Raw genomic sequence first — 144179 nt, forward strand, 5'->3', positions numbered from 1 at the left:
TCTCTATAATTACAGAAAAAGGAAAAAACAAAAACAAAAACAAAAACAAATTGGCTACAGGCCTTCTTCACATGCAGCTGTTCAGTTAACTTTTTCTCAATTGTGGCTCTTGAAATGATCCATTTACCACTACTGTATGATTTATCCCAAAACTTAATGGTTAAAACAATTACAATACTTATTTCACTCATGAATCTGCTCCATGGAATGAGTTCAACAGGGTCAGCTTATTTCTGTTCCTTTTGGTGTATGTGTGGGGAGGGACTTGAAGTCTGGGGCCTGGGATCATCTGAAATCTTCCTTATGCAGATCTCTGGCCATGGATGCTGTCAATTGAGATTTAGCTAGGGATGTTGGCTGGAACCTCTGTCTGGGCTCTTTGCATGGCCTGGGCTTCCTCCCAACATGGTGGCTGGGTCCCTAGAGTCAGCATTGTGATGGAGAGCAAGTCAAGTGGAAGCCTTCTCCTCTCTTCTACCCCGCAAAATCACATAGCTTCAATTCTGTCTAATCAGTCAACCAGACACAAAGGGAGGGAACAATACTTCCACCTCTCAGTGGGAGAAGTGTCAGTGACATTGCAGTAAGGATTGTGGGGTGGGTCACACTGATTGCTGCAGCCATTTTTGGAGAACATCTGTCACAAAAGTTTACACCACTGCTTCTCCTTTATCCAATGCAATGCCTTTCAAACACACTTTACAAAGTGACATTTTGACATTACAGTTTTAGGCAAAGACACTCCCCAATTTGTTCTACATCTCTGGTCAGTAATCATGCTTTGGAACAAAAGCGTGTACAGCATCTCATATATCTTGTAGTTTGTTGTATATGTACACTTTTCTCATGTTTCAAAGAGTTTGGATGTTTAGTCTTTAATTTTCCCTCAAGGCATGTGTATATGCATGTGCATGTTATCTTTATATTAGTTTAAGCAAATCCCTCAGAAGTTTTAAAAAATTATTAAAGAGTACTGGGGGGAAAATCACCTTTTAAAGAACGACTCACTTGCATCTCTTCTCCACCAACCCCCTCCTGTGTTAAATCTGTCTTTCTGGTCAGTGCCATCAGTTTTTATCACCTTACATTTTATGTAAAAGCCAGATTTTAAGCAAAATAATTTATTGGTTATATAATTTTGTTTGCCTTGTTGCATTGACTTTTTTTGTTGTTGCTGTTAAAAATATTTAGGTACTCCTGATCAAAAGAACAGAGCTAGAGGTAGTACGATACCTGGCTTAAAACATCCTACAAACTAAGCACCTGTAATCCCAGCAGCTCCGGAGGCTGAGGCAGGAGGAATTCGAGTTAGCCTCAGAAAAATGAGGTACTAAGCAACTCAGTGAGACCCTGTCTCTAACTAAAATACAAAATAGGGCTAGGGATGTGGCTCAGTGGTCGAGTTCCCCTGAGTTTGATTGCCAGTACCAAACAACAATAGCAACAACAAAACATCCTACAATCAAGAATATCCAAAACATCACAATACTGGATAAAATTATCATATGGACCAAAAGAAAAGCATAGAGAAGAAGGAAATAAATTCACATATTTACAATCAACTGATTTTTTTTTTACTTGTTAAATTCTGGAATACATCCAGAACAATCATTTTATTTTCAAACAAAATGTTTTTTTTTAATTTATTATTAATTATTAGTGCAGAGACTAGAAACAAAGCGAAAAATCATATTCCAACTAAACATGCCCAATTATTCAGACATAAGTAACATTTTCAGCTTGATATGGCAAGGTGACAATGGCCCTGACAAAGCATAAACATGTAAGCTATCTTACATGCAATTCTTTAAAGGCCCAGCTTGGTTCGTCTCCAGTGTCTCCTCTTGGAGTTGTACCTGATTTTGTTACCAGTTTTCATCTGAACCTACTGGGGAATGGGACGATTTTGCTTTTGTTTCTTGGCGAGGAATTGCTTGATCCTGAAAGTCTTGTGAGAAGACATGGTGAGGAATGGAGTCCACTGTGCATACCATGATGTTGGAAGGAGAGAGCCAAAAATTTCTCCTATGTTGAGCTGTGAGGCGTTCTTCTGTGTGCGGACCTAATAGAGAGCTCCCTGCATTTGCTCCCACTGGTGAGTTTAGAATTCCAAGCCTGTGGTGGGAGTTATCATGGGCAATAAATCCTCAGTGGCAGGAGTCGCTATGGTACCAGAACATTGTAAACAGGGATGTGATGACTCAACTCCCTGTCCTGTCTTCCAAGTCGCATTTTTCTTGTACCTTACTGACACCATCTTGGCATCCGGAACTCCTACCTTCAGGGTGGCCGAGGTCGAGAAGGTGGGTGCAGACCAAGGCTACTCGGAGCCCGCAGGCCAGCGACTTCTTGGGCGGCAACAACTGGGTCAAACCAACAGCCTCAAGGCCCTCAACTGATTTTTTTTTTTTTTAAAGAGAGAGGTGTGAGAGAGAGAGAGACAGAGAGAATTTTTAATATTTATTTTTTAGTTTTTGGCGGACACAACATCTTTGTTTGTATGTGGTGCTGAGGATCGAACCCGGGCTCCACGCATGCCAGGCGAGCGCGCTACCGCTTGAGCCACATCCCCAGCCCTCAACTGATTTTTTGACAAAGGCAGCAAATACATACATTGGTGAAAGTTTCTTCAACAAATGGTAAGGGGAAATAGGATATCCACAGGTAAAAGAAAGAAACTAGATCCCTATTTCTCAAAAAAGAAACTAGATCCCTATTTCTTAAAAAAAATCAACTCAAAATGGATGAAACACCCAAAACTATGAAACAACTAGAACAAAATATACAGGAAATGTCAAAAGGACATCAGTCTGGGCAAATATTTTTTGGAAAATATTGTAAAAGCACAGTCTAGAAAAGCAAAATTCAATAAATGATATTATATCAAACTAAAATCTTCACAGTAAAGGCAACAATCAACAGAGTGAAGAGACAAACTATGCAATGAAACAAAATATTTGCAAGCTATTCATCCAACAAGGGATTAATTTCCAGAATATATAAGGAACTCAGCTCAACAGTAAAACTACTACACCACAAAAGCAAAAACAAACAAAAAAGACAAATAATCTGACTTAAAAATGGGTGAATTACCTGATAGACATGTCCTGAAAGATGTTAAACAAATGTCCCAACGGGTGCATGAAAAAATTCTCAATATCACTTATCATCAAGGAAATGCAAATTGAAACTAAAATGAGATACCAACTTCCCCTAATTAGAATGGCTACTATCAAAAGGACTAAAGATAACAAGTGCTGATGAGATTTGAAAAAGAGGAACTCTCATCAACTGTTAGTGGGAATGTAGATTTGTACTGCCATTATGGAGAACAGTATCACAGTTCCTCAAAAAACTAGAAATAGAACTACTATGTGATCCAGAAATCAGTTATGTTTTAGAGACATCTACATTCATGTGTTTACTGCAGCACTGTTCACAATAGCCAGGAATCAGCCTAGGTGTCCACAGATGGATGAATGGATAAAAAAGTGGTACACACATACACACACACACACACACACACACAATAGTATAAAAAATGATATTGCCAGGTGTGATAGTACATACCTGTAATCCCAGTAATTCAGGGGTCTGAGACAGGAGGATTGCAAGTTCAAGGCTGGCCTCAGCAACTTCATGAGATCCTGTCTCAAAAATAAAAAATTAAAAAGGTCTAGGGGTATAGCTCAGTGGTAAAGTACCCATGGGTTCAATTGCCAGTACCAGGGGAAAAGAATGAAATTCTGTCATTTATAGCAACGTGAATGGAACTGAAGGTCATTATGTTGAGTGAAATAAGCCAGGTACAGAAAGACAAATACTGCATGTTCTCACTTGTGACAGTTTAAAAGTTGATCTTGATGTAGATAAAGGTAAGGGGAGAGGGGCATGAAGAAAGATACAGAAGTGGTTGCATAGGAGGAATAACATCTAGTGTTCTGTAGCACAGTGGGATAACTATTGTTGTCAATAATTGAATATTTCACAATACCTAGAAGAGAGGATTTTGAATGTAATTGTCTGTATGTCTGAGGTGATAGATACACCAATTACCCAGCTTTGATCATCACTCATTGTGTACATGTTTGAAATGTCATACTGTACCCTATACATATATATACATGTATATACATATAATTATTGTGTGAATTAAAAAGAAACATTTTAACAAAGATGATAAAAATTAAGTGCTATTATTTTAAGCAGAAAAAATCAATTCAAAATCATATCTATTATGGTAAACATAATTATGAATGCATATAAAAATGACCATGGGAAAAAAAACACATGATTGTGAGTAAGATAATAATGTGTGGGATTTTAAAATTTCTATTATTTTTTACAGTATTATTTGTGAAATAAAAACAATAATAAAACAAAAATCCTAGGTGTTTAGGTTGGAATTGAACACACAACTTTTCCCATTTAAATCAGTAAAAATGTACACTATTTCATTCAAAAGCTGCCCATAAGGCAGAATTTCAGGAATTAATTAAAGCCACAAGGTGGGGGGATGGAGGTATTTTCATAATCTCAAAGGCTTTTAAACATTTAAAGCTTCTCTGTCCTCTGTACCTGTCACTCTTCCAATTCCCATCTCCTGTTTCTCTTCTAATCTATACAGGTGTTCATTATTCATTGTTAAGAATGTGTCTGGTTGCAAGTAACAGAAAACTCCAGAAACAGAAAACTATGGTATAAAAAAGATTCTCCCCTCATAAAACGGGAAGGAAATACAGGGTTTGCACTGGTGCCTGGGTATGCCCTTTTGTCTTTCTTTTCTACCTTTCTTAGTACAGTCCACTCATGGTCTCAGAATGCCTGTTGCATCTCGGTTGGAACAGCGAAGTAGGCAGAAGGAGAAGGACACAGATTTCCCAATACTCCCCTTTTATTTTAGGTTTCCCTGGGCCTTCAGTCTATATTTTATTGTGCAGGACTCTGTCTCACTGCCACACTTGCAGGGAGCTTGGTGACTACATGCTTTGCTTTTTAGCCTCTGTAGTGTAGAAAGGGAAAGGAAGGGTGGCTGGAATAGATATTGAGTGAGTTTCCTAAAGTATGTGTCACATTGTATTTAAATGTTTGATCCACAATGTGTCCTGGCACATTCTTACCCCTTTTTCCTCTTCATTTCTGTAGCTACTTTCCTGGGCTTGAGGAATTGCTCTCCTGTTTTATCCGTTCTGGTGGAATACCAGTTCCTTTGCCACTCCTTTTAGAGCGTGAGGAGTTGCATTTTCTTTCTCTTTGCTCTTTTCAGACAAGCATGCCTTCAGCACTACTCAACATCCCGATCCCTCCCCCTCCGAATATCCAAGGTCAGTCTCAAGGCCAGCCCTTCCGTGAATTTCATCATTCCTCCCTCCTCTTTTCTCTCTGCCCAAGTTTCCCCCTTTACACACACAAGGTACTTGGGCTAACCTCACTACTGGTATTATTTTCTACGTTGAAGTCGAAACAAATTATTTAAAGTGGTAGGTAGTCTGCAAAACGTCTGGTGCATGGCAGGTGCTCAAATCAGCATTTCTTGCTATTAAAAGTCTTATCTCCCATATCAAACTCAGTTACTTAATGAGAGGCTCTGAACTGATGTCTGATTCATCTTTTTAACCCACACCAGGCCTGGTTAGAACGCTGCTCTTAACTAACGCTGTGCCTGTCTGATAAGGCTCCGGGCAAAAGGCATAATTTCAGAGAAAGAATGCTGAAACGGTGGGATGTGAGAAATTTCTGCAGCGTGAGTGGCAGCCAGGATCTTTCAGAGAAGCCCCTTACTCCTCCGCACTGGTAGCAGGCTTGAGTCTAGATTGTCGTATGAATCATTGGGACACAGGTGGAGTGGCTCCCGGGCTGCACGGAGGTACCGGCATCCGTCACTTCACTTATCGCTCTCCACTGGAGCCGGAAAGGGAGGAGTGAACATGCCTCGCGCGGCCCTCTGGGATGGCTGCGCACGCGCAGCTTCCGGCTCCATGTCTCGGGAATTATTTGACACCACCGGCTCGGCCCCTCAGAAGTCTCTGATCAGGCGCACTGCGCAAGCGCAGTGTCCCATTTGGCTGGGGAGTTATTTGACGCCGCCGCCCCTGGCAGTCGGAAGTTGCCTGAGCAGAGCCCCGCCGGCCGGCCCGACCGGCCTTCGTCGTCCCCAGGCGCCCTGGGAGAGTCACCGACTGGTGTACTGACTGACCGCCTGAGGACGGCCGGCCGGGGCGGTGAAAGAGCAGGCCTAATGGCGCGGGTCGCGTGAGGCGGAAAGCTGAGTGCGGCCGGCGGCGGCGCCCGCCCCAGCGATGCGGGCCCCGCCCGTCGCCTCAGGTAACCGGGCTGTCGGCCCCGCGGCGGCTAGACCCTCCCCTCCCATCTTCTCCTCTTCCCTTTGGCGGTCGCGGGACTGCTGAGGCTTGTTTCTGGGCTCTGGGTGCTCCAGGCACCTGACCTTCGGAAGCGCATCTCCGAATTTTGAGGGAAGCCACCGGGGTAGGGTACCTTGGCCCCAGGGTCGGCGGCTTCTCTCTGGTCTGTGCAAACCCAAGCTGGCCCTTGGGAGCTGCCCTGGCCGGGCGAAGCTCTCTCCTGGCAACCCGCGGGAGGGGGCGGGTCTGGAGCCTGGAAGACAACTCCGCGAAGAATTTGGTCCAGCGGAAGGGTTGGCGGAGTTGCTGCCGCCCAGTGGGGATGATGCTGCCCATTGCACGGTGATGCTGGGATGAGGAAGAGTTGGTGATGAGAGTAAACAGCTAACCCTTTTCAGCGCTTGCTGCCCTGCAGGCTTTGCGCCAGGACGTACGTTCTGCACAGCTAAGTTCACAACAACCCCTTGAGGTGATAGGTGTTATCCCCATTTTATTGGCGAGGTAACTGAGGCCCTGAGCTGTTAGGTGACTTAGGTTCCCAAGGTCACATAGCTGGTAATTTGAATCCAAGCCGGCTGGCTCCAGAGTCAAGTTCTTAACAATTAGGTCAGTGGCTGTCCAACTTTGCTGCATGGTAAAATCACCTGGGAAGCTTTGAAAGATTCTTGATTCCCACATAACACCCCAGACAAATTAAATCAGAATGTCTAGGTGGTGGAAGTCAGCTGTCATTATTTTTGGAAGTTCCCCCTGTGATTCACGTGTTCAGCAGAGTTTGGACCACAACAGTAGGTAATTCTGCATCTCAAAAGCTGCATCAATGTTTCTCTAGCTTAAGTGTGCAGGAGAAATGTCTGGGCACTTGTTAAAAGTGCAAGTTCCATCCGTAGGGATCTTTTCAATAGGCCCACTGGCTTCCATTACACCTGTGATAGGCTGTTGGGGGTGGGAAGTAACTTTCTTTGCAGGAATTCTGAGTCACTTGGGCCTTTAAAATGAGTACATCTCCTGTAAAATTGTTGGTTTGCAATTTCCTAAGTAATGCAGTACTCATTGGTATGGTGTCTCTAACCTTTTGGTCTTCTTTGCATATGCTGTTCCTCTCCCTAGCCAGTCCTCTAAGCTTTCTCAACACTCTATCCAAATACACACTTCTGCTCTCTCCTACATACAATACACAAATCCTTTTCTTACTGTCTCTAGCTGTGTAACTACCACATTTCCTTCAAGATACCTCTGCCCCAACCCCCATTCATCTTTGTTTTTCCAGTCTCCTCTTTAGCATCATCATAATGGAATTTACCAGTTATTTTCTACAGTGTTAGTTTTGTCCCTTCTACTGGATTATGAGTAACTTGAGGGCAGGGACCATATTTTCTCCATCTCTGTATTCCTTCCAGTGCTTTACATAGATACTCTTAAAAGTTTTACTTAATGCAATATTTGAGTCTCTTTTATGCTGTTGATAAACTTTATGCTGCAAATAGAATTTTCTCTGTTTTCATTTTTATAAAGGAACTTGGTAGTTTGTAGTGTTTGGAGTTTTTTTTTTTTTTCCCCCTTGGGAATGTGCTAGTTAGGTTCATTATTTTATCTGACTAGCAGTCGAACAAACACATTGAGTTCTTACCAATGGCAAGGCACTGTAGGACTAATCGTGTGCAATCAACAGCAGTTGGTTTTTAATGTCTCATTTTATCATACTCAGATACAATCAATTTTATGATGGAAACCTTTCTTTTACCCTTAGGCATTTGCATGTGTTTCCCCTCTCATTGTCCAGAAAAATGTTTAGTTGTCATACACTGAATACTGTTGTCTTGTTTATTAGTAAATGCAAGTAAATGAAATTGCAGTTAGTTGTAGTTCATTCTACTCACTAGCAGAGACAACTTAAGAACTACTTAAGAATTGACAAATTCAGCATTGCAGAATTCTGAACTGCCATTTCCCTACAAGTTTTAAAGAAAACAGACCAGTAATTCGGTTTGGACTTGGTTTTGGTTAGTCTTTAAACCATGTAAAATTTATAAAGTAGGTGAGTATGTTTGTGAAGATCATTATTAGAGTTTGGGGGCAATAAAATTTTTTATACCAGTTAAATATGGTGAAATGTGTAGACTGAATAAAAATATACACTTCATATAATGACATTCTTTACAGTGTAAAGTTTTTTTTTTTTTTTTTTTTTTTTTTTTTTGTGTGTGTGTGTGTGTGGTGCTAGGGATAGAACCCAGCGCTTTATGTGTGTGAGGAAAGTACTCTACCAACTGAGCTATATCCCTAGCCCAACAGTGTAAAGATTTTTATGGGATAACTTTTCTTGGTTCACTTAAGTACTGTTTGCTCAGTTTTTAGGCTAAGGTTAATACAGAAACTGACAGGATAATTCATGTTAAGTCCAGGTACTCAAGAAACTTGTCCTTATTTTTTCTGATCACATATGACCAGAGTCTCCAGTTCTGGTGGTAGCACATGGAAGAAACTCAGTCTTTTCATCTGAGGTTTAAGTCTCTAAAATAAGGATGAAAAATTCCACATGTTCATGGAAAGATTGAAAGTGACTTTAATCATGGTAGCCTGAGATCTGTGAATGGATTCCTTTCAATTTGGGGCATACATCAGTGTTAGCAGATGTCTTCCCTGACATGTATAAGGCCTTTTGGATAGAATACATGATTTCTTTTGGTATAGGATGACTAAAATTTTAGTATTAGAGTCTGTAGCGTTTAGTTCTAACTTTTTAATAGATGAAGAAATGAAGTAAGTATCTTGCTCAAGGTGACATGGTTTGCTTCTAGCACATCCAGAATAGAAAGCAGGCCTTCTTCCTTTGGGTACAGTGTCCCCTTCCATGACTCCTTCCTCCACCAGAGGTTGTCTTGTTTGTTGTTAGGATTTGTGTGCCTTTGTATTGGGAGTGGGGAAAGTGGACAGAGTAGTCTGCTATATTTGAGATATCCAGTTAGGTAGGTAGGTAGCAAATGCTTGGTGTATGATATGCACTTTGCTATGTAAACTGGGGATACTAAGAGATGTGAGACAAAACTCCTTTCCTCAAAAAGACTATAGTCCAGGGGCTGGAGTTGTAGCTAAGCAGTAGAGCACTTGTCTCATACGTGTGAGGCACTGGATTTGATTCCTAGTACCACATATAAATAAGCAAATAAAATAAAGGTTCGTCAACAACTTAAAAAATATTTTTTTAAAAAGATGGTAGTCTAGTCAGAGTTGTAATAAAAATGAAAATATAGTATCTAAAGCACCTCTGTGAAACAGAATTTTCTGTTTGGATGGAACTGTATCTACATCTGGTGTGTCCAACATGGTCATCGCTAGCCACATGTGATATGTGAAATATGACTGGTGCAACTAAGGAATTAAATTTAAGGAATTGAATTTTTAATTAAATAGTTTCCTATTTCTATAGATACTATGTTGGACAGTAAGTCTGAGGTTTCAAAGAGGAGAGCTGCTGGATGTGGTGGTACAGGCCTTAATCCCAGTGACTCAGGAGGCTGAGGCAGGAGGATTGCAAGTTTGAGGCCAACTACAGCAACTTAGTGAGAGCTAAATAAAAAACAAAAGGACTAGGAATGTAGTTCAGTAATAAAGGACCCCTGGTTCAATCCTAGTACCCCCCCCCCAAAAAAAAAAAGGCTGGTAAATGGGGGCATGTGGGGTCTTCATATTTTCTTTGGGTAGACTAGAAAAAAGCTATCTTTGGGGAGACATGTAAACAGAACCTGTCTTTTCTTCCTGTGACTTGAGTGTCAGATAGGATCTTTAATAGAATCTGGTACATAGGTGATTGCATTTTTTTCCAAGTTGATTGATATTTGCCTTGTGGGGTCAGGGGGTCTGTAGAAGAGATTATGAACTGTGGTCCTTTTGCATTTATTAGTCATAATTTAAGTTATATGGATGAACTTGAATTCACCTGTGTGCCTTAGAATCTAGCACATTTCATTTATTTGCTCAATGTTTTGGCACCCTATACCTTTTTTTCCCAAGAGAAGCAGGCATACCTTATAATGTGTACCTTGCATTTGTATGTCCCTCAGTGTATTGACTTAGGTTGCTTATTTGATCTTCTCTAAGTCACTTTAGGTAGGTATTCTCCCTGTTTTACAGATGAAGAAACTATGAAAAAGAAATGCCAAGTGACTTATCCAAGGTCGTATAAGGAATGGAGTCAGACAAAAGGAAGAAGCATTGGACTTTGAACAAGAGTTGGAGTTTCTTGTTCTAGCTCTATTGTTATTTGATGTAACCCTGAGAAAGTCATAGCCTTAACTTTTTTTTTCTTACCTAGTGGCTATTGCAATAAAATGAAGTAATATGTGAAAGTTCTTTGAAAACAACCAATTATACAAAGGTACATGAGATTTCCTGTAGTGTTTCTTTTGTATTATGCTGCTTTTACTACTCATCACATCAGTTATTGTATTAATACTGCATTATGGTGTCTTATTGATTTCTCTCTCATCCTGAGTATGAAAACTTCTGGGCAGCCATTGTGCCCTGTTTATGTCTCCATACCTACATCTTAGGACAAACTGGATGCATAGAAGACATTTAGTAAGTGTTTAATGAAATAACTGATATGTGGATTTACCTCATAGAGTTTTAAAAAATTGTTCTCTGTAGTTAAACTTGAAGCTGCTTGGGAACAGGGATGTTTATTTACTATTATATTCTCTGTGCTTGGTGCATAGAAGGCATGTAATAAATAGTGGTTGAATCAATTGATATAATTAATGTCAGGCTGTGGTCTTAGTATGTCCACCACTGTATTGATTATTTGTTATTTAAACTAAACTTACATGTTACTCTGAGGAGGTACTTACAAGCTATAAGCTGTTGCCCGGCACACAGTCACCTGATAATAGAAACTTGCAGAAGGAAAACCTAGAATGGGTAGATATGGAGTTGAGAAGGAAATTAATGGATCTGCAGGGGAGCAATATCATCTTCCTGTATTCACTTCTGGAACACTAAAGGTGGCGACTTCTCTGCTAGCAGCTCAGGTTGACAGCAGATAGTCTGTGGGAGGAGATTTATCATTTGACTTCAGTTATGTCTTCTTATATCTCACCACAGTGACCAACTCTGCCCTTCCCCTCAGTGTATTAGCCACATTAGAGTTTACTGTTCTATTGTCTCTTTAGCTTATCTTGAACACTTTTGTCAAATTACTTTAATGGAAATTAATTTCCTGTTGTATCATTCCTATGGTAAAATTAAACTTTTATTCTCTGCCTCCAGTTTGTTCCTATATATTTTCTTTTTTTCAGCATTGATTTTTTTTTATTTACAGGTTTGTGACTTGACAGCCCATCCCTGACCTAGGCCCTGCTTCTTCTACAAAAGCAATCTGAAATGGGGCTTCTCAGTTGGCATGGGGGAGCCAGCACGCTATCTAGGCCCAGCCAAAGAACCTGGGGGAATAGTAGCTTTGAAACTCAAGCCACAGGCATTGGAAGGGAGGGAAGGAGGGCAGGACTTCTAGTTCAAATGGGCAGTGTGCTGATGAAGTAGACAAGGAGGCTGGTGAGGTCTGTTCACCTGCCTGAGCCAGGGCCCCAAAGCTGGGCAGAGGGGTGACAGAGCTGGGGAAGGGACAAGTCAAAAAGAGTTTTGGAGTCAGGTGAGGCCAGTTCAGGTATTTCAGGCCCAGTAACCTCTCAGAACTCTATGTCTAGGAACACACCTCCACAGCCATACTTAAAACCATACCCACCCACACCCACTCCATGTGCATAGAGGTCTGCAACAGCATTGAACCTACTCTGGATTCCTAGGATGTCTCTGAATTGGTACCTAGCCCATGGGTCCATGGCAGGTGGAACTGCCAAGGGGATGGATCATCTGCATTGTTGCTGATTGGCCCCTCACAGACAACGATCCAATTGATATACACATTCACTGATTCTGACAGACATGTGATGGTCATTTAGAATTCCTCTGGGAATGCTATAGAAGAAATGACTCCAGTGTTGTGGTCATGGTCCATTTTAACATCATGAAACTTAAGTGGTTACAAAGGGTCAGGTGAACTGGGTCTCCAGGGTGTCTTCTTGGAGTTTGGCATCTGATTTGACTTTCTGCATCCCATGTCTATAGCTGGGTGAACCTGTACTCATCTCCCCTTCTATACATTTTTCTCCCATTGAGTTCTAGAAAGATAAATGTAAGTGATATTGCTGGATTGGGTTACTTGTAAATGGTATTACTGAGTCAGGTTACCTGACATTATCATCTCTTGCTGTATTCTGATAAACATTCTTGCTATCCTTGATTGAATGCTTAAAAAATGGCATATAATTCTGAGGCTCCTTACAAATGTGCCATTTTATTAACACAGTTGGTCTGCTAGCAGACCCAGGGTAAATGGATCAAGGCACAGCAGTATCCTACCATGGTGCTGTCCCAAGAGGTGGATATGGATATGTATATCCTTGCCCAGGAGAGCCTTGGCTGTGCGGCAGTTCTGACTCCTAAAAGTGATGATATTCTCTGAGATCTCATATTTGTGTCTTTGGATAGCCTCAGCTGGTACAGCAAGAGGAGGTTCTTATTTGTATATTTAAGAGTAGGCTGGTGGGCTGGGGTTGTAGCTCAGTGGTAGAGCATTTGCCTGGCACACATGAGGTGCTGTGTTTGATCCTTGGCAGAACATAAAAATAAGTTAATAAATAAAATAAAGGTATTTGTCCATCTACAACCAAAAACAATTAAAAAAAAAAGTAGGCTGGCAATTGCAAAACTGGGCTAAGTGGAATTCACCCTACTAAGTCTGTTACACCACACTCTCCCCTCATCCTTTTATCCCCCCAATAGCAACAAAAATGAAGTTATAGGACCTGTGTAGTTGAGATGTAAGCTTGGCTCCTGTGGCAAAGATGGGTCAGGGTGACTTCCAGGGTTCTTACTATGTCTTCCAGTACTGTTGTGCAGGTCTTCCTTTTCTTTTCTGGAATACTTATTTTATTTTCAGGCCAGCAGCATGTCATCCATAATGTGTGACTCTCTTTCCTCCCTCCTGAAGAATTATACTAATTCCATTACCAAAAGCAATGTGTGCATTTTATCTCAGATCAGAGGCAAAAACTAAACCATAGAAGTTGTTTTTAAGCTTACATGTGGATTTAAAGAAAAAAAATTTTTGTAGTTGTAGATGGACAGAATGCCTTTATTTTATTTGTTTATTTTTATGTGATGCTAAGGATCAAACCCATTGCCTCACATGTGCTAGGCAAGCACTCTACCACTGAGATACAGCCAAGCCCCATTGTGGATTTTTTAAAAAAAGAACTTGAATTTACTTTCCAGTATTTCAAGAGAAGGATATTTCACAGAAATATTCAAATTCCTGTGTGTCTTCAAAAATTAAATTATCTTTTCTAGTTGGATTAGCATTTACTGAATAGTAGCTGTGCCTTTTAATCAGAGCCTGTATACTCCATTTTGCCATAGTCCACCCTACCCACTTTATTGCTTACTACACTTAGTTCTTTCTTTCTTTATTTTAATTAGGTATATATGACAGCAGAATGCATTTTGATTCATTTTACACAGTTGTAGCACAACTTTTCATTTCTCTGGTTGTACACCATATATGCAGTTATACATGTACCTAGGGTAATGATGTCCATCTCACTCTACCATCTTTCCTGCCCCCAACCCCTCTCCGCCTTTGCCCAATCATACTTCCTCCACTTTTCCCATGCCCTCCCCCTGCATTATGGATCAGCATCCATTTATCAGAGAGAACATTTGGACTTTGATTTTTTTGGGATTGGCTTATTTTGCTTAGCATGATATTCTCTAACTCCATCCTACACTTAGTTCTTTAACTGGTGGTTTGATCTAATACTTGGTAATGATTTCTGTTTTTTAATCATGAAATTAATACATAATGTCTAATGTACTGTCTTCCAGAATTTTTAAGAAATCAATGGAACTCTATTACAAATGAAAAACATAAATTATTGCCTTTCTAATACAATTAGTATTTCAGCAAAAATACTCAGGGACAACTATACAAAAGAGCATAATAAAGTTGCCAGATGCTCATATGTATAAGTTGAGAAGTGAGACAGTATTGTGATATTTTTTCTGAAGTTTGACATTTTGAAGTACAGGCTAAAGAAGTATACATGTAGTTCCTGTGATTGTGTTTCTGACAACAGTGTGTGGTATTAGTAATTCATTCCATGAGTGGCATGGCCATTAGGGATAGAATTTTCCTAGAATGATAAATTATTACTAGACAGTTTAATGTATTAAAATTTATGTTGTATTTATATGTAAAATTGAGTTGAATTTTGATACTTAGTTCAGAACAGTGATTTTTTCTGGCAGATGTTTAAAAGTCATATGAGACGTAGTATAATTGTTCTTTGTGCAGGACTGCCTCATGCATTGCAGGATGTCTCGATTTCCTGAATGCCTGAAAATACCAACAGCCCACCCAGTCATTGTGTTAACCCGAACACACCTAATATTCTCACAGTCCCCCCTTGAGGGCAGGGTTTTTCTATTAAAAATCATTGACCTTACGTTTTGAGTATGTTCTTATTCCTAAACAGAGTTAAGTTTTACTGCTTGTTTTGCTAGTTTAATAGGTACAAAAAAATAATACCTTAAAATTACTTTACTTTGAACTTCTTGATTTCTTTTTTTTTAAGAGAGAGAGAGAGGGAATTTTTTTTTTTTTAAAAAGAGAGAGAGTGAGAGAGAGAGAATTTTTAATATTTATTTTTTAGTTTTCGGCGGACACAGCATCTTTGTACGTGGTGCTGAGGATCGAACCCGGGCCGCACTCATGCCAGGCCAGTGCGCTACCGCTTGAGCCACATCCCCAGCTCCAGGAATTTTTTAATATTCACTTTTTTTTAGTTTTCGGCGGACACAACATCTTTGTTGGTATGTGGTGCTGAGGATCGAACCCGGGCCACATGCATGCCAGGCGAGCGTGCTACCGCTTGAGCCACATCCCCAGCCCCTTCTTTGATTTCTTTATGTTTGTTTCTGATGTTTATTTTCCTTTCATTGTTTTGTTAAAAATATTTTTAGTTGTAGCTGGTTGCAATACCTTTATTTTGTTTATTTAGTTTTATGTGGTGCTGGGGATTAAACCCAGGGCCTCACACATGCTAGGCAAATGCTCTACCACTGAGCTACAACCCCAGCCCCCCTTTCATTGTTTTACTTAATATGCTTGTGACCATAGTCCAGTTCTTTGTCTTAATGTATTTTTTTCTTTTTAGTATTTTGTTAAAATATAGCATCTGTTTTTGTGATATGTACCTTTCAACATTTCAGTATTGGGTGCCTATGACTACTTTTTCATTGTAGTCTTTCTGTAACTTTCTATTTACAGGTTTCTTGAGAGCATTTATTTCAGCTGGGTTGGTAGTGCATGTCTGTAATTCCCAAGGCTTGGGAGGCTGAGGCAGGAGGGTTGCAAGTTCAAAACAAGTCTAAGCAACTTAGCAAGACCTTGTCTCTAAATAAAATATAAAAAGGAATGTAGCTCAGTGGTTAATCATCCCAGGCTTCAATCCTTGATACCAAAAAAACCTCCCTCAAACCCCAAAACGGCATTTATTTCATTTTCTTACATTCAGTCATTTAAAAATTACTGTTTAGAGAATGGAAATATATTACATTTAAAAACTTTAAAAATGTTTTGAATAGGGTAGAATTTAAGAGCTATTGATTCTGCTTTGATTGGTCTTTTGTAGAATTTTTAAAAGAATGGTACTCCATTCTTCAGATTTGGAGGAGTGGTAGCCAATTCTTTTCTTTTACAGTACTGGAAGTTAAATCTAGGGGCTTATACATTATAGGCAAGCACTCAACTGCTGAGCTACATCCCTATGACTAGTAGCTGTTTCTTAAAAATGCATATTCATAGACTCAAGCCTAAACCTACAGAACCAAAATTTTCTAGAGATGGCGCCCAGGAATCTGCATTTCAACTAGAGTCTTCTAGATGATTCTTATGTGTACAGTGGAGTTTAAAAGCTAGTTTAGCTTTTTCAATCCCAAAAAACCAAAGACTGAATGTTTTCTTTGATAAGTGGATGCTAATCCATAATGGGGAGGGGCATGGGATGAGTGGACGAATTTTGGATTGGGCAAAGGAGGCAGGCATGGGGATAGGAAAGATGATGGAATGATTATCCTAGGTACATGTATGATTGCACAAATGGTGGGACCCTACTTCAAATTTAACCAGAGAAGTAAAAAATTGTGCTCCATTTGTGTACAATGAATTGAAGAGCATTCTGCTGTCATGTATAACTGATTAGAACAAATAAAATTTAAAAAATATTTTTATTAGTTATTGATGGACCTTTCACATGCTAGGCAAGCACTCTACCACTGAGCCACAACCCCCCAGAATAAATAAATTTTAAAAAATAAAAAAGGAAATATATTCTCAATCCCTCTAATCAGATTTCTCTAGGAAATATAATATTTGCCATTTGTTTTACATTTTTTAGCCTCTATGTTAATACAAATAAATAAATTAATTAAAAATGTAAAAGAGCTAGTTTGGCTTTTTATTTTATTTATTTTTTCCCTCTTAAATTTTTTTCTCCAATAATGTATTGTTTGGAATAGATAAATATTAATTATTCTTTTAATATTTGGAAATCATTCAGCATTTATATTTACTAATAATTATCTTAAAACAAGTTGATATTTTTCAACTTTTATTTGTATATGACATTAGAGCTTGAGACATACATTAGTGGAATAGAGGGAATATGTGCTGATATCTTCCTTTTCCCCCATTGGTAAACCTTGACATGCTCTAACATTTATTAATTATCCACTGTGTGTCAGGGACTTCTCAAGAATTCAAGAGTTAAGGTTCCCACTCAGAAAAGCCTAATGTTAGCCAGGTGCAATGGCACATGCCTGTAATCCCAGTGGCTTGGGAGGCTGAGAAAGGAGAATTGTGAGTTCAAAGCTAGCTTCAACAATAGTGAGGCAATAAGCAATTCAGTGAGACCCTGACTCTAACTAAATAAAATACAAAATAGGGCTGGAGATGTGACTCAGTGGTTGAGTGCTCCTGAGTTCAATCCCAGTACCAAAAAATAAATATATATATATATTTTTCCCAATTTAAAATAATCAACAATAAATAAAATATTGCTTAGAATTCTAATTAAAATTCTGATTCTATCACCTTTTACTGTCAATGTCTACAAACACTCCAAGCTGTAGCCACAAATAACTACTGATGATTGCTCAAACCAAACAAATTCTTTCACACCCTATGTAACTAACTGTTCATACTACTCCTGCTAATTGAAAAGCCATCCCTGAGTTGGGATTAGTGCCTCTTTGTTGCTGAGGCTGGCTTTGAACTTGTGATCCTTCTGTCTCAACCTCCCGAGCAAAATTATAAATTTTATATGAAAGAATAACTAACTGCCTTGAATAACTAATAAACTTGAAAAAAGAGCAGAGTAGAAGGGATTTCCTTTCAAGATATTGAAATGTTTTATGTGCTTGGCATAGTTGAACAGAATAGTCATAGATTTCAGTATAAATGAGAATTTAATATATGACAAAATTGGCATTTCAGTTCAGTGAGATAAGGAGGACATATTTTTAATAGATGATACTGGCACAACTGTGTATTGAGAAAAAAAATAAAATTGAACCTTTCCTATACTTGTAGGAAAGTAAATTCTATCACTTGTAGAAGTAAATTCCATATGAATATAAAACTAAAATGTGTTAAACCCCTTGATGTCTTGCAGGGAAATCTAGGACATTACATGTACTCATTAGGGTGATGTTTTCAAACTTCTTTACCACGACTGATAATATGAAATGTATTTTACATTGGGACCCAGAACATAACACATTTGTAAAAAAATGAAACAAGTTCACAGAACATTGCTTGCCTTTACTATGTGTGAAGCCCTTGATGTATGTCCTCTTCCATAATTTTTAAAAGTAGAAATATTTCCCGTTTTATTTATTTCATGATCCCAGTTTGAAAAACATTGGTAGAGGGCATAGGGAGTAGAAACCTTTAGAACCAGAAATTGGTGGCTGGGGTTGTCGCTCAGTGGTAGAGCGCTTGCCTAGCACGCTTGAGGCTCTAGATTCAATCTTCAGCAATTTTATTTATTTATTTTACGTAAAAATAAATAAATCAAATGAAGGTATTGTGTCCAACTACAACTTAAAACAAATAAAAAATCCAGAAGTTGTAAAATAAAAGTAAATACTTGGCTAGAACAATGACATTTTTACCTCATACCTATCAAATTAGCAAATTTATAAATAATGCTGATTCCTAGCAGGAAAAGATTAATTGATTCCTAATATATATGGGAGTTGCTACAGCTTTTTTGGGGAGCAGTCTGGCAAAACCTTTTCACATTAAAAATATATTTACCCAGGGCTGGGGATGTGGCTCAAGTGGTAGCGCGCTTGCTTGGCATGCGTGCGGCCCGGGTTTGATCCTCGGCACCACATGTAAACAAAGATGTTGTGTCCGCCGAAAACTAAAAAATAAATATTAAAAATTCTCTCTCTCTCTCTCTCTTAAAAAAAAAAAATATATATATTTACCCTTTGATCTAACAGTTTCACTCTTTGAAAACCTATTCCATAGAAATAGAAAGGCTACTCTTAAAGATACATGAACAAACATATTTATTACATCATCATTTTCAGATGACAAAAGAATAAAAGGAAATGATGCAAATGTACATTATTAGAAACTGATTGAATAATTTATGCTACACCCGTACCATGGACTGTTACACAGCCAGCAAAAAAATCTTATTAGTTGGTAGAATATTCATGAAATATTTACTATTGAATGGAGAAAATAAAATTAAATACCAAAAAAGTATATAATCCTTAGATGTGTGTGATATAAATTATTTTAATGCATTTGAGGTAGGGTGGAGCAAGAAATAGGAGAAAGTATTAAGTTGTTAACATGATCATCCAGGGAAGTAAGTTATTTGGACAGGGAATAAAGCCAAAATAAAAATGAAAGGGTGAAAACTACACTAAAAAATCCCTGTAATAAAATATCCTTGTGCATTTATATAAGAGACTATGTATTGTATATGTACATTATACTGTATATATGTTATATGTATATTGTATGACATCCATATACTTGTGTGTATATATGTGTTAATAAAGAAGAAAAATGTATGGGAATAAGTTATCTTCTGATAATGATGGCTGCCTATTAGAGCTTTCCTTTTTTCCCCATTTCTAAGAGTGCTTATTTCAGGGAGGTACCAGGATATTCTTAGGAGAATTCCTTATAAATCATAAGGAACCTGAAGCAATTTCAGTTGTCAGACACATCCACTCTTCCATTAAATTATAGGTACCTTGTTAGATAGTGGTCTTTTCCTCCTGCCTTTTAATTTGCAGGGACAGATTCAGAGGAAGGCAATCAGAAGATCCTCATATGGTTGCTAGGCCCGGAGTTTCTCAGACTCCAAAAGAAGCTGAGTAGTTTGAGTAGGATGATAGAGGAGAGAGAAAGTGATGGGTTTCTGTATATGGAACAAAGAAAGAAAGGTAGTTTGGGACTAGACTGTGAATGACATTGTCAGGCTAAGGAGTTTGATTTTCATTCTGTAGACTAAAGATTTGCAAATGCCATATGCTCTTGAAAAAACACTAATATTTAGTGAGCTGGAATGAAGTTTTGCAGGATAAAATTAAACAATGCTAGTCTCTTCTCACTTTGAAGAAGAAGTAACTTAAGGGGTAGAATTTTTTATATATATATATTTTTAATTGTTGATGGACCTTTATTTTATTTATTTGTATGTAGTGCTGAGAATCGAACCTAGTGCCTCAGGCATACTAGGCAAACACGTTACCACTGAGCCACAACCCCAGTCCCAAAGGGGTAGAACTTTTTTTTAATATATATATATGTATCTTTATTTATTTTTATTTGGTGCTGAGGATTGAACCCAGTGCCTCACATGTGCGAGGTGGGCACTCTACCACTGAGCTACAGCCCTAGCCCCCCAAAGGGGTAGAACTTTTAAAAGATTCATTGTACCTGTGTATTTTGCTTAAACTACGGGCTGAGTAAACATTCAGAAAAGGTGATAGAAATGAGTTGAAAAGGACTAAACATTCTCAATTCTCTGAGTATGATTTCTATGGTTGTAGTATTTACATTGCATTCATACAGGTGTGTTTTCTGCAACTAAAATTCCTCATTTGTATGGCCAACTTAGATATAACTTCATGGAGAGCAACAGCATGTGCAGAAGCAGTACCAGGTGGGGAGAATGTATAGGATAGGGGGAGGCGGTATGTGCCATGTGTATTGGAGCCCAGCAGATTTGGGTTCAGAATCCAGCTCTATCCTGCTAGAGCTCTGGAGCCTCATGTAAGAAGCAGACTTATCTATACTGTTGACTTTTTCATCTGTGAAATAGGCATAACATTATTGCATATTCATAAGGTTGTTTTGATGATTGCATGAGTAAAATGTAGTAAATATATAATAAGTGACTGCCTTTAAAATGTTTTCTAAAGAATACTGTGAATTCCAGAGATCTGTTCCTGGAAATTTGAGTGATGTTCTTGCAAGAAATGAATTATTCTCAAAGAATTTGAAAGTCTAATTTGAGGATGTTGGTAGAAAATTGCAGGGGTATGTTTTTAGTGCATAATAGGAGCAGTTGTCTCTCCTTTATGGAGAGATGTTCCAAGACCTCTAGTGCATGTCTGAATCCTTAGGTAGTACTGAACCCTACAGGCTGGTATAGGCTCCACACTTTCTGGCACAAACATGTTGCTATTAGAGCACATTTTTCTGTTTATGTTTTTTATCCACAAATTTAATGCCTTTTCCATCTTTACTAAGCACTTCTCACTTACTATGGCAGTAGCCTTTGCAGTTTGAGATCCAACAGTAAGACTAATATGAATTTCTTTTTCTTTCACAATTTCATTGATAGACATGTCATTCTAATTATAGAGCTTAGTAACCTCAGCACAGGATTTTTTTCTCTTTTTCGGTCAAGAACTTTCCTTTTTTCACTCAAAGTGATCATTTCGTGGCTTACCTTTGGCATATCTGTGTTGCTAACACCACTACTCTTGCACTTTGGGACCATTTTTAGGTAAAATAGAGGTTACTTGAACATAAGCATTGTATACCATGACAATTAGATAATGGAGATGGCTTCTAAGTGACCAGTGGGACGGGTAACACATACAGTGTGGATATACTAGACAAATGGATGGTTCACAGCCCAAGCAGGATGGGCTGGGATGGCTCAAAATTTCATCATGCTACTCAGGGTACCATGGTTTCTGGAAATTTTCATTTAATATTTTTGGTACACAGTTGACTCTGGGTAACTGAAACTGGAAAGTGAAACCATGCATAAATGGGGACTGTGTTGCTCAAAACTGTTAACTAAAAAATCTGGGTCTGAGTGAAATCTTTTTGTCTCCTTTCCTCTTTAGAGTACTTCATTCTCCCCACCCCACCTTATGGAACCATCTTCATGTTGTAAGGATCCCAGAGCTGGTCATTTTATTCCCCTGCACAGTGGCCATTTTCTCTAGGGCTTCTGGGGGATTTTTTTTTAATATTTTATTTTTTAGTTTTTGGCAGACACAACATCTTTGTTTGTATGTGGTGCTGAGGATCGAACCCGGGGCCACATGCATGCCAGGCGAGCGCACTACCGCTTGAGCCACATCCCCAGCCCTTCTGAGGATTTTTTGGAGAAGTGCTCAGACAGCTGCTTCTCAGGGTTCTGCCTTCCTATTTCATCTTGAGGTCATTTTGTGATATTCCTAAACATTTAGATATTATTTTTTTCTGTTTTCTAGCTATTGTATGTTTATTGCCTTTTAAAACATCTTGTCACCTAGAGTAAATTTTTTACTAATTTGCAGTAGTATAATTTGACATGCATTTCTGTTTTGTCTTTTCAGGTGCCATTTGGTTAGTACTTTAGCGGCACGATGTACTCTGAGTGGAGGTCCCTGCATTTGGTGATTCAGAATGATCAGGGTCATACCAGTGTGCTGCACAGCTATCCAGAGAGCGTTGGGCGAGAGGTCGCAAATGCAGTAGTTCGTCCTCTTGGGCAGGCATTAGGCACCCCTTCAGTGACTGGTAGTGAGAGTTTGTTAAAAACTGACAAAGAAGTAAGTGTTGATTCATTTCCTTCTATTATGTGAAAATATAAATTTGCTACTGAAAAGTTTATTTAATGTTGATTTTTAAATGAAGTTCTGCCCAATGTTCTGTGACTTCTCAGTCTTGATCTCTTTGAGATTGAGGGGTGGGGTTTGGAGTTTGTAGAGATTATAAGGAATGGATTTTACCTTTGCATTACTGGGGCTTTCAGCTAGCCATGCCCAATTCTCCACTTGAGTTAAGGGCCCAAGACAGAGACTTGAATGTTAGATTCTTTCCCCTAATTTCTATTTCTGGGTGTTTTTGGAAGCCCTCATTCCTACCTCCAGATACCCCCTAACTAAAAGCCCATTTTACATCAAATTTTCAGGCTACATGTATGGCTGAATTTGAGCTCTTCCATCTTCTCAGTCCCTTTAAGAGTACCATAGAAACTGGGTGTGGTGGTGCCCACCTGTAATCCCAGAGACTCACGAGAGTGAGGCAGGAGGATTGCAAGTTCAAGGCCAGCCTCAGCAATTTAGCGAGACCCTATCTCTAGTAAGATATTTAGTGAGACCCTATCTCTAGTAATATAACCGAGTGATAAATCACCCCTAGGTTCAATTTCCAGGAACAAAAAAAAAAAAAAAGAGAGACGAGTGCTATAGAGCAGATGAGCTCTTCATGTTGTAAGCCCAAGTCATGCTTGCCATTTCTAAAGATAAGGGACTGTTGGAGTAGTTCACCTTGGAGCTTGTCCTCTGTTCTTGGGTGTAGGGGATTGGATTAACCTCAGTGGAAAGTGATAAAGGAGTCCCAAGAATGGGGCAATTCTGTAGGACCTTGCTAGTATGAGATTTAGCTAAGATGTACAATTAAAACTTTGTCTCCTTGAGGAAACTCATGCAACCTTCAGGCTTCAGGTGTACCAAACCCTTTACCAATTTCTTAGATCCTTTTTTCCTCTGTATTTTTTTGTTTTGTTTTTGGTACCAGGATTGAACCCAGGGGTGCTTAACCATTGAGCCACAGCCCTGACCCTTTTTTATATTTTATTCAGAGACAGAGTCTTACTGAGTTGAGAAGTACCTTGGTAATCTGCTCAGGCTGGCTTTGAACTTGTGATCATCCTATCTCAGCCTCTGGAGTTGCTGGGATTACAAGTGTGCACCACTGTACCTGGCACCTCCTTACTTTTTGATCTTTCATCGAGGACAGATTAGACTTAGACTTAGAGGCAGTTTGTTGATACTCTTTTTGGCCGTAGATCACTAAAGGGTGAAGTCCCTCAGTTAGAGGAGCATTTTTCTCTCACCAAAGGCTCCTAGACTTACCCCTTAGCACAGGCCCTGGCACACTCCTCTGGTTGTGGCTATGACCCCTTGCTACCTTCCCATGGGTAGATAGAGGCTCCCTAGTGTAGCCCTTGTTTATTCTCCTTTCCTACCCTCTAGAGGAGATGAGAGTAGTTCTTGAATACTGTATCTTCTAGAATTATACAATTCAACTACTGTGTGAAGATATTACCAAAGATGTTTTCTCCTTTTTCTTTTTATCTGATATTTAGTGACCTGCAACTTCCTTTAAGATCTCTTGTGTTTCTAAAACCTGACAAACCACTCCTAATTTGTCAGCCACTCCTAATTTGTCACAGCTTCACTGTGTTGCTGTAGACCTTAACATTTATTGCTGTTAAACCATGTATTTTCTACTTTGAGCCTTTGTAGTTTTTGAGTTTTAAACATGTTATACATGTACATATCTTTTCATATTTAATTTTAATTTTCGTTTTAAGTCTTTTCGAATCCTGAATTTCTGTCCAAACAGCTCGCCACTGTTTTTATCTTTATGATAGCTACAGATGATCAACATGTAATCTGTTGTTAAATTAAAATTTTGGGGCAGGGGCTGAGGTCATAGCTCAGTGGTAGAGCTCTTGCTTAGCATGTATAAGGCCCTGGGTTCCATCTCTAGTACTGAAGAAAAAAAAATCTTGGCAGGGCCTTTGGCATACCAGTGGATGGAACCTGTTTTTGAAATATCTTGGTATAGTAATCTATTGTGATTTTTCTTTTAATATCTTGACTAGTTGTACACCCAGGTATTTCATTATCTTATGGGATATATGTCTCTATCTTGTCATAAGGAAATTTCTTGCTAAAGCCTGGATACCCTGTGCCAGAGAAAGATATTAATTAATTAAGAATAGCTTCAAATTTCTAGTTAGAAGACCAGGATTCAAGTTTTTTTTTTAATATTTATTTTTTTAGTTAACACCTTTATTTCACGTGTTTATTTTTGTATGTGGTGCTGAGGATCGAACCCAGGGTCTTGCACGTATGAGGCGAGCACTTTACTGCTGAGCCACAACCCCAGCCCAGGGTTCAAGTTTTTAGCTTCACCATTTACCAAACAGTGATGGACTAAATTGCTTAAACTTGCTAAACTAAAGTTTTCTTTCCTCTCTCTCTTTTTTTTCCTTCTTTTTGGTACTGGGGGATTGAACCCTGGGGTGCTTTACCACTGAGCTATGTCCCCAGCCCTTTTCTTTCTTTTTTTTTTTTTAATATTTTGTTTTTTAGTTGTAGTTGGGCATAATACCTTTATTTTATTTTATTTTATGTAGTGCTGAGGATCGAATCCAGCACCACGCATGTGCTAGGTGAGCGCTCTACCACTGAGCCACAACCCCAGCCCCCACTTTTTCTTTTTTTATCCTGAGACAGGGTCTTGCTAAATTGCTGAGGGTCTCTCTAATTTGCTGAGGCTGGCCTGGAAGTTGCAGTTTTCCTGCCTTAGCCTCCTAGGTCAATGGGATTACCTGTGTACCTTAACTATGCCCCGTTTCAGTTTTCTTATGTGTAAACTGAGAACAATTACCCTCTCACACAGGGTTAATATGATAGTTAGATGATTTTTATGCAAGTGGTTTATAAATTGCAAGGACTATACAGTTGTTAGCTCACAGGAATCCTAATTAGTAAAGGAATGAAGCTTGTCTGGCATAACTTGATTTTTTTTTGAGCAGATTGGTTCTTAGTGATTATATTCCCTTTTTATAAGTGTTCACTGATCATCTACTTAAATTGGTCCCAGAATTTTGTTTGGTATTCCCTTAAATATTAAAGTCTGTAGGGTCTGGAATATAGTATCCTATTCTTTTCCGAATTGGGGTATTTCTCCTTTCTCAGAGCACTGCATCCACTCTTTATGACTGCAAACAATATTTTACCAGTCTCTTGGGCAATTTCAGCCCTTAGTATGTAATTCAGGGGGGTCAGGAGGCTGGGACTCCTGTAGTACAGCCAAGTGCCTTGTTAAGATCTTACCCTCAAAATGAATCCAGTTTTTGTGTGTAACTATAATGCTCCAATAAAAATGTTTAAAAAATATCTTACCCACCTCCAGTCCCTTGACACCTACCCATTTTAAGTATTGTTTTCTTTGGCAGAGAAGACAGTTGTAAAACAAGAGCCCTTTTCCTTCCTGTCATTTGCTCCTATTACTGTTGTATAATCTGGAGATGGAAGGAGATTGAATTTATGTATCTGATTTCATAAATGATACATATTCCTGTTGCAAATTAAATAGAGAAAAAAAATCTAAAATTTTCTATTTTTGTGCTTCCAGTATTTATGGAAAATTGAAATAACTTTATTTCACAGAGGGAACAGTAATAATGTCTAAAGGGTAAAAATAATTTATTTTCAGAGCCAGTTGCAGTGGTGGATTCCTGTAATCCCAGCGACTTGAGAGGCTGAGGCAGGAGGATTGTGAGTTCAAAGCCAGCCTCAGCAACTTATGGAGACCCTGTCTCTAAATAAAACATAAAAAGGGATGGAGATGTGGCTGAGTGGTTAAGTGCCCCTGTGTTCAATCTCCGGTACAAAAAAAAAAAAAAAAAAAATCTGAAATCCTTTGACTTGGGAAATGTTAATGTCTGACACATGAAAATTGTATTTCCAGAATAAATTTTATATATATATATATATATATATATATATATATATATATAGATAAGTATAATATCAATTTAGAGGTTTTTGGCAATAAAAAAGCTTATCATTTTAACTTAGTCTCCTGAGATATAGATAGGGATATGTAATAATTCTATATGGATATTTTCTTTTGTTTAGGTAAAATGGACCATGGAAGTAATTTGCTATGGACTGACCCTTCCACTGGATGGAGAGACTGTAAAATATTGTGTTGATGTGTATACAGACTGGATTATGGCTTTAGTGTTGCCGAAAGATTCTATTCCATTGCCAGTTATTAAAGAGCCTAATCTATATGTTCAAAGTATACTAAAACACCTACAAAATCTTTTTGTACCAAGGTAAGATATACCCGTCTATCTGGCTTATTATTTAGACCATAACAAAACATTCATAAATGTTACTTTATTATATATAGAAGCTGATTTCATCATTAGTTCTTTGACCATTGACTTATTCAGTTAAAGAGTATATTAATATGAATCAGAAAGATGGGCTTATATAATGTTTACCAGGAGTTATAAATAGTTGTGTGTTCATTTTAAAGGATTTTGGCTTTTCTTCTAAGATCTGATAGCTATTAAATATAGTGCTCAAAAAAACATACTTTTGCCTGACATAAGGCTTGTCTCCACTTGAGCTAAAGGCAACTAAGCCTTCTAACTTAAATGAATCTTCCCTGTGAGAAGATGAAGCTTAGAGAAAAAAAAGAAAGAAAGCTTGAAATTATTATAGCCAAATTTATGATGGGCCTAAAGACTACTCTTGAAAATTTGTTACTATTTTTTTCCTATTTTCTGAGGAAAAGGTCTTAAATATCAAAATGTAGAACATCTGCCTTGTTTGTGCTTACTTTTTTTTTTTCCTGATTGTGAAACTATTATGTCTGCTGGGGTTGAAGGTACAGCTTAGTGGTGAAGTGCTTGCTTAGCACATGCAAGGCCCTGGGTCCCATCCTTACTGCATGTGTGTGCTGCACACACACACACACATACAGTTATTATATATCCTTATAATAGATTCTGGGAAATAAAGAAAAGAATGGAGAAGAAAGCATTAGTTGCCTGCCTATTTATGAGTGTCTGTTTTCAGATATTGTTTTATGTCTGAAAGGGGCAGTGAGGTTTTTCTCCTTTTAGAAAAGTTCTAGTTGGGAGAACCAGAACTTTGGTCTGTCAGATGATGAAGGACTTTGAATCACTCAAAAACCAACTTTCTGAATTTTAACTTCCTAAATTTAGAATGAAATTTGCTTTGGAAAATCCAAATTAAAGAAGACAAGTCTTGGCTGTTTGTAGTCTTCCATCTTAATCTTCCAAGTCTCTGAGTGCACACTTCCAGAGACTTGGAAGACTAAGATGGGGAACTGCAAGTTCAAGACCAACCTCAACAACTTAGTGAGAGCCTCAGCAACTTATCAAGACCCTATCTCAAAATAAAATAAAATACAAAAGACTGGGCCTATACCACAATGGTAAGGAGCCCCTGGGTTCAATTCCTAGTACTCACCCCACCCTACCCCTGCAGGTACAAAACAAAACAAAAAAAAAACAAGTCTCCATTAAGGACTTTGGTAATAGATTCAGGTATAAACTTTACCTGTTAGGAAGTACAAGTTGTAATCTGGCCCTTAACTAGATTAGCTGCTGCTAATTCTGTGAGAACTGCTGTTTAGTCAGACTCATAAAGTAAACATTCATTTAAGACTCCTTAAAGATCTGTCCCATCATCATCTTCCCTTTGTCCTCTTCCTTTTCCTTCTATCACCTCTCTGTCCACATCTCACTTTTATTGCTTCATTTTAATTTCAGTCTTGCAATGAGAAGCCTTACCAGTTTCCAGCCCACCGGCTCACAGTAAACACACCCCCCTCTGAATTTGTAGGGTACTTCCTATATAACTCTTGTATCTCAGTGTTTTGTTGCTTATCCTTTAAAATGTGTTTCCTTTTCCCATCTAACCAGCTTGAGAGCAGAAACCGAGTTGTCTATATTTTGGGTTTTCTACTGTACCAGATGCAGTACTAGTACTATATTAGGTGTGTATCAAAAGCCTGTTTCTTGTATTTATTGACTACAAGTGGAAATAATAACAAGAAATGTCTCAAGAGTAATTAGCAAGTTGTAGGCAAGTAGATTCTTTTAAAATGTTATAGTTTTTAATCTTTTTTTCTTTTAAAAATATTTTTAGCAGTAGATGGACATAATAACTTTATTTATTTTTATGTGGTGCTGAGGATCAAACCCAGTGCCTCCCACTGCTAGGCAAGTGCTGTATCACTGAGCCACAACCCCAGCCTAGTTTTAATCTTTCTTATTATCCCAGAAGACCAATTTACTGAATTTTTTTCTTTGCGTATGGGATGATCTTATGAGTAGTATTGGTATTGTATCTCTTTCTTTGTACCTTTACCATTTCTCAGTGCTTAGTTACTTTGAACTGCTAGGAAAAAAATCAAAAAACAAAAACTAATGGTCTTTGAGTTAATTGGGCTTTGTGTTTACTTTTCTTTTTGAGAAACATGACTACTTTATTAATTGTTCTACTATTTGGTAATTGTTTTCTCCAAAGTATGTATGCATAAGATTAATCCATTCTGAAAAGGCACTGAACTGAGTTAGAGTTCTCCTGGCCAATAAAGTTATATGAAGATTAGTTGAATATTTTATAGTGTTAAATATTGGGAGTTATGATCTAATTTTGGAAGTGTCAGTTTTAAAAAATTCAGAGCAAATTTGTCGTTTTCCTTAATTGTTTTTACATAAACTGACTCTCAAAATATGGGAAACTGCCTTCACCATTTTGTTAGAAACCCAAGTCAGAGTAGATGTACCCTTTTCTCTTTTGCCCTTCAGTTTATTTGTTTGTTTTTCAAAATTAGTGAAAAGTAAGCCATCTTTAAAGTTGATGAGGGTTTTAATAGCTCAAATGTACTGTGTTTTAAGAAATGTAAGGATATTCTAAAGCAAAGGTCAGCAAACTTTTTTTTGTGTGTGTGAAGAGCTGGGTATTGATATCTTCAGCTTTGCAGGCCATGTGGTGTTGGAACTAGTCAACCCTGCTAGTGCAGCAGGAAAGCAGCCATAGACTACATAAACAAAGGAGCATGGCTCTGTTCCATTAGAACTTATGAAAGCACAGGGTAGGCCAAATTTAACCTATTGGCCATAGTTTAGTGGCTCCTGTTCTAAAATAGTTTTACTTAATACCACAAGTTACATTTAAGGATATTGGAGGAAAGAAAAATCTCTGGTGTTTAGACTTTCTGCTCACTTTTATATAAAGATTGTTTCTCCTAGCATTAGGAATTTGGATCCTGCTCCTGAATTTAGGCCTTTTTTGTGTGTATGGTGCTGGGGATTGAACCCAAATGTAGGCCTTTTGAATGAAACTAACATACAGAAGAGCATTTATTTCCTTTCCTGTTACTGGGAAGGTACCTGGAAATAGTGAATAAGCCTCAAGTACCAATGGAGGCATGCAGTATGTTATTGCTAGTTTGGAAGAGTTAGCCCCAGGACCACTATTGGTATTTTTATTTCTTATTGTGGGCTTCCTCTTCTATGACTAGGTAAGGTTTGGGCTATTATGTAATTTTGTTTTGTTTTGTTTTTGGTACTGGGGGTTGAACCCAGGGCTTCTTTACCACTAAACTTCATCCTAGCCCTTTTTATTTTTTATTTTGATTCAGGGTCTCACTAAATTGCCAAGGCTAGCCTTGAACTCAGCCTCGTGAGTCTGTGGGATTACAGGTGTGCACTGCCATGCCTGGCTTACTATGTAATATTTTGTTCTTCCTCAAGTAAGCCACTGCAACAAAGATGAACTTGAGCCTCATGAATTTAAATGGACTGGATTGACCTCCAGCTGAATGTGGGATATTTCCTTGCTTTTTTGAGCTCTTGGCCCTTCCTAGGTGATTGTCTTTTCATTTTGCTTTAGGTTTGTTTTTTTAAGAGAAAATTTAGTGGTGTCATTTGATTGCAATGTAACTCCAGGGTAAGTGTTTTCTGGGTAATGATCTGGAATCTGGGATTCTCTATTCTATTGTAACTCCAGGGTAGGTGACCAGTTTTCTGGGTAATGATCTGGAATCTGGGATTCTCTATTCTATTGTTGAGGAAGGAAAGGAGCACTCTTTCCCCCGCCCTTTGGGGAATTTCTTGAGGAGGCTTTGAAATTCCCTACCCTGAATCAGACATATTTCTGTCAGTTCTTTGTGACAAATCACAATATACAGAAACTTGGTTTCAGGGTTTTTGTTATTGTTGTTGTTGTTGTTGTTTTAAAGTAATATTGTAGATTCTGTCTTGGAATTGAAATGAGAAATCTGGAGGTCAGCTCACTATTTGCTTATATAGTGGTTTCTCTCCTATTCTCAAAATTTTCAGGTGATCCACCTTGGGAAATGGGGTGAGGGACTGGGATTAGGAATTTTTTTTTTTTTTTTTTTTTTTGTGGTGGTGGGATCAAACCCAGGGCCTTGTGCATGTAAGGCAAGCATTTTGCCAACTGAAGTATATCCCTAGCCCCCTGGGGTTTGGACTTTTATCTTCCTCTTTAATCCCAGACACAATAATTTATTTTATAGATTGACCCCCTTCCCTTGAAAAAATATAATCATGCAGACCAAGGAGAATTTTAAAACTGTTATTCTTTGGAGCTCCCATCATTGTTATTAAAGCAGGTACTCATCTTTGAGGCAATGCTTACGTACCCCACCAATTTTGGACATTCCAATGGACCTCCCAGGCTCTTCCCTAGCAGACATTAGTATTAGTGAGCACTGTAAATCACATGCAGAATCCTTGTGATTGTGTGTGTATTTTTTTTTTTTTTTTTAAAGCACAAGGGCCTTTGTGCTTTGGTTAAGCAGCAAGAGTTGCTGTAGGTATTTACTTATTTAGTAAAAACTTAATTGAGTGTTGCTTTTATGTACCAGGCACATTTTAGACATAGAGAATCCAGACGTAAGGTTTGCATTCTAGTATTCCCCTTTCTCTTGGAAGCTTTCTAAGTTCTCAGGGAGTGGAAGGTTGTGATCCCAGAGTACTAACTGTGTAATATAAATGAATTAGCTTTAAACCAAGGAGGGTATGCCTAGCACTGTCTGCTGATACTCTCAGGGAGTCTCATTGGACTAGCTTGCTGTGTCTGTAAGCTGCCTATCCTTCAGCTATTGCTGTCTCTTCCAGGCTTGTCAGTGATGTCTGTCTGTCTTCTTCAGACAGGAACATGGCTCCAGTCAGACCCGACTATGCTTACAGGTCCTGAGAGCCATTCAGAAACTGGCCCGTGAGTCATCCATAATGGCCCGAGAAACCTGGGAAGTCTTACTATTGTTTCTTCTGCAGATCAATGACATACTTCTGGCCCCACCAACTGTTCAAGGTTTGTTTTTTTTTTTTTTTCTCATTTATTTATGAGCTCCAAATATCGTTCACATTTAAACTCAATAAGTGATAGACTCATTGGGGATTAAAATTTTGGCATGACAGTTAGCAAACAATGATTTACTATTCTTAGAAAGGAAACCTTCAAAGGCATAGTATGGCTAATGAAAGTTACTTTTACCTTCAGTGATAATTTTGTTCATATAGGAAAGAACTCAATGAATTTTGCACATTTGGGAAGGCTAGGACAGTAACTATTATTAGTGTGTTAGAACAAAGCTTATATAGGAAACAATGAACTAATTAAATTAAAGCTTATAGATAATTAACTGATGGCATAGTAGTTATGAAAGTCAACTCTGAAAACTTCACAGTGACAGAAGATATTTTGTTCAGCGAATGAAACTTCTAGAGTCTTAAGTGTTTTATATGAAAGTGTGACAGTATGCCATTCGTTAGTTAGCCATTAAAAAAACCTCTGGTTTTATAAAACTTTGGAGTGCTTTTCAGAAGCCCTGCTTTGTAGGTTAAAGACAGCGTACACAAACTATAAGTTCATGTTCTAGTTCCAGGCCTTTGTATCTTATTTATCTGTGTACTTTCCTTACTAATGTGCACAAATATGCCTTTGTTGTCATATAGATGTAGGGTCTAGGGAACCATCTAAAAGAAATCATGGAATTTTAATGTGGGAAGGGATCCCAGTATAGGAATACTCTGTCTGGTGTGGACAGTGGTGTCCAGTCATTGATTTATTAGCTCTCTGCTATTCACTCTCCATGCTTTTGATCTCAGCAGCATGAGGCATACAATTCATCTCCTTCTGGGTTCTTTGTTCTTGGAACTTTGGTTTTGTTCTTTTGAAATATGCATCTTTATTATTTCCTATACTAGTACCAACTTTGTCATTTGGAGCTATGCAGAGTAAAGTCTACCATGGTTGTTCTGTTTGATTTCAGGGCTCAGAACAGAAAAACAGCTCTGTTTTCATGGTTAAGGTTCTGTACTATCCAGTCCCGGTCGTTTTGCTTCTTCTTTGTCTCTTTCTCCCTTAAAGGGTAGCTTTCAGACACCTGGGAACATCATATGGCAGTCTTTGGAGTTAGGAAGACCCGTGTATTTGTTTTGATTCCTTTTCTTATTGGCTGCATGAGCTTGGACAAATTACTTAAACTTCCTGAACCCAAGTTTTCTCATCTTCAAAAATGGGTATGGTTAATAATTGGTAATAGGTATTATGAATACTTATTCTACAGAAATAATTTGAGGATTTTGTCAGGTCTTGAGTATGGATTACTTGGCACAGAAATTAACTTCTAGTACTCACTGTAAGCACTCATTCTTTCCATTCTCCTTTGTGTGCCTATATCTCTTTTGCTGGAAGATTAAGATCTTCAGTAAAAACTAGCAGGGCAATTTTGGAAACTCTTCAGAGTAATTTGTTGGTGTTATCTATGATTTTCTTTATAGGAGCTCCCAATAGTTACTTCTATAAAATAGAGAAAATTAAATAGTTATTTGTAAGTTAATACTTAACATTGTAGTTATTTTAGATTAGTCTTCCCAAATCCATCAATTAAATATTTTGCTGTAAAAATAAGTGTGCCAAAGATATGTTCTCTTTTTGTTGGTCAGGTGGCATTGCTGAGAATCTAGCAGAGAAGTTGATTGGTGTTCTCTTTGAAGTTTGGTTACTAGCTTGTACTCGGTGTTTTCCAACACCTCCTTATTGGAAAACAGCCAAAGAGATGGTGGCTAATTGGAGGCACCACCCAGCAGTGGTGGAGCAGTGGAGCAAGGTCATCTGTGCACTGACTTCCAGGTATGTCACTGTCTTCCTTCATCTGTCTATCCTTCTCCTTGCTTCTGCACCTTTCTGGGGTATACTTTAAAAGTCTAGATCTGTTATCATTGTGCTTTAGATATAAAATTGAGCTGATTTAAAAAACATGTATCAGTTTGGCTAGTGCACATCTATTCTAAGAAATTAGAATAATCAAGTATTTTTGAGAACCAGATAAATTCTGAACCCATTTGTTCCCCTCTCCTCATCAGTCACATGCTTTATGTTTTTTGGGTACTGGGTATTGAACCCAAGGGTACTTTACCACTGAGCTACATCCCCAGCCCTTTTTATTTTTTATTTTGAAACAGAGTCTTCGTAAGTTGCTTAGGGTCTTACTGAGTTGCTAAGGCTGATCTTGATCTTTTGTGATCTTTCTGCCTCGCCTCTTGACCAAATTGTCGTCTTAAGTCTGATTATTAAAATATGCATGGTCATAATTTTAAAGGAAAAAAACTATAGAAAAACATGACAGAAGGTTTTACCAGAAATTCTACTAAGTATAAATACATATGTATATATTTTTATGTTGTTTTACAGAAATGGGACCAAACTACATGCTTCTTTGTAACCAAAGTAGACAGTGTTTTTATGATAATAATTTTGCCTTTCTACATTTTTATATATGTTACTCTCACTATTCTGTGAGCAAACTGTTTTCATTTTTTCAGACTTGTTTTTTTTTTAATTTCAACTGTACATATTTTAACACATAACTCTAGAAGATGAGGGTTCTTTCAAAAGCATAACTACAATAACATTATCATACCTTAAAAGGTTGACTGTTCTTTAAAATCAGCTAGCCATTGTTCCAGTTTTGTTGTATTTTTTCTTTTTACAGTCAATTTCATTGAATTAGAACACAAAATTCAGACATTGCATTTAGTTGACATATGTTTATTAAATTTTAAACTACAGGTTTCCATTTATTTTTATTTCTTTGCAATTTTTTATTCTTATTTTATATTATGAGGGATTGAACCCAGATGAGTTTTACCCCTGGTCTATATCCCCAGCCCTTTTAATTTTTATTTTAAGACAGGTTCTGCTAAGTTGCTGAGACTTGCCTCAAACTTGAGATTTTCCTGCCTCAGCCTTCTGAGTCGCCGGTATTACAGGGATGCACCAGCACACCTGGCTCTTTGCAGTTTTCTTAATTAAAGAAACTGGATTGTTTGTCTTATTTACTGTTTCACATTCTAGATTTTTCCAGTTATGTTGTCATCATGTTAATTAACATGCTTCACTTCTCCTGTATTTCTTGTATACTGGTAAATCTAGAGACTTGATCTGATTTATTTTGATGGGGGCAAGAGGTGGGAACAGATTACTTTGTAGGTGTGTTAAGAATCAGAAGGCAGACTGGTCTTTCTTTGAGTTAATTAAACATTATAACTTAAAGATGGTGGAATGAGATGGACATCATTATCCTAGGTACATGTATGACTGCACATATGGTGTGATCTATATTGTGTACAACCAGAGAAATGAAAAGTTGTGCTGCAGTTATGTACAATGAATCAAAATGCATTCTGCTGTCATATATACCTAATTTAAAAAAAAAACACACAAAAAATTATATCTTTATCATTGTTTAAACCAAAAGATGAAGTTTTGGAATATTCTGTAGATTCTGGTATATCATGGTAAATGTCAATATTGTAAATCTGCATTTAAATAATACTTTTGTTTATAAAAGCAATATATGCTTATGATAGAAAATTTATAAAATGTAGGGGGAAATATCATTTAAAGTTTATCATATTCTAAACAATATTACTATTTTAATGTATTTAAAAAAAATTCAGTGTTATTCTTTAGTATTGTTATCTACTTTTTTCATTTGATGTTGGATTCTTTTCACTTTAATTACATGTACTTTTTTATTCTTAAATAATTCTTGAGATTGCATTTTAATGGTTTTATAGTTTTCCATCATATAATTGGAATTATAATTAATGTAATAATTCCTTTTTTTGGAAAAGTGTGTTCCATTATTTTATTTTAGAAATATTATTGATGTGAATACTTTATATAGTTTTCATGTGTGTTCTGATTATTTTATTAATAATTATTAATATTATTCTAGATATAGAATAATGGAGTCAAAGGGCTTTGAAAAGTTTTAATATATTTAGAATTTTACTATTTTACTATTAAATTAAATAACTGAGTTGTTGAATTGAGTGACTTTGATGGTATACATTATAAAAGTTTATCATATTCTAAACTTCTAAATAATGAGATTCTAAACTTCTTGTAAAGTTGTTAATATGAATTATGGCTTAATTGTAGTGAAGAATTTACAGTGAGATGGATATTTCAAAAATAAAATAATTTGTACTATAATTTGCCTTATATAATTAACACTATTATAAATTATAAATGTAATTACACACTATATTAATAACTACGTAATTTATTACTTATAAGTGATATATAATGTAATTAGTAACAAATTAATAATTTTAAAAAGTATGTGGTTTTTGGTACTGGGGATTAAACCCAGGGTACTTTACCACTGCTGCCCTCTACCCAGGGCAAAATCCCTATCCCTTTTTATTTTGAGACAGGGTCTCACTAGATTGCAGACCTTGAACTTGCTATACTCCTGCCTCAGCCTCCCAAGAAGCTGGAATTATAGGTGTGCGCCACCACATTTGGCAATTTGAACATTTAAAATAAAAGTTTAAAAATCTTTTTAAAAACTGGAAATCCCTTCCAGTGTGTCTGTTTTGTAAACGAGAGTTTTCATATATATTGTTCAGTTAGATAAAGTACATGTTTTGTTTATTTTCTCATCATATTCCCATGCTTGAATATATTTTTCATTCTGTAAAAAAATGGACTTAGTGAAGTGGATTTTTTTTTAATTTTCTAGATTGCTACGCTTTACATATGGTCCTTCATTTCCTCCATTTAAAATTCCTGATGAAGATGCTAGTCTGATCCCTCCAGAAATGGATAATGAGTGTGTTGCCCAGACATGGTTTCGATTTTTACATATGTTAAGGTATTGTTATTTTGTTATTTCATGTGTTCTTTACCCAGTAAATGTCATAGGGTAGGAACCTGTTCTCTCTCTCTCTCTCTTTTTTTAAACATTTTAGTTGTAGATGGACACAATACCTTTATTTTATTCATTTATTTTTATGTGTGTGGTGCTAAGGATGGAACCCAGTGCCTCACATTTGTTTGGCAAGTGCTCTACCACAGAGGTACAACCCTGCCCTGTCATCACTCTTGCTGGAGTTCAGAATGTGAATGATAAGTGCAGTCCATCAAATGGAGCCAGATTGTTCATTAAGCACATCTATAGCTTATGCCTCCTGCTCTTTCCATCCGGGCTTTTGGTTTGCACTCTAGGAACTTGTTCCTTGTGGTAACTGTAGCACCTGTTCTTTTGCCTATTGCTATAGCCTGGATGAGATATATTTCCCAGGACTTCGGTCACGTTCTGTAGGGACTGGAGACTCCCTTACTCCTTTCTCAAACCAGCACTGACTAGTAAGTCTGGCTCTGAGTGCCTTCATCTAGTAACCTTGTTTAAATAACACTGAGAATATTTTTTTGTTGTTGTTTATTCACTAAGAAATATGGTTTAAACATTCACAGAAGACTATACCCCTACTTCTTGCTTTTCCTTTCTCTATTAAATCTCCAGTTTAGTTCCATCATTTCCTCCCTATCCCTCTTCTACCCTCATCCATGTGTTCTGTGGAACTTTTACTGCATTATAAACTATCTAATTCTTAACTCATCTGGTCCCTTGTCATGGAAGTGGAGAACCTATAGAAACTTAGATTGAGGAATAAATATACCACTTGTGGTAACTTTGAAATAATTATTATGTCTTCAGAGGTCTGGTTTTAGAAATAAGTGAATGATTAGTGTTTGAAATAAATATGTATATATTTCCATTTATATATGAGAGTGTATGTAAAGGATTTATAAACTCAAAATTATGATTGCCAACCTGTTTTAATGTATCTGGATTAATTTTGTTGAAATATTCACAGAATTGAAAACTGGAATTTTTTAACTTTTTTTTCTGCATTTCCTCTTTCTAGATTGAGCATCTTCATTTTTATACAGATTTTATACCCTTTTACTAAGTAGGAATGTGAACCATTTTTCTGTCATTTCTTTCTGGTTTGAGGTTATCATTTATGTTTTTTAGTTTGGTTTTGAATGTCTTTCCTTTCGTCATTTCTGTCTCCTTTAAAATTAACATTTTCTGTGTTGTTGTTCTTTTTTTTGGTACCAGGGGTTGAACTCACAGACACTTGACCCCTGAGCCACATCTTCAGCGCTGTTTTGTATTTTATTTACAGACAGGATCTCACTGAGTTGCTTAGCGCCTTGCTTTTGCTGAGCCTGGCTTTGAACTCTCAGTCCTCCTGCCTCAGCCTCCTAAGCCACTGTGTTCTGTGTTCTTTTATCAGACAGATAATCTACTATAATTTCTTCTAATTTTGGTTCCTTTGTAACCCTAGTTCCTTTTTATACACTTGCATCAGTCTGTAGGTCGCATATTATTCCATTAATCATTTATTCTAATACCAGATTCATACTTTGGATTATTTTAACTTCATAATTTTTCCTGTTATTTAGTAGGCCTAATATATTTTTCTTTTTTCCCTTTTCATAATTTTTTTGTATTCCTTCTTATTTAACATTTCAGGTGCATTTTAGAGTCCATTTATCAAATTACAAAATATGATAGGCCTTCTGTATCTGTGGGTTTCATCTTTATGGGCTCAACTAGTCAGGGATTAAAATTATTTGAAAAAAAATGTGTCTGTACTGAAAACCTGTAGATTTTTTTCCTTGTCATTATTTCCTTAACAATATAGTATAACAACCAATTACAAAGTGTTCATGTTGTATTAGGTATTATAAGTAATCTAGAGATGATTTAAAGTATATAGGAGGATATATGTAGGTTATCGGCAATTACTATGCATTTTATATATGAGACTTGAGCAACCAAATGTTTTGGTATCTATATGGGGTCCTGGAACCAATCCCCCATAGATAACAAGGGACTGGACAAGAAAACAGAAAAAACACAGCTGTTTGTGATTTGGATTGTGTATTATTAGGATAAGGAAAATGTTCTGCTTTAGCAAATGAGCCTGCAATTTTTTCATATGGTTTTGGGGTAGGATGGAGGGCTTTGCTCACATAGTTATTCAGGGACCTGGCCTGGCAGAAAATTGTGTGGGAGGCTTTTATGAGCTAGGCCTTAAAGTGATACGAATCACTGCTACTTCTATAGCACTGGCCGGAACTCAGACACATACCACACTTAATTGTAAGAGAACATAGGAGGAAAGGGGAAAGTGGTGGATCACTAACCAGGTTGTGCCCCAAACGAAAATTGTATTAATTCTTTATTTACATTTAGGAAAAGCTGTTATCCTCCCTTCACCCCCAGGACTGGAGAATAAACCAAGTAGCATTCTACCATTGAACAACATCCCCAGTCCTTTTATTTTTTTTATTTTGAAACAGGGTCTAACTAAGTTGACAAGGCTAGCTCAAACTTGTGATCCTCCTACGTTTGTCTCCTAAGTAGTAGAGGCTAGTGACACCACACCTGGCTTAATACTTTCTTATGTTCAGCCTGCCTTTCTAAGAGCATGCATTTTTCTATTTTAGAATCCTTCTGTGTGTATGTGCATGCATGCATGTGTCCTGGGTATTTAACCTAGGGCTTTGCTCATGCACTCTACCACTGAGCTACTGCATCCCTGGCCTCTTTTTAGAATCTTACATATCTATCTTTCTTTTCTTTCTTTCTTTTCTTCTTCTTCTTCTTCTTTTTTTTTTTTTTAATAGTACTGGGGAATGAACTCTACCACTGATTACCTCCTCAGCCATTTTAATTTTTTCATCTTGAAACAGGGTCTTGCCAAGTTGCTGAGTTTGGCTTCAAACTTGTGATTCTCTTACTTCAGCCTCCTGAGTCACTGGAATGTAGACTTTCACTACCACGCTTGGCTAAAATTTTACATATCTTACAGAGGTGTTTTGTAGTTTTCTTCACAATGGTTTACATATTTCCTTTGTCATTATTCATAGGTATTTATTGCTGACGTGAAAAGCTAACTTTTTATGCTATTATACCTTCTAGATGGCTATTGCTGTGTAAAGAATCTTTTTTATGTAATTCTATTTTTGTTTAATATTTATGAACATTTAAAAGAATTAATTTCACTGATTGTTTTGAAATTTCTAAATAAAAGGGACACATATCTGCGAATAAGTGTGTTTTCTAGTAAATTATCCTTGAGTATATGATGAATTAGAAGTGCTTTAGATGCAGTAAGACCTGGATTTGAGTTCAATTTTTTTTTTGTAGGTGGACACAGTATCTTTATTTATTTATTTTTAGATGGTGCTGAGGATCGAACCCAGTGCTTCACACGTGCTAGGCAGGCATTCTACCACTGAGCCACAACCACAACCCAGTGCCTTTTTAACCCATAAAATGAGGATAATCTTAGTACCCATAGTGTTTTAAGAATTGAGGAAGAAAAAGTATGCAAATAGTATAACACCTAGTAACATGGCAGGTGCTTAAACAGTTGCTATTGTAATTTATTCTGTATATTTTTTTCATATATTTTTCAGAACTTCTAGAATACTGTTGAGCTGGGAGTGGTGGCATACATATGTAATCCCAACAGCTTGGGAGGTTGAGACAGGAGGATTGCAAGTTCAAAGCCAGCCTCAGCAATTTAGTGAGGCTGTAAGCAACTTAGATCCTATCTCAAAATAAACAAACAAAAAAAGGACTAGAGATATAACTTAGTGGTAAAGTGCCCCTGGGTTAAATCCCTAGTACTTAAAATATAAAATAGAATACTGTTGAATTAAGATGTTGCTGTTTTGATACCTTCTTTTGTTCCAGTTTTCACTGGAATGCCTCTAATACATAGAATTTTGAATAGAGTGTTGGTTGTTGATATTAGATGATTTTTTTAATCCCCTGGTATCCTGTGCATTTAAAAAATTTAAAAATAAATAAATTCAGGAATAGCATTGTTTTTCAAATCATATTTTGGGGTCCATTTAAGCAGTTTCTCTTCTTTGATCTATTGACATGATGTATCATATTAATTAATTTTCCAATGTTGAGCCATCCATCCTTCGTTCTGAGAGGACAGTTCTTGATTATGGCATGCTTTTATTTTAATGTCCTTCTGAATTGTCTCTAGTTCTATTTTTGATTAATCTATATTTTGGTAACTAAAAAAATAGAAAAATCTCTCTCTTATGTTCAGTTGTGTGAAAGTTATATACGTTCTTTAAGAATTTGAAATAAATGACCAGCGAAACTCTAATCCTGGAATCTTTTCTTACAGAGAATTCTTTGGCATTCTTTTTTCATTTCTTCATTCTTAATTGATCTCTCAGCCTTTATCTTTCTGCTTGATATTGTGTCAAATTATTTTTATTGATTAGGCTATACTGGCTTTAGGTTTCATCTGGATAGATGCCTTTTGGATAAATTTTTACCTCCCTGCTTAAATGAGTTGTGGGTAGGCGGGAAGTAGATCTGTGAGGATTACTCAGAAGTGGCTTGTCTGGTCATTTGCAAATTTCCTAGAAAGAGGGTTAATTTTGTCTAGTATGATAATGTTTTACTTTTTCCAGAAAGTAAACCAAGCAAACAAAAATGTTTTCCATTGATTTTGCTAGTACTATTCTCAAATGCTTGTTCTTTGACTTGTTTGTACATGATCACCTGCCCTTCAGGACCTACCTGGAAATTTTGTTTCAGTAAATTTAGGTGGAATCTGGGTTTTTTTTTTTTTTTTTTTTTTAACAAGTTTCCCAAATGTGTCAAGTACACTGTACATTGGTAACTGCAGGAATGCAGTTTCTGTTATGTCTTCCATATCTCTGTTACCCATTTTATTTATTTTCATTTTATTTATTTTCTTGAATTTGAGTCCAAATAAAATCATTTCTGGCTTACATATGAAAGAGCTTGTATAAACCTTTCCTCTTCCCAGTTTTCAGTATCTAATAGACCTGAATATAGCAGAGCTATACTGGACTTGAGGTATAGTCCACTCTAATTGTTTCTGAACAGATGAACTACAAGCCCCAGCAGGGAGTGCTGCTAGAGACTTCTTACCTCCTCTACCTGTCATGAAGGACTGTGGTCTTGTGGATACAGTATGCTAGCATTAGAAGCCCATTTTCCATGTACATATGTTCCCCTTCCCCCTTAGAGTTACTTGAAGTTAAGAGTCTTTTTTGTGGGGCAGGTGAGTACCAAAACTCAGGGGCACTTGACTACTGATTTACATTCCCAGCCCTATTTTGTATTTTAGTTAGAGACAGTGTCTCACTGAGTTGCTTAGCACCTCACTTTATCTGAGACTAGCTTTGAACTCACAATCCTCCTGACTCAGCCTCCTGAGCTGCTGGAATTACAAGCCAGATGTATGACACCATATGTGCTAGGCAAGCACTTCACCACTGAGCTACAACCCCAGTCGCCCAGAAGGACTTTTTAATCAACAGCTAGGTAGAACATTTCAGATGGAAATCTAAATTTGCTTTTGTTTTTGTTACCAGGGGTTGAGCCCAAGAGTACTTAACCGCTGAGCTCCATTCCCCAGTCCTTTTTTGTATTTTATTTAGAGATAGGGTTTTGCTGAGTTGCTTAGGGCTTTGCTAAGTTGCTTTACACATGCTAGGCTGGCTTTGAACTTGTGATCCTCCTGCCTCAGCCTCCCAAACGGCTGGGATTATAGGTATGCATCACCATGCCTGGCTTATCTATCTATCTATCTATCTATCTATTTATTTATTTGTCCTTGGATATTTTTTTATTATATGAGGTGCCGAGTATCAAACCCAGTGCCTCACACATGCTAGGCAAGCACTCTACCACTGAGCTAATTTTTAAAAAAATTTTTAGTTGTAGTTGGATACAATACCTTTATTTTATTCATTTATTTATATGCGATGCTGAGGATCAAACCTGGGGCTTCACACATGCTGGGTACCTGCTCTACTGCCTAGCCACAACCCCAGCCCGCTAATATTTTTAAAAATATTTTTTATTGAGAATTTTTACATCTGTTTTCATCAGGGATATGGATCTGTAGTTTTCTACTTTGTTGTATCTCTGTCAGATTTTTTTGAGTCCAGAGACTTTGCAGTCATATGAGCCAATAACTTCTAATTTAGGTCATTTGGGGATAGGTTTTTTTGTTTTTTTTTTTCCCCTTGGTGCCAGTGATTTAATCAAGGGGCACTCAACTCAACCAATGAGCCACATCCCCAGACCTTTTTAATATTTTATTTAGAAACAAGGTCTTGCTGAGTTGCTGAGGCTGGCTTTGAACTCTGCTAGGATCATAGGCGTGCACTATTACACCCAGCCTAGGTTTGTTTTTTAAAGGAGATACTTGAAATTATTTGTACATAAAATATAATCAAGCCCAAATTCATTTTTTTAAACTCTGTGGCTTTAGTACGTACACATAAACACAATTTAAAACTAACACTAAACTTGATTTTAAAAATTGAAAATGCTGGGGCTGGGGTTGTGGCTCAGTGGTATAGTGCTCGCCTAGCATGCATGAGGTTCTGGGTTCGATCCCCGGCACCACATAAAAACAAACTAATGTATCCACCTAAAACTAAAGATACATACATAAATAAATATTTTTTAAAAAATTGAAAATGCTGGGCTGGGGATTTGGCTCAAGTGGTAGCGCACTCGCCTAGCATGTGTGAGACACTGGGTTTGATTCTCAGCACCACATAAAAACAAAATAAAGATATTGTGTCCACCTAAAGGTAAAAAATAAATATTAAAAAAAAATTGAAAATGCTGATATTAAAATCAAAAGTTTTCCTTGAGATTCTTGTAGACTTATTTATAGCTTTAGTATTCCATTGCTAAATTCCAAACACTTTAGGAAAAAAATCCTATATATACTCTTTAAAAACTTAAAATTATTTAGCCTCTCATTCTATGAATAGGGTGAGTTCCTATAAAAAACTGTAGATCTTCTGTAGAGAAACATTCATGTTTGAATCCCTAGCTTATAGAATCAGTCTCTCCTAGTCAAAGGAAATAGGCACAAATAGCCTTGCTTTTAAATTGGATTGCATGCATTTTATTGCTATAGAAATTTCTCAATGTATAATTAACTTTTCTCTCTTTTTTGATAGTAATCCCGTGGATTTGAGTAACCCAGCCATTATAAGCTCTACTCCCAAATTTCAGGAACAGTTCTTGAATGTGAGCGGAATGCCGCAAGAATTAAATCAGTATCCCTGCCTTAAACATCTGCCTCAAATATTTTTTCGTGCCATGCGTGGAATCAGCTGTCTTGTGGATGCATTCTTAGGTGAATTTTGCATAAGTTGCTAGATGTTCAAAGAGCTTTGTTTAGATAACTGTAGAGTCTGATCCTAGAAGCTATTATGGAAAACCCAAAGAATTTGATGACAGATATCAAACTTAGAAAAATTATTTGCGTCAGTATAATAGCTGAGGGTTATTAATTGTCTTTATATAAATAGATAAAATAGTATGCTAATAAAAAGAATAAAACCTGGTAGATAAATGGACAAAGGATACAGACAAATTATTTGCAAAAGAGAAAAGTGTTTATTCTCACTAATTATTCAAGAAAATACATGTTAAAATGCACTAAAGATCATTCTCATTATATAGCATTAGAAACCAAATTATACTTAAGTTTATATATGTATATATATAATTCCCCACCCCCCCCCCAGTACTGGGAATTGAAACCAGGTCCTTACACATGGTAGGCAAGCACTATCACTAAGCTATATCCCAAGCCCATTTTTAAAATTTTTATTTATTTATTTTATTATTGTGACCCACTGTTTTAAAGTGTTTTTCACATTTTGTATTTATGAAAAGTCAAGATTTTTTAACCCATTGAAAAGCAGTGATATTTAATAGCTGTTATGTTCTAAAACACTTGTTACATGTACTTGTGATTATATTACACAGTTAATAGAGTAGTTCTGATTAAGCTTAGCTTAGCAATTCTAGTGGTTTAAATACAGTAGTTTATTTTCATACATGTAAAATCAGGGATAGGCACTTCAGGGCTGTAGTAGTAGTTCTAGCACAGTTAGGGATTGAAGGCCCTTCTGCCTGGTGGCTCTTCATCCTTTGTGCACTGCCTGATGGGCCATAATTATTGAGTAAGTTCCAACTCTACTGTCCAAGAATGAAGAAGGAAGGAGAGTCAGTACCTGATGTCCTTTTAAGGAGATTTCTTGGAAGATTTGCTTAACAGGTTCCTACTTCTCTGTGGTTAGAACATGGCCACATCTAGCTGCGAGGGAAGCTTGAAAATGTAGTCATTTATTGTGGATAGCTCTGTCCAGCTAAATTGGTATTCTATTACTCAGGAAGAAAGGATGAATGGAGGCAACTAGCAGTCTCTGCTACAGTGTCCCGAACCTTCACAAGTGTTATTTGCAGATTTTTGATCACATAGTTGTTTTTTTTTTTTTTTGTTTGTTTGTTTGTTAGTGCTAGGGTATGAACCAATGGCTTCACACATGCTAGGCAAGTGCTCTACCATTGATCACATACTTTGAACTCTGAGGAATAATTCCATTTTTTTTTTTTTAAGGCATTTCTAGACCTCGATCAGACAGTGCTCCTCCAACACCTGTGAACAGATTAAGCATGCCTCAAAGTACTGCTGTCAATACCACCCCACCACATAACCGGAGGCACCGGGCTGTTACTGTGAATAAGGCCACCATGAAGACAAGCACAGTAAGAATTTCCATCACCATTGTTATGTTATATAAAGTTGACTTTTAAATCTGCCATTCTTTTAAAAAAGACCTGCCATTTTCTCACGCTTTTCATGGGTATGGGTATATTCTTATGTTCTTCCGATAGGTCAGTACTGCTCATGCCTCAAAAGTCCAGCATCAGACATCCTCAACCTCTCCTCTCTCAAGTCCAAATCAGACTAGTTCAGAACCCCGGCCATTGCCTGCCCCTAGGAGACCAAAGGTTAACAGCATCTTGAATCTCTTTGGATCATGGTTATTTGACGCAGCATTTGTTCACTGTAAACTTCATAATGGGATAAACAGAGACAGCAGCATGACTGGTAAATATTGCTCAAGAAATATGTTATCATTTTTTCCCTTTCCTTTTTTTTTTCTTTTTTATCTTTCCTACCTGCAAGATTAATATGTATCTTGAAAAGCAGTCTGTTTCTGACCAAGCAATATCTGTACTTAACCCCTTCCAGCTGAAGTAATAGAAACTTTGGAAGTTTTCCCATTGTCTTTTTTATATATGTTCTGTGAGGTTTGGCCTTTTTTTTAGACACACTTCAGGTTAGCCACTTTTTGTCAAATCAAATTCCTTTCAGTAGGTGACTTGGAAGTTCCCTTCATGTCAGCCAGGATAATAATATTTATGTGAAGAGTTAAAGATTTTGACTTGAAATTTACTCAAAGAAGTGTTTTCTTAAATTTTTGACAGCCATTCAATCATTAGTATATATAAATATCAGAAAATTTCTGCTTCACAGTAGACTTTAACCACTCAGGTTTTAGTCTTGAGAACATTCTTTCAAGTGTATGTTTTCAAAAAGAGTGATCTGCTCCATAATTTAAGACTGGTAGAGAATTAATAACCCTGATATTCTTCATTTAGATCTTATTATAGAAATTAAACTGTCTAGATAAAATATAGTTTATTTTTGTCATCTTACCATTACACTTGAAAGTAGTAGCATAGGGTTCAGGATGAATGAGTACGTTAGTGCAGAATATTTTGAATATTTATGATATATCTTGTACAATAATAGCTGGCATTTATTGAGCTGCTATTACTATCTGCTAACACTATGAGTATGTATTCATAAGTGTTTGGTTATTCAGTAAGAAAGCCCTTTTCCACTGGGGTTGGAAATGATTTGAAATTTTAAAAAAAGATGCCTGATTGCATTAGTTTTTGCATCTCTAAGGAGAACATTAATTCCAGGATAAGACTAATATAATGGCCATAAGGGTTTCTGTTTTCTCTCAAAAATACATATATAGTTATTATGTATCATCTGGAGGTGAAGGTCTGTGTCTGAATAGTGTATATTTATGATTATTTTGGAGATACTTAACAAATTTTTAAAATAATTTTAAAAAATTTAAAGATTTTTCAGGAATATAATTTGAGATTGTGTGAGTGAATTGAGGGATTCCTTTGCCTAATTTATTTTGTTCAAATTTAGGCTTTGTATTCTATCATTTCCATATTATAATTTTATTCACAAGTTTGAAAGTAGGGTTTACTTATGGATAAATAAATGTGCTTACTTATGACAAAGTGAAAAATAATTTAAATTTACTTTGGGTTCTGTTTGCTTTATGTTCATGTGCCTTATATCTTGAGTTTCCCAAACCATGTTTCTTAATTTTTATGGTATTGTGTAGTCAGTCAGTCATTTTACAAATTTGTGTTGAGATGTACTTCTTACAATGTAACTTGGGTTTAGAGCTGTTGACACTGAAATCCCTGAAAGTAGCACAGCTCAACATGCGACGTTGTTGGAGGGCTTGCTTAAAGGAAACTTACAGTTTTCTATCTCTAGGGCGTTTGTAACAGCTTTGCTCACTCTCTTGTACCAAAAGGTAGAAATCAGAATTCAGTTCATATGTGAGCAGCTTCTTTTAACATTTTCACTGGTGGAGAAAGGATAGAAGCTGTTCTCCTCCTAACTGTGTTCAGAGATGATAAAGCTGTTACATTACCCAGGAGATATGAGATGTCCAAATAGTTGGAGGGGTTGTGGAATACCACTGGGTGCCAGTCTCCAGGTGTTGGTGGGTGGTGGGCTTGATATACTTAACTGTTTTCTAAGTACTGGCTGCCATCAAGGAATTCTGCCATGCAGTTCACCTTTAACTTAAAGTGTTTGCTTCTTTGCACTGGTTAACTTTAGATTTACCTGATATCACTGTGCTTGTAAAAGTAACATTGAGCTGGGAAGGGTTAATGAACTATAATTTTTAATGCACGTTTTGCACAGTTCAAAACCTCAATTCTTTGTAGTTGTGTGATTTCCTTTGTTCATTGTTTTGCATGATACAAAAAATCATAATTTTGGATCTGAATGCACAATTTCCTATGTTTTTGAACTAGCTTGTGGTATTGTAAATCTTTAAATTTAACTTTTTGAAAGCTAAAAAGCTTCTTAACTTATTGTAAAATTTCACCATCTTTAAAGTATTCTATAATTACTGCTGTCCTTTGATTTGTTTCCATTTATTTCTATTATCTTGCAGCATCTTTTATCCAAATTCTTCTTTCTTATAAATCTTGTAAGTAGGAACCAGAAGCTTCTCCTTAATTGCAGTCATGTTTTTATTTTTTTCATAATTCCATTAAAAATTTTGATTGTCATTGTCTCTTGTAGTTTTTGCACTTGGGAAGAAAAATACTTTTCTGTGGTTTGAATGGGGAAGATTGTTGGCAAAAGCAAATTAATCTGCCTGAATCAGTCCCATTATTTCTGTATACTAGTCTGGTCATGTCATGAATTCCAGGACTTTGCACTAACTGTGTTTTGGCTTTTTTTTTTTTTTTTTTTTTTAAAGCTGTAAGCTTATTTTTATACAGATTTAGTGTTTGATTTGTATGCATTCTGCATGTAGTGTTTTTCAAATGTATTATTGCTGGATAGCTTATTCAGGTCTAAAAATGGCTCATGGGAAGTTGCATAAAGATTTATGCTTGACTCTGCATTCTATTAAGCCTATTATTACAAAATAATTTAAACACTTTATGTAGAGTAATAAAAGGTTTCAGAGTGATATTTCAATACACTATGAAATCTTTTGGCAAAAATAAAAGCAACTTTCGAAGGGCTTCTGTTTCAGTGACAACGAATGACCATGATAATCTTTCTTATCAATCCAATTTTCTGATTTATCAACCTCAAGTTAGTTGCTGTCTGTGGTTGTTAAAATTCATTTTCATTTTGCTTGGTTGGGCAATTCTTTGATGTGTGTTTTGGAGTTGGGTGGATGGTGGGAATGCTCTCTCTTCCTCCCTACCCCTTTTCTCATTCTTACTTTGCCCTCCCTAAAGTATACAAACTGGCATGGGGTTGTCCCTGTAATTAGGATGTCCATCTGGGTTAATATATAAATTGAAGTAGCTTTTTTTCTTAATGTTTAATTGAGCATCATTCCATAGGGAGAGGAAAGAATAGAAAATAAATAATAGAAAAGCCAAATTCTGTTTATATGTCTGTATGTGATACAGATATATACAAATGTATTCTTCTGACCAAAAGTCAGTTGAAAATGCTTTTTGTAGAATCTGTTAAACTGACAATGCCACCATAAAATTAATTGTTACCTATTTTCAAGGAAGATTTTAAGAGAGCCCTTTAAAAAAATTAAGACATAGTTGCTGAAAAAAAATAAAAAACATTATTGGATTCTATTCAAGTAGCTATTTAATGACACCAATATTTGATCTTTGTGTCCAGGGTCCCATGAGCCTATTTGGCATGTTGATAAATATAATAAAACCCTCCTTTTTTCTCCCCAGCCATTACAACACAAGCTAGCATGGAGTTTCGACGGAAAGGGTCACAAATGTCCACAGACACCATGGTTACCAATCCTATGTTTGATGCAAGTGAATTTCCTGATAACTATGAAGCAGGAAGAGCTGAGGCATGTGGGACACTGTGTAGAATTTTTTGTAGCAAGAAGACTGGAGAAGAGATTCTGCCAGCTTATTTATCCAGGTCTTAGAATTTTTTTATTTGTTTATTTTCTGTCTACATATATAGTTTTGAAGTGAAACTTTGTTGTAGCATTTTGGTAGGCTGAATTGATAAGTAAATGTAGTTCTAAAATACCTGCAAATGTGTGCATATAATTGAAATTTGCTTGAATTCTTCCACTTTACTTGCCTCATCAGTTTTGATAAAGTCCTCTAAGACTCTTGATTTTAGAAATGTTATTTTATTTGAGTTGTATGGAGAAGTTTAGAAGGACCACCATGATTTGCTAACAAGTTTTTAACATGGTGTTAGATACTGTAGACAGTTCAGAAGTAAGTCAGCTGTAAATTCTTCCTTCAAGGAGCTTATTTTCTGGAGTGAACAAAGCTGTATAAACAAGTAACAGTGATTCAATAGGAAAAGGAAGTTTGATAGGAGAGAGGCGCAGGTAAAGACTGTGGGCATTCAGAGGTAGAAGCAATACATATTTACCCTAGGGAGCTCAGGAAACTGAGTTTTGGAAGACTGATGATCATGCTGGACTTAGAAAGAATAAACAGTATTTAGACTGCTAGGAAGTTGGGTTGAATCTTCTTATCCAAATCTCTGGCTCCATTTGTCTTTGTGAATGGCTTTGCCATTCATTCAGCTGCTCAGGCCAGGAAGTAGGAGTCATTTCAAACTCTTTTCCCTATGTATCTTAAGTTATTCCGCCTGCCTTTCAGCTCTTGGGCCTTTGTGTAACTTAACCCTCTTTCTAATCTCTTTCTCCACTCTTTTCCCTACCATGACACTTCAGATTTTGTCACTTTTCTCCTAAATGAACTTATAATAGCCTCCTCTTTTTCTTGGCTGTGCTTTGCTTTCTCCTTAGTTGATGACTCACACAGCTACTGGAGTGAGGTTAATATCAACTAGAGCCTTTAGATATCTGTGTACCTGCTAGAAAGAATTAAACTGATTCTGTCAAAGGGAATCAAGTACAGAAAATTTGGCATGAAAAAGCAAGAAACTGCCTATGGGTATCATTGGCTTTGAGCTCTAAGCGAAAACCCTCTCAATCTGATTTAAGCAAAAGGGAGAGTTATGAGAAGCTAGTGATACTTGTTAAACTCGAGATCAGGAAGTGCAGCAAGGCCTTACAAAGAGCAAGAACCAAGGACTGTAAAGTGTTCAAGTCTTCACAGTCTTCAGGAACTACTTCATTTTTCTCTTCTCTGCAGATCATATTCTTATAATGTAGGATGCTTCCCAATTTCCATAACCTTGGTCTAGGTTTATAGCAGTTAATTAGCATCTCTCAATTTCAGGTTCATGGGAAAGAGGATCTGATTAAATAGATGTCTATGTCTGGTACATTCAGCTATATCTGCAAGGGTGCTAGGGCTCATCTCCTCTGGTGGGATTCCCATTTCTCAGAAGAGAGACCATGAAATGGAGAGATGTCCTAAATGGTATCAATAGCAGTAAAGGGGGAATGCTATGACCATGAGCTTTCTGTTTGGCCTGTAAACTGGATGATGGTAGTATGATAAAAAGAGATTTGTGAAAAGCAGATGATAAATTTAGTTTTGAACCTAGAAATTTGAAAAATATCCTGTGGGATATTTATCAACAAATAATATATATTAAGTCCCTACTTTTTGCCAGATATTATGGATAGGAATAGACATGTTCTGTGCTTGGATATCCAGTAAGATTTTGGCTGATAGATCTGGAGCTCATTTGGGAGATATAGGCTACACCTGATCTGATTACATTCAGTGGCTTACAAAGTACTTAAAGTTGGGCTAGTAGAAGAGAGTTTAGAGAATTGGTGTTCGTAGAATAGTTAGGACTGCTACTCTTAGGGGCAGCTAGAAGAGAATCTTCTAAAGGAAATAGCTTTAGAGGTCAGAAGAAAAAGGAGCAATTAAGGATTGAATGATTTCAAAAGGTGGAGGAAGTGAAGACTTAAACATGTCTCCTGGATTTGGCAATTGAGAGGCCATTGATTCCTTGCTAGTATGGTTTTATTTTGGTACTAGGGAAAGAAGTTAGATTGCACTGGCTTGAGCAAGTAGATGAGGAAGTTGTTTCCAAAGTTTTGCAGAGAAGAGGAAAATGCCTCACAGTAGTTGAAGAGTGTACTGATATAGTTGCTCTTAAATGACAAGAGATTGAGTACTTAGTGAGTTGATTAGGGCTTGGGATGGAGTAAAAAAGTAAGATATATTTAGGTATATCCTAAAAAGAATCTTATTCAGAATGACCATCATGATGAGTGCAGGCTTTAATGAGGTTTCTTCTTTCATTATTCCCCTAGAAAAATGAAGGATAGGGGAATGATACAAACGTATATTTACTTCTCAGGAACTATGAGAAGCTGGAATTTCACTGCCATGGAATTTGATTTAGTAATTCTACTAGTTTGTTGACACATACTTTAGTCATTTATTTTATTTTGTTTTGTTGCCTTATTTGCAAGCACCTATGACTTTGAGTTACAAGGTTTATAACTGTAAGAAGGGATAATACATATGAATCTTTTTTTCTTTTATGGGAAAGATTATTTGGCTCTTAAGTATATGTGATTTTGAATTGTTTGTGTTCTAGTTAATACCTTTTAAAAGATAGAAATAATAAAGAGTGGAAAAAGACTTTCAGATGATTATGTAAAAAATATTAATAATTATGAAAACCTTTGATCAGCAGTTTGTTTAAAATTTCTTTCTTGCTTCCCTAGATTTTACATGCTTTTAATTCAAGGTTTGCAGATAAATGATTATATATGCCATCCTGTCTTGGCCAGCGTTATTCTAAACTCCCCTCCTTTGTTCTGCTGTGACTTGAAAGGGATTGATGTTGTGGTTCCTTACTTTATTTCAGCTCTTGAAACCATTTTGCCTGACAGGTAAGCTGTCATTCTCTACTACTATATTAGTTGTCTGGTTTCGTGTTTCCTTCTGTTTCTTAATTTATCCTGTTCAGTTGTCTTCATAGTCCAAGGAGATGCTGATCAGTTAAATGAGTATAGAGCATCAAACCCATCTCCTTCCTAGATGCTTCCAATTCTGATTTATCCATGGTCTGTTAAATCCTTTTTGGCTTGGTCTCGAAGGATCAGAGCAAACCCAGCCAGAGGTCCTATCTTTGTAGAACAGGCCTTACATTTTAAATAAAGAAATCAGCCAATCAATTAAATTCTAGTTTAATAACTGTTTAACATAGAAGTACACATTCACACACACGATTGTGAAAAACTGGCATAATATATATTTAGCAGTTGCTAATAATGCACTTTAGTTAAAAAATGCTAATAGCTTTTTATTTTTTGGCAGAGAACTCTCAAAATTCAAAAGCTATGTAAATCCAACAGAACTAAGAAGATCCTCCATTAACATCCTACTTTCTTTGTTGCCTCTCCCTCATCATTTTGGCACAGTCAAATCTGAGGTAACATTTTATTAGAGTTTTTTATATTCTATATTGTGTTCTGTGCTGATTTAAGTCAAACTATATTTAAAAAGTGGAACATGGGCTTTAAAAAAACAAAACAAATGCCTCAAGTTAATTCACGTAAATTACTGAAGGTATTTTGTTCTGATGTTTCTTGTGTGGGACTGCCAGCATGCCGTGGCCTACATTTCAAGTGGTTATAGGTTAATAAAATCTGACAACATCGATCAAGGGAATTATTGACAAACTTAGCACAGTGGCTAACATTAGATTGCAAGCCTTGCTCAATGATCTTTTTGTCTTCTCTAGAAAGATATAATACATATAACAGCTGATGTTAAATATTGTTTGTTTTTTCCATAGGTGGTCCTGGAAGGAAAGTTTAGTAATGATGACAGCTCTTCTTATGATAAACCGATAACTTTTCTGTCCCTGAAGTTGAGACTTGTGAATATACTAATAGGTGCCTTGCAAACGGAAACGGACCCCAACAACACCCAAATGATACTAGGTTTGTGTTAACGTATTTTTTTAAAGTGCAATCCTGGGTACAGTTGATCCTAAGCACATTTAGGAAGCAGAAGTCAATGATAGGAAGCTAAGCCTAATGCAGTTCTACTTATTATTCTGAATCAGAGGCAGAGTTTATTTGCTTTTTGATATAAAAATATTTAAAAAGTTTAGATGAGGGAAGGAAAGCCTTTCAGTCATCTTGGTTGGTCATTTGTGCTTTGTGTTTTTCTTTCTCTCCTTCTCTCTTTCTTCTTCTTCCTTCTTTTTTCTTCTTTCCCTTCCTCCTTCCCATTACTTACATGTGAAAAAATTCAGGGTTGGAAGCCAAGCAGAACCCTGCTGGGAAGAAATCGTGGAGTAGCTCTTGTTGGGCATCTTCCCTTTTCCCTGTTGTTTCCTGTTGTCTCTGAATTGTACTAATTCTGTCTTAGATGGCTTCACATTATTATGGCCACTGCCATGAGGATTCATATTTTAGATCCTTTTTCTCCATTTGATGACTATACCCATTTCTTACCATGCCTCTGGTATTGAGAGAGAGAAAATCAAAAGGACAGAGAAGATATAATAGAGGGAAATGGGGGTCAGATTATGTCTTGAAGGTCAGGACTTACATAGGCAGAAATATGGTTTTAATTCCAAGACAGGAAATGACATGGACAACTCATTTTGTTGATGGCAGGAGTGGAGGGAGAGAGTGCTCAGGAAATCTAGTACGTTAGGCATTGAAAAGGTAGAATAAATAGGAAAGAGTCAGTCATTTTGGAAAGGAGTTGAATGAACAGAGGTTCTTACATACCCTCTTTTTTGTTATTGTTGACAAAGTTTTAGACAGTTGGAAAAAAGGAAAGGAGAAAAATACAAAGTAAGAGAATTCTGCCACTTAAATTGTGTATTTTGCAGTTGCACATAAATTTTATCTGATAGAAAAAAAAAATTTGAGCCAGGATGTGGGAAATACAGCGTTTATCATGCAGGGAATTGTCAGAAATAAAACAATGTATAAAATGTTTAGTCCAGTGCAAAAATGACTATTGTTATGATTGAGCTGTGACCCTTTGGACATTAGAAGTGGACTCTGCCTTGGGCCTATTAGGAACACTCTGAATAGACTGCCCAGTACTTAGTCTCATCCTAGACCATTCTGATACCATCATTCTCCTCTAGCTAGACATAAACAGTGGTCACATAAAACCAACATTCATCTTAGTTCCTTGTCCTGCTTAGTACCATTGATCTTTCCTCTTTCCCTATTCCAGCCATTTTCCTATGATTATATTCTGGATTTTTTTTTTTTTTTTTTTAAGTACTGGGAATTGAAGCCAGGGGTGCTCTACCATTGTGTTATAACCTCAGGCCTTTTTAATTTATTTTGAGACAGGGTCATGCTAAGTTGCTTAGGCTTGGGATCCTCCTGAGAGGTAACAGCTTCCCAAATCACTAGGATTAAAGATTGTGCCACCACCATGTCTGCCATGATCCTATTCTAGATCTTACATCATTGAAAACTAAATCATTGCTTTCTTGATTTCAAATGTTCCATTTCTTATTGCCCTCTATCCTTTCATTTTGTGCACTTTACTCAAACACTGGCAATTTTCTCTCACAGGGATTAGCAAACTACAGCTCATGGGCCAAATCTGGGCTGCTATTTTTTTTTAAATTTATTCTAATTTGTTATATATGAAAGCAGAATGCATTACATATAGAACACAATTTTTCATATCTCTGGTTGTACACAAAGTAGAGTCCCAATATTCGTGTCTTCATACATGTACTTAGGGTAATGATGTCCATGTCATTCTACTGTCTTTTCTACCCCCACGCCCCTCCTACCCCTTTGCCCTATATAGAGTTCATCTAATCCTCCCATGCTCCCCCACCAACCCCATTATGATTCAGCATCCTTATATCAGAGAAAACATTTGGCATTTGTTTTTTTGTGATTGGCTAACTTCACTTAGCATAATATTGTTCAACTCCATCCATTTACTTGAAAATGCCATAATTTTATTCTCTTTTAATGCTGAGTAATATTTCATTGTGTATATATAACACATTTTCTTTATCCACTTATCTATTGAGGGGCATTTAAGTTGGCCCACAATTTAGCTATTGTGAATTGACTGCTATAAACATTGATGTGGCTATGTCACTGTAGTATGCTGTTTTTAAGTTCTTTGGGTATAGACTGAGGAGTGGGATAGCTGGGTCAAATGGTGGTTCCATTCCCAGTTTCCCAAGGATTCTTCATACTGCTTTCCATATTGGCTACACCAATTTGCAGTCCCACCAGCAATGTATGAGTGTGCCTTTTCCCCCTACATCCTCGCCAACACTTACTGTTGTTTGTATTCTTAATAGCTGCCATTCTGACTGGAGTGAGATGAAATCTTAGAATAGTTTTGATTTGCATTTCTTTAATTGCTCAAGAAGTTGAACATTTTTTTCATATATTTGTTGATTGATAGTATAACATCTTCTGAGAATTGTCTGTTCAGTTCCTTGGCCCATTTATTGATTGGGTTCTTTGTGGGTTTTTTTTTTTTTTTTGGTGTTAAGATTTTTGAGTTCTTTATATATCCTAGAGATTAGTGCTCTATCTGATGTGTATGTGGTAAAAATTTGCTCCCAAAATGTAGGCTTGGGTTGCTATTTTTGTAGTAGAGTTTATTGGAACACAGTAGTACTTGTTTTGTCTGTGGCTGCTTTTGTGATACAATAGGAAAATTGAATGATTGTAACAGAGACTATATGGTACACAGTCTGAAATATTTACTTCCTAGCCTTTTATGGAAAGGGCATGCCACCTCCTGCTTCAGCCTTTAATCCATTGACCCTTCTTTTTTCCACTGTCTCTCACTTCACCTCTTTCCTCCTTACCCAGCTTAGATTCCATGTCCCTTAACATTTATAAACTTCAGCTCTGCTTAACTGCCTGTTTATTTCACATTAGTACCTTAGTGGTTGAATAGTCCTAGAGGAAAATAATCAGAATAGGGCTTTCTGACTAGCCTTCTCAGATTTATGACTATAAATCTCAGGTAGCTCTTAACTTTGATAGTTTTACCACATTTCCTGAGTAAATTCACTTTTCTATTTGTCTCACCTCATCTCCAGCCTTTTGCTTATTTCTTACACTTAGCTAATGACCTTGCTGCTTATTTCAGCAAAAATGCACTGGATGAGAATTTGCTTAAGCTGGATGTAGTGGTGTATGCATGTATAGGAAGTTAAGGCAGGAAAGTAGTGAGTTCAAGGCCAGTCCTAACTTAGTGAGACCCTGTTTCAAATAAGAGAGAGAATTATCTCATATTCATAATTTCTACCAACTACCTGCAACATATCCAAAATTTATTCTTTGTTTTTTCATTACAAATACTTGAGTTTTGTTATGTTTTATGTGCCATGCACCATCCTTGACTCTGGGATCCAGCAGGGAACAAAATAAACAAAAATCATTCTAGTGAGGACAAGGAGCAAACAATAAATAAGATCGTGTATTACGTGGGAAGGGAAAACATAGTAGCAAACGGAGATAGAGAAGGGCAGTTTTGTGTGAGTGCCACATGGCAGATCAGAGGGGGCTGTTCACTTAGAGATAGAGTGTCATGCAGATACCTGGGATGAAGAGGATGCCAAACAGAGGGAAAAGCAGTGGCAAACAATCTGGAAGCAGCCTGTGTTTGAGCCAAGTGAGGATGCCAGTGTAGCCATAGTGAAGAGAGCAAAGGTGCAGGTAGCAGGGATATAGACAGACGTTGCTTCAGCTTGCTGGAATGTCGCTTCACTTGTGTCCTAAATGCTGCTCTCACCTTCTCAAGGCTACTCTCAAGTGCTACTACTCTTACCTTCTTTCCTATCTGATCAGTTTCTCCCCTTTCACTAGATTATTTATAGTGGCATACAAATATGCCCTGTTATTATCTCCCTGGATGCCTTACCTCTTCTAGCTGTTCCCCCATTCTCTTCTACCTTTGAAATCAAAACTAGTTTTCTGTACCCAATTTTCTTGGCCTCTCATGTTTTTTGTTTAGATCACTATGGTAAAGCTTTTGACCCGAGGATTCCTCTGAATCGATTTATATCAAAGTTCCCAAAGATCTCCATCTTGCCAGAATTGATGATCAAGTTGCTGTCATAATCTTACCAGCACTTGACTTGATTGACCACTGTTTCCTTCTAGTAACACTTTTTTCTTGTAACCCCTATCATATCATACTAACCTGGTTTTAATTTTATCTTTATATTTAATTTTATCTTCCTTCTCTGTGTCCTTTGCTAGCTCTTTTTCTACTAACAGTGAACTAAGTTGGAAACCCTAAAACTCTGTCCTTGCCTCTCTTATTCTAGGTGGTCTCATTAATCCTATAGCTTCAAATATCTCATATATATATATATCAGTCACACACACACACACACACACACACACACACACACACACACATACACACACACATGCACACATTCTTCAGCCTAAATATATCCTTTCAATTCAGTGTGTTCCTAGCTGCCTACTTAACATCAGCACCTATATATCTGAAAGATAGGCAACTCGGGCCTGTCTTGCCTACCTTTCACATCTTTGCCCTAAATCTGTTCCTCACCAATCTGCTTACTCACTTCAGTAAATGACTTCCTCTGTTATACCTAATTACTCAATTAAGACTCGCCTGTCTTTAATTTTTCACTTTTCCTCATTACAACACATCTAGGTCTTCTTCTGTCCATACTATTTTCAAAATACATCCCAATCAATCTTACCATCTCACTCCTAGAAACTGTGACTGAGCTTATCATATTTTAATTACATAATTTAATTATCAGAGCCTTCTGCCTGGTCTCTCTGCTTCCTTTCATGTCCTGCTAGATGTATCTTCGCCACTTAATCTGGAATCATTGTTCTAAAGGATAAGCTAGATAAGGCCAGTCTCCGTGCCACTGGCTGCCCATTACACTTGGAGTAGACTCTAAGTTTTTTACCCATCTACAGAAACCTATATTTAAAAACCACAACCTGGTTTTAAAAATATTCCATATTCATTGTAATGTCATGTGTAGCTAATAAAAAAAAGATTAAAAAAATTCCATATTTTTCTTAGTTTGTATTACCCTTGAAGATGGTAATTGAGATTCTAGCACCTGCCCTTTCATGACAGTTATAAAACATCTGACAGTAGGCATGTCTTTATACAAAGAAAAGTTTTGATTTTTGAATTAATTTTAGAAAAAAAAAGGATTTTAAAGCTTTGGGGGCAAATCAGAATTGGGTGATTTCTTCTTATCTTTACTGACCAGTCAACAGATTTATTAGTAATTTTTGGAGAAGTTTAGGAAGTGCAGCCAAAATCATGTTCTTATCTCTGCTCTTAATCATATGAGCCATTTTAGTGTTCTTATCACTTATTTTATATAAAATACTTTTTTCTATTGCAGGGGCAATGTTAAATATTGTTCAAGATTCTGCACTCCTAGAAGCCATTGGTTGCCAAATGGAGATGGTAAGAAATACACAACGTGTAATATATATTTTTTTTACAACATGTAATCTTATCAGAGATGATTAACTTCTGATTTTGTCTAAATTACCTTCCAGAATATCTGTCCTTGTAATTTTAAAGGTATTTTGTTTGTAAATGCAGCTCATTGAGTTAGAAAGATAATATTTTAAAATATCATATATTTTTTTATGTTTTTTTACCTCTTGGTTTGTCATCTGCTATACATCAGTTCCCTAGGAGATTCTGCATGACAGAAACTCCAGCTAAATCCAGTTTTTATTCCTGGAAAGTACCTATTTAAAGCTCTTACTTGTTTTGCTATTGTGATTAAGCAGCTTAAATAATCTAGGAAAGGCCTCCTACTCCATAATTTTTGCTATCCCTAGTTGATCTAAATGTAAGAACTATTTATTTATTTATTTATTTTTGTCTTTTACTCTTTTCATTTTTAAAAATTTTAATTGTGTAAGAACTATTTATAATCTCTTTATAGTTCCTTCGGATCAAAGTTTACAGATCCCCCAGAGTACTAATGTTTTAAATCAAAAAAACTTCCCGGAGATTTTCAGTACCTCTTGTTTCCCTCTTCAAGTTGTATGATCCTTATACTGGAATAGAGGCTGGGGAGTAGAGGAATTAATAGAGTATACTGGGGTGAGTTGGGTGGATATAGGCGGATGATCAAATTATTATCAGGGAAATTACATTCATGTCTCAGTGTATGTTTAATAACAATTTACTGACCCAGCAGCAAAATATGAAAAAAATTTACTGATTTGGATATAATGAATTATATTTGTATGGGAAAAAGTGAAGGAAATCTATTGTTTTTGGTTTATAATATAATTTGAAAGTTGCTGCTCTTTGCTCAAGTGTTGTTTTATTTGTTTTAAGATTGTATTCCTATTTTGAAGTTTTGCTTGGGAGGCATGTAGAGTGTTATCTTTAAGGACCTAAAGTCATTAGCTAGCAAGGTCTAGTGAAGATGAAAAAGGTCTAAGACTGGCCCTTTGTAAACAGCAGCAAAAAAGCATTTCTGTCAAACTGAATGCTATCAAGCTGTCAAACCCTTCATACCCTTTAGCAGATGGTGTCTGTGCAGAAATACCACAGCAGTTTTAATTCCCTCATCATTTGTGTTGTTTGTTGTCACATTCCGTTTTATCAATAGAGTTTTTAATAATTAACCTCTTTTTATACCTGTAAATTCTGATGGAATCCCCAAATACTTGACTTATGTTCATTTCACTAGGGTGGTGGAGAAAATAACCTGAAGAGTCATAGTCGCACTAATAGTGGTATTAGTTCAGCAAGTGGTGGAAGCACAGAGCCCACAACTCCTGACAGTGAGAGACCTGCTCAAGCTCTCCTGAGGGATTATGGTAAGCTATTTTGTTTTTTAGTCAGAGTTTTACAGAATTTCTTTACTTCTTAGATTTATTTAAGAAAAACTAAAACAAAATTTAAATATTCAGATTTTTAAAACAAACAACTAAAATATAAAATGTTATGTACATAAGTATAAGAAAGATGATACTAGTCTAAAAAACAAATAACTTATACAGCTTTTAGTGGTTGTATTCGGAGTAGTTCATTAGATTTCATAGATGTTTATAATGCGTGATCGGGATTCTGTCCGTGTGCTGGTGATATAGGGTCAAGATATGGTCCATCTGTTACTGCAGTGTGGTAAGGGAAGTGATGGAGCATGCAGTAATGGGAAAACTTACGTACCTTATTATATCCTATGCCCTAGTTTAAGTACATTGGTCACAAATTTTAAGCAAGGGTAAGGAAACATTTTTGCCTTTCCAAATTCTACATTTGCCAGCAGAGCATCCTATTTTTTCCATGTCCTTTATCTTGGCAATTACTTTATAGATTCAGTGAATTTGTGGTATATAACTTTATGGTTCTACACACAAATACTAACAGTGTTTTGAATCTGTGAGTGTTCATCCAACAAGATTAGGATTATATTTAGTTTCTTGGATGTGAGTTTAGTTTTATAATCATCTGGAAAATTCATGAGCTAGAGTCATGAGTTCATGGGACATGTTTCTGTGATTTGTTTACAATAAGTATCCTTAAGCATGTCAGATACATAAAGTCATTATCTGGATATTCAGTACAATGAAATATTATATTTATAAGAAAGTTATTTAAATTGTTACCTTATTCATTGTGTATGTAGATCTAGGTATATTCTACGTTGAAATTTTGTTTATTTTTCATGCTTTCTAAAATAACTTAAAAGATATTTTTGCTTTACTGCATGTGTTCTAATATAAATGTTTGAAGTGATTATTGTTTGTTTCAGCATTTTGAACTGGTGTTAGTGATCTCTGCTTGTAATGTCATAAAATATTTTTACTAAGAAATCCGGATTTGTGTTAGTGTCGCATGAATGTCTCTCTTTAATGATCATTCCTTTTTCTGTTGTCACTGCCCTCTTTCTGATAGGATCGACAGGTATAATGTCCCTAAAGCTTCCTTTGTAAATTCAATTTAATTTGTCCTAATTTTAATTTCTCCTAAGTTACTATTAGCTAAGTAGTAATTACTTTTAAATATAAAATTGGAAGTCAAATGTAGTGGCTTGATTTTTAAATTTTTTTAGAAGTATTAAAGTAGTCTTAGAGAGTTAAATGTTAAAGTGGGTTTGAAAAGGCATTGCATGTGATTTTTGATTGTTTGAACCCTGCAAGAAATTTTAACAGATGCCTTACAGTATTTTCCAGCATCTGAGGGGGCTGTAAAAGTTGAATGTTTCCTTTGTAAAATTCCAAGAAAATACTTGATGGCCTTTTCATTATTATTTTTGAAAATGTAATACTCTATGTGTTGTTAATTTAGAAATTTTAAGACTTAACATTTTATAAGATGATACTGACACTGTCAGGTCCCATGATTGTCTGTGTGAAAGTTTGTGGGCTGGGACTAGAAACGGCCCTGACCCAGCTTGCGTGCCCTGTGCACTGTCTGTCAGGCGTGGAGCTCAGGCCAGTGGGGTGGGGAACATAGCGCTGTGTGGGTGCCCTTCGTGCTCACTGTGACTGCTGTGGTCTGTGCCTGGTGGAATGCTGTGCTTCTCGTTACTAATGCTTAGTTGTTTTCCCTCCCTGTGGGATGTGGCATTGGGGTTATATCCTAGCTCTTAATACAGATTCAGCTGCCGGGCTCCTGATTCGCAGCATTCATCTCGTCACCCAAAGACTCAATTCCCAGTGGCGGCAAGACATGAGCATATCACTGGCAGCTCTAGAGCTCCTCTCTGGCCTGGCAAAGGTGAGGAGGATACTCCTTTTATTTTAGCCCAGCAATCTTGGGCCCTGGCTCTTTTTTTCTGTATCTTTGACCCCTCTGATGTGGGTATTGCAATGTTGGACATACTCAAACATAATTTATATCCAAAGTTTGCAACTTTGAACCTCCAAGTGAAATTTTCAAAATGAACTGTACTTTAAAACAATATTCAAAGAATGTATTTCTGTTAAATTACAGAAAACATTTAAATATTTGCTATTTATTTATTTGTTCATAATAATAGGATGGCTTGGTTTTATAAAGAGTGATTATCCAAAAGTATGCCAGTTGGGATTATCTGTGACTACTGTCTTCCATTTATTAGAGATAAGTGAAAATCAACTACATGTTCAAATTTCTTTCACAGTTATTTGGTTTTGTGGAATCTTAGCGCTGGGTGACCAATCCCACTTCTCTAAGTTTTTTTTTTTTTTTTTTGAGTTGATATTCACTAACATAAAATTAACCATTTTAAAGGGAACAATTCAGTAGCTGATAGTACATTTAGAGTGTTGTGCAACCAATACCTGTAGTTCCAAATTGTTTTCATTGCTCCAAAAGAAAACTCTTTATCTTGCAAGTGGTTGCTTTCTTGTCCTTCTGACCATCCTGACAACCGCCAATCTGCATTTTTATCTCCATGTATCTACCTTTTCTAAACATTTCATATAAATGAAAGTTTATAACATATGACCTTTCATGTTGGCCTTTTCACTTAACATGATTTTTTGAGTCTCATTCCTCTTGTAGTGTCTACCAGAAATTCATTTCTTCTATGGTCAAATAATACTGTGCTGAGTGTATATACCACAGTTTGTTTATCCGTTCATCAGTTGATGGATATTTGGGCTATTTGTGTCTTTAAACTAACGTCAGTAGTACTGCTGTGAATATGTGTCTACATGTATTTGCTTGAATAACAATTTTCATTTCTTTGGAGTATACACTGAAGAGTAAAACTGCTGGGCATATGGTAATTCTGTGTTTAACTTTTTGGCCAACTGCCATATTGTTTTCCACACCTCCTAAATTACATCCCCACTGGCAGAGTACAGCGGTTCCAATTTATTCATATCCTTACGAGTATCTAAATGAAATGGGCAAGATTATCTTGCATCTAAGACCTGGTGTTGTGAGAATTAAATGAGAAGAACTATATAAAGTACTTTGAGAGCAAAAGCCGATATGCAGCTTTTGTCATTAAAGTCTTCGTTTTACAGATGTGGAACAGGTGATCAGAGGGTGTGATTTATAAACCATGAGAGAAAATAGGCAATTTACAAGAAAACCTAATGTGTTCTCACCACCACTTAGAGTTTACATAACAGTTTTATGAGGAGCAGTTGCTGATACAAAAAGTAAGAACAACCATTCATGAGACATGCAGAACTGAACTGAGAGCAGATACTGTTTCTTGTGACCTTTGGTGTACTTTCAGTAGTAAGAAATAATTAGCCTTAGATGGAGCACTGCTCCAAATCTATCTACCAAATTATAAAGGGCTAACAGTACCAATTTCATGATTTAAAGTACAGTAAAGCTAGTAATCCAAACATTTTGGTTTGTTGGAATAGGTTGAACCAATCAATAGAGAATTCAAAAGTACACTCAAACTAAGTGGTCATCTAATTTTCATAACCAAGGTGTAAAGGTAATTCAAAGGAAAAGAATAGTAATAGTCTTTTAAACCATTGGTACTGGAATAATTATTCATCTAAAAAAAAGACCCTTGTTTGTGTATGTATATGTGTGTATGTGTGAGATGCTGGGGATTGAACACGTGACACCTCTACCATTGAGCTTCACTCCCAACCCTTTTTTAATTTTGAGACAGGGTCTCTAAGTTCTTCAGGCTGGTCTTGAATTTGCAATCCTCCTGCCTTAGTAACCTAAGTCATTGGCTCATCTGCAAAAAAAAAAAAAAAAAAAAAAAAAATCTTATAAAACAAAGATCTTATAAAAATCTTATAAAACTTATACTTTGTGCAAAGGTTAATGCAAAATGAATTTTAAACCTACATGTAAAGCCTAAAGTTCCTTGTAACCTTGGGTTATACAAACATTTCTTATATATTACACTATTGAAGGAAAAAAAACTGATAAATTAGGCTTCATCAAAATTTAAAAACTACTGTTCTTCTAAAATACTTCAGATAACAGGTCATAGAGTGGAAGAAAATCTTTACAAAGCTCATGTTTAATGATGGATTTATATCCAGATTACATAAAGAACTCTCAAAACTCAATAAAGAACTCTCAAAACTCAATAAAGAACTCTCAAAACTCAATAATACCCTTTCCTTTTGACGGTTTGTGACAACAATGTGATGGTGCAAATTTCCAAGAAGAGGAAATTGTCATATGATGGTGTATCTTCACAGCTGAGTTGAATGAGTTTCTCACTAGAAGTTTACTGAAGATGGCTATTCTACAGTGAGGTCCAAGTGATCAACCAGTACAGCAATTATTATCTTAGCTTCTAGGATGCAAACCGTTCTTGTGAGAAGGAAACCGTTCTTGCAAATTGACAAATAAAATTCAGAAGAGATTTGGCTTCCCTGAGGGCAAGTAAAACTTTTTGCTGTAAGGGTAGCCTGCTAGAGTCTATGTTACAAAGTTGTAGAAGGGTTCACCATGCAGACGTACTGCAGGTCCTTGTGAAGAATGAGTCAAGGGCAACAAGGTCATAGTTCAGGGCAGCTTGCTCCTTTTTTTTTTTTATTGTTTGTTTGGTACCAGAGATTGAACCCAAGGGCATTTAGCCACTGAGCTACATCCTCAGCCGTTTTTATTTTGAGACAGGGTCTTGCTAAATTACTTAGGACCTAATTAAGTTACTAAGGCTGGCTCTGAACTCACAATTCTCCTGCTTCAGCCTCCTGAGTTGCTGGGATTAGAGGTGTGCTCCACTGTGCCCAACTCATGTCAGGGCAACTTTTAAGGATGAACTGAATCATGAACTTTGTGGATAGTCCACTTAGGGGCCCTTATTAACTGCTATGTTAGTCAGCTTTTTGTAGCTGTGACCAAGATCTGACAAGAACAACTTAGAGGAAGAAAAGTTTATTTTGGCTCATGGTTTTAGAGGTTCAATCCATGGTCAGTCAACTCCATAGTCTGGAACTGAAGTACAGCAGAACCTCATGGCAGAAGGATATAGTGGAAGAAAACTGCTCATATCTGACAACTAGGAAGTATGCGCGCGTGCGCGCACACACACACACACACAGACACAGAATGCAAGTTGTCAGGGATAGTATAATTCCCAAGAACACACTCCCAGTGACCTACCTCCTCTATCTGCCTACAGTTACCACCTATTAATTAATTCAAATTTTTAATCCAGGAAATGGATTGGGTAGACTATGTTAAATTCTTATAACCCAATTATCTCACCATTGAGCATCTGTGTATTGTGTTACACATGAGCTTTTGGAGGACTCCTAATATCCAAACCATACCAGCAGCTATGTTGGTACTTACGCTTACTGGGTGCTGTTCAGATAGGGTGTGCTCGGTGTTAAAGTGAAGGTCATGCTATGCTGGGACCAAGCAGTAGATTGGCAATAAGAAGCCCCTGTCTGATTGACCACTGAACATCATGGACCTGAAAGATGAGATGCACTCGACCACCTCATCTTTGGATGGGAGGTTAGGAAGCTAGAGCCATCTGCTATGCCCTAGCAACCGCAGAAGAGGGTCTTCTTGGCAGCTGGATCTGGAGTTTGGATATTACTTCAGAAAGACCTTAATAAAACCTTTTAAAAAGACAAGACAACACCAAGAAAATCAGTCAATAATAAAACAAGCAACTCAGTTAAATTAGAATAGACATTGTACTAAAGAAGATATGCAAATAAGCCTATGAGAAGATGTTTAGTATTATTAGGGAAATACAAATAAAACCACAGTAAGTTTACCATTACAGACCTATTTGTATGGCAAACAGTATAGACCATACCAAATATTGGTGAGGAATATGAAAGAACTATTGATGGGAATGTTAACTGGATAATAATTTTGGAAAACAGCTTGGCAGTTTCTTAAAAAGATTAACATATCTATCTATGATTGAGTCATTCCCTCCCACTATAGGAGCATATATCCATTCAAAGATTTGCACAGGAGTTCATAGCAGTTTTATTTGTAATGTCCAGAACTTGGAAACAAATGTCTGTTAACAGGTAGCTAGGATATTCATGAAGTGGAATACTATTCAACAATAAAAAGGAATAAAAAATAGATACATACAAAAATGTAGATAAATTTGAAAATTACTGCGTAGTAGAAGGGAAAAGCTGCAATGCACATAGTGAATGATTTTATTTCTATAAACTCCAGAAAGTGCAAGCTAATCTATAGTGATAGCAGAACAGTGGTGGGTTAGGGAAGGGGGCAAAGAGGAATGGGAGGAAGATTACAAAGGTGCATGAGGAGATTTTGGGGTGATGTATATGTTTGACTATCTTGATTATGGATATAGTTCACAGATTTGTCCTTATGTCAGAATTGATCAGATTGTACACTTTAAATAGGTGCAGTTTAAACATACCTCTGAACAACTATACCAAACTGGTGCAGAGCACAGAGCATTTCTGTGAGGTTACATTATGGGGCTTGAAGATGTGCATGTTCCCTTGCCAACTATTCTTTCAGTCACTGGCGATGAGGAGTAGATGGACACAAATGAATTGAATTTAGGCATGAAAACCCATGCTAAAGTGAAATACCATTTAGACTTTGAAAACTGCCTCTATTTTTATAGAGTGTGATTAGTACATCTGAAATATTTCATGTTGTTTCTCTGTCTAAATAATATTTATAAAACAAGGCCTTCTGTGACATATCACATTCTCAGATAGGCTCAGCCTCAACAAAGATGCTTTGATATTGGCACAGTGGTTCCTTGCTAATGGCTTTTGTTCCCCAAATGAACATGCTCAGGTGAAGGTGATGGTTGACTCAGGAGACCGGAAGCGAGCCATCAGTTCTGTGTGCAGCTACATTGTGTACCAGTGCAGTCGGCCAGCTCCTCTTCACTCCCGGGATCTGCACTCCATGATAGTGGCAGCTTTTCAGTGTCTGTGTGTCTGGCTGACAGAGCACCCTGATATGCTTGATGAAAAGGTGAGTTTATTCAATTTTAAAACATTAAGTAGAAATAGAAATGTATGTGGGGCAAATGCCTTGTATAAGAGAATATATAAATTTAAATACAATATCACACTTTTAATATACTTGTTAGATTTTAATAGAACTCTTCTTATTTTGAGCACAACATATAAACTGTTGTCATACTTCTAGTTGGTTGCAAAGTAACCCACAGAGAAGTTCTTTTAAAAAGGAGACTTGCCTGATTTATCTGACCTATCAATATTGTTCTTACTGAAAGGTTGTTATCCTGGAAATATCTAGTAAACACTTTGAGCATCTATTACCAAAACAGGAAGGGCAATTGATTTGCTAGCCTGGAATGCTAGAGCACAGCACAACTTATCTGTAAAGATTGCTTTTATCTAAAAAATTTACTTCACAGACATTTTTTTCACTTTTCAGTAGACACAGATAACTAGTGTGGTTTCCCTGCCATTAGTCCTTATAGGAAAGCAGGCATTATAAGAATTCAGTGAAAGTAAAAGAAGAGCTATCACAGTTAGTGTTTATAGAGATCTTTATATAATTTAAAAATATTATTGTTGATAAAATCTAAGTCACTTTTCTGCACACCTATAATCTTTTTGACTCAAGAGGCCAAGGCAGGAAGATCGCAAGTTTGAGATCAGCCTTAGCAATTTAACGAGACCCTGTCCCAAAATTAAAAATAAAAAGGACTGGAGATATAACTCAGTGGTAAAATGCCACTGGATTTAATTCCTAGTACCCTCCCCCAACAATAAAATCTTAGTCATAATTCATTGGATTAGTCAATGAAGGGGGAAAGGTAGGGATGGGAATAGGAAAAACAGTAGACTGAATAGTACATAACTTTCCCATGTTCATATGTGAACAGCTTGGTGTGCTAGTGCACACCTATAATCCAAGTGACTCAGGAGGCTGAAGTACAAGGATCACAAGTTCAAGACCAGCCCTGTGGATGTAGCTCGATGATAGAATGCCCTGAGGTTCAGTTCCCATTACTGCCCTCACCGCCCCCCAAAAAAGTTGATCACTCATTAACTTCCCTTTGATATATTAGATAATCTAATATGTCTTAAGCTATCCAAAGTTTTGAGTTACTGTTCTCTTTCATGGTTTTTGATCCATGATAATTTTTAAGAAATTATGACTGATACAAAAATTTAATTTAATTTAATTTTAATTAGTATCTTTTCTCTAAACCTGCAAATTTAGTTTTTTGAAGAGAAATTTGGAGGAGAGGTATAAGATTTATTATGTTACTATGATATTAATTTTTACCTATTAAAGAAAATTAGAACCTGAAGCTCCACCACCAAAATACAACCACTGTTAGTATTTTTATATACTCCTTGTTTTCTCATAAGAAAGGTATATTATAAAAATTGTTCTGCCTTTCCTGCTCCTAGGACTGTCTTAAGGAAGTACTGGAGATTGTGGAACTGGGTATCTCAGGAAGTAAGTCCAAGAACAGTGAGCAAGAGGTCAAGTACAAAGGAGATAAGGAGCCAAACCCTGCATCTATGAGGGTAAAGGATGCTGCTGAAGCCACCCTGACATGGTATGAAAGTGACTGCCAAGGACTGAGCCTGGGAATTAGATAGTGATCCCTGCCTGTTTCATCTCTTCCACAGTTGTTCAGCTCCTCTAGGATACTTTCTCCAAAAATAAAACCTGGGTTTTAGATCAAAAGAAACCAGGAACTTGGGGTGATGAGTTGGGTTCTTGTTTTTCTATACTGGTTGATGTTAATTCATGTCAGGTTATGTTGGAGCTAGAATGGACCTTGGAGAGACTTATTCCACCCCCTCAGTTTGATAGCTGAGTCCAGAGAGGAGAGGTGTCCATCTATGGTCACAGCATCAGATCTCCTGTTCCCTAGTTCCATGGTCATGATCTCTGCTCTATCATTTATATTATGTCATAGGTTCATTCAGCCAGGATTTATTAACTTTCTATAAAGAACTGATAGTGGATTGCAAAGATAAATCAGATTCAGTTACTACTGGACAGTAGGGAGGATAAATTATGAACACAAATTGCTGTAATATTAGGTGGGTACTTAGTGTTCCAAGAAAAGAGATACAAAGAAGGCGCTGGGGTGTTGGAAAGAAGAAATGAGTACTTCCTGATAATGGGAAACCAAAGCAACATCCCTAGGGAAAATGACATGGAAACTGACTCTGAGCTGTCAGCCAGATTATGGGGCAGTTAAGAAGGTGCCAGGATGGCTGTGTCAGCATTTTGGTAGTAAAGGAATAAAGAAAAAGGCTGGTGGTGCAGACCATTAAGTGGGGAAGATTACATGGAGTCACAGGAGTGATGAATAGAAGGGGCTTAGAAAAGGACAAGTATGAAGTGAAGATCTAGAAAAATGTAAAAGTAGGAAGGAGGAATGTCTAGCCAGTGTGGGGTGGCTTGTTTTGATCTTAGTAAAGTGGCAAGTAAGACTGTTTGAAGATTTGTATGTAAATCAACCCCTCCCCAAATTGCAGCAGGCTAGCAGACACCTTAGTACATGCCTGTAATCCCATTGACTCAGAGAGCTGAGGCAGAAGGATTGCAAATTTGAGGTCAGCCTCGACATTTAGCGAGACACCCATCAACTTAGCAAGATGCTGTCTTTAACTAGAACTGGGGATATAGCTCAGTGGTGAAGCATCTCTGAGTTAAGTTCTCAGTACTTAAAATAAAAATATAAATAAATAAATAAATAAAACTAGATCCCAGCAGCCTTTGGGTGTTTGTGGTCTTACTTGGGGTATGTATAGTGAAGTTGGATTTGTTTTTGTTCCTCCTGAGCTTAGGTCATTCAGTAAATTTTAAACAGGATGCTTGCTTTAGCTAAATTTTGCTCTTTTTGTATAATGCTGGACTTCCAGTTACTTCCTCTGTGGAGGTTTTGCTAATAGCTAGAAGGTCATGCAGCTAAAGCTTATGTAGATAATAATAGGAGTTCAGAGAAGAGCCTTGGGTAACCTTCAAGTGTCACAGAATTAGGCATGTGCCTTGCAGAGGAAAAGGATATGGAGAGAAATGGGAAGGGCATTTCTCATTGGAAGTTCTTCATGATACTAATAAGTTTGCTGCATCCTAGCCTGGGTGGGATTTTCCTTTGAGAGCATGATTACCAGTGAGAACTGGATACATGCTCAGGGTAAGTGGAGCACTGGGTGCTTTTCCCCAATCTAGACAGCAGTTATTTAGATAGCTCATCTCTTTTTCTTCTTCTCTCCTGTCTCTGCTGGAAGCTCCACCAGTGGTCTCTCTGGTTGCCAGTCTTGAAGAAGATACAGAAGTATTCTGTTATCATGGAAAATGCCCACAGCCAGATCTCTCTGTTCTGTCATGTTTGCTGCTTTGTCAGTATCATCACTGTTTCTGGTTATATAAACACAGAACTTTTGACTTTTTCTCTGATTTATCTCTCATTCCTCACATGAGGCCAGCAGTTGAATCCAACAGACTTGACTTTTGTAAAATATTCTCTCTGCCCCCTCTAATCTCAGATAGCATCCTACTCCAGGCCCTCTTTTCTTCTTGCCTGGTTTTCTTGTTTTCAGTATTATAATTCTTTCTGTTTATCTTGCTAAACTCCTCATCTGTAAGCATAGTTTTTATTCTGTAGCTTGAGTGATTGAAAATCTGAAGTAGGTATCTTTTCTGCCATGTTGTCTGTATTTCAAGAGGACTAATCTTTCTCATTACTGCTCCCCAGCACACCCCTGCCATGGTCGTGTTACTTGTGAACTGGGCATGCTCTTACATGCTTATGCTCCTCTCCTGAACTTCAGGCTCTCTCTCTTCCCTTGGCCACATCCTCCACTATTCAATGCTTACATCAAATCTAGCTACCTCCCTGCGACCTTTGGGTTATTCTTCTGAAGGAAGACTGCTTTCTGCACCTCTGTGCTCTCTCTGTCTGACCCTATCACATAGCATGGAATTCTATATTATCATCATTATACCTGGGTATATTTGATACATACTACTGTTGTTGCCCCAGTTTGGGTAGAGGCCAGATTTCTGTCTTCAGTAATTTAATGAGTTTGTCCTGTGTGTTCTAATCAAAATCATTAATAAAAATATTGAAGAGACAGACTCACAAAGCATATCAGCAGATAATTTCCTTAAGGTTCACATGGATTTTTAAATCATAGCTACAAGTTTATCATGACACACTTCAAATACTGTGATTGAAGGGATAATTGCTCACTTTTCCAGTCAAGTTACCGTCAAAAGAGAAAATGTGGGTAGGCTCGTATGGTTGCATCTCAGTGATCTATTCCTTTTTTAGGACCTATTTGATAATATCTTAGGTTCTTACATGGAACACAAGCTCAGTTGGCCTGTATGCTTTGTGTAATCCATCTTTGTCCAGTTTTAGAACCAAAGCCATGTTTTCTCATTAATGATTTCCTAATAATTCACCTATTTTCCCCAAATTATTAGAGGCCTGAAATGATCAATTCTCTTGGTCCTTGGAATTCTTAAGATAGTCCTTCTTGGGGGTAGGGGTTGTGGCTCAGTGGTAGAACGCTTGCCTTTCACATGTAAGGCACTGGGTTCAATCCCCAGCACCACATATAAATAAATAAAGGCATTGTGTCCATCTACAACTAAAACAATAATAAAAAAAAAAAGATAGTCCTTCTAGGAGGTGAGAGAATGGAAGGAAAACATCTGTTGAACCACATTGTCTTCCATTATCAGGGATCTTTGGGTTCTAGCCTTAGAATGAGAGGAGAGGCCACTCAGCTGAGGTTGGAGTGATAAAAGATCAGATGACATTAGAATTGCAGGATAGAACCTTTATATTTTAATTACAAGATACTTTTCCCTGAGCTTCAATTTCTTATTATAAATGGGAAAAACAATGATACCTATCTCAGGGTTGTTAAGATACTACATGAAACAATGTATATACAGTGCCTAGAACATTACTTTCCACAGAGTAAGAGCTATGTTCAGTTATTGTTATTTTTTCATTGAGTACTTGTAGAAATCTCTATAAATGTTTCTGAATATTAAGACTTGATCAGTTGAATTCCAGCATATAGAAAATTTTCCCATATAGTTTTTTTTTTTTTTTTTTTTTTAGTTCATGTCTTTTATTATCTCAAATACATTACTTGTCTTCTGGTTTGTTGAAGCAGTAAGTCAGACAACACTTGCCACAATAGTGTCTGTCAAAGTGGCTGGCCATAAAAACTCCTGCACCACATTCATCTGAAGGACACTCACGACGAAGGCGGCTAATTTTGCCATTTTCATCCACCTTATAATATTTCAGGACAGCCAACTTAACCTTCTTTCTCTTATGCTTATTCTTCTTGGGAGTGGTGTAAGACTTCTTCCTTTTCTTAGCACCACCACGAAGCCTCAGCACAAGATGAAGGGTGGACTCCTTCTGAATGTTGTAGTCAGACAAAGTACGTCCATCTTTCAGTTGCTTACCAGCAAAGATCAGTCTTTGCTGATCAGGAGGAATTCCTTCCTTATCCTGGGTCTTGGCTTTTACATTTTCTATAGTGTCCGAGGGTTCAACCTCCAGTGTAATAGTCTTCCCTGTAAGGGTTTTTACGAAAATCTGCATCTCGGCAGCGGTCCCATCGCAGATGGCGGATCGGAAAAGCCATATAGTTTTTGATTTAGTAATTACATTAGTTCTGTGAGATGTAACTATTAGTGCCTCAAGTTTCCTATCTGTAACATGAGTATGTATCTACTCCTGCCCACACAGGGAGAAAGCAGCAGCTCTTGGTTTCTGGCCTCTTAACAGTCATCTATCTCTTCTGAGCCTGAGTTTTGTTATCAGAAAAGTGAGGGGGTTTGGCTCATCTTTAGGCCCTTTTCTAGGCCTATAATACTTAGCTAGAATAGTCCTGAAGCCTGGAGCATACAGATAGAATTAAAAATCTTTGGGAGTTTCATGATTTGGAAGTGTGGTTAGTATGTTCCTGGGGTAGCAAATTCTGAGAGAAATCAGTTTTCAAGAGATTTTATTAGGAAGTACTCTTTGTATAAATCCCTACGGGGGAATGGAGAAAGCAGGACTAGGCAAAGGAGGAACTGAACTGGGATGCAGTTGCAGCAAAGCACTTTGGAACTCACTTGGCCCTTCAGCGTTCTCTCAAGCTGAGATGAGGGGGCATGGACTGTATAACCCTGTGTCAACTATTCGTTGGACTGGAGCTCATGAAGGAGTGTTTCTTACTGACCAAGGGCAAGTCCTAGAAAGCGACTCAGCTGAGAGCTGTGGCCACATCTCCCTGCAACTGGTGGAATGGGCCTTTTAATCTTAGAGGGCACAATCTGGACAGCACACCATGATATTCACCACAGGGAGCAAATCTGACCTGTAAAGAGGAAGGCCATGGCCACTTACAATTCAGAGGAGCAGAAAGAGACATGGATGTGTGAAGTAAACTTTACAAGTTTGCTTTGGGAATTAACTGTTCTCTATTTCATTCTCCATAGTATTATGCAGTTGCTTGGTGCATTTCCTTCACCCAGCGGTCCTGCCTCTCCTTGTAGTCTGGTGAATGAGACCACTCTGATCAAATACTCCAGGCTGCCAACTATCAACAAGCATAGTTTCCGGTACTTTGTCTTGGATAACAGTGTTATCCTAGCAATGCTGGAGCAACCTCTTGGAAATGAACAGAGTAAGTTGTAGCACTTTCAGACTTCTCTAGTGCTAAATCAATGTGTTTGTCACTTCTGTGAGTAAAGGAAAAGATTGAATTCTAAGTATTTATGCGTTTGTCAGAAGGATTTAGAACTATGTGGCAATAACACCTGAAAAATAAATTTTTTTAAAAAGTAAATTTAAAAAAATAAGAGAAACTGAACAGGTTTGACTCTACATTTGAAATAAAAGAAGAAAATAAAGAGGATCTGAGAGTTGGGGTTTGTGGTTTAGTGGCAGAGCACTTACTTAGCACGCGTGAGGCACTGGGCTCAAGCCTCAGCACCACATAAAAATTAATAAACAAAGACATTGTGTCCATCTACAACTAAAAAAAAAGGATCTGGGTTATAAGGAAGCCCCTCCTGAATTCTTTTTTTTTTAATATATATATTTTTTAGTTGTAAATGGACCTTTATTTTATTTATTTATACATGGTGCTGAGAATCCAACCAGGGCCTCACATATGCTAGGCGAGCACTCTATACCACTGAGCCACAACCCCAGCCCCTTTCCTGAGTTTCCACACATATACTCTCTGTTCCTGAACTTTTGCCAGAGGAAACAGTGCCTGCCTGGGCTGGGCAGCTGTACATGGAGCCATGACTATAACACCAACACTGCAGACACCCAATCTACTTCATGAATTGTTGTTCCCAACATTAGAAAGTTAGAGTTTAGGATAGCATTTCCCAAAGGTGTGTGTACCACAGGAGGTAAGTGAGATGATGTTGGTTAAAGCATTGGTGAACATTATTTTATGTCTTTTTAAAGATGTGTTTGTTTTTCTTTAATTTTTAATTTGTTTTAGTTAGTTATACATGACAGTGGACTGCATTTATGCACTTTGAGATATATATATGATATAATTTCTCATTTTTCTGCATGTGCATGTTGTGGACTCACATTGGTCATGCAGTCACATCTATACATAAGGCAGTAATGTCTGTTTCGTTTTATTATCCTTTATCTCCACATCTCCTCCCCTTCTCTCCCTTCAGTTCTCTCTACCTAATCTAAGGTAACTCTCTTCTTCTCTAGTGCCCCCCCTTATTGTGAATTAGCATCCACATATTAGAGAAAACATTTGGTCTTCGATTATTTGGGGATTGGCTTATTTTGCTTACATGATATTCTCCAACTTCATGCATTTACTGGCAAATGCCGTAATTTCCTTCTTTAAAGCTGAGTAATATTCCATTGAATATATATACCACATTTTTAAAGATGTGTTTTAAAAATACATAATTAGCACACCAAGTTTCATGGTTTTTCCATTTAAAGTAGAGATTCACAGTTTCCTTTTTCATTAAATTTAAGTTAAAAATTACGAGTGGTTGGTACAAAGTAAGCTCATAGTACTCATTATACTTAGGTATGGCAGAAACCACAAAGGGAATACACAAAGGATTGAAGTTTAGGAAACACTGAGCTAGGACTTTGGTTATGAGAAGTTCTGCAGTTGTTTAAAAAAAAAAAAAGTTGTTTTTTAAAAAAATGATTTGTTGTCTGAAATAAAAACTTTACACAAACATTTTATTCTAGATGATTTTTTCCCCTCTGTCACTGTGCTGGTCCGGGGGATGTCTGGAAGACTTGCTTGGGCACAACAGCTTTGCCTTTTACCCAGAGGAGCAAAAGCAAACCAGAAGGTATCCATCACAAGTTACAGGGAAGTGACTGCTGAGGAGGGTGGGGGTGGGGTGGGGGTGGGGGGGTTTAAAGGTTAAATAGCATTCCAACAAAAATCATTGATACAATCAATATTCTGATCCGTGTCCAGGTCCTCAGTCAGTAGGTTCACATCATAATTGCTTTAGGAACCTGGAATTCCAGGTCTACAGAATTAGTTTTTGAAGCCATCTTTAAGGCAATTGTATTTTCCAAAAGCTTTCCAGGTGATTCAGACTTCCACTTAGGAAAAGTGGAAGCCATTGAAACCTACTAGGGAACAGCCAATTCCTATCAGTCCCAATTTAAATTTACAATTCCCAGGGTTTTCTATTCAATTTAAAATAAAATAAAAGATACATACAATAAAAAAAATTTGCTGGACTTTTGATATATATATAGCAATAGGACTTAGTTTCAGATTGTTTTACCTGATTTATTACATGTAATTGGTAATAAATTGTATTTAATATAATCTTTTATGACATTTATAATTGGATAATAAGGAAAAAAATTAAATCAACTGTAATCTCCAGAGGGATATAGCTCCAGTTAATGTTTTAGTGAATTTCCTTTCAATCTCTTTCTATAAATAGTTACACTTAAATAGGACCAAAGTCATTTGGTATACTGCTTTTTTCATGTATTACTTGGAAGCTTGTACTTATATTACTGAGAATTATACCCATAAAATTGGAGCATGTGCCTAAAATCATATAACATCCTAGATGACTCTTAGATGAGCTGTTTTGTGATGAGCAGATAACATTCTGTCAGCAGCTCTGTAAGCCTTTAAGATTGAAGCAGAAGGGAATCAGGAAAGGAACTAAAATTTATTGTAGCTCAATATATACAATGTATACATTCATGCAAGGTTTTAGAGCCTTGAAGACCTAGATTTGATACCCATACTTTCCTAATTAAGCCACTTAAGGTTCTAATTGAACTCACTTTCTAGAGATGCCCCCAGGGAACTGAACTTCTACTTTATTATATGGAGTGATTTGAGAGTTCTTGGAGAAGAAGGAAGTTTGAGTCTTAAAGTTCTGAAATGTCTCACTCTTTGGCTTATCACTGAATGTGGGAGATTCAGGCTTGGGCTATAGAGGTCTATAGCCCATTCATCAGTCATAGAATATATAATATCTACAATGGACAATTTTAGAAAAATAAAATAAAATTGAGTTTGCAGGTATGCAGGCTGCCTGTCTTTACCCTTAGTTGTATCGTTTGTGGATTCTCTGAGTTTTTATGACATATAATCCTAAGGAAACACAGGTATCAAAGCAAAACAGGGAAATACATGTCATTACAGATGGGTATTAGATCATATGCAAGAAACATAACGTTCTTTGAATTATTTTAACAGCTATTTGTGCCTGAACCCCGCCCAGTTCCTAAAAATGATGTTGGATTTAAGTATACTGTGAAACATCGGCCATTTCCTGAAGAGGTGGACAAGATTCCTTTTGTGAAAGCAGACCTGAGTATTCCAGATTTGCATGAAATTGTCACTGAAGAAGTAAGATAAATTACTTCTAGCAGTTGTTAAGGGTGTCGATATAAACATTCATGGGGGAGTGCATCTTTTAAAGTATAAAATTAAGGATTTAAGGATAGAACCCAGGGTCTTTCATATGCTAGGTAAGTGGTTACCACTGAACTTTGTTCTTAACCCTGAACATTGTTAAATGACTTTTGTGTTTAAGACTGACTTTAGTGTTATGGGTGGTGATTCATAAGATGGCTTGGGTCTCTGATATCCAGGAGGCAAGACAAATGTAAATTGGGACCGATAGGAATTGGCTGTTCCCTAGTAGGTTTCAATGGTTCAGTGATAAGATCAGACACTTGTACTGGAGGCTTTTTGGAGTAGGGGAACCAGTTCAGAGACCAACTGATAATCCAAGCAGGAAAAGGAAGGATTGTCACTGAAAGAAGTTTAATATATATAGTGTATTGTGAAGGTAGATTCAAGCAATCTTGGGTTAATGAGGAAAGGGAAGGAGCCAAGTAGTTTTAGGTTTTGAGCTTGAGTGATAAAGAGATATTGGTGCAATATACAGAAATACGGGTGTTAGGAAGAAGATAGGTTTGGGAGGATGAGAAAAGTTTTAGTTAAGATTAATTTAGATAATTAGACTAAGTGACTGGTCTCTTAAATCAAGAGAGAAGAACCTTGGGCCTCAAGAAGTAAGTGACAGAGGTATTTTAGGTAAGAAAACAAATGGGCAGAAATGGAGGAAAGGCTACTCTGTCAATGCTGGAGAGATCAAGGAGAAGGAGGAATAATATAAAATCCTGAATTTTGGCATGAAAATGTAGGTGACCTTTGAGAAAAGCTTCAAAGGTGTGTGAGGTGGGATGCAGAAATTGAGGGGTTGGGGATTGAATGGTAAATGAGGGTGAGGCAGTGAATATAAATTACATTATTAACACAAAAAGAGAGGGTATAGAATGGGTAAGATCATGAAGAAATTACCGAGCTAAGGAAAGGCCAAGATGGGAGTAGTATTTTGTGCTTATGGAGAAGGCATGAGGAGAAGGCATGGAGATTTAAGCTTAGTTGGGAAACAGAAGCCAGAAGTGGCATGGAAAAATATGAGGAGGGGTTAAATGTCCCTTGGTGATAGTGAGACACAACCTCAGGGAGTGCAGGAAGGAAATTTAGGATTAGAGTGGGAATTTCAGAGTTACAGCCTTTAAAGTAGGTTACGTCTGCGGTTCAAGATATGCTGATAGGTGGTAAGTTGTAAAGTTTGAGGAGGTTGTTGAGTTAAGCCAGAATGTTAGAAGGATTGTTACTCACCAGAGGATGGAAATTTAAAATAGGATTGATCAGAAGGGAAGGAAGGGGTCAGGTGGAATTTCCAAGACTAAATCAAGGAATCCATGTGGATAAGATTTTTAAAAACGAGACCAGCTGAGCATGGTGGTGCTTGCCCGTAATTTCAGTTCCTGAGGAGGCTGAGGCAGGAGGATGGGAAGTTTGAGCCCAAATCCTATTTCAAAATAGAATTTTAAAAGGACTGGGATGTAACTCAGTGCTTGCCTAGCATGTGTAAGGCCTTGGGTTCAGTTCCTAGTACTGGGAGGCACCTAGGAGACACTCAAACAAGAATAAGATGATGCCAGGCGTGGTGGCACATGCCTGTAATCCCAGTGACTCTGGAGGCTGAGGCAGGAGGATCACGAGTTCAAGCCAGCCTGAGCAAAAGTGAAGTGCTAAGCAACTCAGTGAGATCCTGCCTCTAAATGAAATACAAAATAGGGCTGGGGATGTGGCTCGGTGATTGAGTGCCCCTTAGTTCAATCCCTGGCATCCCCTTCCCCTCCCCACCCCTAGAAAAAGATGAGGTGATGGTGCAGGATGAAGATAGATAGTGATCTGGAAGTGGAGGTAGGAGCAACAATTCTGTCCCTTTTCTTGCCTATTTGAAGAGGAGCAGAGATGGAATGATATCATTTACAGCCAGGAGATGAAGGAGCAATTACGAGGCATTGGGGAAGTGTTTTTGGTGTAATTTTAACTTTGCAACATGTTTCCTTAATTATATGTTCTATTTTGAACTGAAGTACAATATTGATCATAGAAAATTATCTTCATTTTCTTTGTTACTTTTAACTTTATTTAAAATTAAGAGTAACCCAATTATTTTTATAATAGTTCTTCCAAACTGAAATATTTGCTTTATTTCAGTTAGAAGAGAGACATGAAAAATTAAGGAGTGGCATGGCCCAGCAGATTGCTTATGAGATACACCTTGAGCAGCAGAGTGAGGGAGAGCTGCAGAAGAGAAGCTTTCCTGACCCCATTACGGATTGCAAGCCCCCACCACCTGCCCAGGAATTTCAAACAGCCCGCCTTTTCCTCTCACATTTTGGATTTTTGTCTTTAGAGGCATTGAAGGTAATTTTCATGAAGTTTAATCAATAAGTATATTCATAAATTAATATTCAGCTTGTGATAACTATAATATTTTTATGAAGATAGAAGAAAAAATTTAAGACTAATTACAGACTTACACTGCATGAAAGTAGATTAAATTCAGTAGGTTATATAGCATGAGCTCCAGGACAATTCACCCCCTCATCTCATTCAGAGTTCTGTCTAAGAGGACAACTTTGATAAAATACCTAGCTCTGAGTTTCCTTGGTCAATATAGGACCCATGTTGCTCATGTAAGTGAAATCTACAGATAATTAGAAAAGGAATGTTAAAAATCTTCCCATAGTCAACTTTATTAAGGTAAGTATTGCGTATAGTTGTTTCAATTCATTTATATTACTTTTAAAAAGAATAAGGCTAATTCTGTAATATGTAAGCCACGTTCTTCTTGTGTCGTATGGTTGGTTAAGATCAGACTTCTAGGTTTATGTCCTGGTATCACTGCTTGTCAGCTATGTGGTCTTGAATGACTGGCTTTCTCAGTTCCTTACTTGTAAGGTGGGAATGATAATAGTATTCATCTCTTCAAGTAAAGATTTACACATGTAAAATTCTTCAGGCAGTACTTAACACAAAGTAAGCCAACTCTAAGATAAATATTGCCTTTATTCTTAATTCCATTATTTTTAAACAATTTATCTTTAAATAGTATTTAAATTACCTTTAAAATACTATCCTTGTTTTTTAGATACAGAAATAAGCTTTAAAATGTGTAATAACTTGTTTAAAGGTAGATTGGGAGTTTATTCTAAGGCCTGTTTGTTTTGAAAAGTACAACTGAAGATTGTGAGGCAAGATATTGTTTATTGCCAAGGTTGTCCTCTGCTCTTACTCCTCCCTAGCAACTATCGGGCCACAGGCCATTTAACTTTTCTAGGAAAGCAGGACGACATTGCTGTGTGATTTTGGATTTTAGCATGAAGAGAGAAAATATTTTAAGACTGTAGAAAACTGAGTTTGTGATGGTGAATATGAACATAAAATCTCTTAAAATGCAGAATAAAAGAGCAGAAAGAGGAAAATAAGAAGAAATACAGTGGTAAACAGGGAAGGCAAGAAGCACAGATCTAGCATACAAATGACTAGTGATATTCCTAGTAGGAAAAACTGAACAGAGTAGAGCAGTAAATAAAAATATGGTAGAAGAAAATCATTATATCTTGTGATGAGGACTCCTAATAGCCCTTCCCTGAGATTGTGATTTTTCCATTTATGCTTTCTATATTAGTTGAAATTTTTAAGCTTTCAAGAAAATTTTTAGCTAGGTGTGGTGGCACACACCTGTCATCCCAACTCCTTGGGAATCTGAGGTAGGAGTATCACAAGTTCAAGATCAGCCTGGGCAACTTAACCCTATTTCAAAATAAAATAATAGGAGCTGAAAATGTAGCTCAGTGGTAGAGCACTTGCGTAGCATGCTTGAGGCCTTAAGTTTAATCCCCAGCTCTGCAAAAAAAAAATAATAATAATAATAACAGTTTTCTTCTGTATGTGAACATAGGGAAAAGTCAAGAAAGGCACCTGGTTTATTTTATGAATGCTAGCATATTTCTAATTACAAACATGACAGCACATACAGAAACAAACAAGTACAAATTAGTCTTACTTATGAATATGTGTACAAAAGTATATAAGTGATTGCTGGCTAAATTTTGAATAATAACATGTTAAGTGAATGATCTTTCCAGGCACAGTGGCACATGCCTGTAATCCTAGCGACAAGGGAGGCTGAGGCAGGAGGATCTTGAGTTCAAAGCCAGTCTCAGCAATGGCGAGGCACCAAGCAACTCAGTGATACCCTGTCTCTAAATAAAATACAAAATAGGGCTGGGGATATGGCCCAGTGGTTAAGTACCCCTGAGTTTTATCCCTGGTACCAAAAAATAAAAAAAAAAAAAGTGAATGATCTTCCTTGATCAAATTTATCCTAGCAGCTCAAAGAGAAATAATTCTTGCAAAATATTAGTAAAAAATTTAAGAAAACCACTGATTCTGTAGGCAGATCAGTTAATAAAACAATGTATCAGTTTAATACACTAATATTCTGATTAAAAAAAAATATAGGACTATTAGTGTAGGTCCTTATTAAAGATCTCTCTGAAAGGAGCCCAGGAGCAAACTGGAGGCACCTTTTATAAAAATCAGAGGTAATGTCTTCTTTGACTACTATTTAACAACAAGGAATTTAAAAATTTTTTTTTTTTTTAGTTTTTGATGAAACTTTATTTAATTTATTTATTTATATATGATACTGACAATCGAACCCAGTGCCTCACACATGATAGGCAAGTGCTTTACCACTGAGTCACAAACCCAGCCCATAAGGAATTTTTAATGAATGAATCTTTTAAAACTTTTTGGTCTTAAGTAATTATAAATTAATAGGAAATCGTAAAATAAAAGTGCAGGGAGATCTTCCCCAAGGACAGTATCATATATAAAATATTAAAAGAAACTAAATAAGAGGTTAAAAATCATGGTCTGGGGCTGTATCTCAGTGGTAGAGCACGTGCCTAGCACATGTGAGGCACTGAGTTCAATCCTCAGCACCACATAGAAATAAATAGGGGTATTGTGTGTATCAGCAACTTAAAAAAAATTTAAAAAAAAAGATAAAAATCATTGGAAACAAAGAGACAGTTTGCACTTGATATGACTTCTAATTAGACAATCATAAGGGAATCAATATAATATTTAAAATAAATGAGAATTAAGATTCCCACATAAAAATATATAAACTAGGAGGAAGTATACAATGACTACCTTTAATATCCAGTTAAAAATACACTGCAGGCCTGGGGATGTGGCTGAAGCGGTAACGCGCTTGCCTGGCATGCGCGGGGCACTGGGTTCGATCCTCAGCACCACATACAAATAAAATAAAGATGTTGTGTCCACCGAAAACCAAAAAATAAATATTAAAAAAAAAATTCTCTCTCTCTCTCTCTAAAAAAAAAAAAAAAAAAAAAACAAAAACAACAAATACAGTGCAGCTGGGCACCGTGGCGCACACCTATAATTCCAGCGGCTCTGAGGCGGAGGCAGGAGGATTGCAAGTTCAAAGCCAGCCTCAGCAACTTGAGTTCAATCCCTGATCTCCCCCGCCCCTTGCAAAAAAATACAATTCAAAAATATCCATTTTCAGCTGTGACAGACAAAAGTTGCCTTAAAAAACTATGTACAAGATCTAAAAGAAACTTTTAAAAAATTAAGATATATAAAGTATGTACATGTTATGTTCCTAAATTAGAAGATCATTCAAAAGAACAAACAGAAAGCATCTTACTTTTTGGGGGGCGGTTCTAGGGATTGAACTCAGGGGCACTTTACCACTGAGCCACATCCCCAGCCCTTTTTTTTGTATTTTATTTAGACACAGGTGTTACTGAGTTGCTTAGCACCTTGCCTTACTAAGGCTGGCTTTCCACTCTTAATCATCCTGTCTCAGCCTCCCAAGTTGCTGGGACTACAGGCATGCGCCTCTGCGCCCATCTCACATCTTACTTTTCAAAAAAAGTATAAGAACACTTTGCTCACAAGATGTAACATGCTGCAGTTCCACAATTCCTTATCTGTGATTTCAAAGTAAAAACTAGATTTTTTTTTTTTTTTTAGTATGTTTGTAACAAACTCATTTAGTGGCAAAATCTGCCCTGAAATAACACAAAGTTTTTGGAATCATTACTTATTTCACTTGGTATGAACACTGTCCTGTTTGAGTGCAGAATTATTAATATCCTTGATTATAAAGTGTTGTCCAAACCCTTGCTAGGAACGGTATATAACAGACTAAGCGGACCAGGTTCACAATCTTTACCAATGTGAAAAAGTAATCCTTGCCAACCCTGGATGATGCTTTTCTGAAAAATATTATGGTTCACAGGACCTTGTTTGGTAAGGTAAGATGAAGATCTCAATGAAGATAAGGGATTAAGGTGAAAACAAAACACAAAATGCATTTTAACAAAAATTAACAGATTTTGCTTTTTAAAGTTTCAGGTTTATAGAATGTTTGAGCAAAAAGTTTAAAGAGTTTCCATATTCTTCCCCATACCCCCACTCCAGTTTCCCCCTTTAACATCTTCCATCAATGTGGTACATTTGTTACATCGATGAACCTTTATTGATATATTATTAATTGAAGTCTATAGTTTACATTAATTAGCTTTACTCTTTGTTGTATAGGTCTATGGATTATGACAAATGCATAAATGTATAATGACAATTCACCATTATAGTATTACATGAATAATTTCACTGCTCGAAAATTCCATTATGCTCCACCTATTCACTTGCTCTCCAAGCCCCTGGCAAACACTGATCTTTGTACTGTTTCCCTATAGTTTTGGCTTTTCCAGAATGTCATGTAGTTGGAATCATATATACATACAGGCTTTTTTTACTTAGCAATATGCATTTAAAGTTCCTCCATGTCTCCTTATGACTTGATAACTCATTTCTTTGTATTGCCAAGTAATATTCCACTGTATGGATGTACCATAGTTTGTTTATCCAGTCACCTATTGAAAGACATCTTGGTTACTTACAAGTTTTGACAATTATGAATAAAGCTGTTATAAATATTCTGTGTAGGGTTTTGTGTAGATTTGCATTTTTAAGTAATTTGGGTAATAACCAAGGCATTTAATTGCTGCATTATATGTAAGACTGTGTTAATCTTTTTAAGAAACTGCAAAATTGTCTTCCAAAGTAACTGTATCATTTTGCATTTCTACTATCAATGAGAGGAAACACCTTTTTAAGCAGTACTAGAAAGCATGATATTATAGAGAAAATAGAATCCAAAATTATATGCACACTATAATTTCAGTATATTTGCGGGGGATACTGGGGATTGAACTCAGGGGCACTCAACCACTGAGTCACATCCTCAGCCCTCTTTTGTATTTTATTTAGAGACAGGCTATCACTGAGTTGCTTGGTGTCTTGCTAAGTTGCTGAGGCTGGCTTTGAACTCGTGATCCTCCTGCCTCAGCCTCCTGACCTACTGGGATTACAGGCATGTGCCACCATGCACAGCTCAGTTATCTTTTTTTAAAAACTTGTTCCAATTAGTTACACATGACAGCAGGATGCATTTCAATTCATTGTACAAGAATGGGGTACAACTTTTCATTTCTCTGATTGTACATGATGTAGAGTCATGTCAGTCCTATAATCAATCATGCATGTATCTAGGGTAATGATGTCTCTCTCATTCCAGCATTTTTCCTACCCTCACACCCCCTCCCCTCACTTCTCTCTGCCCAATCCAAAGTTCCTCCATTCTTCCCCTGCACCCCCCGCCCCATGTGCGCCATTATGGATCAGCATCCATATATCAGGGAGAGCATTTGGCCTTTGGTTTTTGGGGATTGGCTTATTTCCCTTAGTGTGATATTCTCCAACTCCATCAATTTACCTGCAAATGCCATAATTTGATTCTCTTTTAATGCTGAGTAATATTCCATTTTGTATATATACCACAATTTCTTTATCTATTCAACTTTTGAAGGGCATCTAAGTTTAACTCTTGTGAATTGAGCTGCTGTAAATACTGAAGTGACTGCATCACTGTAGTATGCTGATTTTAAATCCTTTGGGTATAAACTGAGGACTGGGATAGCTGGTCAAATGGTAGTTCCATTCCAAGTTTTCTAAGGCCTATCCATACTGTTTTCCATATTGGTTGCATCAATTTGCAGTCTCACCAGCAATGAATGAGCATACTTTTCCCCCCACATCCTCGCCAACACTTATTGTTGCTTGTATTTTTGATAACTGCCATTCTGACTGGAGTGAGATGAAATCTTAAAGCAGATTTTTTTTTTTTTTTTTTTTTGCGGGGCTGAGGATCGAACCCAGGGACTTTTGCATGCAAGGCAAGCACTCTACCAACTGAGCTATATCCCCAGCCCTTAAAGTAGTTTTGATTTACATTTCTTTAGTTACTAGAGATGTTGAACATTTTTTTCATATATTTATTGATTGATTGTATATCTTCTTCTGAGAGGTGTCTGTGACAACAAAAAAAGCAATTAAAGAACTGGAAGGAAGTATTTTAAAAATGTTAAATAATTTCTTTAGGATTATGGCTGTGTTTATTCCTGACACTTTAACTTTTTAATTTAATGTTTATTCAGCCAAAAGCAAATCTTACTTTATAATTAGAATAATGATACAGAGATAATACTTTCTCTTTTTTTTTCCTTTGATGGTAGGAACCTGCAAATAGTCGTCTACCTCCTCACCTTATTGCACTTGATTCCACGATACCTGGGTTTTTTGATGACATCGGGTATCTGGATCTTTTGCCATGTCGCCCTTTTGACACAGTTTTTATTTTCTATATGAAGCCAGGTCAGAAAACAAACCAAGAGGTAAGAATTCTGAATTATTTTTCTTTTTGGCAACATTTTGTGCTATAAATACATAAGATTTACATAAAAGGTTTGTCCTTATCCTTGGTAAGAAATGAAGACTCTGTATGAACTAGTTCAGAAAGAATTAAAGAAATAGAAAGAATTAAAACTATAGTATTTCGTGTTCTGAGTCTTTTGACTCTCAAGGAGTGTAGTTTAGAGTAGAATTGTAGCATGTCTTTCTTTCTCTTTCCAAATTCATATTCATAGGCAAAATAAAATAAAATATATATTAGCTACAAAGAGCTCAGGCTAGCTAGACCAAATGAGCAACAGGCTCCCCCCTTGAGGTTCCTTCCAGGTAAGCTCAAAAACAAAAGGTATGCATAGTGCACAATGCAGGGAGTGATGCATGAGGTAAAGGATAAAAACAGTATGTAGCAGAGGAGACTAGAAGGAAGATATAAGATAGGTGGGAATGTAAAACTAAGAGCAAAATGGCAGAAAAATTTGAATTTTGTATTGGAAATGAATATTTAAAACATGGAATGGGCAGTTCCCAATTAATTAGGAAAGAGTCAAAGGAAGGTTTGTAAAATACAATACTCAGATGTGTGAGGGCACTATGGCTGTATGATATATGACTTAGAATTTTACTGTAATCAACTTAGGACTGTTAACTAATAAAATCAGCACTTTTTTAGAAATTTACCAAAAGTCATACCAAAGTCAAAAAATGTTTGCTTGAGAAGCATTATTTTAAATTTTGCACTGGTGATCTACTGGAAAAGAAGTTTTTGAGAAAGTTCTTCCTCATTTCATGTTATTCTTTCAGTAACTCTTACATTAAGTGTCTGTTCTCTGTTAGGTCCCAGGTTACACTGGAAAATAAGTGCTACAAGGCTTCTGGCTTTCGAGAACTATTGTCTAGACAGGACAATTAAATAAGCACCCATTGTAAAGTATACTAATGGGGCGTTAAAATATGTCTTAGGAGCCTTAACAGGAAAACATAACCTGATTTTTTTTTTAATTTTTAAATTTTTAAATTTTTTTTTTATTGATTGTTCAAAACATTACAGAGCTCATGATATATCATCTTTCATACATTTGACTCGATTTATGAATTCCCATTTTTTCCCCAAATACAAATTGCAGAATCACATTGGTTACACACTCACATTTTTACATAATGGCATATTAGTGACTGTTGTGTTCTGCTACCATTCCTATCCCCTATTATCCCCCTCCCCTCCCATCTTCCCTCTCTACCTCCTCTGCTGTTGTTTGATTCTCTCCCTTTTTTCCCTCCTCCTTTCCCCTCACAACCTCTTATAATATTGTGTAACATTGAAGGTCTCCTACTTTTTCCATATGCTTTCCCTTCTCTCTCCCTTTCTCTCCCCCTTCTCGTCTTTGTTTAATGTTAGTCTTTTCCTCATGCTCATCCTTCCTGTTCTGTTCTTAGTTGCTCTCTTTATATCAAAGAAGACATTTGGCATTTGTTTTTTAAGGATTGGCTAGCTTCGCTTAGCATAATCTGCTTTAATGCCATCCATTTCCCTGCAAATTCTATGATTTTGTCATTTTTTAGTGCTGCATAATATTCCATTGTGTATAGATGCCACATTTTTTTTATCCATTCATCTATTGAAGGGCATCTAGGTTGGTTCCACAGTCTAGCTATTGTGAATTGTGCCGCTATAATCATTGATGTGGCAGTATCCCTATAGTACGCTCTTTTAAGATCCTCAGGGAATAGTCCGAGAAGGGTGATAGCTGGGTCAAATGGTGGATCCATTCCCAGCTTTCCCAGGAATCTCCATACTGCTTTCCAAATTGACCTCACCAATTTGCAGTCCCACCAGCAATGTACAAGTGTACCCTTTTCCCCACATCCTCGCCAACACTTATTGTTGTTTGACTTCATAATGGCTGCCAATCTTACTGGAGTGAGATGGTATCTTAGGGTGGTTTTGATTTGCATTTCTCTGACTGCTAGAGATGGTGAGCATTTTTTCATGTACTTATTGATTGATTGTATGTCCTCCTCTGAGAAGTGTCTGTTCAGGTCCTTGGCCCATTTGTTGATTGGGTTATTTGTTATCTTATTGTTTAATTTTTTGAGTTCTTTGTATATTCTGGATATTAGGGCTCTATCTGAAGTGTGGGGAGTAAAGATTTGTTCCCAGGATGTAGGCTCCCTATTTACCTCTCTTATTGTTTCTTTTGCTGATAAAAAACTTTTTAGTTTAAGTAAGTCCCATTTGTTTATTCTTGTAATTAACTCTTGTGCTATGGGTGTCCTATTAAGGAATTTGGAGCCCGACCCCACAGTATGTAGATCGTAGCCAACTTTTTCTTCTATCAGACGCAGTGTCTCTGATTTGATATCTAGCTCCTTGATCCATTTTGAGTTAACTTTTGTGCATGGCGAGAGAAAGGGATTCAGTTTCATTTTGTTGCATATGGATTTCCAATTTTCCCAGCACCATTTGTTGAAGATGCTATCCTTCCTCCATTGCATGCATAACCTGATTTTTAAAAAGCATCCTGGAAAATAGGACATTAAGCAATATTTGAGGTGTCCATTAAAAAGGCAGAAACAGATTATGATAAGACAGTATTGCATCTTTATGGAATTCATTATGAGTGCCAGTGTGCTTGGTGCTTGGGAGAAAATAAGTTAGTGACAGGCAGATATGAAAGTGGTGGAGTCTAGTTTTTTAAAAGAATCTCAGTAAATTGGATTAATTACAGAAGCTGGGGATGTATTTTGAAAAGACTCTCATGTGTTGTTCACTTGAGAATATTGGAGCCATTTTTCTCCTACCTGTTAAAGAGTACATAAGCCCTTGAGGCAACTCCTAAACCAACCAGTTCAATTTCCTTAGGTTCTAGAGTCTGGGGTGACCAGGAAACAAGGAGTTTCTTAGGGGCTTCTTTGGAGTGGCTGAGACCTTGCTCTTCCTGGCCACAGGTGATTAATTTCTAACTGCCAGAAAGTGACCTGCAAGTTGAATTTGATTCACTTACTGCTTCTTAACTAAATTTTTCAGAAACTGTTAATTTAAAAGCTTTGCTTCTGTTTAATAGCAAAAATTAGAACTGGTTAGCCAATTAGTTTTTTGACAGAAGAATATGAAAGGATGTGGTTGAACTAAACGAGTACACTTCTGGAGATACTAGTTCTGTGTTTAAGAGGTAAACTTGGCAATGATACAATATATTGAGAAGCAATATGTGTAACTTCCCATATTTTTAACTTTCACAGGCGTCTCCATGGTCTTGGCATATTAACATTGTCTGAATGACATCAGTGATCTGGGGACTGGCTGCATCACAGTCATTGGGGGGAGTTTTTAAAAAATAGTGATTCTAGGGTCTTGCTTTGGCTAATTTTGATGTATGTCTGGAAAATCTAATGGACTCATCTTTAACACATTCCCCAGATGATTTTTATACACTGTTCCCCACCCCTTGTTTTATTTTTAATTTGAAGAAGAATTTCTTATTTTCCTTTATTTAGAATAGAGTGTTTTAACAATCGCCCTGTTGCCATCTTGGGTCAGATAATTCTTTGTTGTGGGGACTGACTTGTGTTTTTTTTTTTTTTTTTTTTTTTAATATTTCTTTTTTAGTTGTAGATGGACACACAGTATCTTTATTTTTATGGGGTGCTGAGGATCGAACCCGGTGCCTCACGCATGCAAGGCAAGCACTTTACCGCTGAGCTACAGCCCCAGCCCCTGACTTGTGTATTTTTAAACATTTAACAGTACCTGTGGCCTCTTCCCCTAGATTATTCTACTATAATCCCCAGCATTATTCTACTGGTTGAAACAACCAAATATGTCTTCAGATATTGCCAAATGTCCCCTGGAGGACAAAATCACCCCGAGATGAGAACTATTCTTTTAGAGCAAGAGGTTCTCCTGAGATCAGTAGAAAGCCCCAGCGTTACACTTTTTTTTTTTTTTTTTTTTTCAGTTTTTTTTTTTTAGTTTTCAGCGGACACAACATCTTTGCTTGTATGTGGTGCTGAGGATCAAACCCGGGCCGCACGCCACTGTTTGTTATTAGTGGGGAGGAGAGAATCTTTTGGTCACTTCATTTTTCTTGGAATGACTGTATTCTTTCCTTTGGACTAAGAAAAGAGTATTCTCACATTTATTAATATACCTAATCTTTATTGAATTCTTTTTTTTTTAACATCTTTATTTGTATGTGGTGCTGAGGATCAAACCCAGTGCCGCACGCATGTCAAGCGAGCATGCTACCGCTTGAGCCACATCCCCAGCCCTATTGAATTCTTAATAGGTTTTTAATTTTGTAGTGTTTGTCAAGACTTGTAGTTAAATAATTATATAACTATATAATATTTCTGTAAATTAATTAACCAGGTTATTAACTCTGTGCACAGCAAGGACATTGTGTCTTTTATTTATTTTTAATAAATATGACAGACTCAATAATTGTTTCAGCAAGAATGGAGCTCAGGGCTTTACCTACATTATCTCATTACCCTTCACTACCATTATTGTTATCCCCATTTTACAAATGAAGAAAGTGAGGCAAGTTAAGAAATTTAAGGCCCAGCCAATCCAAACATAACTCGAACACTTACTTTTCACAACAGTGATGTATTCTCAAATTTCTTCTGAACTGGATTTTGATTTTTCAGAAACTTCAAAGCTAATCAGTTTTATGAATACTTATTTTAGTATGTTCTTATGTTTCCTACATGATAGCTGATGATGTTATATATTTCAGATTTTAAAGAATGTGGAGTCTTCCAGAAATGTTCAGCCACATTTCCTAGAATTTTTGCTCTCCCTTGGCTGGTCGGTAGATGTGGGCAAACACCCTGGCTGGACAGGACATGTTTCCACCAGTTGGTCGATTAACAGTTGTGATGATGGGGAAGGGTCTGAACAAGGTAAAACTCAATCATAATGGTCATTTGTTTCTTGTTTTGTTTCTCTTGATTCCCTGCCCACTCCCCGCCCTTTATTATGAATTTGTAGTTTTGTTTAAAAAAAGAAACAGTGATATAAAAGAAAAGTCTCCTTCCTTCAATCTCAGTCCTCACAAAGAGTCACTTAGTATATATATATTCTTCTAGACAGTTCTTGTGTATATTAAAGATATTTATATGCATAGTGGTAGGTAAATTAATAGAGAATTAATCATTACAGTGCTGTAAGTTCCTTTTTGTAATGTGAGTAAACAAATTCAGTTTTCTATAAAAATACTATAATAAGTCTAGGTTATCTATAACAAACAATACAGTTTCCTAACAAGCAAGTTTTGTGTAATAAATACAGTTTTCTATTAATAGGTATGTTTTATAGTGGCTATTTTTAAAAAAAAAAAAACAGTTAAAGGTTACATTCTTGGGACATTATATCAAAACCTTTGTAGTAAACAAGCTGACTCTCTCAGAAATTCTTGCCCATCTCTGCAAATTCTTCTGAGGAACTGTAATCGGGATAACAAGGGACCAGAGCAGTATAAATTTAAACTTAAGGCCTTTGCCCCACCTGGCTAATGCATTTTGTTCCTGGGCTTCTGAAGTCATTGGAAGGTTCTCTGTTTGAAGTGAGTAATTCCTATGTCGCACTTTGAATTTTCTCAGTTCTTATGTCAACAAGATTATACTCTCTCAAGGTTTCCATTTATATATCATTGCGACTTGACCTCTAGTTTCTTCTAATTTTTACCACAGTTGAAGCTATAATTTTAATTTCCATATACCCTTGAATATATGCTTGAGTATATCTGTACCCTCCCATAAGTAGAATTGATAAATCAAAGTATATGCACATTTTTTTCCATTTTATGGCTATATCACTTGGGTGCTTATGGTTTTAAGTAACAGAAAACCTGTCTCAAACTAGCTTAGATATTGAAGGTCATTTTTTTGCCTCATGTAACTAAAAATTCCAGAGATTGGTTAAATTTTTTATATCATTTGAATAGCATTTGTTTTCTTTCTTTGTAATTTTCCTTTAGCTTTGTTTTCTACATCTTAGCTTTGTCTCTGAAGGCAGCTCAAAGATTTATATGGACATAATACACAAACCTGAAGAGAGAGATTAGCTCTGTCTCAGAATCCTTTTACTCCCCCAATTTTTGCATTGCACAGTAATTAGACTACCTCAAACCCATTCCAGTGGCAAGAAAAATGGAATGAGCCTGGTAGATAAGGTAGAGCTGGTATTTAGGTAAATCCCACCCATACTGCAGGCCTACTATAGAGTAGGGGCACTTGGAGTAGATGTTGGGGCAGTAACCACAGCGTCTACTGCAGTAGTGTCCAGCCTGTGTTTTAAGTGGTATTACTAGAACTCAGCCACATTTTACTTATGTATCGTCTGTGGCTACTTTCATTCTACAATGGAGAATTAAGTAAGTATGGCAGAAACCATATAGCCTGCAAAGCATAAAATATATGCTAACTGATCCTTCACTGGAAAAGTTTATTAACTCTGGTCTAAATTTCTTGTTTGCCATATCTTCACTTGCATCTTCTAATCCATTATTTTCTATTTTTCTTTCTTTCCTGAGAATTGCTTGTTTATTTCCTCTGCCCAACTTTTTGTCAAGGTGTTGGACTTTTATGTTAGGACATTGTGTTCATTTTAATTGAGAACAATACTAGTTCTCTGGAGTGTTTCTTTTAATTCAGTCTTGCTGGCTAAGAGCAGATACTTTTACTAACTGCCTGGATTTTTTTTTTATTGTATTATTGACCATTGGGGAATGTGGAACAGCAGCAGAGCCAAAGAGCAGTTGAGAGAGACCAGGGACAAAAGTACCTTGAAGCAGGTGTCTGCATACACACACTCTGTCCCTGCTCCTTTCAGAGGGACTGTGGTGGTCTTCCTTTGATTATTTACTTGTCTTAAAGTTACTGCTCCCTCCCTCTGCCTCATACAGAGGAGATAAAGATCCTGCTAATCAGAAGTGGGTCTGCTATAGAGTAGTTTCAAAAACTATGAAACTATGATTTTTATGACTTAAAGTTAGTATAAAGACATGTAATGAACATTTGTAGTTTATTCATCTTACACACTAATTGGTTCTTGTTAGAAACATGCATTCCTCTAGTGTCACTTTATTAGCATTTCATGAAGCACAAAGATTGGTTTTCCACACTGTTCAAAGAAGTAATGTAGTGTTTCTTATTCCTAGATGAGGTAGTTTCCTCTGAAGATGCTGGGGCTAGCATTTTCAATGGACAAAAGAAGGTGCTGTATTATGCTGATGCCCTGACGGAAATAGCTTTTGTGGTTCCTTCTCCTGTGGAGTCCTTGAGTAAGAGCATTTTTTGGCATGGTTCTGTTTTAGTATCTATTTGTATATTCAATATTATTGCATTGGAAGAGATTTTGAAATTATCTAAGGCACTCTCTAGCTTCTAAGGCATTATAACTATTAGATTATATATAGATACAAGATATTATCTTCCTATGAAGCCACATCCACAGCCCTTTTTATATTTTATTTTGAGACAGGGTCTCACTAAGTTGCTTAGGGCCTCACTAAATTGCTGAGGCTGGCTTTGAACTTGCAATCCTCCTGCATCAGCCTCCTAAGACGCTGGGATTACAGGCGTGTGCCGCCATACCTGGCTCTTGTCTTTCTTTCATAAAATTTAATCAATATTTAGATGGCTTGATTTCCAGTTTGTTCTTTGCAAATTATAAGTGAGCTCCTACCTCCTTTCCTAATCCCATGTGAGAGACTTTGTATGGAACCCCATAGAATCTTACAAGTAGAAGGATCTTATAATGGCACCAGGCTGATCTTCTGACACTGAGCTGGAAAAACTTGAACAGCCTAGAAAAGGTGGCGTAAGGATAACAGTGTTTCATACTTCTTAGTCTGAACTCACAATCATATTTTGCGTAGAACCTTTGCATTTTGCATACTAAGCCTGTTTCTTCATGTCTGATCAGACAATAGGTGGAAAATGTCACCTTTCTGAGACATTTGTAGGGTGGGGTATCTATATTACACTTTCATAGTCTCATCTTCAGGCTAATGATTTTTGTTGGGCCCTAGTTTGGCAACTTTCCAACTTTATACTTGGACCATTGATTTCTCACTCTGGGCCCCTCCCTGTCTTATACCCTAGGATCGGTTACATTCCTGGCAGGAAGGGCCTTCCATGATTTGGGTCACTATCCTAGCAGCTGCTTGCCTTCCTAGCAAGACTCTGTCTGCCAACCTAATTGAAGAAGCCAGGACCTGTTTCCAGTTGGCTGAGTACCTGCCTGTTTTCTCTGGCTGAGCCCGTTTGCCACCAGCAAGTTTCTCAGAGCTAGAGCCTTGTCATCCCACTATAGCTCCCACAGTTAGGTGTTTGTCTCCTGTCATGAAACATCCCCTATGCCTGTTGTGCCCCATTCCAACTCAAATTCTGTTTCTTGATTTTTTTCCCAATTTTTTTTAAGTTTTGTTTTGCTTTTAACTCAATGCTTGTCTCTCAACCAGATTGTTCTTTAATCTCAGAGACTAGTTCCTCTGTAGCTTTTGGATATCCTACTGTCTACTTGGCACTGTGCTCTATGAATATGTAATAAAAATTATTCAGAGAATAACAGATGCTTTTATTATATTCTACATCTGAAAAGTATCTTGTTTTCTAGTCTTCAGTCTGTTGTCCCATAGATCAGGAGAGCCAGCAAACTATAATGCGCATGCCAAATTCAGCCAAGAATGGGTTTTACATTTTTAAAGGGTTATCAGTAAAACATGAAGAAGAATATGCAACAGCGACCTATGTGGTCAGCAAAGCCTGAAATATTATGACCTGATCCTCTACAGAAAACATTTGTCAGCCTTGCTTTAAAAATAGTGCTTGTTAAAAATGAAATTATGGGGGCTAAGGTTGTGGCTCAGAGGTAAAGCGCTTGACTAGCATGCATGGGGCACTGGGTTTGATCCTTGGCACCACATAAAAATAAAATAAAAGTATTGTGTACACCTATAACTAAAAAATAAATATTTGAAAAAAAAAAATAAAATTATGGCTGTTACACATATAATCCCAGAGATTTGGGAGGCTGAGAGGCGGGAGGATCACAAATTCAAAGCCAGCCTCAGCAACTTAGGCCCTAAGCAACGTAGAAAGACCCTGTTTCTTTTCTTTTCTTTTTTTTTTTTTTTTATTATTGATTGTTCAAAACATTACAAAGCTCTTGACATATCATATTTCATACATTTGATTTAAGTGGATTATGAACTCCCATTTTTACCCCGTATACAGATTGCAGAATCACATTGGTTACACATCCACTTTTTTACATACTGCCATACTAGTGTATGTTGTATTCTGCTGCCCTTCCTATCCTCTACTATCCCCCTCCCCTCTCCTCCCCTCCCCTCCCATCCCATCTTCTCTCTCGAAAGACCCTGTTTCAAAATAAAAAATAAAATAAAGGTGGCTAAGGATGTGGCTCAATGGCTAAGTTCCCCTGGTAAAGTCCCCCACACACACCAAAAAAAAAGTATGGTATTTACAGGGAAATGGATGGAACTAGAGACCATAACATTAAGCAAAATTAGTTAAACTTAGAAGGTCAAGGGTTGTATATTTTCTCTCATATGCAGAAGCTAGAGAGGAAAAAGAAAAAGAAAGATGGGGGTGAATTTTGTAAAAGTCAAAGGGAGGTCACTGGAGGAAAGGGACCAAGGAGAGTGAGGTGTGAAGTGCTGGGGAGTGATGTTAGTCAAATTATATTGTTATATTGTGTGCATGTACAAATATGTAACAACAGATCCCATCGATATGTATAACTTTATGCACCAATAAAAAATGTGGAAGAAAATAGTGCTTATTTAAGTAATTTAAGTAGACTAGTTAGCATAATTAAACTTTTGCTCCAAAGGAGTAGCAGGTATGATCATTGATTTTTTTTCTTTACTCCATAGCTGATTCATTGGAAAGTAACATCTCAGACCAGGATAGTGACTCAAACATGGATCTTATGCCAGGAATTCTGAAACAGCCATCCCTGACACTTGAGCTTTTCCCCAATCACACAGACAATCTTAATTGCTCACAGAGGGTAAGTCATTTTGTTGTTGCTATCTCTCCAAAATTTGTGGTGAAATGGGCATAATTATTGAATCACATCTGCAAAGTTTCTAACTTTAACCTAGAGAATAATTATAGGAGAGTACTGACTCATTAATAATTGAAATCTTTTAAATGAAATTCTCCTAATAATTTTTTTCTACTGTGCAACAAGTAGTTCCTAAGACAGCCTTTGTTATTTTTCTTTATTTTGCCATGTTTGTTTCTTTTACCCATACCTTTTTCACTAAAGGTATAACAGTAGCTGTACATTATTCACTAAAGGTATAACAGTAGCTGAACATTCCATATCTTTAAATCATGAAATGTTCAACTTTGAAGTGTGATCATGTCGAGATTTCTAACAAACAAACCAGGAATGGAACCACCTTATGACCCAGCTATCCCACTCCTTGGTGTATTTTCTAAAGAACTATAATCAGCATACTATAGTGATACAGCCATATCAGTGTTTATAGCAGTACAGTTCACAGTAGCCAGGTTATGGAGCAGCCAGATACCTGTCAATAGATGAATAGATAAAGAAAATGTGATGTACAAAACAGACATGGAGACCAATGGAACAGAATAAAAGACACAGAGAAACTCACATCAATACAGTTATCTCATACTAAACAAAGGCACCATAAACATGCATTAGAGAAAAGATAGTCTCTTCAACAGATGGTGTTCAGAAAACTGTCAATCCATATGTAACAAAATGAAATTGAACCTCTACCTCTCACCCTGCACAAAACCCAACTCACAGTGGATCAAAGAGCTAGGATCAGACCAGAGACCCTGCACCTACTAGAAGAAAATGTAGGCCCAACTCTCCACCATGTTGTATAGGAACTGACTTCCTCAACAAGACTCCTAAAGCAGAAAAAGTAAAATCAAGAATCAATAAATGGGGGGCTGGGGATGTGGCTCAAGTGGTAGCGCGCTCACCTGGCGTGCGCGGGGCACTGGGTTTGATCCTCAACACCACATAAAAATAAAAAATAAAGATATTGTGTCCACCTAAAAAAAAAAAAAAAAAAAAACCTAAAAAATAAATATTAAAAAAAAATCAATAAATGGGATGGTATCAAATTAAAAAAGCTTCTTCACAGCAAAAGAAACAATCAATAATGTGAAAGAAAGAGCCTAAAGAATGGGAGAAAATCTTTGCCACCTTGTACCTCAGGTAGAGCATTATTCTCCAGGATATATAAAGAACTCAAAAAACTCAACACCAAAACAAAAACAAAAACAAATAACCCAATCAATAAATGAGCAAAGAAGCTAAACAGACGCTTCGCAGAAGAAGAAATACAAATGGTTAACAAATATATGAAAAAATGTTCAACATCTCTAGCAGTTAGAGAAATGCAGATTAAAAGCATGCTAAGATTCTATCTCACTCCAGTCAGAATGGCAATCATCCAGAATACAAGTAAGAACAAATGTTGGCGAGGATGTGGGGGAAATAGGTACACTCATACGTTGCTGGTGAGACTGCAAATTGATGCAAACACTCTGGAAAGCAGTATGGAAATTCCTTAGAAAACTTGGAATGGAGTACAGGGCTGTGGCTCAGTGGTAGAGCGCTTGCTTAGCATGTGTGGGGCACTGGGTTCGATCCCCCACACCACATAAAAATAAACAAATAAAATAAAGATAGTGTGTCCATCTACAACTTAAAAAAAAAGTATTTAAAAAAGAAAAGAAAAAGAAAATTTGGAATAGAACCACCATTTGACCCAGTTATCCGAATCCTCGGCATATATCCAAAGGGCTTAAAATCAGCATACTGTAGTGACACAGACACATCAATGTTTATAACAGCTCAGTTTATAATAGCTAAGCTATGGAATCAACTTGGGCACCCTTTGACAGATAAATGGATAAAGAAATTGTGATATATATACACAATGGAATATTACTCAGCCATAAAGAAGAATGAAATTATGGCATTTGCAGGTAAATGGATAGAATTGGAAACTACCATACTAAGTGAAATAAGCCAATCCCAAAAAACCAGAGGCTGAATGTTCTCTCTCATATGCAGATACTAACCATATGGGGAAGGTGGGTAAAAAAAGAGTAGAAGTTCATTGGATTAGACAAAGGGGAATGAAGGGAAAGGTGGGTAGATGGGAGTAGTAAAATGAATTGGAGTAACTTTCCTATATTCATATGTAGATACATGACCATTGTAACTACACATCATGTACAACCATAAGAATGGGAAATTATACTCCATGTGTGTATAGTATGTCAAAATACACTCTATTGTCATGTATATCTAAAAAGAACAAATAAAAATGCCTTGCCCAGTCACCTTCCATCTGCCACTGTGGACCTCTGAACTTCTCTGATGCTGATTACCCATAACTGTCCATACCCTACCTGATACAGAATAAGAGCTTTGGGTTACTTCCCCCAACTTCTCCCTCTTTCAACAGGAAGCAGTTTGGAGATGTTGTCACCCATTTTTCCATAGAAATGGAATATAGAAATTGACAGGAAATATAACAATGATCCACTTTATTTTTTTATTGATTTTATTATTTTTTAATACACTGCAGTGGAATGTATTAAGATTCTTATTACACATATAGAGCACAATTTTTCATATCCACTTTATGCTTTGAACATAGCCCTTGCTGCTGTGCCACTGCAACTTATTATTTTTTAAAAAATATTATTTTTTATTTTTAGGTGGACAGAATATCTTTATTTTATATTTAGTGCTGAGGATCGAACCCAGTGCCTCACATGTGCTAGGCAAGAGCTCTATCACTGAGCCACAAACGTAGTTGCTGCAACTTATTTTTAAAATGGACCTTTCTTTCTCTTTCTCTTTTTCTGCCCCTCCCTAATCTCAGGGGAAATAGGATTACCCCGTTCCTGCTGATGGGTAGATAAACCTTCTTCTCCTTTTTCTCAAAATAAATAAATAAATAAATAAATAAAAGAACCAGTTTTAAAAATGAAGAAAAAAAATGTGGTACACACACACACACACACACACACACACACAATGGAGTTTAGTCATAAAAAATTATGGCATTTGCTGCTAAATGAATGGAACTGGAGAATATCATGCTAAATGAAATAAGCCAGATTCACAAACTTAAGGATCAAATGTTTCCTCTCATATGTGGAAGCCCCAGCAAAATAAGGGGGAAAGGGGCATGCGGCGGGGAGAAACCAGATATCGTAAAGATACAAGGAAAATCAGTGGAATAGAAGGAAATTGAAAGGGAGAGGAGAGAAAATGTGGAATGAATTTGACAAAATTATGCTACTTTCATGTATAAATACAGTGAATTTCACCTTTATGTGTATACATAAAGCACCACTGAAAATAGACAAGTAAACAAGTGAAAGGAAGACCAGAAAAATAGAGGAAAGAGAATGGGGGGAGGGAGGAGGAGAGGCGGCAAAGGGGAAGATACCTTGGATTGAAATGGAGTAAATCTAATTTTGATTTTTATCAAAATAAGCCCAACTATTATTTGTAACTATAATGCATTTATTTAAAAAAAGTGTGACTATATAAAAATGGCAACACTTTGGAGAGTAACTTAGTATGGCAGTCCTGCTTATCTGCTATCTCAATTTTTTTTTAAATACTTTTTTTAGTTGTAGATGGACACAATACTTGTATTCATTTTTAGGTGGTGCTGAGGATTGAACCCAGTGCCCCATACATTCCAGGCAAGTGCTCTACCACTGAGCCAAAACCTCAGCCCGTGCTATTTCACTTTCTACCAATTTGTCAGCCATGTTCAACCAAGTTCCAAAATATTAAATGAAAAGTTCTAAAAATAAATCATTCATAAGTTTTAAATTATACACTATTCTGTATAGCTTGGTGATTTCTCATGTGGTCCTACTTTATCCTGCACAGGAGGTGACCCATCCTTTTGGACAGCATATCTACACTGCATATGCTACCTGTTAGTATTCTTGGTCATGGCATTGGGGCATTGCAATGCTTGTGTTCAAGTAACTCTTACAATGGAACTTAATGCTATATCATACTACTTTTGTTCCTCTCATCATGTTGGTACTATATCATCTTAAATCATCACAGAAAGAAGGATATGGATATAATATAATGTTATCTTGTAAGAGAGAGAATATATTTATACAGATTTTATTATAGTATATTATTATAATTATTCTATTTTATTATTAGTTATTGTTAATAACTCAGTGTCCTAATTTATAAACTTAACTTTATCATAGTTATGAGTGTATAGGAAAAACATAGTATATGTAGCAATCAGTACTAACTGGTTTCAGGCATCCACTGGTTAGGGAGGTTTTGAACATATCCCCTGTAGACAAGGGGAGATTACAGTATGTGAATAAATACACTGTGTGTGGTACAACAGCCCCTGCTAAAAGAAAAGGGGTTTTTGTTTTATACTTTTTCTTTCTTTTCCAACAGATGTTATTTCCTTATCTATATTTCCCTCATGTAATCTCTTAATTTTTACTGAAAAATGACCAAGTAAGTGGTAACAAGAGTATAGGACCAGATCATGAGTTCAGGAAGATTAATTTAGAACAATTAATTTAAAAGCTGAAAGAAGTATAAACTTGACTGAAGGTATTCTGCAATTTTACAGGATTTTAGTTTGGCTCCTTCCATGGTGAAAATTGTCAACATAGGCATCTCATTTAAAAGGAATATGGGAGGGGTCCTACCTTTAAAATTGATTTAGGAAAAACCATCAAGTTATATACGACTCCCTGAGGTACCAGTCTTGATTTTGCATATCCAGAGTTTTAAAGTTTTCCAGAGTACAATTTTGAGAGGATCAAGTGGTAGTAAAGTGTGGCAGCCAGAGCAAATGTCAAGGTTAGCTGCCGGAGTACTCATTTTCTGAATGCCATTGCAGTTCAGCCTTCAAACCCAGAGAATGATGACTCTTAAAGCACCATGTGTTTACTTACCATTTACACTGTAGACTACTTACAAACTCAAAAAAGGAAAATCAAATGGTTATTTCAATAAACACAGAAAAGCAGCTAACAAAACAGTATCACCCATTTATGAGAAAAATTCTCAGCGATCTATTAATAGAAGCAAGCTTCCTTAACCTGATACAGAGCATTGACTAAGAACCTACAGCTAACATTATACTTAACACATTGTACATTATCCTTGAATGCTTTTCCCCCTGAGATGAAGGACAGGTAAGGCAAGTTCCTATGATTTCTGTTTAAGGGTCTTATACAGAGAAATAAGTCTAGAAAAAAGAAATAAAATGCATAAAAATTGGAAAACAAGAAGTGAAACTACATGTACTGCAGATGACATGATCATGTATGTAGAAAGTGTTAAAAGAATCTATTTTTAAAAAATATTTATTTTTTAGTTATAGGTGGACACAATGTCTTTATTTTACTTTATGTGGTGCTAAGGATCGAACCCAGTACCTCACTCATGCTAGGTGAGCACTCTACCTCTGGAACCACAACTCCAGCCCAAAGAATGTATTTTTTGCATCTTTTAGAACTATTGAATGAGTGTAGTGTGTTGGGGAAGATTTTAAGATGACCTCAAGTGACCATTGCCCTTGTAGAATGTCCTGCCCTTATGTGTAGTGGAACCTGTGAATATGATGGGATATCCCATAATCAAGCTGTATTACTTGGCAAAGGGATTTTGTGAGTATAATTAAAGTTATTTTGAGTTAGCCAAATGGGAGATGACCCACACAGACCTGACCTCTCAGGAGCCCTTTATATCTAGGGTTAGAGATCAGAAATGGGGAAAATTAAAGTTAAAGAAAATTAAATGCCATGCTGCTAAGAAAATAGTCCCTGAATATGCTGAATTGGTTTGGGAGAAATCTTGGAACAGTCATTTTCTGTGAATGCAGAGTAGAAGCACAAATCTGGGGGGCTTGCCATGAACTCTGGACATTTGGTGAAGACATATTTCTGTGCTAATAAAACAGTTTAAATTTTAAAATGTAACTTTTCTATATATGGGCTTGGTATAGGGCTTTAGCACAACCAGCTTGCTGCATGCCCTACAGTGGGTTGGCTCAGAATGCCAGTTTGCCAAGGGAGAGCCCCATAGTCCTATTAGCCTTGGAGAAAAATGTAAAGCCAGTTGGGTGGCAGGAAAGCCAGAGCACATTGTTCTTGATAGGAAAGTCCCAAGAACTCTTTTTGCCGATAAGGAAAAGGATTAGGCCTAAATTGCTAGGAAACATCTGGTCTGAAAATTAGGAATAACTTGCTGATATATGAGACATTTTAGTGTTTCCAGGCAAAGTAGTGATACTTTCTGATGGAGAAAGCATCCTTTTTCTGGTTATAATATAGACTCAAATCCCTTTAAGCCCCTTTTAAAACATAGCAAAATTAGCAAAAAGGTAGGTATGCAAACTAAAATTGTTCAGTATTCCTTGTCTCTTTTCCTTTGACAATTTCAGGACTTCATTTCCTCTTTCTAGGTTAAGACTGATTAAAAAAAAAAAAAAAAAAAAAAAGAAGCCAAAGAAGTGTTTTCTGGCAAATGTATTTTGCATTTTTTTTCCTGAAGTGATTTCATGACCTGATACTTACATTGTAAGCTGAATATCTTACATAAATGTATGACTGGGTAGTTTTATGAAGTCTGCACTTTTTCTCTCCTCTTCTTCATATAGCTCAGTCCCAGTTCCAGAATGAAGAAGCTGCCTCAGGGTCGCCCTGTGCCTCCTCTTGGACCTGAGACAAGAGTTTCTGTGGTCTGGGTAGAACGCTATGATGATATAGGTATTGTATAAGGACATTGTCCATAAATAAAATAACACAATGACAGTGACCTGCCAAATGTCTGAAGGAAGTGGGAGCAGAGGCATGTTGTAGTGGCCAAGAGCAGGGATTAGAATCCAGCAAGCCTGGGTTTGTGTCTCATTTCCACTGCTTAGTTGCATTAACTTTGAGATTGTTCATCTGTAAAATGGAGATAATCATGCCACTTACTTCACAATTATAAAGATTCTATGAGACTAGTTGATAGAAAACTTTTAACTATTTCTGTTGGTATCAGAGTTAATGTCCCAATCTTCCCACGACCTCTGGAGAAGGGAAGGGGAAGGATTTCATACACAATATTTCCATGTGCTCTGTCTAGTTTTAATATAAAGGTTAATTTGTCTTTAAGTGTCCTACTATGGATGTTTTTTTGTGGTATTTATGTAAGCAACATGAGAGCGTTAGAAATGCATACTTACCGTAGAATCCCAGAGTTTGTGGGAAACTACAGTAGTTGCTTTCCAGCCAAACCCTCACAGACCATGGATCATATTCTGAAAATCCTTCACTTTAGATGAACTTAACTAAAGTATTTCTTGAGGGAGGGTTTTTTTTTTTCCATCTAGGGGAATCATTAGGATTACATAGGAGAGCATGGTCTGTATATTTTTTTGTCTGTCTATGTAAAGAGGTTAGAAAATTGGGGGCTGGGGATGTGGCTCAAGCGGTAGCGCGCTCGCCTGGCATGCGTGCGGCCCTGGTTCGATCCTCAGCACCACATACCAACAAAGATGTTGTGTACGCCAAAAACTGAAAAATAAATATTGAAATTCTCTCTCTCTCTCTCTTAAAAAAAAAAAAATTAAAAAAAAAGAGAGATTAGAAAATTGGATTTCTTATTGTTTGGGGAAAATGAGAGGGATATTAATTTTAATGTTATTATTTCTTTGCAGAAAATTTTCCCCTTTCAGATCTGATGACAGAGATCAGTACTGGCGTGGAAACTACTGCAAATAGTAGCACTTCTCTGAGGTACATTTTTTTTTTTTTATTTGCTTGAAGCTTATCAGCATGTCTGTTTTTATGTCAGTTGTAGCTTAATAAAGAAGGAATTATAGGGCCTGGAGTTGTAGCTCAGCAGTAGAGCGCTTGCCTTGTACGTGAGGCACTGTGTTGGATTCCCAGCACCACACTAAATAAGCAAATAAAATAAAGGTCCATCAACAACTAAAAAGAGATTTTTTTTTAAAGAAGGAATTATAAAACAAAAAGATTAAAGGCAAAAAATAAAAATAAAGAATCAAAAGTTTGTACATACATGCACAAGGTTATCAAATTTGTGAGAATTTTTAAAAAGCACTTTATTGAGGTATTTATGATACATAAAAAGTTGTACACATTTTAAATTTGTTTTATTTAATGAGCTTGGAGATAAGTATGCATGAAACCATCATCACAATCTATGCTGTAAGCATCCATCATCTTCAAAAGTTTTCTCCTGCCTTTTTATTTATTATAATTGTTGTTATTGCTTTGTGATAAGAACACTTAACATAAGACCTACCCATTAAGCAAAAATTTAAGTAAACAATTCAGTATAGTTAACTTTAGCCACTGTATTATACAGTTGATTTCTAGGACTTATTTATCCTGCATGATGGAAACGTTTTACCATTTCATTAATTTCCCTGTTCCCTCTTTCTCCATCCCCATTCTACTCTCTGCTTTTATTGATTTGATTATTTTAGATTCATCATGTAAGTGGTATCATGTAAAATTTGTCTTTTGATTGGCTTGTTTATTTCACTTGGCATAATGTTCTCCAGATTCATCCATGTTACTATAACTGGCAGAATTTCCTTCTTTTTAAAGCTGAAAAATATTCTGTTGTATATATATATATGTATATATTTTTAATCCATTCATCTCTTGGGACATCCAAGGTGCTTCCATGTCTTGGCTGTTGTGAATAATGCTGCAGTGAACATGCAAGTGCAAATAAACCGCTTTGAGGTCCTCTTATATATCCAGAAGCAGGATTGCTGGTTCACATGGTAGTTCTGTTTTTAGTTTTTTGAGGAATTGCCTTAATGATTTCCATAGTGGCTGCATTAATTTACATTCCCATTAATAGTGTACATGGATTCCTTATTCCCTATATCATCACCACACTTAGCCTTGCTTATTTGTTCTTTTAAATGGTCATTCTAACTGGTATGAAATGATATTTCATTGTGGTTTTAATTTGAGTTTCCCTGATAATCAGTGATGTTGAGCACTGAATTTTTAAATAATATAATTAATTCCTGTTTTACATTTGCCTGTAGTAAAAGGAAAAATGGAGAAGAGGCAGCATTAATAAATATTAATGAAGGGGCTGGGGTTATAGAGCACTTGCCCAGCATGGTTGAGAACTTGGGTTTGATCTTCAGCACCGCATAAAAACAAATAAATAAAATAAAGGTTAAATTCTTAAAGTATTAATGAAGACTGTGTTAATAATTAAGATGGAAATGATGGAGTTAAATTGGAAAAATAATCATTCTGGATAATAGCAGTTAAAATATCCTAATTTAATGAACTATTTAACGGGAAAGTATTTTGAAGTAAAATGTAATACTAATTTTGTTAATATGTTAAAATTTCTGTTTTACCTGCCCATTTACAAAAAGAATAAGAAGAGCATATGATTCTAAGATAATAACGTATTGTTTGATCTTTATAATTTTCAAGACATTTTGCTTGTTGGTTTTTGGTTTACAACTCCAAGTTATAATTATCATCCCTGTTTTACCAGTAGGATAAAATATGCCCATAGAGGTTATTCCTCAGCCCCATGCACTCAGTAAATGCAGAAGAAGGGATCCAAACCCAGGCCTTTTCCCTCAGTTGCTAATCTCATCTTTACATCACAGAGCTGTCCCCAAACTTAGTATTTTAACTTCAGTTCCTTCTGTTTACATCATCTGATACTAATTGCATGTAAGATGAACTTATTCTAACATTGTTAGATTATTATTGAAGAAAACCTATAGAGTTGGTGTTTGTTCATTTGTTTGTTTGTGGTACTGGGAATTAAACCCAGGGGTACTCTATGCTTGAACTACATCCCCAACCCTTTTTTTTTTTGAGTCAGGGTTCCAATGAAACAGTTGCTTGTTCTGGTCTCTAACTTGGCAATCCTCTCTCACCTTCCTAAGTAGTTTATTTTAACACTATCATTTAATTTTTTTTTTCTAAAAAAGGAAGTCATTCTTAAAAGTTTCATGTTTTTCATGTTGAAGTAATCTTAAACAAATTATAGGTTTCATAACATTCTAAATATATCAGTATGTATTCCTTAAGAACATTTTTCAGATAGCTAATGATAACATTATCCCAATAATAAAGTTAATAATACTCACATTTCTCCACATTCCCTAAAAATTTCTTTACAACTGGTTTATTCAATTCAGAATTCATTCCACGACTATGCATCTGGTGTTAACTCCTTCCATCTCTTTTACTCTGGAACAACTTCCTTTTTTCATGATGTTGATTGCTGAAGAGACTATGGGATAGTTGTCATAAGGATGGCATTTCTATAGCTAGTTGGAAATAGACCTTTAACTGACTTACACTGTTTTGTGGTTTTAATCTTTTTAGGTCAAAAGTTGTAATAAGGGGCTGGGGATGTGGCTCGGGCAGTAGCGCGCTCGCCTGGCATGCGTGCAGCCTGGGTTCGATCCTCAGCACCACATACAAACAAAGATGTTGTGTCTGCTGAAAACTAAAAAAAAATAAATATTAAAAAAATTCTGTCTCTCTCTCTCTGTCTCTCAAAAAAAAAGTTGTAATAAGATATGGCTGTAAAATTTGTATTTTATTGGTAGGTTAGCAAAGTTTAAAATTCAGCTTGGGGACAGAATTACTCTAGGATTTATTATTTTTTAAATGTCTTGAAAAATTAACTCAGTATTTCTTCTGTTAAACTCACTTTGCCTCTATAGAAAGAAAATGTGTTATAAAGAAAAAAGCCCCCAACTTAGAGCATCACATAATAACATGAGTACCTCCTGATGGGTTGGCCTATCCATGATGTGTGATATGTGACTCACTCGTTCAGAGGTGCAGTTGCTGACCTTAGCATCTGCCAGTCAGTTAGTGGCTCTAGCAGCTTTGGCCCTGCCAAGATGTGGCCATTTATCACCTCAGCTGAAGAGGCCACTTGCCGCCAGTTCAGACTGATGACCCTCCCAACCTCTTCTCTTGACTTCCAGAATTTCCACCCTGAGCTTCAGCTGTTTCTCATTTGCTCTGAGGTATATCCTCCACTGTGCTGGAATTCCCTGCACTCTGGCAAGTATATTATTTTCCCTACAAAAGGGAAAGCTAAGTAGAAGTCCCATAGCTTGCTGCTGGATTTGCAGCTTCCTACAATAGATTCTTGGCTTTTCTATCTTGTCTCCCCAGTGGTTTTCTAAGCATTCTTCTCAACCTTTGTTGACACAAAAAGCCTGACTCCAGAAATGAGCACTTAGAGCTAAGTGTTATGGATACAGCAACATGGCCTCCCAGAAAGAGGATTGTCAGCAACAGCATAGGAGATGCGGGCTATTCTGATGCTACATATGGGGGACTTTAGTTCTTATGTGTCTGAGCTGAAAAGACTTTTCTTTTCTTAAGATCTACAAATCTTGAAAAAGAAGTTCCAGTTATCTTCATACACCCTTTAAACACTGGATTGTTCCGGATAAAAATCCAAGGAGCCACTGGAAAATTTAACATGGTCATCCCTCTTGTGGATGGGATGATAGTCAGCCGGCGAGCACTCGGTAAGGTTTTCATGTGCGCTGAGGGACTGAGGTTTCTTTCCTTCGTTCTATTAAAACTTTTTTTGGTACTGGGGATTGAAGTCGGGGCCCTCAACCACTGAGCCACATCTGCAGCCCTATTTTGTATTTTATTTAGAGACAAGGTCTCGCTGAGTTGCTTAGCACCTTACCATTGCTAAGGTTGGCTTTGAACTCTCAATCCTCCTGTCTCAGCCTCCAGAGCTGCTGGGATTACAAGTATGCACCATCACACCCAGCTCTTTTAACACTTTTATAAACCAAAAAATAGTAAAAATAAGGAAAAGATACTATTATTTTCTAGAGTCTATATGTAGAAAATGCTACTATTCTTGTTAAAAAGGAAGCACGTTTTGTTCTGTTTTAAACTGTCTTTAGTAAGTGCAAATGGGACTTCACAAACTTTGAATATTAGTCAAGGAAGATATCTGTTTGCAAGCCAGGGCAGGAAATGGATTGTCAAACCAGATTTTGATTCTGAGTTCCCTCCTCATTGTCATTCTTGTGCTGGTTTGTTCTTAGTGCTGTGCCTGTCTCTCTGGGATGGGAAGTTATGCGAATGGAATGAGGTAGTGAGGAGGAGGGACAGGTCCTCTCAGAGGTCACCTGACGACTGGCTGTTGACAATTATTTTATCCTCTCTTTTCAAGGCTTTCTGGTGAGGCAGACTGTAATAAACATTTGTAGAAGAAAGAGACTGGAAAGTGACTCCTACAGCCCACCACATGTCCGTCGGAAACAGAAAATCACCGACATCGTCAACAAGTACCGTAACAAGCAGTTGGAGCCAGAGTTTTATACTTCACTTTTCCAGGAGGTTGGACTCAAGAGCTGCAGTTCTTAGACCACTGTCTGTCTAGGAAGTTGAACTCCAGTGTGGGGACTGTAATATCAAAGCAAGACAGTTTGATAGGTGATCACTGTAAAAATAAACAAATCACTCCCCAAGAGCTTGCTGTTTAATCACCGGAATAGAAGAAACACATCGTAAACCCATTGGATAGAAGACTTTTGGCTTTCTAGTGAAATGGGCTCCCAGACACAATCATATTCCTGCTGGTAATGACGATAAACATTTTAGCCATAAACTTTCTTTTAAAAGTGACAATTTTAGTTAAATAGAAGCCTTTTGAGGAGAAAGGTTTTTAATGCATCTCAGTTAAACACATGTATTGGTAGTATCAACAAATTTGCAAATTAGAAGTTGAAGATAGTTTTATACCTCACTTTTTAGGAGGTTGTATTCAAAATCAAAATCTGTCTCACAATCTTCCAGGACACTTACAGGCTTGTGCTGACAGAATGGAGGAGAAGGAAAGGAGTTTCAGCCTTCTGCTCACTTGTAGGTCCATTTGTCATCCAACTGTCAAACTGACAAAAAGAAAAGAACATAAATGTCCTTGGCTCAGAAAAGAAGTCTGACATTAACATATTCCATATTTTCTCTCCATATTTAAACAAGCTGCCATGCTCATCACTACTCAGATTTCTCTGAAGGCCTCAGTTCCTGAGTGGACAGATTACAATGGAGGCTCAGCCTTGTCCTTTAATGGAGATACTAATGAAGTTTGTGGGGTTTCAAAGCTGTCAGACAGCAGTGATGCCTCTACTCTCCATTATTTGTCTCCAGCTTGGCGACAAAATAACAGCTTAAATATGTGTGATTCTTGATTACATATCAAGAAATATAAATTCACAACAGGGTTGAAAATTATTTAGTTTCATCCATTATCCCTTATTTCAGGACCAAGCAGCAAACTGTAATAGTTGATGAAGGATTCTCATTTGGGGTTCAGGAAGTAGCCTCTCAATGCTACTACTTCAGGTCTCTTCTGGAAAGCTCGTGGATTGCATCATGATTGGCAAATGTTAGTGGCTACCTCCTTGGGCAGATGCTGTTAAAAATGGCTGACTTGCTGTCAGGACTTTGCAGCTAAAGACCCAGCAAATCCCTGCCAGGGTTTTGGAAATATTTCTGTTACCTCGCTGCTACTTTTCTGCCAGGGATAAAACTTTGGAGGTGGCCAAACCTAGATGCAGACCATCCTTACAAGGATTCCTGTTAGAGTGCTATAGTATATACCATTCATTTCTTCTTTTTTTGTGTGTGCTTTCTTCTTTAGCAAGATTATTTTGTATGAAGAAAAATAAGTGACATTTGAAGTACAAAGAATAGTGATCAGAGTTGTTCAAGGATATTTTTCCACTTGCACTCTAATGTTATTAGGTTCTGTAGGTCAGGGCTACACTGGCCTGTTTGGCTTGGTGTTTCAGTCATTTTCTTAGAGGGTCAGAGGTAGTATAGGACCTAATTCTTTGCCAGACAACTATCCCAGAAGTATGCATTTTGCCACCTCTGAGCAAGAAATGTGGGCATAGCAGCTCTTGGTCATAAGTTGGCCACACCCTTTTCTTCCTTTTTGTAAGCTCAGGTAAAGTTAACCTTCCCCTCCTCCTTCTATTACTCTAGTTTCTATTCAGGGTATAATATTATTTAATAATTGGTTTTCTTTTTGAGCTGGGCAATAAGTTGATGTTTCCAGATGGTATGGGAGGAGGGGAGGAATGTGTGATAAAGATTTAGTGATTTATACTCTAAAAATGATTTAGTAGCTCCGCAAGAATAAGGTAAGGCTTAATTACTTTAAAGGAAATATCAGATTGATATTTCATGGGAAAATGATCCCTTGTTCTGGTTGAAGTGAACAAAGAAGGCCATAAATGAGTGTGTAACTCAGAACATTCCAGAGGTTAAAAATAACTGATGTTGATGGACTTCCTCAGTGTGATTCTTCAGATAAATCTTTTACTATTGTCATAGTTTAAATGTCAGAACAATATACAGTATGTGTGTGTTGAGGATTTACTTGCCGATTCTTTAGATAGCTCTAGTTTCTGGCAACTCTTTAGAATTCTAATGACTTTGGCAAGTGAATACTTTTGCAGTCTGGGAGACTTGGTGGTCCCCCAGGGAAGGAGTTGCGACCTTCCCCCCACCGGGGTATACAGAGCCAACATACTGTCTGATCCACGTACCTCACCAAGTGCTGGTTCCTTCTGCTCAAAATTTCATCTGTCTAAAAAGGGAGTGTGGTATGAACCCTTGGACCTTTCACTAGTATGACTTGGGATTCATGGTCACTAAGGTCACCTAATTGCCTGTATTAAAAATCACTTTGAGCCAGGCGTGGTGATGCACACCTGTAATCCCAGCAATTTGGGAGGTTGAGACAGGAGGATCACGAGTTCAAAGCCAGCCTTGGCAAAGGTGAGGTACTAAGCAACTCAGTGAGATCCTGTCTCTAAAGTACAAAATAGGGCTGGGGGATGTGTGTGGCTCAGTAGTTGAGTGCCCCTGAGTTCAATCCCTGGTACCCCCCCCCCAAAAAAAATCAACTTTGAGTAGAATATTGCCAGAGGAACATATTTAATACCTGGTAATAATCTTTAGTAGTCCACTTTGGCTGCATATGCTGGGGGTGGATGCATGTGGCATTCTGGGAAGAAGAAAGCACTGCCCAAGAGACAGGTGAATCACTCCTCATGCTCCCTTCTGAAGTTTCAGGAAGGTGGGGACTTTGCTCCTCTTTGGGAGCATTAAGGACAAAGGAGGGCTCTTACCTTTGTAACCCTTTCCATGTCTAACCACCTCTCCCTTTCATCCAGGGCTTCCTCCTAAGACCCTCTCCTGTCCTTTGGAATAATACAAGGCAGGAGCTGTTCCCCTCCCTAGCCACACACACACACACACACACACAGACACACACACACACACACTCGTGCTTTCCTTGGCTTCCAGGTTCTCTTTTTCAAGACAGTCCTTCTCTGCTCTCATTTGTGTATACAAAATACCTATGCCTTTGGCCAGTAATGTCAGTTGCCCACCAGTTGTGTGCGCAAGGTGATCATGAACAGTTCCTTCCTACATGTGCTGGGGAAGCATTTGTCAGGCTCTGCAGACTGATTTCTAGAGACAGTCTTTGAGAGTATTTATTTCTGTTGAAAAGTAGAGCTTCACCCAAAGCCAAAGTCGGTCTTTTGCGAAGACCTGTTTTTTGGTAGATGTTGACATAAGTACTGGACACTCCCACTCATTCAGCATTGTAAGACCCATTCAGATTATAGCTTCCTAAAAAGATTGATGTGTATGTTTACACAAACTGATATTGGAGCCAGCTGGTCTGCTTCAGGGCTCCCGACATCCTCTTCCTGAGATGGAGAGATTGGAGGGATCCTTTGGATGGTGTGGAGTCAGACCATGGTCTTTCAGCAGCTAACAAAGCCATGCACTGTGTGGTGTTCTTCTCAGAATATTGACCCTTGTTCTTCAGACACTTTTCATTTTTTTAATGGTGAGGGAAAAAGGTGTAATTTGGGATTCCACAGTGCCTTGCATATAGTAGGCGCCCAATAAATATTTGTTGAAGCAAACCAAGTTTCCCAAGTCCTTGTCTCCTGCAGTGACCAAGATATCTTTTTCTGAAGGGCTTGGCAGTCGTGGCTAAAAACTAAGCAGTATCATTATTTGCTTGAAACCATATATACGATTTGTATGAATTTCGGTATGTTGCCAAGACATGATCTTTTTCTTATTGTATTTTCTGTAAATACTTCTGGCACTGAACTGTAAAGTAAAGGTGAGATGTAAATATAAAGGTGTACCTGTGTCCCCTCACCTCCTGTGTTTGATCTTTGTCAGCTAGGGAAGAAGGTCTAGAGGTCTGTTTGTATTTATGCCGATCTTTGTCCAGAAGAAATCCATGGAATACTGAATGTAATACATTTAGTTAATTAAATTTTAAGGAGATTCTTATCTAATAACTGTGTGTGCTTTTGGATACAGGCTGGGGACTTGCGCAATTTTACTCTTTTCAGGGAGTCTGCTTGTCTTTGATGGCCCTTCATAATTTAGATGTGTGGACTTTCAACCTTGGTTTAAGTAGAGTTTTGTGAATGACTCAGATTAGTTTTAAAAGAAAAGCACTTGGCTGTCTATGATGGAAGTGTTTTCTATTGCTAAGAGGCCAGGATTTGCTGAAGGTGGATGACTCTCAGTCCTGGGATATTCTACTTGCAGAAAAATCTGAGCTCTGTTAGGGCTGGGCAATCTGGAAACGGAAGACACAGAAGGTCTTCCCCTGCCCCCATTTCCCCTTCACACAGGGTTGGCTGCAGGGTTCTGTGAGGTCAGATTAGTGCCTCATTGTCTAGATCTCACCATTAGAGGCTTATGGTACATTCCTCTGGCCATAGCTGCCCCAACAGCACAGATTTCCCAAGCTGCCCTGCTCTGCCCTCCTACCACAGGACTTCTGTCTGAATTGGTAGCCAGGAAAGCTGACTATACAGTGGCCCCTATTTTGGTGTCTGGGAAGATTTCATAGCCAGACATGTGTTAAGTCCCTTCAAACATGGCTGCTCAGCTCTCTGACCCACCCTCTTTAGAGGTGTGGGCCTAGAATCACCCCAGCCCCGACCACCCTGCTTCTGACTTGCATTCAGGCACAGCCTGTCTGGGCTCTGCTCTTGGATGTATGTTCAAATACCATTTTCTCAGACCTCTTTTGGGGAATTGTCATCCCACAGTAAGGCTGAGCTCCCTCTAAACCATTGGCCCTCCAAGCACCATCTCTCCCCTCCCCTGCTCTATTTTTTTCCCTATGGCTGGACTGGTTTCCTTTCTTTCTGGACTGGCATCTTCTTCCACATCTCCCCCATGTCACTCCATATGTCTGTGTCCCACTTCCCAGCCTCAAATGACTCTGCCTGACTTTCAAACCTCTGCTCTTGAGCCATGAAATGCTGTGGTCTCCAAGTCTGACTCAGGATCACTCTGGGCTTGGTGTGTTGATACCAAGTTCAAACTCAGTGGGTGATTTGCACCTAGGAATTGGTGTGTTTTAATAAGTACCTTCCATGCTGGCAGTGACTGAGTGGGTGCTCCGTGGACCCTCTTGAAGAGGACTACACACCGGCCAACTCTGAATGGACTGTCCCATGTCCCAGACCTTCTGCCCAGGCTGCCAATCTATCCACAGTCCCTCCCCCTATCCTGGGGGCTAATGAGTCCTGGGAAGCCCAGCGCCTCCTTCTGCCACAGTCAGATTTATTAAATACTTCACAAATAGATAAACAACAAAGAGGCGGGAGAAGATAAGAAGGGCACCTAAGAGTGTTCTGCCCGCTTGAGAGATAAGGGAACAAGCCTTAGAAGTCTCCCTGAAAACCCTAACAGGGACAAGGGCAAAAGCTTCCACATAAATCCCCTTTATTCAGGGGCTAAAGTTTTTAAATGGCATCCCAGTGACCTAATCCAGCTTGACAGATTTTCTTTAGTCGGAGTTTTAACAAGGTTGATCCAACATTTTAAATTTGGGAGATTTCACATAAAATATAGACTTTGTTTTCATGGAAAAGGGAAATGCTGGGCCTGCATTTCCCATGTAGTAGTGATTGGGTAGAGCGCCTACAGCTGTTTGCTGCACAAGGCATTAAACTCCCTCAATCTGCCACCATCCCCCATGCCCTCAGTGTGGGTGTGTGCATGTGCAGTTGAAAGATGGGACCTGGGGACCTGGCTGGATCCTGATGGGATCTGTACCTCCAGATATGTGAACACCCACCTGTGGCTGGTTTTTGTCACATCATCTGGTTTTCTAACTTAGAATTATTCACTCCCATCTAATAAAAAAAGGATCAGAGAGTTGTCACATGGACCCAGTAGCTGCCAAACTGGGATTCAACCCAGCCTGCAGGCCTGGAAGGTAGGCTTCTATTCTTAGCCAGACTGTGTCACTGTCCCAGTTCCCACCAGGCTGCCAAACCAGCCCTCCCTCAGGGCTTCTTCCCCCGAAGGCTCAGCCTAAAGGACACTGTGACTTCCTTGTTACATCACCGCTCAGTCACAATTGGATTGAGCACAGCATGGTCCCAACCTGCCAGGTCCCAGGGGCAGCCCTGCCAGCCCCCCAGGCTGGCCAGCATAGACTCTCATGCACCATGAAGTACCCTCTGGTGCCCCTGGTGAATAACCTCACATTCTCTTTCCTGGTGTTCTGGCTCTGCCTGCCCGTGGGTTTGCTGCTGTTCTTGTTGATCATCTGGTTGCGCTTCTTACTTAACCAAGGTGAGCTTCTTACCCACCAAGCTGGCCCCTGACCTTGGAGCTGGGCAGGGTGTCAAATAGGTGTTCTGAAACAACTGCAGAAAAGGGTGTTTTGCTTAGACACCTTAAGTGTGGTTCAGATACAAGCAGTCAATAGTAAGAGAAAAGGATTGATTTGATAGTTTAGGACTTCTTAACCTGGAGGCCAAGAGTGAATCCCTGTTCGAGAAGCAGTATGTTATATACAGGTCTGAATCCCCTCAGAACGCATATTGGTTCTTTGGTATAAGTTAGAAAGAGGTGGCTCAATGGGGTATAGCAAGCATTGACATTTTTCAGGTACTAGAGACCATTAATACTGTTTTCTGCAGAGACCACAACTCAGAGAAGATCTGGGTTTTCTGGGATACAGGATCATGGAAGCTGATACATTCATCCTGATATTGTCAGGCCACTAAGTGGAGCAAGAGGCAGGGCAAAGTCAGCTGTGAGGGGAGCTGGGGCAGGTCGACTGGGATAGTACCAGGCCATGTGGCAGGAGCTATGCTTCTGCTCCTCAGGCATCCTATTGAGTTCCCCCTCCACCCAAGGGTCTTTTCCTGGGAATCTCTTGACCCTCTCCCTCCTGCCCTTCAACTCTAAAACTGTTAGTCAGCTGAGCAGAGGGTGGTGCCAGCTCTGGTCACATGCTATTAAGACAACCTGAGCAATTCACCCACCCACACCTACCCCACATTTCACCTAGGGATGGTCATTGTGTAATTATTAGAAGTTCCAGGTAAGAGCCTATGAAATCCTCTAGCTTTCAGAAAGTGTTCCCAGGATGGACCACAGTCCCCCTGAGGGGCACAACTTGGGCATTGGGCCTGGTGACTGGTGGGAGTCACAAGACTTGGTCATGTGCACTGGCTAAGAAGCTGTGTCTGAAGTCTGGGAGACTTGAGTTCCAATTTCAGTCTTGTCCCTTAAAGAGCTCTTAATAGTAACTAGCCTTTGAACACTAGGTACTAAGGCTTTGCTAAACACTTGTCATGCATCATCTCATCTAATCCTCAGAATAACCCTGTGAAGTAATCTTTATTTTACAGCTGAGGAAACTGAGGCTTGGAGAGAAACAACCTGCCCCAGGTCATGATGCACCTGAGAGTGCAAACTTCAACTTTCTGTTCTGCCATCTACTAGCTGCGTAACTCTGGGCAAGTCCTGTCCGAGCCTCATTATATCTCATCTACAAAATGGAGATGATGACAGGACCTGCCCTTTGGGGTTGTCCTGCATGTCAAGAGCTTACATGGCAGGGCACTTAGTGCAGATATACACATGGCACATCATAAGTGCTTATAGGCTGAGAAAATATTCTAGTCAAGCTCGTTTAGTCATTGTTGTTTTCACTGTGGGAGGAAGTAGCTTCTCTGGGGGGGACACCTGACCTTTCACCATAAGCATTTTGAAATAAGTCCTTTGTAAATTTGGCAGTGAAGAGAAACCCTCATCAAAGTGAGGCAGGCAGGCAGTCCTCTCAGGGTGCTGGTCTTCTTGGAACTCTTGGTATTGGTACATGTGTTTTGCTTCTTCTGGGGACTGGCCCAAACCCAGAATATTGGAGCTGCAGGCTCAGGACACCCAGGCCTGCAGTTTTTTATTCTTCTCTGTCTTGCTTTATTGGAATCAGTTTGTCCCGGAACCCCATATGATAAGTAAGTGACAAGAACCACTCCGATCCCTCCTCCCTCCTCCCTCTCCCCACACCCTGCACTCCTGTCTGGTTCAGCGGGTGGTTTCAGGTCCCAAAGGTGAGAGGAAAATGCCTTCAGGAAGCTGGGGGATGGGGAGGAGAGGGGAACTGCCTGGAGAGACAGGTGTTTAGACAAAAAAAAAAAAAAAAATCAGATGGGCAACTCTGCTCCTGGGGAACTGGCCAGAGGGGACACTGCCAACCTCTGGCCATGACATGGGAAGAGAGGCCCAGCTAGTGGAAGGTGCTTTTCTGTGGACTTTCTTCCTTGCAATTTGAAAGGAGTTTGCAATCTGAAAAGAAGGGAAACATCAGAGATGGATTTGGGCTGAGACAGACTGTGCCTGGAGGGTCCTGCCCACCCACATGATGGTCTTTGGAGCAAGATGTTGGAAGCTTCCTCTGAATTCCCTGACTTCACCACAAGTGCACCCAGTGGAACTCCACGTGACCGTGGAGCTGGGAGGCTGAATCTGAATCCAGTACTACGCCGTCTGGCTGTGAGCCCCAAGTCATTTCACCTCCATGAGTCTTTCTTATCTGTAAAATAGGAAAAATACTACAGGTCAGCCATCCCCAAGTTAAAAATCTGAAATCAAAAATGAGATAGAGCATTTGGGACTTTGGGTTTTCAGATTAGGGGAGCTTAACTGTTAACTATAAAAATATTCCAAAACCGGAGGGGAAAATGTTCCCAAATCTGAAACATTTTGGTTTCCTTTGAATAAGGGACACTTAGTCTTCAGGAAGTTGATAAGAGGATCAACTGAGAAATTTCATGCAAAATACTCAGCACATAGGCAATATTCTTTTGAGCATATACTGTCTCTAGTCAAGAACAGTCACTTCAAGCCATCTTACTGAATTTAAGTCAGAGTCACTTGCCGACATAATTGAACACCTGTGGAGGTCCTGTGCTGTTTACATGTCTTAACCTTAGTTAACCCTCTTCATGGAAGATGCTCTTATTATGCCCATTAAGGACATTAGGCTGGGGTTTTTTTGTAGTTGTTTTTTGTTTTTTCTTCCTATTTCCTGTTCTTGGTCACACTCTGACTGCTCTATTCATCCTCCTTTACTTCTCCACCAGGGACAGAACACAAGACTATAGTAAGGAAGATAGTCTTCCAATCCCCTCTTCTTTCTCATCTGGCTTTCCTGAGATAAGCCAAATTTAGCAAACTCATGCATACACCTAATAACTTTCAGGTTTTCAAAAATAGCGGGAAGGGGTGCAATATTTATTTAAAGACAGATCGTCCATATACATTTTTCTGCAACTTACTTGTAACATACCCAGATGTCCTGCAAGTTGAATGAGACAGATAGAATGCAGTCATTTGAAAAGCTTCATGATGAATCACATCTCTTCAGGGTGAGAGTGCTGGTCTCAGCCATCAGACCTCTATGATGACTGTGCATGGGGTTCCAGGGGTTCTTTTATTTGTGTGTGTGTTTCATCACAAAATATTGCTGCGATGGGCATCATACATAACACGCAGGTATTTGATGAGTGAACTCAGAGAGAAATGGAGGCTGGGTTGATGGCTGGGTATGTATCTTCTCAGTGCCTGCTCCCTGAGAGTAGGTCATTTGGCACCTCTAGGTCCTTCCCTTTCTGGTCCATGGATATGGCTGCTTTCTGAGTCATAGAACAACCTTCTTTCTGGGCCCCTGGAGGTTCTCTTTGTGAGGCCTCAGGACTGGCCCAGATGTCACAATTCTGCCTGGATCTTCTGGCCTCAGACAAGGTTGTAGGGATCCCAGGCCTGGCAGGGGAATCCTTTGGGGCTAGGGTGGGAGACAGGAGGTGACCACCCCAGAGGCCTTGTTTTGGACCTTCACAGATTCAGAGGAAAATGCTTCAGATTTATATCTCAACTGGGAGCCCTGGAGCCAAGGGCCAGCTGAGTTTTGCTGGAAGGGGCCACTCCATGACCCAGAAGAGGAGGGGCTCTGCTGGTCAGCCTGCTCTACAAGGTAAGGCTGTTCTAGAGGCTGGGGCTACATCGGGAGCCCCTGGCCTGCTCAAAGCCTTGAGCACCCACAATGTTGGAGCAGGCTGTCCCCTGCTCTCACCATACTGGAGCTCTGGCCCCTCAGGGCACAGCCATGCTACAGCACTGGCTTTTTTCCACCATGACAGAGCTCACTGTCTCTGCTGCATGGGAGGACCAGCCACTGCTGCCATAAGGAGTTTCCTCACAGTGGCCCCGACTCTTACCCCATGACCTCATCTCCCACCACTCTCCTCGGGGCCTTTGCACTGTCTATTCCCTCTGCCTGGAACCCTTCTTCCTCCACAACTGCTTCGGCACTTTCTCGCCTCCCAGGTCCTATGCTCCAATATCACTTTTTCCAAAGGACTGCCCTGACCCACCCTGTGTGACCTCACTCGTCCCCTCCCTCTGCTCTATACTCCCCTTCCCCATGGCACTGAGCACCTTCCAGCCTGCCAGGTAATCAAGGTATCCAAGCACCAGAGCACTGCCGGACACACATTGTTTGCAATACATATGGAAGAAGTGCGTGACATCCATCATGATGCAATAATAATGGGCTGGTGGCTGCCAGGGCCGTGCTGAGCATTTGCCTTTTGCAGGCTCCTTTATGAAATGCTAAAAGAGGATATTATTCCTACCTCCATTTACAAATAGAAACTTGAAGTGTCAGGGCAATCTAATGACGTGCCCAGAGAGTCAGGGAGCTCTGGCACCCACGGGACGCCTAAAGAGGCCTCATCTGTGGCAGTGGGACTAAGTGCCACCTCTGGTCCTGTGACGCCACGTGTGTCTCTGAGCTTCCTTGGAGCTGCTTGCTGCTGCTTCACACCCCTCCATGTCTGTTCCTTCCTGACAAAGTGAAGCATGGCAGCCTGCCTCTGCCCACTTTTTCCTTGCCCAGGAGCAGCACCAGTGTCCTGGCCCAGCCATGCAAGCTGTGACATGGGCAGCTGCCAAGACCGTCCCTCCCACCCCTGTCCAGCCTAGCAGCAAGTCAAAAGGATTCTACCCTCCCCTCTGCCTCCCTGGCCTCACAGCCACTAGAGCCTGTCTTACCCAGCAGTCTGTCCAAGTTCCATGTTGTTTACTCAGGGAAGAAGTGGGTTGAGAAATAGAGACACTCCCTGAACCTCAGTGGCAGCATTTTTTTTTTTTTTTTTTGCCCTAGGAATTGAAAACCAGGGTCACTTTAACACTGACCCATATCACTAACCCTTTTATTTTTTATTTTGAGACCGAGTCTTGCTAACTTGCTTAGGGCCTTGCTAAGTTGGTTTGGCTGGCCTTGAACTTAGGATCCTCCTGCCTCATGTCACTGGGATACAGACGTGCACTACCTGCAACAGATTCTCACCCAACATTTCTGGGTCACAACCTGACAGCTGAGGTCCATTTCCTCAGAAAACACCTATGCAAATACCCAGGGGTTTGTGCACAGGGCTGGCTATGTGAGTGTGAAGGCACACAGGTGCTGGGCTTAGCTTAATGTGCAGCTACTGCTGTTCTCCAATTTCTTTTTTGTTTTCCCCCTTGTGGTGCTGGGTTCCCCCTTGAACCCAGGGCCTGGTGCCTGCTAGGCAAGTGCTCTACCGCTGAGCTACACCCTTAGCCAAAAATTCTCAGTTTTTGAACATTTTGTTCATTTGCTCAAGGGTTTGTGACTTCTGTAGCCTTTCCTGTCTGTGTACGTGAGAGGGGCAGGAAAATGAGATTTTCAGACCCTACCAAGAACCCTGTCCATTTCTAGAGGCCCTTCCCACCCAGTCATTGACTTGTCTCTCTTCCTCCTTCACTCTGATGTCATCTGAGGTCCAGCCACACACTCGCTTCTGGCTTGCTTGTCTCAGATTGAGCTGGGCCACAGCAATGACCAAAGTGGACAGGAGAGACTCACCTGGGAGAGGAGAGGACTCTGGCAACTGAGGAGCCTCCCTGGGACCCCCAACCTATCTCCTCCCCAATTAGACCCACGAAACCTCCAGAGGAGCCAGCGCTTCTCCATCATCCCAGATGACTTCCTGGCCTTGGAGGGAGGAGCCAGAACCAGTGAAGATGGTGTGAGCAGGCGCAGTGGCCAGGTGGACAGAGGAGGTCCCAGGGCAGGGCCGGGCTGGAGTGAGTGGGTTCATATTAAAGCCACAAGGGAGCTCCTGTGCCCAGGAGACCCTTGAAAAACCTGGCTGAGAGGTCCATTCGTTCACAAGCTGCCGTCCCCAGATCCCGCGGGTCTGCATGGCCAGGTGTGGGAGGGATTGCCCTGCTGTGTACCAGGGCAGGTGTCGCTCGCTGCCTCCACAACAGCCCTGTGAAGAGGAATTTCCCTCCACCATGCAGGTGAGGAATGAGCTCTACGGGTCCAGGAGTCACCCCAGGACTCCTGGCTGCCCAGTGATAGAGTGCACTTCCCACCGTGGTCCCAGGATGCAAAGCCCAGGTCCTTCCCAGGACCTCCTGCAGATTATTAAGACATGGGGTTTAGGGTTTAGGATTCAGGAGTCTTAGTCATTCTCTGTGGCCACAGTTGTATGGTTGAGACTGTGTCACCTTTCCTTCCTGGTTTGTGTGTCACTTACCCCGAACTAGAATTTTTTAGGTCATTTTACCCATGACGATTTTACAATAATCATTAATGAACTTCAAACAGGACAGACATATATAGTTGCACTGATGAGAACTTAACCACCTGCAAGGTTTTCTTCCTTCCTTCCTTCTTTCTTTTCTTTTCTTTTCTTTCTTTTTTCTTTCACATTGAACCCGGGGTGCCTTACCACTGAGCCACATCTCCAGTTCTTTTTATTTATTTATTATTTTTGTGGGGGGATAACAGGGATTGAACTCGGGAACACTTGACCACTGAGCCACATCCCCAGCCTTATTTTGAATTTTAAGTCAGGGTCTCACTAAGTAGCTTAGCACCTCACCGTTGCTGAGGCTGGTTTAGTATTCAAGATCCTCCTGCCTCAGCCTCCCAAGCTGCTGGGATTATAGGCATGCACCACCGCGCCTGGCTCTTTTTAATCTTGAGACAGGGTCTTGCTACATTGGCCAGCACAGTTCCCTATGTTGCCCAGCATGTAGTATAACAGTCTGATTAAGTGACTCTAGAGGGGACAAACAAGGTGCCTATGACCTTGTTTAAAGAAAGGAATAAGGCAAGCCTCAAGCCATTCTGGAAATTTTTCATGTCCCTGGCAAGTATCACTGGGCTGTGTTGCTGGCTGAACACCGTTTGTTTGTTTGTTTGTTTGCTCTGGGATTTGAACCCAACGGCACTCAACCACTGAACTACATTTCCAGCCTTTTTTATGTTTTATTTTGAGATAGGGTCTTGCTAAATTGCTGATGCTGGCCATGAACTTGGAATTCTCCTGCCTCAGCCTTCTGAGTTGCTGGGATTACAGGCAGGTGCCACCACACCTGCTGGACACCAGTTTTAAGGAGTAGCCGGCACTCTGCTCCAGTCATTGTTGCTCAGGGACAGACAACCCAAGAATGTCATCTCTGATTTTATTTTATGAGAAATTAGAACTAAAGAATTTTAAAATGTGACACCTGATTTTCAAATGATGGCAAGCTATTTAGAGAATGTTAAAATCCAGTGGGGCCGTTTGCTATTTCAAACAATTGTTAGATCCTGATCTTCTGGTTGGGAACAGTTGTCCTCTCGGAGGTCAAGGGCAGGTCCGCAGTCTCCCCAGCCATCTCAAGCGCGCATGCTGCCCCTCCCAGCAGCACTGTGTGAGAATAATGTGCAGCCATCTGTCCCCTCCCACCCTCAGCACCATCTGTGCAAGTCTTTGGACCCCAGGGGCAGCTGATGCCCCTGACAGGGCTTCCCATCCTGGCTGTTAAGTGGAATCAGCTGGACAGCTTCAAAGATACAGATGTCCAGGGCCCACTCCCAGGGGTCTTCGTGTCACTGGTCCTGGGCATTGGGACTTGGCAAGGCTGCCTGTGGATGCCAGAACCCAGGCAGGCCTGTACTCCACACCTAGGGGACATCCCCTTGGGCCCAGCATGAATCTCCCATCACCTGATGGTACCCACCCTCCCACAGCGGTAGGGAACTCCCAGAGCTGCCTTTCCTGTCTCTCCTGACCTGATTCAGGAAGTTAAATTATGGTGATTATTCTGATTTCAGAATATTTTTTTTTCTTGTTGCCTGTAACATAAAATAGCCATGCTTATAAATCCCACAACCCAGAGATCAGCTCAAGCAGAATTAATATGATGTCGTGAGCATCACATAACAATTCAAAAGAGCAGGCACACTGGCTGGAATGATCCAGGCACAGGATCAGTTAAGTCCTTTGCCCCCTCCCCCCATCATCTGATAAGATTATCTTGCAAAGTCCCCACCTTTACCCTGGTCTTTACATTTACAATTATGGAAACAGAGGTCCGGATGGGGAAAGAGACACATCTAATCACGTAGAGCATGGTTTTTAAGTATATATTTAGTTGTAGATGGACACAATACCTTTATTTTATTTATTTTTACGTGGTTGTGAGACTCAAACCAGTGCTTCACTTATTAGACAAGCTGAGCCCCAGCCCCAGCCCCACATAGAGCAAGACTTAGGGGAGGTTAGATCGTAGCAGAGGACTTCCAGGCTGCTTCCTCCCCAGGCCCTTTGGAGGGAAAAGTAGCTCTGTGGTTGCACAGAAAGGTTTGCATCCAGGAAATCTCAAGCAGCTATGAGGGCTTCTACCATCTGCCTTGTGGGGGATGCATTTCCTCCACGGGCTGGGCTTGTGCACCTTTGGCTCTCTGCAGGACAGGAACCAAAGGTGCACATCAGCTGTGCAGTCTTGGGCAAGTCACGTGCCTCACCTGAATCTCAGGAAGAGCTCGGAAGCAACACATATTTGTGGAATTAACACACATGGGGGACATCTTGTCTCAAGCGCCTTGTGGGTATAGCTTTCTAGAAACTGGCCATGCTAGGGGCTCAGTACCACCTGCTGGGTGAATGACGGTGGGCTCTTAGACTACTCAGCCTACCCAGGGTAGTGTCTCTCAGCTTCCTGTAAGATGGGGAAGCTGAGATATGGCTACATTCAGGGACCTCACTAATAAATGACAGACCTAGGATTCAAATTCAGGCCTGTCTGACATTAGAGCCAAAGTTCTTGACACCTAAACATACAGTTCCGGTTGACTGTTCCTTAGTGGCATAAACCACCATTGTGTCCTGCTCAGGGGTTTTGTGGATCAGGCACTTGGACAGGGCAGGCAGAATGGCTGGTCTCTGCTCCATGATATCTGGGGCCTCAGCTAAGAAGATTGAATAGTTGGGGACGGCTTCATGCTGGGGACTGGAACCATTGGAAACTTCTCCACTTATGGCTGACACCTCGGCAAAAGAACTAGAGCCAGTTTCAGCTAGGGCTCTTGATCAGAGCCCCTGCCCATGGCCTTGCATGTGTCCTGGGCTTCTCAGCACACAGCCAGGCTCCTAGAGAGAGCAAGCAGAGAGCGAGAGTCAGGTGGACTTTGTGAATGGGCTCGGAAGTCTCACAACTTGACCTCTGCTGTCTTCTGTGTGCTGAAGGAGTCACAGCCTGTCAGATTCAAAGAGGAGGGACATAGACCCCGCCTCCCAGAGGGGGATTGTCAAGCAGTTTGTGGGCCATAGCTGCAATACCTCCTATGTGCTAGGCAGTGTCCCAGGCCCTGGAGAGACGACAGTGGGAGGGAAGAACAGGTCAGTATCTCCCATAGGAATGAACACGTGTAATGCAAAAGCCAACACAGCAACCCGTTCCAGGATGGAGGTCGCGAAGGTGTGTCCAAGGAAGTGACTCCAGGCGGAGGCCCGGAGGACACTTGGCCGGACAAGAGAGGGATGCTGTAGGCAGAGGGAAGAAGAAGGGAGGGGAGATGAGGCTGGAAACGTAGGCTGGTCAGACCAAGGCCATCGTAAGGGTCCTGCGGCACCTCTGAGGATTCTAAGAGGGGACTGGGAGGCCAGCTTAGTGAGCTTGGGAGGCCTCTCTGCACTAGATAAGGTACCCAGAAGACATGTAGGAAAACAGCAAGCAGCTATGCCCACATGAGAGGCAATGGTGGCTTGGGCAGGAACAGTGGCTGCAGGAATGGAGAGAAGTTGGTGGGTGTGAGAGCCTGCAGGGAAGAGCACATTGGTGGTTGATGGGAAGTGGTGATTCCAAGAGGGTTGTCAGGAGCCATGTGGTCAGACAAGGAATAGGGGAGGGGAGTGGGGATTAGGTGGGGAGGACAGGGCACTCAGGTCCCAGCAGTTACACCTTGGGACTCCCTACACCATCAGCACAGCTACTGAGAACACTGGCGTTGAAGCTCACTACCTGGGTTTGCCCCTGGCTCCACCGAGGCTGACTGGGTCTGTCTGGGGTGTGTCCCTGCATCCTCCTGCGGCTGCTTCCTTTTCTGTAAGTATGGAGCAGTGGTGATGGGCTGATGTATCAATCTAAAGCCTGGGACTCTTCTGCTCTTAGGCATGTAGTAAATGCTCAGTAAATGTTTAAAATCCAAATAAAAAACTGGAGCCAATCATTCCACGTGCTTAGGAACTGCACTTTTCTGCATACACACTATACATCAGCAAAGCATTGGAAACAAAAGCAAAACAAAAAGATGGTTTATTTGTGAGCCTGTGAACAAATGCTATGGATGAACCCACATCCTGCCATCCTCTTGCTCAAAGGAGGACTTGTGACCACAGTGCAAAATGTGATCTTGGAACAATCACCCCTTTGGAACTGCAGGTGTTTTATTTCTTTCCATATTTTTCTCCGCCCCCTCTTACCTCTCCAGAAAACTCACCCAAAGAGATGATCGTCCCTCCCTCGCTGCTCAGCTGTCAAATGGTGACACAGTTGACGGCTTTTGTTTTGGTTTAGTTGCTGCAGTTTTCAAATTGTCACGAAAACACACAGATGCCGGTAATTTCCAAGTGACTCGCAAAGCAGCTAAGGGAATGGAGCTGTGCGCCAGTGTGGGGTGGCAAATGGGCTCACAGGAGGCGCCGACTCGCAGTTTTCTCAAAAAGTATAAATAGAGTGGAACAGCCAATTTTGTAATTAACTGGGGATTGGTCTCCGGTTAAGCTCCTGCTTGGTGCAAATGGCCAAGCCGTTGCCGGGAGACAGGCTGCATGTACTGTCTCTTCCTTGGGGCGCTGGCAGGCTGGAGATGGCTTTGCTTTGCCACATCGGAGTAGGTTTCAGGATGGGACAGTCTGCAGCTTGCAATTGAGCTTGGTGTGTGGGGACACACAGAGGAGGCCCACCCAGGGTCTATGGGGAAGGACCGGCAAGACAGACCGCATGGAAAAGCTAATTTCTTCATTCGGAAATTATTAAGAATTGCAAAATGGGGAGAGCAGGGCATGAAGGGTCCCCTGCTCTGAACATGGGTTCTGGGTGACTGTGCAGGTCACGTGTGCATGATGCTGGCCTTGAGTCCTAGGTCAAGCCTCCAGAATTTGGGGGGATACCAACTTGGGGGAGGGCTCAGGCTGAAGGTAAAAATACAGTTCCAGGGATTCAGAGCATAGGATCCCACAAGAGGGGGCCATGTAGAGCAAAGTCAGAACAAGAACAATCATTATCGAGGACGATTCAGCAAGAAACGTCAAAATTTTGCAAATCCTTCGATTCAGAAGCTGTACTCAGCAGTCCCTTCTACTGTCTTCCTCTGCACAAAGCTATAAGGTAACAAATACCAGGATGCTTGCTGTAATGGGGGCTTGAGACTGGCAAATGCAAACAAACATTCATCAAAGGGTTCTTCACTCCCAGACATTTGTGTGTATGCAGGTTAGTCATATTTTCATAACTGACCCCGGTACCTAACTAATCAAAGGAAGAAAGTTTAGTTTGAACCCAAGGCTGCAGAGGTCTCAGTCCATAGCCCTAGACTGTCAGCCAGCTCCGTTGCCTTGGGCTGAGGAAAAATAAAACATCATGGCAGAAGGGCATGTAGAGGAAAGCTGCGCAGCTCATGGCAGCCAGGGAGCAGAGAGAAAAAGAGAGGAAGGGTCCAGGGACAAGATATAGTCCCTAAGGCACACCCCCAAGGACCCATTACTCCAGTGAAGTCCCATCTGCCACAGCCTCCACCCAGGGGTCCATGTAGCCATCAACAGACTAATCCACTGATGAGGTCTGAGCCCTCCTGGTCCAATCGCTTTCCCAAGGCCCCAGGGTCTGGCTACAGGAAAAAGAGGCCTCCTGGCTCCCTGAGGACTATGCCCGGGAGAATCCCAGGCCTCCTCACACCAACTTGTTAGCATGGGTGATGATGTAGCAGGTGCAGGGGGATTGTTCATTTTCCACCCTATTTGCTTCTGCCCTGTTGGGGATGTTTATAATTACTGCATGTTGGTTTTATGATGAGAAAAAGAATAAAAATACGTAAAAGCAATCTCCAAAGACCTTTGGTTCTATTGGTGGAGCAGAAGGATCTTGAGAGAGGCCACCATCGTTAGTTCTGGGTCCAGGGCAAAGAAATCTGGGCAAAGGCGTGGCTTAGGGACATGTGATTCGAGTTCCATGCAGGACTGCACAAGGCAGCCATGTTGGATACATTCATAGGGGTGTGCACCAGCATCGAAATCCAACTTAGAACGTTTTTGTCACCTGTCACCTCAGCCACGCCCAGAACTCAGCTTCCCCACCAGACCCATGGCAGCCTTAGGCACTGGGACATTTGATACTGTGCTGTGGGGCTGGACTGACGAGGAGGATCTCACACACTGCCATAGGTTGGATCCAAAATGTTCCCCCAAAGTTGAAGTGGGGCTTTGGGGACGTAGAGCAGTCCATCACACAATATGGTGACTGGGTTGAGGGTGAGGTCATGGCTGTCACACAACAGAGGAGGGGAAAGGATGTTGAAAAGGTAGCTATAGTGCCCACCTGAGCTGGTGGCGTAGCAGAGCAGCCTGAGCTTGTGATGTTCCTTTACCCTCAGGTGTCCCACAGCTGACAACTTCGTACAGAGCACCAGACCTGGAGACTCATTCTCCCTAAGCTTGCTTGCTTGCTTTTTTGATCTGGGGATTGAACCCAGGGGTGTTCTACCACTGAGCCACCTCCCCAGCCCTTTTTATTTTTTATTTGGAGACAGGGTCTCACTAAGTTGCTGAGTCTGGCCTTGAATTTGCTGTCGTCCTGCCTTAGCCGCCTAAGTTGCTGCACAGGTGGGCATCACCATGCCCAGTTCCTAAGCTCTCATTTTTAGATGGTTTCTAATGCAGCAAGGATGGACCAGGTCTCAAGTAAGAGGAACACAAGGTTCAGGGTTAAAGAAGTCTATTCCTAGCAGAGGGGATGGATTATGTAAAGGGAGATATGAGAGAGACAAACTGGAAAACAGACAGACTCACTACCTGGAAAGCCAGGTTCATGTAGGGAAATGACCAGTGAAGAAGCAGGCCTATTTCTATCAATTCACATTTCTACTGGCTCTTGTTTCTAGTTTATTTTATGCTATTAAGTGCATATTTGGGCATGCACCCCCCCCCACTCTCCCAAGGATTCATCTTAATCTGAAAGTAATATCCGTGACTTTGCTCTTGTTTTGAGTGCTTATCCAACATTTTGCCATCCTTTCACTTTTTTTCTTTTTTTTTTTAAGACCTTTATTCCATCCATTTACTTTTATGTGGTGCTGAGGATCGAACCAGGTCCCCGCGCATGCTAGGCGAGTGCTCTACCGCTGAGCCACAATCCCAGTCCCCTTTCACTTTTTTTCAACGCTGAGGACAGAGGGCCTTGTTCATGTGGGCAAATGCTCTACCACCTGGCTACACCCAGCCTTCTTTCTACTCTTAACTTTTGCCATTTTGTATAATGTACCTTTTTTGTTGGTTGTTGCTGGAAATGTAACCTAGGGCTTCACACATGCTAAGCAAGCCCTGTCACTGAGCCACGTCCCTGGCCCCATTATGTGACCTTCCTTCCTTCCTCCCTCCGTTCCTTTCTTTCTTTCTTTCTTTTCTTCTTCTTTTTTTTTTTTTTTTGTTTGTTATTGGGGGATTAATCTATGGACACTTTACCATGGAGCCACATCCCCAGCTCTTTTTATTTTTTATTTAGAGACAGGGTCTTGCTAAGTTGCTTAGGGCCTCTATAAATTGCTGAGACTGACATTGAACTTGCAATACTCCTACCTCAGCCTCCAAAGTCACTGAAATTACAGGTGTACACCACCACACCTGGCTCATTATGTTCCTTTTTAAAGCAGCAACATTGTGTGAATGTTTTAAACCCAAATTGGGTATTATTTATTTAAAGGGCAATTCAAAACATGTATGTTTATTGATATTGCAGAAAATGCTTTTTTACCATTTCAAGAACCTAGGGATGTATTTCCTCCCACTTGTCTGGCAGGGGCAGTCATTTTCTAATGGCTGTTGTATGTCAGGGTCAATGTGATCCAGTCTGGTATTTATTACCAACCCAGGGTTTTTCAAAGATTCTGGCCTGCAGCACAGAGATGTTATTCCCAAGCTCATATGAAGCCTAGACTGTCATTTATCTGAATGAGGAGTCTCACTTTGTCTTATTCTGGATTTGATTGCATGCACTGGAAATGCATTCAATGCAGCTTGGGAGGAAAGAGAGATGTAAAGGTAGGGTGCTAGAATCGAAGCTGGGAGGGTAAACCACACCAGCTCATGGAGAGGCGGTGACTAGGATCCAGTTGAACTTACCACCCCCACTTCTTCAGACCTCCTCTGCTTCCTAGGAAGGCTGGTCCCTCCGTCCCACTCTCTGCACACTGACCCCTCAAGCTCTTGGCTCAGTACCAAGAGGATGGACTGGCTCCTTGGATGGCAGCACCTCTGCGCACATCTGGCTGGGGGAGGAGAGTGGACAAGGTGATTGGATGTTATTAACAGGAAAATCAGGGCTGAGCAGCAAGATTCACAAATAAGAGGGTGGGTGCTAGAATCGGAGCTGGGAGGGGAAAATTCAGAGAGTTGGACAAAGCCCTGGAGTTTGCTTACCTCCTCTGTGCTTCGAGCCTGCTCATTGTTGCAGAGGGGACATCATCAGAGCTAGGAAGCCTCAGAGGCCACTGCTCCAGATTCTTGTGGGAGACGATTCTTGTGGGACAGGATTCCGGGCGATTCAGACTTAGTCAAAGAATAGCAAAGTTGATTAGAAGGGATAGGAAAAGAGGACACTCTCAAGGGAGAGATGGGTCCTCTTAGAAAGGAAGAGGATAGCATGTCCCTCCTGCCCTCCAGTTTAATTGAGATTCCCAGAAAGTTTCCAGAGAGTTCCACCCAGGTCCACCTCTGGACTTTTGACTGACAGCAGGATGGTAGCCGACTTCTAAGTCGCTACTGCTCATGGTAAAGGTCCAGGGCAACTGTAGATCACTTTGGCCCAGGCTGACCAGTCCCAATTGGAATCTTTTTATGCATTTCGGGCCTGCATTTCTCCTACAGATAACAGGTAGTTTGCTGAGGAATGTGACATATCCTATTGATTAAAGCCAGGCAAGGCTGCAGGTAAACTGCTTTTTAAAAGAAAGCATGTAGGGTTCAGCAGAGTGGGTGCAGTTAACCTATGTTCCCATCACTCACTCGTGACTGGTGGGTAACCATTACCCATCATTCCTGAGCATTGACTGCTGATTCTCAAGGATGTGGCACAGGTGGAGTGGGCTGGCCCCTCTCTGTCCTCAGCAGCACCATTGTCACAGGGGATTCTGAAGGGCTATGGGCCACCCATCAATTTGCTAAGATGGTCATGTGTCTGGCACTGCCAAGAGACAAGCTGATCACTCTTGCCCTGCCCTTCAGAGACCCCAGGCTGATTTCTGGAGAGTCCAGATGCCTTGGGTCAGACTCCAGAGCCTGGCCCAATGTCCCTCCTCCCTCCCATTGGCCTCTCTTCAGGCCTGAGAATCCCTTTCCAGAGCAGAGTCCCTTGTAGCCACACCCTGTGGCCCTGCCCACCGCTCCTGCCTGGCTGTCCTGGGCAGGGAGTTTTGGGATGGAGGTAGAGCAGAGGCACCATAGGGATGAACTAAAGGAGGACAATAGTGACAGGGGCAAAGCCAGCTGGGGGGAGGGAGGGAGGCTGGCTGGGTCTGCAGGGTGGGCTGGGAGGGCCTTATTCCAGGGAGGGAGCCATGACAGCATCCAGACACGGAGCAGAACATGCGGGGTGTCCTCCTGTGCCTGGACTGTTGCAGTACCTCTTCACCGGCCTCTCTCTGCTGCATCCTCGCTCCTGACCATCTGCTCTCCATGCCACTGTCACCAGGATCCTTTAATAAGGTAAATTAGATTATATGCTCCCCCTGAGATCAAGTCATTCAGGAAATACTTACTGAGACCTGCCCCCTTTGTAAAGTTTATCTGCATCGCACTGTCCCTGTGCGATTGTCACAAATGTTTTCCCTCAATCCTGGGCCCCACTTTTTACTCAAACCTATTTAAAAAGGGAACACTTTCACATCATAAATGGAGCCCTCACATCACCTGCCATAAGGAGAAGTTAACAGGGAAAATGAATTGGTGATAGTCTTGGCTCCCTCTGTCCTGTGAGTCTAAATGAGCCCCATAGCTGTCCTCGGAGGCTTTCAGTATACCCACTGAGCCAGGCGCTGTGCAGGCACTGGGAATACGGCAGGACGCAAACCAGTCCTCTCTCCATGGAGCTAACATTCTGGTGGAATTGTCAGACCTCTGCACAAAACTCTCTTGCTGTCCTAGTTAGAGATAGCTGTGTGTCCCTGTTATCTTTTTTTTTTGTATTAGGGATTGAACTCAGGGGCCTTGAACCACTAAGCCCCATCTCCAGCCCTTTTCTTTTTTCTTTTTCTTCTTCTTCTTCTTCTTTTTTTTTTTTTTTTTTTTTGAGACAGGGTTTCAGTAAGTTGCTTAGGGCCTCACTTAGTTGCTGAGGCTGGCCTTGAACTTGCAATCCTCCTGCCTCAGCCTCCCAAGCTTCTGGGATTACCAGCATGCACCACCATGCATGACTGTCCCTGTTATCTATTACCGTGTAACAACCCACCTTAAACTTAACAGTGCCACCCAATGCTAACCAATCCTTATTCCTGAGAATGTGTCTCTCTGTTCTGGGATCACTGGGCTCACTTGGTTACACAGTTCTCACTAGGGTCTCTCCTGCAGTGAGAGTCCAAGGGCAGCTGGGTGGGAGTCATTTCAAAGGATTTCTCACTGACCCGTCTGGTGTGGATGTGGCCATCAGCTGGACCTCTCCTGGGACTGTGGTTTGGAATACTCCAGGTGACCTCTGTGTGTGGCCTGAGCTTCCTCACAACATGGCAGCTGGGTTCCAAGCATCAGAGTCCCAGAGAGGCTCCTGAGTTGCTGGGATTACAGGTGTGCCTCTGCACCCAGCTCAGAGGTGGTTGGGAGATGCAGCCCATCTGCAGCGATCTAATTTCAAGCACAGGACTGGAGTCAGGGTGGACATAGAAGAAGCCTCTCAGAATAGCTGAATCAACATGGGGCTCATTTAGACTCACAGGGCACTAATTCGTTTTCCCTGTTAACTTCTCCTTATGGCAGGAGGTGTGAGTGCTCCCTTTATGATGTGAAAGTGTTTCCTTTTTAAATAGGTTTGAGTAAAAAGTGGGCCCCAGGTTTGAGGGAAACATTTGTGATAATCCTACAGGGACATTTTGATGCAGATAAACTTTATAAAGGTGGTAGATTTCCCCATTGAGTTCAGTTGGTGTTAATGGGGTGTGATGAGCCACGGGGAAGCTCCTGTGTCCACATGCGTGTCTCAGTGTGTGGCTGAACACGGGACTGTGTGTGTTCCTCAAGGAGCTCTCCCTCGGTTGGCAAAAGAAGCCAAATTCCAGTGGCTGCAGTGCAGGACACAGTCCTGGTGGGTCTCTGTGGTGGCCCCAGGCTTGGGTGGTGATCACTAGAGGCTCCTGTCCACCCTGACACACCCAGACAGCTGTGATGTGCCTCTGGCTGAACTTCTATGCTGGCTCAGCCTGAAGACGACGCAAGGTACCTCAGAGATGGCAAGGACATCTTTGGAGTCTTCAATGCAAGGGTGAGTAGAATACTGGTCACTCCCTGGGACCTCTGTGATGCCACTACAGCCTGAGAGATGTGAGGCTTCTGTTGCAGGTCTCTGTGTGTATGCGGGTGGGCGGGGTTGTTGCACACGTGTCTTCTGGCATGCCACTATGTCCCCATGTTGCATGTAGGTCTTGTTCTATTGTGCATGCAATGTGGATGTGCCTGTCGTCACTGTGTCCGCCGGTGGGTGTGAAAGCTTAGGCTCTCTCTATATCATTACCATAAAACTATAATTCTTTTAATTGTTGCTCACATATCCTGCTGGCCTTTGAAGCCCAGCAGGCTGTGGACATCTTCCTTCTTGAACCTCAGAGCACAGTGATTTAAATGGTGGGCATTGGAGCCAAATAGCCCTGGGCTCCAAGCCTCTTCAAACCTACTCAGCTGCTGTGGGATCCTGAGCAAGTAACTCCACCTCTCTGAGCTTCAGCTGCTTTGTTTATGGAGAAGGGCTGTAAATGGCCACTATCCCCCAGGTTATGTGAGTCACCTAAGGGACTGACTGGGCATCGTTAATTGACAAAGGAAGTGTCTTAGTGTTGTAGGGACAAACGAGGCAAGGCACCGAAGATAGCAGGAAACAGTTTTATTTGGCTGCAGCCAGGTTCAGAGGGAACAGCTTTTGCTGCACAATCAGTCCCCTGAACCCCGAGTTCAGGGAGTTTCAGAGTTTCATACCCAGCATGTAAGGGGAGGGGCTCAGAAGTTCCCAGTCTGCAGAAGTTCACATAAAAGCAGCTTTTTCTTTCACTGTTCTGGGCAAGTTAACCCTTCAAGGACAGCACCTGAGAAGGGGAGAGCTTCTTCTCCCCTTTCTGTTCTCCCCTGCCAGCTGTTACCATGGAGCCCAGTTGGTAACTTCTCTTGTCTTAAAAAATGTAGACATCTCTGTGAAGCCTCAGCTCAAGGCCAGAGGCCTTGTTTGCACAGTTCTTCAAAGTACTACACTGGATATGTTTGTGAAAACTAGTAAGGGGTGTCCAGCATCTGGAGTGCTGGTATCTTCTCGGCGAGTGGCCAAGTAAACATGGCCACATGAAAATAGGAAGTTTATCTACATTGAACTATTTTGCAGAGACTCTTTTGCTGACAGTCCTAAAATCAGCCATGGTGAAGAGGGCTTTTCTGTGCAGAAAGGGGGTGCCACTTCCTTGGGAGAATGGAGGCTCAGGAATGGAAGGGCCCATCTCAGTTCCAGGCTCCTGAGTCTCCCTGGGTAAGTGGCCTTCATTCTTCTTAAGGTCCTGAGGATCCTCCAGGATGTACAGAGGGCCTCTCTCTGTGAAGTAAGAGAATATGCTTGCCTGGGGCGCCACCACCCCTTCTTCCCTTCCTTGCTGGAGAGCATAAGAAAGAGTCCTGTGAGGGACAACTGGGCTCTTAACTAGACACATTCTTCTGGCCCATGGGCCTTGCCCTGAAAATCCCTAACTTGGAAATCACTTTCTAGGGCAACAAACGGGCTGGAGTGGGGCCTAAGAACTTATTTCTTGGTAGCTACTTCAAACTGCCCATCTGTTTTGATTCCCCAGGAGCAGCAGAGGCTACCCCACCTGCACACTGCAGAGGGGCAGGTGGGGAGGGAGGGGGCACCCAACATGGCCTACTGAGAGCAAGCTCCTGCAGAGGGCCAGGCCACCCCCAGAGGCCCTGTGCCCAGGGCAAAAGTTCCCTGCCAGGAGGATGCTGCCCAGAGGTCCCGCCCCCTCACCCCTTTCACGCTGCCAGGTACCTGCATGAGGAACGGTATCAAATCATTTATTTGTTGAATTTGTACCACAGATATTAACTGAGTGATTGTTGGGGGCCAGGCTGGGGAACAGGGAGCTTCCATCTGGTAGTGCTGTGGGGGCTTCATTGATGCTCTTCTTGGTTTTTATCCTTAGAAACTCCTCCCTGAACCGGCAAACTGACAGTATCTGTCCATAGTTTTTCTAGTTTTTTTTTTTTAATTAATTTTGATGCCTGATGTGGAAGAGAGACCCAACTTTTTAGTTTTAGTGTTTTTTTTTCAAATTTTCAGCATTAGAATATAATCAATAAATTTTGGTTTTTAAGAATGAAGTAGAACTCAAGTAAAACATCCAGAGACTTACCATGTACAGCCTGATGCGTGTAAATAGGTAGCTACCGTCCGGATCAAAGGGTAGGGGCTGGGGTTGTGGTTCGGTGGTGAAACTCTTGCCTAGCATGTGTGAGGCACTGGGTTAGATCCTCAGCACCATATCAAAGTAAATAAGTAAAATAACAGCATTACGTCCATCTACAACTAAAGACATTTTTTAAAAACCCTAAAACAAAACAACATCAACAAAGTATAGGACCTTCTATCCCCACCCTCAGGCTCCCATGCCCTTTACAGTCAATTCTCCTCTTTTTGGGTGCAATGGGGGCATTCTCCAATGTCCGTGGGGTCCAGTCTTACATGGGTCCTGCTGACACTAAGAGTTTCTTCATTGTCTATATATATAATGTTACCCAAGGGGATAATCCTGGGTAACATTTTACTGAGGGCTGCCCTGGCCCTGGACACTGCTTATAGGCTTCCAGCGCACCTACACAGAACCTCGACTTGCCCTGGGGGTGAATGCTGTCATTACATCCAGACTTTACTATAGAAAAAAGAGAAGTGAAGCTCAGAGAGGTGAGGTGACCCAGCTGCTGACATGGAGGTCAGACCCCAGCCCCCAGCTGCTGGGCTCCAGAACCTTCCAGACTGACTACTTCCTCTCTCCTGTTTAGGAAACCCTCCCCCATCATGGTAGTTACCTCTGTTCCAACGTGAAAATATTTTTTTTTAAATTTTTTAATATTTATTTTTTAGTTATCGGCAGGCACAACATCTTTGTTTGTATGTGGTGCTGAGGATCGAACCCAGGCCGCACGCATTCCAGTCGAGCGCGCTACCGCTGGAGCCACATCCCCAGCCCGTGAAAATATTTTTATTCACTCAAATTGAATTTTATTTTAAACTTTTTATTTTGAAATAGTTTTAGATTCACAAGGTACGAAAATAGATTTTCCAAGTCCTCTTCACCTAGTTTCTCCCAGTGATAATATTTTATATAATCATAGTGTATCAGGTAAAACTTTAAAATAACGAGTTCCTATTCATAAAAAGTTAGAGATAATTAATACTCCACATTATCTTGTCTTCTTTGGTGATTTCCCCCTGTTAAACTGTGAATGATGATAAATTGTCCTCTTTGGCTGCAGAATGCCTGGAGCCGCCTGCAGGTCCCCAGTGTGGCCACTAGGTGACAGAGTTGAGCGCCATTTATTTTTCAGTTAATTATCAATTACGCCTGCATGGCATGGAGTGAGGGATAGGAACAAAGGTCAAAAATAGAAGTGATGGTAAGAGGCCACGGGGTGACCCCTCTCCTCCAGACCCTCTTGATGGACAGTAGGAAGTGAAACGATGTCCATGGATTGGAGCCTGGCTGCGTGCTTGGCACTGCTGAGCCCTGTGCACCCAGAAGCTCATTTTACACTCGCCGGAGCCTTCAGGCCGACTCGATTTATAGGTGGGGACTTAGATGCTCAGAATGTCACCAGCCAGGAAGGGGCAGAGCTTGCACTGGAATCTCGGGTGGAATCTTGACCCGGCTCTTCCCTCTCTGCATGGCCGGAGGGAGGGGAGCCCGACACACTCCTCAGACGCCAGACTGTCTTCACCTCCTTCCCTGAAGGTTAGAATCCCCAAAGGCGGATTGAGCAAGGCGAAGGAAAGGAGGCTGGTCCTGCAGGGCTGAGTATGCTCTGTGACATCCCGGGCTTAGACTTAAGAGGCGCAGCACGTCCGGAGGGCGAAGCCCGGGAGAGCAGCCCAGAAAGCCCCCGCTCCCCCTGGCTTCCTCATCCAGGGTGCTGCTGCGCTCTGCCACCGAAACACGCTCGGCTCCATTTCTGCTGAAGTTAGTCTGTGAAAAACTCCTGCTCATTTTATTCTATTTTACTATAGAGTGAAATACAAGAAGGAAAAATACTCAGAAGGAAAAAGCTCAAGATTTAAGCACTTTAACTTTTAATTTACTATCCTCCATTTGTGTATGGAATTCTGTTTTCGCATAATAGGTATATGATTGTGGACTTTTCCCAGTATCATTCAGCTATTGACAGTGATACTGTTTCAAACCGCATTTGACTCTTGCTCACATGTGGGTGAGCTAGGGTTGCTGGGTGGGGCTGGGCTCCCAGCTATATTGGTTGGGTGGAGCTCTGCCTCTCAAGCCTCTCATCCTCTAGGGACCAGAAGGCCATCTAGAACATGTTCTCCTGGCCATAGCAGAAGCCCAGAGGGCAAAGGCTACCACCCAACACATCTTAAGCCTCTGTTTGCATTACTCGGGTTACCATGCCATTGGTCCCAGTGTTTCACAGTACAAAGACCAAGGCATTAGCTTCTCTAATGAAAACACTTGCAAATTCATTTGGCAAAGGATGTGAACACAGGGTGGGGTAATGGATTGGGAACAGTAGTTTTATTTACCCCAACTATTAAATATTCTTTGGAAACACAGTTTTTAGACACTGCACTCTTTTTCTGTTTATGAATATATCCTAATATATTTAACCATTTCCCTATTAGTTGACATTTATTATGTTTATATTTTCCCTGTTATAAAACACGGACACTATTACTGTCCCCCAAACTTTGGATACATCCTAGATTATTTAAGAATATACTTAAGTTCTTGATACATATCACCCTTTAGTAGAGGATAAAAGTGCTCATCTCACAGCATCATTATCAGTATTATACATTGTGATTTTTGTTTGTTTCTTCAAAGACAAGAGGAGAGTGGATAAGGAAGACCAGGGGGAGGGGCCTAGCTTTGGAGGTTCAGCCACTGAGGGGAGAAGGAAGGACACGGTAGAGAAGATGTGGAAGGAGATATTCGCCCTGGAAGACTCTAAGCTAGATTGGTTGAGAAGACCTGGGGATACATCTCTTAGGAACCCTTTACTCTAGCTGTTGTTACCTATTGTACCTGGTTCTCCCTGGGGAAATGACACGTTTTTCCTTTCAACTCTTCCTTATCCAGCAGAGATTATCTCTCTGTGATGTAGGTAATATTTTCATCATTACTGAGGCCAACTGTTCTGCCCAAGAGATGTGGAGAAGCATGGGTCCAACTATTCTCCAGAGAGCACAGCCCTTCCGCAGGGGAGAGAGCCCAATTCTAGTCATGAGCAGATCTTGCAGGTTGGAGCCAACAGTCAACTTCAGGCAGCGAGACACACCTTCTGCCCATGTGACCTCCTGCAGACACTTTTCAGCCTGTCCTTATATAGCCTGCTAAAAGCTGATCAGAGAGTCCTCCCCAGCATCCAGATCCTGCTGTTCCTTCAAGCCATAAGTTTCCCAAGCCTTGGCTTAGTTAGCCCTCAAGAGACTGTCTCTGGGCACCATTTTGGAGATGCCTAGCACCGAGTGAGAGCAGAGGCTTCAGAGCCAGGGAGACCTGGGTCCAAATTCTGCCCTAGGCACCTGCCAGCTCAGAGAACTGGGTACAGTTTGAACCTCCATGAGCCTCCCTTTCAGCATCTGCATGGTTATAATAACTACATCCTTCTTTTATTAATAATTAAAGGAGGGAAGTGTATAGATAGCTCTCAGGACAGTGTCTGGCTCAGGGAAGTGGCTAGGAAAGCACATACTATTTTTTGAAGCTCTTGCTATTATTTAGAAGGAAACCCTCTAGTCCTCTCCTCTTCCTGTGTTCATGTTTGAATCTCACTTCTCAGAGGTCATTGATTTAAATGTTTCTTTCTCTCATAGCTGCTATCCTGTTTGGAAAAGAGAGTGGAGGGCACAGAAGGCATTCTCAAGGTGCCCAGATGCCAGGCCAGGGTCAGGGTGGTAGGTTGGTTTCCTCCAATTCACCAGGGCTGTGTGCCTCCCTGCACCCTGGCAGGTGGGCTAAGCCAGGAGAGGATCCAGGTTTGCGGTTGTTCTGTCTTTGGTCTGTCGGGGTGGTGGGATTTGAGAAAGGCTGGAAAGTATAAAGGTGGCCCAGTGGAGCGTGGTGGTTGGTAACGGGGTCCTGGGGACACCGCCAACATGGAGTGAGTGGAGCACTGTGTTCAGTGCCTTCACACATTAGGCCACCTGATCCCAGGTCCGCCGTACGAGGGAGGTGCTGCTGCTGTCCTCACCTCGCACACGAGGAAACTGAGAGCAGCTTAAACTGGAGCCTGAGGCAACTTCACGTGAGAGCCCCTCCTACCAAGCTGGAGAGGAGAGTTTGATGTCCCTGGCCCGTTGCACAGGGAAAGTGATGGGAAGACACGGACTCCCTGCTCCCAGGAATTCTGTTTCCTGTGCTCTTGAGCTGATGGGGCAGCAAGTGTGAGTTTACACACACCTGTATGAGCGTGTGCGCACAAGCATGTGTGTGGTGTGTCTCAGTGTATGTGCCTGTCGTTTGTGTGTGTGCCTGTGTGTTCACCTGGGTGTAGTGTGATAAGGGAGAAAAGGCTGAGGTTTTGCAAACTGCCATCCTTGTTAGTCCTCATGGACCCGCGCGCCAGTTTCCTTCACTTCTTGACATGCGTGGGGTTGAACTTCACTGCTTTATCCAACCTTGTATTTAAGGGTGTGTGTGTGTGTGTGTGTGTGTGTCTGTGTGTAGCCTGCAGACCCATATATACTGCGTGGATCCATATTTCCATTGACGTGTGTGTGTGTGTGTGTGTGTGTGTGTGTGTGTGTTTCTGTCTGGACTTCTTCACAATTCAGTGTGCAATCTGTACTATTCAATGTTTCATCACTGTGGCCAAAATACTTGACGAGCTTAGAGGAGGAAAAGTTTATTTTGGCTCGTAGTTTCAGTCCCTGGTGGGCCAACTCCATTGCTCTGGGCCTGGGGAGGAGAGCATCATGGCAGAGGGCAAGGTGGAGGAAAGCTGCTCTCCTACAGATGGGAAGCAGAGGGAATGAGGAGAAGGGGCTGCAGGGAAGAGGCACCCCTCCGGGGCACTCCCCCATGACCCACCTCCTCCAGCCACGCCCCACCTGCCTACAGTGACCACCAGTTAGTCCACTGAAGCTAGATGGACTGGCTGGGTTATGGCGCTCACAGTCCACTCTCCCACCTCTGAATGTTCCTGCAATGACAGAGGAGGTTGGGGGATGCCTCCTATCCAAACCCCAACATGTGTGGTGGAGCTGTTTCTGTGGGCGTGGGTATATGTGTGCACCTTCAGATCTGGCTGCAGCTCTCCAACTACACACCTGGGCATGTGTGTGCACACACATTGTGTTTGCTTTTTACTCCCGAAGGTCACAGAGTGAGCTCTCAACCAGCAATGGCCGGGGCTCTTTCTTTGGGAAACAGAACCTCAGGCGATTCTCACTGTGTTTTATGGGAGCTGGTGTCAGGCTGGAGCTGGAGCTGCCTTGGCTTGGCTCCCCGCACAAACCCTGGCTGTCCTGTGTCACAATCAAGATGCGCCTGTAGGGAGAGCCTGTGAGTAGAAGGCCTGGGATCTTCCTCTTTGACTTTTTGCTTCCTTTGCAGCAACAGGGCCATAGTGCATTCTGTCTGATTGTTTGGGGAATTACAAGAGCTAAATGGGTCCTCCCTCCCTCCCTTCCTGCCTTCCTTCCTTCCTGAGGAAAGAAGGGAGGAAGGAAGGGACACTCCCAGAGTCCCCTATTCCAAGGCCCTCCCTCCTCCTACTAAACCAGGGCTCCTGTCCCAAGCCCAACAAACAAGTATTTTCCAGCCCCGTTGGGGAGGATTCTCAGACAGGAAGAGGCCACAGTGACCCCGGAGGGCTCTGCCTTTCACCCCCCCCCCCCGCAGACCAGCCCCCCAGCTAAGACCTGATTCTTTCCAGCCAGGTTGTCTCTTGGACGCCCAGGTGTGAAAAGTGAATGACAGGTGAGGCCTCACCCCCAGTTCTGCGATGAGGCATCAAGACTTGTCCGCGGCGGACACGCACACGGGGACAAGGTGGGAGTGTGTGGGAGGTGGGAGGGTGTGAGTGCCCCTTGCCCCGGCGGATGGGCCAAAGGCTCATCCTCGTCCTGCGCACCTCCAGGCTCCAGTGACCGACTACCGCCACCAGAGGGCGCCCCAGCCTCATCGCAGAAATGAGGCTGATGACAGGCGGCAGATGACGGGAAACCGGGGAGAAGGGGACCTCTTCTGGAAACCATCTACCCCTCCCCGTTTGTAGGCAGCCCCTTGTGAGCCTTGGCGAGGGTTGGAAAGTGGGGGTCACTTAGTGGGGTGCGGGGTGACTGCGGGGAGTTGAGGGAAGGGCCTTTCTAAATACTGAGTGTTCCCGGGATGGCCCCGAACAGGGTTCCAAGGAGAGCGAATTGCAGAGATTGACCGGGTGTGGTCTACACTGCGCCTGTGCACGTGCTGGGTCTTTGCACAAACCTTGGTGCTGAGTGTGTGGGTGCATCACGGCACTGCTGCCGTGTGAGTGTGTGAGCACTCGCGTGCAGGCACGTTTTCATGCCTGTGTTGGTGTATGCACACATCGGGGGATCCCATGTCTGTGATCTGTGCTTGTGTGTGCACATCTTGTGATTTTTTTTAAGTGTGGGTATTAGTGTAGGTGCATGGATGTGTGTTTCTGCCTTCATGCTGGGATTCCAGGCAAGCAAACTCTTGCAAACTCCCAGAGTGGCAAAGACCCAGGGAGCCTGGCCAATCAAGGACCCCCTGGAGGTGCCTCTGACCCTTAGCACCAATGGGGCCAAACCCTGAGATAAACATGAGCACCTCAGCCCCAGTTCAAAGGGTGAAATGGAGGGAAGCCTTGGACAGCTTAGGGACCCCCAGAGGCAGGAGCCTCTCCCCTGCAGAAGGGGCTCAGCACCTCACCACTGAAAGCCATCGGGGAATTACTTGTGTCCCTGGCCTGCCCCTTGGCCTTTGCTGAGGTGGTGACAATAGATTCCCCAACATTTTAGGAAATTCCTTGCCTTCAAATAGTAATATTGCTGGCCATCAGTCATTCATTCACTTCAGTTGGTGTTTAATGAATGCCTACTGTAGGCCCTGCACACATGGGATGCAAGGAAAGCAAGCAGAAAGGCAGAGGTCTTGGCCTTACAAGTTTATAGCCATGTGGAAGAGAGATATAAGTCAAATAGCCACAAAATAAGCATCAAATGACAGACTGTGACAGGTTTTATAGGAAATACAAGGAAAAATGTGAGTGTTCAGTAAGGTACTGGTATAGTCTGGATATGACATGAGAGTTCCAGGCAAAAACTGCTTGTGCAAAGGTCCTTGGTCCATAGCTAGTGTGGCCAAGAGCTGCTGAAAGAAGGTCAGTGGGCCGATGTGTGGCCATCATTTCCAGGTGCAAAAAGTAGCCTCAGTCTTCAAGAGTTTCCTCCATGGGGCTGGCAGAGATTCTCAGATTGTCATCCTTAGCATCTTGTTCTGTTCCTTTTTTTTTTCTTTTTGGTACTGAAGGTTGAATTCAGGGGTGCTCTCCCACTAAGCTGTACCCCAGCCCTCTTTATTTTTTATTTTGAGACAGGGTCTTGCTAGGTGGCTCAGGTTGGCCTTGAACCTGCCGTCGCCCTACCTCACTCTCCCCAGTGGCTAGGGTTAGAAGCCTGTGCCACTGGGCCTAGCTTCAAGCTCCTTCTTATACAGATGGAAAGACTCAGGTCTACAGAGGGGAAGAGGTTGGCCTAGAGCCACATAGCCAATCAGGGACAGACCCTGGAATTGAACTGAGGATACCCATAATTATCATACCATAATTATACAATACTCATGTGGTCATTATAATTATCAGACATAATCGTACAATATCCATAATCCATCTTGACTCAGAATCTGCCCTTCACAGCAGGCTCCTGTCCCCGTCTGTCACCCCTTATCCCAGTGCCTTCGTAGCCTGATGCCAGGCTGGAAGGGGCCATGTGGTGGCTGGCCCTCCCACGTGCCATCTGGCTGCCTCTGCCATGACCCTGGGTGCTGGATTCCCTGTGGGCTCCAGCTCTCTCAGGAGGGTCCTTCTGCCTCTTCTCCCAGCTGGGACCACAAATCAACGAAGCCCACCCCTTCCAGGCCTGGGTCCCTCAGCAGTCACTGGTATTGCTGCCTCTGGAAGAGCCGTCTGTTGTTTCTGCATCTTGCAGCAACAGGTCCACGCAGCCAGCCAGCTTTCCACTCTGTGATGTTGGAGGGAATATCAGTAAGTCCCCTGTGGGAAATCGCTCCAGAGCCAGGTCCCTGGGTGCCCTTTGATCTTGAAGTCTCCTTGGGCCCCTCTAGTGAGGCTAGAATCCACATTGGGATGTGACTTCCCCTCAGGTCTCTATCTCCAAAGGAGCCTGGGGGTCCCTGCTGAGAGGTCCAAGGTCAGCATGTCTGCAGGGTGCCCTTCATCCTGGAGCTGACCGCACACTTTAGTGTAAACATTGTCAGTACCCGTAGTGACAGATGCCTCCAGGACATCCTAGCTGAGGTGGCCTTCCTCCTAGGCCCATGGGCCCTGGATTCCTTCAGGAATGCTGCAGACTCTTGTCTATTCAGGAGGTTCTGGGCTCTGTGGGCACCAAGGACAAGCAGCTGTTTTCAGTTGTGTGTGTTTTGTTTTATTTTTGTTTTGCTTCATTTTGCCATACTGGGTATTGAACCCAGCAGCTTCCACTGAGATACCTCTCCAGCCTGCTTTTTATTTTTGGATACAGGGGTATCTCTTACATTGCTAAGTTGCTGAGGCTAGCCTCAAATTTGTGATCCTCCTGCTTCTGCTTCCCAGGCCGCTGGGATGACAGGTGGGTGCCATCTCACAAGGCTTCAGTTGTGTCCTTTAGAGCATCAGCCCTCAAACTTTAGCTGCATCAGAATCACTTGGAGGGCTCTGAAGACAGACACCTGCACCCTGAAAATGCACCTTTCTAACAAGGTTCCCTGAGATGCTTTCGCTGCTGGTCCAGGGACCACCTTTTGAGAGCCTGAACGAGAAGCAGAGGCTTGAGGAGTTGGCGATGCACAGAGGGAGGCGGGCTCCTCAGGAAGAGCCTTACCTACAGGGAGGCAGCGGAGGCGGATGGGGAGGGAAGGGGACCGGGCAGGCTGAGCCGCGCGCTGGAGCTCGTCTGGTCCACTAGGGGGCGCCGGAGCGCAGGTTGCTTCCGTTCTGTTTGCGGGCAGGCGCCGGGGCTGGGTGTGGGCTGCCTTCCCGAGAGGCGGCGTGTGGGGGTCGGGGCGTGAGTTCCCCGGCAAGATATTTTCCATCTGCGGAGGCGGCTTCTCCAGAGAGAGGGGTAATTGGGAGCCACAGCAACCGGGAGGACGGTGCTCTGCCTGGCGAGGGCTCTGGCAGGACAACAGCATCTTCCATGGGCACCCCTCAGCCTCCTCAGTCCATTCTTCCCACAGGTGAGCATCGCCTGGACCCAGATGCCCACCTCTTCCATCTGAATCATGCCAATCCCCAGGGCAACTGGGCCATT

The 144179-nt window shown here is 39.7% G+C and overlaps 2 protein-coding genes and 2 pseudogenes across 6 annotated transcripts; 2 read left to right on the forward strand and 2 right to left on the reverse strand.

The window, feature by feature from the left end:
• Positions 1 to 1661: 1661 nt before the first annotated feature.
• On the reverse strand, positions 1662 to 6514 carry LOC143395819 (large ribosomal subunit protein eL39-like; annotated as a pseudogene). The gene is made up of 3 exons (XR_013090815.2): positions 5121 to 6514; positions 3571 to 3647; positions 1662 to 2395 (listed from the first exon to the last, which is right to left on the reverse strand). The product of XR_013090815.2 is annotated as a large ribosomal subunit protein eL39-like (transcript).
• On the forward strand, positions 6095 to 112596 carry Ralgapb (Ral GTPase activating protein non-catalytic subunit beta). Of its 4 annotated transcripts, none has more exons than XM_076851839.1 (31): positions 6095 to 6324; positions 22353 to 22568; positions 26679 to 26881; positions 31768 to 31931; positions 33569 to 33755; positions 36658 to 36789; positions 43986 to 44164; positions 45437 to 45585; positions 45715 to 45931; positions 48114 to 48149; positions 49387 to 49588; positions 52293 to 52460; positions 52888 to 53002; positions 53369 to 53516; positions 58955 to 59019; positions 60272 to 60401; positions 62174 to 62307; positions 67270 to 67452; positions 68871 to 69022; positions 73942 to 74129; positions 75698 to 75804; positions 77193 to 77345; positions 79524 to 79733; positions 85994 to 86152; positions 90908 to 91073; positions 93332 to 93454; positions 96077 to 96213; positions 102887 to 102995; positions 103931 to 104009; positions 107643 to 107791; positions 108460 to 112596. In XM_076851839.1, the coding sequence occupies exons 2-31, from the start codon at positions 22383 to 22385 to the stop codon at positions 108651 to 108653; spliced, it is 4524 nt and encodes a 1507-aa protein (XP_076707954.1). In that variant the 5' UTR covers positions 6095 to 6324; positions 22353 to 22382; the 3' UTR covers positions 108654 to 112596. The 4 variants fall into 4 exon arrangements, with proteins under 4 accessions (XP_076707954.1, XP_076707955.1, XP_076707956.1 ...); XM_076851840.1 differs by having other exon boundaries at positions 62186 to 62307; XM_076851841.1 differs by lacking the exon at positions 48114 to 48149.
• Positions 72552 to 73060, reverse strand: LOC143394442 (ubiquitin-ribosomal protein eS31 fusion protein pseudogene; annotated as a pseudogene).
• Positions 112597 to 114808: 2212 nt separating the features above from the next.
• On the forward strand, positions 114809 to 120713 carry Adig (adipogenin). Its single transcript, XM_076849482.1, is given in 4 exon segments — positions 114809 to 114935; positions 118497 to 118611; positions 120468 to 120625; positions 120628 to 120713. Coding segments are annotated over 4 exon segments (486 nt in total).
• The last annotated feature ends 23466 nt before the right edge of the window (positions 120714 to 144179 follow it).

Source organism: Callospermophilus lateralis, chromosome 3 (assembly GCF_048772815.1).
Source record: "Callospermophilus lateralis isolate mCalLat2 chromosome 3, mCalLat2.hap1, whole genome shotgun sequence".
Lineage (NCBI taxonomy): Eukaryota > Metazoa > Chordata > Mammalia > Rodentia > Sciuridae > Callospermophilus > Callospermophilus lateralis.

Coding starts and splice junctions, on each gene's coding strand:
- Ralgapb (XM_076851839.1), top strand. CDS start 22,383: ATGTACTCTGAGTGGAGGTCCCTGCATTTGGTGATTCAGAATGATCAG. Junction 59,020..60,271: donor TTGGTTGCCAAATGGAGATG/GTAAGAAATACA, acceptor TCATTTCACTAG/GGTGGTGGAGAAAATAACCT. Junction 69,023..73,941: donor GCTGAAGCCACCCTGACATG/GTATGAAAGTGA, acceptor CATTCTCCATAG/TATTATGCAGTTGCTTGGTG.